Source organism: Cupressus sempervirens, chromosome 5 (genome assembly GCF_028749045.1).
Source record: "Cupressus sempervirens isolate cs-2001-9-10 chromosome 5, ASM2874904v1, whole genome shotgun sequence".
Classification (NCBI taxonomy): domain Eukaryota; kingdom Viridiplantae; phylum Streptophyta; class Pinopsida; order Cupressales; family Cupressaceae; genus Cupressus; species Cupressus sempervirens.
In genome coordinates this window covers 29,158,588-29,302,766 of record NC_143122.1, presented here as the reverse complement: position 1 = coordinate 29,302,766, position 144,179 = coordinate 29,158,588, and positions in this window count along the sequence as shown.

Here is a 144,179-nt window from a genome sequence, read left to right as displayed (position 1 = left end):
AGGGTTAAGGGTTGGTTAAGGGCATGATGAGTGGGGTTGAGTATGTAAGAGGGATGTAAGAGGAATGAGTGTGGAAGAGGGAAGAGTGTGGAAGATGGGTGTAAGAGTCATGAGTGGGATTGTAAGAGTCTTTATGTTTTGTAAGAGCACTCATGACTTAGTGGTTGGGTTTTTTTTGAGGGAAGACTTTGGTTTGGATTAGGAAAGTCTTAAACTTGTTTAAGGAATGTGACAACATTAGGGGGTGGATTAGGCTTGGGTTTAGGATTAGATTAGGGATGTTAGAGATGTGCAAGTGGATGGCATTAATGAGGGTGGGTGAGTTAGTGGCTAAGCTTGGTTAGTATGGGTGGATGGGGTGGATTAGGCTAAATGGAGGATTAGAGATAGGTTAGGGGTTTTTGAATTTGAGGATTTCATTTATCAAATAGATTTATTTAATAAATGGGGATTTTTGGAATTGGATAGAAGAATAGGATTTAATTGATAAATAATAGATTATTTGATTTATCAATTAGGACTATAGATGATTAATTAAATTAATCAACTAGGGGATGACAAAGGATTAATTAAATAAAAATTTAATTAATAATGCCTTTTTAGATAACTAAATAGGATTACTAAAATAGTGTAATCAAATTTAGGTGTCTACATTTTGCCCCTCTTTGACATAGTGTTGAGACAACACTATTTCAAAGAAGTTTGAATGAAGACGACATGAGGAAGATGTTTTAGCAACAAGGTTGCCCCAGTCTCGGATAAGAAGAGGAGAGACTAGACTTAGATGATGCCCCCTCAAGAAGGCGACGGGGAGAGAAATGAGGCTCGACGACTTCTTGAAAAGTATAAGAAATTGAGGCGAGCTGAGATGCAGGTTGGCGAAGAGAAGGGGCTGAATTAGCTCAAACTCTCACTACAGGAGAATGATAAAGGGAAATCAGAGGCACAATAGTAAAGCAAGCTTAAGACTTTCCAGGATTGGGGGGGGGGGGGAGAGATGGAGGAGCGGAGCGCTATAAAAGGAATCCATGGTAGGGAGATGGATGATAGAATGATAAAGCTGATGCAACAAGATTTCAAAGAGTCAGATTGCGGAAGATGGGTTTCGGGGATCCCTGGGACTAGGATTGTGGATCTCGAAAGATGAGGCTTGGTGGATTGATTTGATTGGTGGATCCCTAAAGCTAAACGTGAGGAGTGATTCAAAGAGATACTGATGCATAAGATGGGGTAGGAGCAACAGATGTAGGATATGGATGGGGGGATAATGGAGATGAAGTGAATCCATTGAAGCTTTTTGAGTGGGGGGATACTTCAAAGAGAAGTACCACCATGTAGTTGAGCACTAGATTTGCTATAAGACTGTTGGTTAATTGCCAGGGTTACCAAGAACATCAAGGCCTTTTTACCAACCGTCCAGAGGACTGATGAACTGACTCAAAACAAACACACAAGGATTGCCCTAGTATCACACATGAATCCCAGAGGAAGCAGTGTGGAAATGACACTAGGTAACCCACAAGCAGAAAAAGAAAACAAGCAAAAGACCTGATCAAGACCTTACGCTCTAATTGCCCCATTCGCAGCATACCATGATATGGAAGATCATGGCAACCTTGAGGAGGGAACAAGGAGATTTCTTGGAAAAGATATTTCAAGACCCAAAAGGGAAGATCCCAAATCAAAAGAAAGTGAAAATCCAAAAGAGAACTGTTTGCCAACGAGATGGGTAGGACGAGGTACTAACGGACCAAGATTAGACATGAGGAAAGCTATATCCTGCAAGGACCTTTTGGAGAGCACCTAAGTTGATGGATCGAGATGAGTGATGCGTTTGGCAAGTTGAACTAAGAAGGATAACACTTTGGTGATAGGAGATCTAGCTAAAGGATGCATTTGAATATCTAACCAAGGTGTGCGATGTGTGCAAGATGTTGACCAAGGATGAACTAACACGAAAGCCGGATAGATACAATGATACTAAGCTAAAGAGGATATACAAGCTGACAGACCAAGATATGTTACAAATGTACAAGTTTGTTCATGTTTTGGTTTTTTGTGAGATGGAAATGTTTGTGAAGGATGGGGTGTCTATAATAGTTGATAGGTGGATAGGTAGATGGTTTGTGAAAAGCTTAAGGAAAATGGGATTCTGTGTGTGCATGTGATAGGATACAAGCTAGGATACAAGATCATTTACACGATAGAATATGGTACAAGCTTTGGACAAGATTCGAATATATACAAGGTATGGTACAAGATTTACAAGGTATAATACAAGCTTTGGTACAAGATTTACAAGTTGTACAGGAGGTATTGACAAGCTCCATCAGATTTTGGATATTTGATTGGAACACCAAGGGAACAAGCAGGTGTTTTATGGGATGGTGGGTGGATGGATGAGGGATAGATAATGGATTAGTCTTTAGCACACAAGGCGCTTGAATTACCAGATTTTCACCAAGGTACCTATCCAAGGCGCTTGAATTGCCAAGTTTTCACCATTGGACGCTTATTTCTCTTTACTATTTTTTTTTTTTGTATTTTTTCAAAAGCTGGGTATACCAAGGATCTTCAAGCATAGAACTTCTTGAGATGAATGATGTTAGTGGGATCATTCAAGAGTTCTCCTTCTGGTGTAGATAATTGATAGGCTTTCAGAGCCAAAGGAGGCAGTAACCACATAGGGACCAAGCCATGTAGGTTCAAACTTGCCTTTCTTTTCTCGATCTTCTTGGACTTTCATATTTTCTTTGAGGACCATGTCACCTGGCTGAAAGTGTCGTGGGAGCACCTTCTTGTTGAAATTCCTTTTGAGACGAGTTTGATAGACTGTGAGATGGTCATAGGCTTGTTGTCTCTTCTCGTCTAAGAGATCTAGCTGGGTGAGTCGAGCTACTCTGTATTCTTCATCTGAGATTTTCCCTCGCAAAGATATGCGTAGTGAGGGAAGTTCAACTTCTATAGGTAATACCGCTTCGGCACCATAGACTAGGGAGTATGGAGTTGTGCCTGTGGATGTACGGAAGGAAGTTCGATAGGCCCATAGAGCCGGATTTATTTGAAGGTGCCAATCGCGGCCGGAATCATTGACAACTTTCTTTAGGATTTTGAGGAGGGTTTTATTAGTTGCCTCTGCCTAGCCGTTACCTTGTGGGAAATATGGGCTAGAAAAGTGGTGATGGATGCGAAGGGAAGTGCATAATTCTTCCATGTTGAGATTTTTAAAGTTACCTCCGTGGTCAGTGAAGATGGTGGATGGGATGCCGAAGCGGCAAACAATGTGGTACAAGATGAACTTGGAGACTTGAACTCCTGTAGCTGAGACTAGGGGGACTGCTTCCACCCACTTAGTGAAATAGTCTGTAGCTATTATTATCCATTTATGTCCATCAGATGAGAGAGGGGTGATAGTTCCAACTAGATCAAGGCCCCAACAAGCGAAAGGCCAAGGTGGTGCAATAGGCTGTAGATCCTGTGCTGGAGTGTGCACAAGATTTGCATGCTGCTGACATGGGAGACACTTTCTGACAAAGTCACAAGAGTCTTCTTCAATGATAGGCCAATAGTAGCCTGATCTAAGGATTTGTCGTGCTAGGACAATACCACTCGTGTGGGCACCGCAAAGTCCAGAATGTACTTCTTTTAATGCCATCACGGCCTCATTTTCATCTAAACATTGAGAGAGAGTATCGTGATAACCCCGACGATATAGGGTATTGGCTATGATAACATAGCGGGATGATTTTCGGATGAGGTTTTGGCATTGGGTACGTGTGAGGTGAGGGGATATGATACCATCGTTAAGGTAAGCATGAATTTCATGGTACCAAGGGGATTGGGGACCAACCAATATACAAACACAGTTTGAATCCTCATTCGCATAGGCAGGTGTGAGGAGCTGCTCAACTAAAAACTCATACTGCATAGCTTCTTGGGGAATTTCCAAGAGCGAGCCGATAGTGGCCATGGCATCTGCTGCCTTGTTTTGCATTCGAGGCACTTGTGTAAACTGAAGCTTTGTAAAATGCTGGGTCAGCTGATCAACTAGCTCTTTGTAGGGTAATAGCTTTTCATCTTTGGTTTGATATTCATTTAAGACTTGTTTGATGATGAGTTGGGAATCACCAAAGACTTGTAACTCAGTGATATTCCATTCTGCAGCTATCTTTAATCCTGCTACAAGAGCTTCATATTCTGCTATATTGTTGGTGTTAGGGAATTGTAGCTTGAAGGCTTTTGGAATGTAATCTCCTTGAGGTGTAACTAATAATATTCCTGCCCCTGATCCATGAGAGGTGTATGAGCCATCAAAATAAAGCTTCCATGGGGGCTGTTCTTCAATTAGGAAGATATGCTCATCTGGAAATTCTGTCAGCAAAGGATATGGATCTACTAGAGGTGCATCAGCTAGGTTATCTGCTATAGCTTGCCCTTTGATTGCCTTTCTGTCCACATACTGGATGTCAAACTCACTTAGTAGCATAACCCATTTGGCCAAATGGCCTGTAAGTGCTGTTCTGGAGAGCATATACTTGAGAGGGTCAATCTTGGAGACTAGTTGGATGGTATGACTTAGCATGTAGTGGCGAAGCTTTTGAGTTGAGAAAACAACTGCCAAACAAGCTTTTTCCATAGGAGTGTAATTGAGTTCATAACCAACTAGGGTTCTACTGATATAGTAGATGGCTCTCTCTCTGCCATAATCATCATGTTGTGCTAGAAGTGCCCCTAGAGCAGTAGGTGTTGCTGATATATACAAGATCAAGGGACGACCAGGAACTGGTGGAACCAAGATAGGGGGATTGGTGAGATACTGCTTGAGCTGATCGAAGCTGCGCTGACATAAAAGATCCCACTTGAAGTTCTCATTCTTCTTTAGCAAGTGTGAAAATGGTGTACACTTATCTGCAAGTTGGGAGATGAAGCGCTGGACAGATTGAATTTTTCCCTGAAGAGAGCGAAGTTGTCGCAGTGTCTGGGGAGGAGGCATGTCTAAGATAGCCTTGACCTTTTTGGGGTCGATCTCTATACCCCGTTTAGAAACTATGAAGCCTAGAAGCTTGCCATATGTGACCCCAAAGACACACTTCTTGGGATTTAGCATGAGATAATATTGGGCCAACCTATCAAAGACTTTTTCCAGGTCAGCAAGATGATCCATGAAGGTTTGAGATTTGACCAGGATATCGTCCACATAATCTTCCAAAATGCTATGGATAAGATCATGGAAAATGGCTGTCATAGCTCTTTGATAGGTAGCCCCAGCATTCTTTAGGCCAAAAGGCATCATGGTGTAGCAAAAGGTTCCCTAGGGGGTAGTGAATGCTGTCTTATGCTGATCCTCTTCTGCAATCTTGATCTGATTATACCCAGAAAATCCATCCATAAGGGACAGGATTTCATGTCTAGCTGTAAGATCTACAATCATATCTATGTTGGGCAAGGGAAAATAATCCTTTGGACAAGCTTTGTTAAGATCTCTAAAATTAGTACAGATTCTGATGTCACCGGAAGGCTTAGTGACAGGGACCATGTTGGAGATCCATTCTGAGTAGTCGATAGGTCGGATAACCTTAGCAGCTAACATTCTTTCTAATTCAGCTTTGACTAGTAATGCCACCTTGGGGTGCATTTTCCTAAGCTTTTGTTTGACGAGCTTGATCTTTGGATCAACTATAAGATGATGAACTACAAGCTTTGGATCGAGTCCTGGCATGTCCTGATATGACCATGAAAATCGGCCAATGTTCTCTTGTAAAACCTCAAAGAGGAGGTCAGCTTGGTCTTGTGATAGGGATGCAGCAATGTGAACAATTCTAGGGATCTCTGACGAACCAATGTTGACTTCTCTAGTATCCTCTATTAGAAGATAAGACACCTCTGGTCGATTATCTTGAGGAGGCAATACTAAATCCTCATGTTCTACTTATGGCTCTGGATTTTCTTGCTGAGGGGTTCTCTTCGCTGCCTTAGCTAGTCCCAGATTTACCTTAGTTCCAGTTTTGGGTGTATCGAAACTAGGTTGGGGATTTTCTCCAAAATACCCCTTGGGATCTAGCTTGTAGATGTAGGCAAAATCTGGCTCTGTCTTCTTATGAGGAGTTTCAGCTCCCATGAATCTTAGAAGTGCTTCCTTTGATGCGAACTCATCAATATGTATGACACTTGGTTGGTCCCAATCTATGAGTTGTGGATGAGCAAGTGGTAGGTCAATGAGATGGATGGATAGTTCTCGGAGACCAGAGTCTCCTAGGAAGATTTGGTCTGGGATATCATCGTAGGCTCTCTTTTCAACTTCCTCAGGAATGTCTTCAATTTTGACAAGGTCACGGTGGATGTTCGAAAAAGCGTGACCATTCTCGTTGGTGCCCCCAGTTGTGGGTATGCCAAAGCCAAGACCTGACTTTATTTCCCAATCATGTGCTTCGATGGGACATTGCATGCCCCTTTCTTCTAGTCCTAGTCCACCTCCTTGATAGTTCCATTTTTTAGTGACGAGCTTATGTTGTTGGGGATACTTCTGGCTAAAGTGATCAAGGCGTGCTTGATTTCTTGGAGGTGCATCCTTATGTAGCCAATTGTTGATATCTGGAGTGAGCTCCTCATGAAGAGGGGTTTTTGAGGACACAAAGGTGGTTGGGCCAAACTATTTGTATCGAGGAGGTGGAATCTCCTTAGCTTTGTGATATGTTGGCCGTCCATGAGTATGTGGATCAAGTGGGATTGCTCCGACAGCAAATGCATCTGATAGACTATATTCTCCACATCCTTTGTTGTTGATCTTTACAGTAGATAGGGTGGAGGCAAGGATGGTTTCTGCGTCATTACAAGTGTGGGATGAGCTGGCAATGGCTGTGCCGACGTCTATTCTAGGACAATGGTTTGTATATGAAGCTTCAACTGCATTGCAGTAAGAAAAGGGTTCTGGATCGGCATGGATGGTTACCTCAGTGCCTTGATGCGGAAATTTGATGCACTGATGGTAGGTGGATGGAACGGCCTTCATAGCATGAATCCATGGGCGACCAAGGAGGATGTTAAATGGTAGGTTTAGATCAACAACATGGCAAACTGTCTCTTGAATGACTGGCCCAACCTTGATTGGTAGCAAAATAGTCCCTTCTGTGGTCCTTTCCAAGTTGTCATAAGCTTTGATGGTGATAACCTCACTGATCATATCTGCCTCAGTATACCCAGCTTGTTTTATGAATTTTAGGGTGCAAATGTTCAAGGCTGATCCATTATCTATCATTACTCTTTTCACAAAAAAATTGGATACCATGATGGCTATGCGAAGCGGAAGGGTGTGATCTGGCTCAACTGCGGGTATGTCGGTGGGTTTGAAAGATAGGGCACATGAGGATGAAAGGTGTCCAACAAGATTAGGAAAATCAGTAGCATTGATATCAGAAGGGACACGGGATTCTATGAGAGCACTGTCAAGGATGTCTTTGTACACAGGACTAGTGCGAAGAAGGTCTAAAATGGATATTTGGGCTGGCATGTTCCCAAGGTGTTCCAAGATATTGTACCGGCTTTTTGATGGAGCTGATGGTGTTGATGAAACTGGTGGGCCTGCGATGTTAAATCATGCTCTTCGAGTGGTGACCGCACACTCATTGTCTGGTCCTCGGATATTGATAACATTGACAGAAGGCTCTTTCTCAAATATACAACCTATAAGGCTACCATAGTCTATATAGGATGAAGTGTGGTCATTGTTCTTCCCATGCTGTTGGTTTGGCTGGCAGTTGTTGGTGTTGTTTTGGATAGGTGCTTTTCCAAGATTTTGGTTGTTGTGTGGAGGAAAAGCATTTTGATAAATCTGTAAGCTTGCATTGGGAGAGGTTTGGGCACCAACAGTGATTTCCTTCCGATCAATGAGGTCTTGCACATAGTCTTTCAGTTTCATGCATCTAAGGGTGGTGTGACCGTTTACCCTATGGAACTTGCAATACTCATTGTCCTTGTACCATGCAGCTTTGGATTGGCTTGGATCAATTTGCTGGGTAGGAGGAAATTTGATGAGGTTTTCCTTAGCCAATTTCTCAAAAATAACATCCAATGGCTCACCAAGGGGTGTATAGTTTCTAGGTGTAGGTTGGAATCTGGGCTTTTGCCCTGCAGCTACATTGATGGCATTAGCTTGATTGTTAGACCCTTGAAAGTTGGGTCTTGTATTGTGGTTTTGATAGCTTTGGTTATTTATTTGTTGGTAATTGGTAGCTTGTTGTTTGTTTGTTTGATATGGTGGGTTAGACTGGTTTTGAGAAGGACCAACGATATTCACATGTCTGGTGTCAGTAACCCCATCTGTTGCAACATGCTTGTTTTTGTTCCAATACCTAGACTTGTCATTGGAATGTGATTGATTTTGGTTGGTCTCTTTGTAAATCTTTACCACACCATCTTTGATGAGACCTTGCTCAAGGATCATTCCTTTCTCTTTGATATCCTTATAGGTCTGCAAACAGTTCATGGTCATGTGGTGAGCCAAGCTGGGATGTGCATTATCAATAAACATTTTCACCACATGGCGTTCTGGCAAGGTGCAGGATATGCGGGTGGTAAGGGTTTTCCATCTTTGCAAGTATTCGGCAAGGCTTTCTCCACCTTTTTGCTTGGTGTGGACAAGATCAACTATTGATAGCTCTGTTTCAACAAGATGGGCATATTGGGCTACAAATGCCTCAGATAATTCAGCAAAGTTTTTAATTGTGCCATAGGGGATTCTATAAAACCATTCAAGAGCTGGTCCAGCCAAGCTTTTGGGAAAAAGGCGCAAGAGGAAGACACATTGTATGCCACGTCCTGGAAATGCATGTAAAATTATTTGATATGTGTGACAGGGTCTCCTTTTCCTCTGAATTTGTCAAATTTAGGTACCTCAAAGTGTTTGGGAAATGGTGTCGTGGTAATGGCTCTGTCAAATGGGTAAGGACACACATTCTCAAACTTGAATGTCTTTGGATCATTCCCTTCTTAGATGGCTTTCAGAGCTGTCTTCATTTTCTCCCACTCTGAATTGATAGGTGATGGTTGGGGTGCCCCCAATGTAGGAGTGCCTTGAGGTAGGTATGTGCTGGATGGGGCCACTGAATATGGATGGCTGTGAGGGATTTGATGATAGGGATTGTACATTGTTTGGGCAGCTGCATGGTGGATGACGGGTTGTTGAGGGGGAGGTGGCGCATATTGCTGCATGTGCTGCGAGGCTTGCTGTTGATATGGGATTTGAGGTTGGGATTGAGGAACATAAGCTGGCTGTGGGATAAATGGATTGCTTTGTGGAGGTAAGGTATAAGATGGTTGTGAGGCTTGGGGAAAGGATCGGGGGGCTTGTGGGGTTTGACCAATATATGTGGGTTGTGCCCCCATTTGGGATGGTATTTGCAAATAATTGGTGGTTGGCTGGGGTGGTGGATTACCTCCTAGAAGTGGCATTGAAAAGTAGTTGGTAATAGGAGGTAATGGATTAGTTGGTGGTGGAGGTGGTGGGAATTGAAAGCTTGGGAATGGAATTGATGGGGTTTGATAGCTTGGTGGCTGGATTTGGAAGCTTGGTATAGTGGTGGCGGGAGCTGGGGTCACTTGGGAGCTTGGTAGAAGATTGGCAGTAGCTTGTGGGATTTGATAGCTTTGTGGAGTGAAGGTAGTAGCTTGTGGGTTTGTGGCTAGTGGTATTGAGCTCCCAAGACCTAATGGAAATGATGGGATTGTGCTTTGGGCTATGGTGAACAAGCTGGGGGCGATGAAAGGTTGATTACTTGGCCCCATGGGTGGCATCCCTGTTGTATATTGCTAAGGTTGACCAAAGATGCTAGCACTGATTTGGGAGATGGGTGGATTGGGAAGGCTAGGTTGGGGAGCAGCAGCAATAGTGAAGGGGGTGAATGGTGAGGTGTTTTGGGTAAAGGGGGTTTGGAGCGGAGAGGTATGAACCAAGGATGGAGTGGTGGTGGTTGGGTTGGCTTGCGGCATGGAGATTTCAACTTGGGTGGATGATGGTATGTTTGGGTCTGTTGGGTCATATGGATTGGCTGGAGGCTCTTCTTTTGGAATAAATTGAGGATAATTTGGATCATAAGAGCCTATGGGTGGTGGCAGCTGCCCAAACAATGGGTGAGATGGATTTGATAATGGAGGGGGTCTTCCAAAGTCAAAGGTTCCTACATTGTCCCTTCAAAAATTAGCCATGATTGTCTCTTTGTTTTTGTCTATAATGGCGTTTACCAATACTGCATTTCCTGGTTGGTTCATGAAAGCTTCAATGTCAGTAGGTGATGGCATAGCTGGCTCTGGGCTGAAGGATGGCTGAGTGCTGAAGGGGGGTGAGGCTGTTCGATCTAAATGATAGGGCTCCATTGTTTCTTTCTTCTTGGCTAAGCGAGTAACGGGTGGCATGAAAAATGCTCCTAGGGATGAGATGCAATAATGCTGATGGATGCAAAAGGGGGAAGGCTTTTCTATGCAAATGATTTCCTAGGTTGAGGAAAAGCTATATGACAAAACCTAAGGAGGATCAGGTTGGGGATTCTAACTTCAAAGATATGTTGTCAAAGCACAAAAGGTCTGCTTTCCTATGTGCAAGCTTGGTGGTGATTGTGTCAACTTAAGGATAGACTGATGATCCTTTAAGAAGAACACGAGATTGACCACTTGCGAATCCCAACCTTTAGCTCAAGGTGATGAGGGATAACAAGTGACAAAGCTAGATAACCTTAGACAAAGCTCTGTCAAAGGGATAACCTTGGTGAGATTGGTGGATTTGGAAGATTTTAGGAATGGCAAACTTTTAGCAAGGTGACAACAATTTTGAAAGCTTAGATATGCAGAATTTTGATTACTGGCTAGATGGTATGATTCTAAATGATATGGATGAGCTAATAATGCTTAAGGGGATAACCTAAGATGGCTGGCTTTTCTACAAAGATGACTCTAAAGTGAAGCTTATCCAAGAAGATGTGGAGAAACAAGGGTGTCTAATCATAGAAATCATGCCTAGTTGGTAAGGCATAAGCAGGATTAACTCTTGGATGTTGGCTAAATCTGATGGTGCGCTCTAACCAGGCCTCTTGAAGTGCTTCGTTGGTAGCTTTGTCCTCTGCTTTGTGGAGTTTGGAAATTCGTGGGCTTGGTGTTATTTCTTTTCTCTTGGCTGAAAGTTCTTGGTATGCTAGAGATGGCTTGAGTTTGACCTTGTGAAACTTCTATTTGGGTTTGGGTTGTTCCGACATAAATTCCTGAATTTGCTTGGCTTTGGGATAAAACTCAGTTGTTTTGCTTCAACTTGTTCAACTTCCAAAATAGGCAGTGACTACGCTAAGTGTGCCCTAAGCTAGGATTGACCAAGTTTGGCAAACATTCATTCAACAAGTAAAATAAAAACAAGCAATAGATAGGAACACCTAGATAGAAGTTTGTGGTTCTCAGAATGTGATACTTGCGCCAAGGAGTGTGTATGTTCTACAAATTTTTCGATCAGTCACTCCAAACACATTAACATCCTAGATGGTTTTCTGTAAGGCTGACAATTGGTTTAGCTAGGGAGTCCTCGATATACGCAAGGTACGTGAGGCCCAAATCTGTAGATGAGACCAAAAGGATGTCACACAGCCGAGAGGAGCGGTAACCCACTTCTCCTCTTTCACTTCTCAAGGGTATAAAGTTCCTTGAGGCTTAGCCCAAATGACAAAATCTTGATCCCAAGAGAGGTGTCTTTTGATTCACCTCCCGATTCTTATACTCCGTCGGAGCGCTGGAGTTGAGGTCATCCAAGGGGTGATGAAATCCCCAAGTAGGCCTCCTAAAAAGAAACAAAGTGCATAAATGGAACATAAGCAAGCAGAGAAGACAGTCTGTCAAAATGCGAAGAGGACAAAACAGATTTGAAGCACAGAACATAGGTGACAAGCAGAGACGCCGATTTGCGCAGATGCGGATTTTCGCAGACGACGATTTTCACAAATGTCAATTTTCGCAGACGTGGATTTTCGCAAATGTCGATTTGCGCAGACGCGGATTTTTGCAGATGTCGATTTTTGCAGACAGAACAGGTTGCAGATGCCAAAACTGCGCCAAAAAAGCTGAAAAATGCAATTTTTTTTTTTAATGGTATTGCTTCTTCCTAAGTGCGTTCTTTAACCTGCAAAAACAAGCAAAACACCCTCACAACACACTCAAACAACAACAAACATTAGATGGTTAGAAAAATGACATATAGATGAAAATAGATGATTAAATGACCCATAGTGGGGTCCCACCGGGCGTGCCAAAATGTAGAACCAGAATCAGTGTGCAAAGAACATTAACAAACAAAGTAAACATTCACAAACCAAAAACTAAATTCACATATATGCTTAGACAAAGAAAGCAAAAAAGAAGTGCAAACCTCACAAGAGAAAACAATCCATGCTTTCTTGATTCTGTAGATGTGTCCTTTTGCTATGGATGTATGCTCAAGATGCTCAAAAGTTGCTTCAATGGAGATGGGTAATGGCAAATTGGTAGCTTTGTGAGCTCTCAATTTGGCATTATAAGGGTAATATTGATGGCTTTGGTTCTCAAAATAGCATGGTAACTTTAGCTCAAAGATTGTTGATGAAATGGCTTGGGATGGGATTCAATTTATAGGCTAAGGGGTAGAGGGATGGAGGGCTTAGATGCAAGGATGGATGAAGGCTTAAGGAGGGCTAAGATGCACTCAAAGGGGAGCACATGGATTGTGCTTGTTTAGCACCAATGGGAAGGTGACACTTGTCACAAGGAGGATGAGTGTGAGAGGGTAGGGTTAAGGGTTGGTTAAGGGCATGATGAGTGGGGTTGAGTATGTAAGAGGGATGTAAGAGGAATGAGTGTGGAAGAGGGAAGAGTGTGGAAGATGGGTGTAAGAGTCATGAGTGGGCTTGTAAGAGTCTTTATGTTTTGTAAGAGCACTCATGACTTAGTGGTTGGGTTTTTTTTGAGGGGAGACTTTGGTTTGGATTAGGAAAGTCTTAAACTTGTTTAAGGAATGTGACAAAATTAGGGGGTGGATTAGGCTTGGGTTTAGGATTAGATTAGGGATGTTAGAGATGTGCAAGTGGATGGCATTAATGAGGGTGGGTGAGTTAGTGGCTAAGCTTGGTTAGTATGGGTGGATGGGGTGGATTAGGCTAAATGGAGGATTAGAGATAGGTTAGGGGTTTTTGAATTTGAGGATTTCATTTATCAAATAGATTTATTTAATAAATGGGGATTTTTGGAATTGGATAGAAGAATAGGATTTAATTGATAAATAATAGATTATTTGATTTATCAATTAGGACTATAGATGATTAATTAAATTAATCAACTAGGGGATGAAAAAGGATTAATTAAATAGAAATTTAATTAATAATGCCTTTTTAGATAACTAAATAGGATTACTAAAATAGTGTAATCAAATTTAGGTGTCTACATTTTGCCCCTCTTTGACATAGTGTTGAGACAACACTATTTCAAAGAAGTTTGAATGAAGACGACATGAGGAAGATGTTTTAGCAACAAGGTTGCCCCAGTCTCGGATAAGAAGAGGAGAGACTAGACTTAGATGATGCCCCCTCAAGAAGGCGACGGGGAGAGAAATGAGGCTCGACGACTTCTTGAAAAGTACAAGAAATTGAGGCGAGCTGAGACGCAGGTTGGCGAAGAGAAGGGGCTGAATTAGCTCTAACTCTCACTACGGGAGAATGATAAAAGGAAATCAAAAACACAATAGTAAAGCAAGCTTAATACTTTCTAGGATGGGGGGGGGAGAGATGGAGGAGCGGAGCGCTATAAAAGGAATCCATGGTAGGGAGATGAATGATAGAATGATAAAGCTGATGCAACAAGATTTCAAAGAGTCAGATTGGCGGAAGATGGGTTTCGAGGATCCCTAGGACTAGGATTGTGGATCTCGAATAGGTAATATGAGTCAAAGGCAGTCATAGGTCACCCTATGACCCCTTTTGACCCATTAAACAACGAGATATGTCTCTAGGACATATTCAAATCATTCATATGGGTCAAAGGGGGTCACAGTGTGACCTATGACATCCTTTGACTCATTAAACGATCACATATGTCTCTAGGGGTCCTAAGTGGGTCAAAGGGGGTCATAGGTCACCCTATGACCCCCTTTGACCCATCAAACAAAGACATATGTCCCTAGGGGTCTGAGGACCCCTACTGACATATTCGAATCGTTTATATGGCTCAAAGGGGGTGATAGGGTGACTTATGATCCCCTTTGAACCATTAAGGGTTTTAGGACCCTTAGGGACATATTCAAATCGTTCATATGGTCAAAAGGGGTTATATGGTCACCTATGACCCCCTTTGACCCATTAAACGATGAAATATGTCTCTAGGGGTCCTAGGACCCCTAGGGACATATTCAAATCGTTCATATGGGTCACAGAGGGTCAAGGGTGACCTATGACCCCCTTTGACCCATTAAATGATGACATATGTCTCTAGGGGTCCTAAAACCCCTAAGGACATATTCGAATCGTTCATATGGGTCAAAGGGGGTCATAGGTCCCCTTTGACCCATTAAACGATTACATATTTCCCTAGGGGTGCTAAGGCCCCTAGGGACATATTCAAATCGTTCATATGGGTCAAAGGGGGTCATAGGTCACCCCATGACCCTCTTTGAGCCATTAAACGATGACATATGTCTCTAGGAGTCCTCAGACCCTTAGGGACATATTTGAATGGGTAATATGGGTCAAAGGGGGTCTTAGGGTGACCTATAACCCCGTTTGACCCATTAAACGATGACATATGTCCTTAGGGGTCCTAGGACCCCTAGAGACATATTCGAATCGTTCATGTGGGTCAAAGTGGGTCATAGGGTGACCTATGACCCCCTTTGACCCATTAAATGATGACATATGTCACTAGGGGTCCTAGAACCCTTAAGGACATATTCAAATCGTTCATATGGGTCAAATGGGGTCAAGAGTGACCTATGAACCCCTTTGACTCATTAAACGATGACATATGTCTCTAGGGGTCCTAGAACCCCTATGGACATATTCCAATCATTCATATGGATCAAAGGGGGTCATAGGTTGACCTATGACCTCCTTTGACCCATTAAACGATGACATGTCCCTAGGGATCCTAGGACCCCTAAGGACATATTCAAATCATTCATATGGGTTAAAAGGGGTCATAGGATGACCTATGACCCTCTTTGACCCATTAAATGACGACATATGTTTCTAGGGGTCCTTGGACCCCTAAGAACATATTCGAATGGGTAATATGGTTCAAACCCATTAAACAAAGACATATCTAAGACCCCTAAGAACATATTCGAATCGTTCAAATGGGTCAAAGAGGGTCATGGGGTGACCTATGACCCACTTTGACCCATTTAACGACGACATATGTCCCTAAGGGTCCTAGGACCCCTAGGGATATATTCGAATGGGTAATATGGGTCAAAGGGGGTCATAGGTCCCCTTTGACCCATTAAACAATGAGATATTCGAATAGTTCATATGGGTCAAAGGGGGTCATAGGTCACCCTATGACCCCCTTTGACACATTAAAGGACGAAATTTGTCCCTAAGGGTCCTAGGACCCCTAGGGACATATTTGAATCATTCATGTGCATTAAAGGGGGTCATAAGTCACCCCATGACTCTCTTTGACCCATTAAATGACAACATATGTCCCTTGGGGTCCGAGACCCCTAAGGACATATTCAAATCGTTCATATGGGTCAAAGGGGGTCATAGGGTGACTTATGACCCTCTTTGACCAATTAAATGATGACATATGTCCCTAGGGGCCTTAGGACCCCTAGGGACATATTGGAATAGGCCATATGGGTCAAAGGGAGTCATAAGGTGACCTATGAACCCCTTTGACCCATTAAACGACGACATATGTCCCTACGAGTTCTATGACCCCTAAGGACATATTTGAATAATTCATATAGGTCAAAGGGGGTCATAGGGTGATGTATGACCCCCTTTGACCTATTAAATGACGACATATGTCCCTAGAGGTCCTAGGACCCCTAAGGACATATTCGAATGGGCCATATGGGTCAAAAGGGGTCATAGGGTGACCTATGATCCCTTTTGACCCATTAAATGACGACATATGTCCCTAGGGGTCCTAGGACCCCTAGGGACATATTTGAATGGTTAATATAGGTCTAAGTGGGTCATAGGTCACCCTATGACCCCCTTTGACCCATTAAACGATGACATATTTTCTTAGGCTAGGACCCCTAGGGACATATTCGAGTGGGCCATATGGGTCAAAGGGGGTCATAGGGTGACTTATGAAACATTCAATTCTCTCTTGATATAAGGTTATCTCTCATGCTAAGATTGCTAAGTAAGATCATGAAATGATTTTAAGGTTCCTTTAATTGTGGATGTTCACTTAGTGAAATAATGTGATTTTTTAGTAATCACTTAGGTGACTTACAAATCTTGGGTTCTTTGGCAATCCTGCATTCTAACAAGGTGGTTGGTGAGTGCTCCCACGAAATCATTCACCCATCCTCTAACTTCTCTATGTAATCTTTATCTTAATTCCACCTCCTTATTCTTAGGAATTTTTTTTAACATTTTAGGACTTCTTTCTTTTGGATAGGTGGATTTCACAATGTTTGAACCCTTGATATTTCCACCTTCATCGTTTGCAATTCTTCTTTTTCATCTTCATCTTTGGGTTTGATCCTTGGAGTAATCCCTTGCATGCATTAACATCTTCCATGGCATATTAAGTCCATTTCGTTGCACAACTTGATCATCATTGGGATCACTTCGTTGATGGGAATATTATCTTTGCATTCTTTTGTGCCCTCAACCTCAAACTTTTTTATAAGCCTTGGCCATCAATTGGTCCAATAAAGTGGATTTTTGGTAAATTTCATGTTTTTTAGGCAAGTCTAGATGTTTAGAACATTATTAGGGTACCTAGGAGTTTGTAGAGTCCATTTGCAATCAAATTTGTGATAAAACTTGTCTTAGCACAAAAATTGCAAAAAGTTGCTTAGCAACTTTTGCAATTTTCTTGACAACTTTTCAAAATCTAACTTCTAATGGCTAGAACTACTCAAATCATCAGTGCCATTAGCTCTAGGTGGGCGGGTGAATCCTAGTGACACCCTTGTTCTGGCCATGGAGACCATCCATAATCATTAGCCACCTCATACCGAGGAGTCCCCAAGGTTCTCTAAGTGCATTTTGAGGTCGATCTTTCGAGGGTCATAACTTGGACCTCATGAGGACTATCGATGAATTGTTGAATGCTACAGGATGGTGATGTTGAGACCTAAAATGACCTATCTCATTTTTGAGAGATCACATTCTATTTGGATTTGGGACAACAATCTCGCTCGATGTCAAAACTCGTAGTGTGCCTCAGTTCATAGGTGCACCACAGCGCAACTTTGAAACCGCTGATCTTGGCATCGAATCGTCAGCACCACTAGCTCTGGGTGGGTGGGTGAACCCTAGTCAGACTCTTGTTCCATCCACAGAGACCATCCATCATCCGCAGCCACCTCGTACTGACGAGTCCCCAAGGTTCTCTAAGTGCATTTTGAGGTCGATCTTCTGGTCATAACTCAGACCTGATGAGGACTATCAATGAACTATCAAATGCTATAGGACGATGATGTTGAGACCTAAAATGACCTATCTCATTTTTGAGAGATCACATTCCGTTTGGATTTGGCACAGTGATCTCGCTCAATGCCAAAACTTGCAGTGTGCCTCAATTCATAGGTACACCATAGTGCAACTCTGAAATCGCTGATCTTGGCATCGAATCATCAGTGCCACTAGCTCTGAGTGGGTGAGTGAACCCTAGCCACACTCTTGCTCTAGCCATGGAGACCATCCATCATCCGCGGCCACCTCGTACTAAGGAGTCCCTAAGGTTCTCTAAGTGCGTTTTGAGGTCGATCTTTTGAGGGTCATAACTCAGAGCTTGTGAGGGTTATAGATGAACTGTCAAATGCTATAGGATGATGATGTTGAAGTCTAAAATAACCTATCTCATTTTTGAGAGATCACATTATGTTTGGATTCAGCACAACAATCTTGCTCGATGCCAAAACTTGCAGTGTGCCTCAGTTCATAGGTGCACCACAACATAAATTTGAAATCGTTGATCTTGGCATCAAATCGTCAGCGCCATTAGCTCTGGGTGGGTGGGTAAACCCTAGTCATACCCTTTTTGCAACCATAGAGACCATCCATCATCCACGGCCACCCCGTACCAAGGAGTCTCCAAGGTGCTCTAAGTGCATTTCGAGGTCGATCTTCCAAGGGTCATAACTTGGAGCTCGTGAGGACTATCGATGAACTGTCAAATGCTACAAGATGGTGATGTTGAGACCTAAAATGACCTATCTCATTTTTGAGAGGTCACATTCCATTTGGATTCGGCACAATGATCTCGCTCGATGCCAAAATTCGCAGTGTGCCTCAGTTCATAGGTGCCCCACAGCGCAACTTTGAAACCGCTGATCTTGGCATCGAATCATCAGCGCCATTAGCTCCAGGTGGGTGGGTGAACCCTAGTCACACTCTTGTTTTGGCCATAGAGACCATCCATCATCCGCGGCCACCTCGTACCGAGGAGTCCCCAAGGTTCTCTAAGTGCATTTTGAGGTCGATCTTCTGAGGGTCATAACTCGAAGCTCGTGAGGGCTATAGATGAACTATCAAATGCTATAGGACGGTGATGTTGAGGCTTAAAATAACCTATCTCATTTTCAAGAGATCATATTTCATTTAGATTCAGCACAGTGATCTCGCTCGATGCCAAAACTCGTAGTGTGCCTCAGTTCATAGGTACACCACAACATAACTTTGAAACCGCTGATCTTGGCATCAAATCGTCAGCGCCATTAGCTCCGGGTGGGTGGGTGAACCCTAGTCATACCTTTTTTCCAGCCACAAAGACCATCCATCATCTGCGGCCACCCCGTACCAAAGAGTCTCCAAGGTGTTCTAAGTGCATTTCGAAGTCGATCTTCTGAGGGTCATAACTAGGAGCTCATGAGGACTATCGATGAACTGTCAAATGTTACAAGACGGTGATGTTAAGACCTAAAATGACCTATCTCATTTTTGAGAGATCACATTCTGTTTGGATTCAGCACAATGATTTGGCTCGATGCCAAAACTCGCAGTGTGCCTCAGTTCATAGTTGCACCACAACGCAACTTTGAAACTGCTGATCTTGGCATCAAATCGTCAGCTCCATTAGCTCCAAGTGGGTGGGTGAACCCTAGTTAGACTCTTTTTCTAGCCACGGAGACCATCCATCATTCACGGTCACCTCGTACTGAGGAGTCCCCAAGGTTCTCTAAGTGCATTGAGGTCGATCTTCCCAGGGTCATAACTTGAAACTCGTGAGGGCTATTGATGAACTGTCAAATACTATAGGATAATGATGTTGAAGTCTAAAATAACCTATCTCATTTTTGAGAGATTACATTTCGTTTGGATTTGGCATAACGATCTCGCTCGATGCCAAAACTCACAGTGTGCCTCAGTTCATAGGTGCACCATAGCGTAAATTTGAAACCGCTAATCTTGGCATCAAATTGTCAATGCCATTAGCTCCAAGTGGGTGGGTGAACCCTAGTCACACCCTTGTTCCAGCCACGGAGACCATCTGTCATTTGTGGCCACCCCATACCAAGGAGTCTCCAAGGTGCTCTAAGTGCATTTTGAGGTTGATCTTTCAAGGTACTTATACATCTTCTATTCCTATTATAATCTGTATAAGTCACACATCTTTTTTATGTTATTACAGTTTATCTTTAAAAGACAAAATATATGTTAAAAGCATTTGGTTAGCTCAACCACTCAGAATAAGACTTTTCCAGTGCTAGGGATGTTGAGAATAAATATTGAATTCATATGGAATGTGTTGTGTATAATTGAAAGTTCTTTAATTCATTGTGTCATTGTTTTGGATTACTTCTTATATGATTATTTTTAGAAAGCTCTAAAATTAGCACTAATATGCATTGAAGAATGATTAAAGGAATATGAATTGAGGAATACTCACTATAAGAATTTTATGAACGATAAAGGGAAAAACTCTTACCCACATACATAGTGATGAAGATCTCTCGGGTTCGGGGATAAATGAACATTCATTCCTACTACTTTACTTAATCTCAGGAGTTTTGTTTTTAATGTTCAACTTAATCATCTCATATATTCAAACTTTCAATTTCTCCACTTGCTAAGATTTTCAAATAAATCCTTGAAATATGGGCATCAATAATATGAATCATATAATATTTACAAACCATTACTCATATAATATGAATCAATAATAAAATTTTGAACTGTAAAATACCATTTATTAATAATGAACATATCAAAATAGACCAGCGTATCCATAGACAAAGAACTCAAATATATATCAAAATACATGGATCCATATACAAAGTGTGGCTGATCATGCCATCAAAATGTGTATAATATCAATGTTTCTATATACAATGTGGCATATGCCATCTCAAAATATCTCATGATGCATCCTATGATAACTATACTATCCTAGGGTGCTGGAGGATGATCAAAATGCAGCCTCTTCACTGCACTAGGTGGATCGGATGCCTCCTACATAAACAAAAACAGAAAACCCAAAGTTAGACTACTAAATTTATCTGATTCTTTGTATCTAACATTGAATTACTCAAATGCATAATGATATTTTTTGTAATGAAAATTTATACTATCAAAATTTCATAATAAATACCTCTTTCGTCAACCTCCTATGCCGGTCAAGAGTCCTCTCATATGCCCTCGACAATGCTTCTACCTCTCTGATTGTGGGCTGTATATGTTCAAATATGTTTATCAAATGAATCTACAATTTAAAATATAACATTATAATTCATAGCATGCTAAATTTGTAAGATATTTAATCATGAATTCAAACTACAACTTACTATTGTAGGCTCCTCAGGCAAGAGTGGTCGCATCATCAAATCTACATAACTCTCCCGTCGGACCTCATGTACACTAGGAGTCTTCTATGAGATACAAAATAGTAGTTGTTAATATCATGGAAATTAGTTTTGAATTTATTTATGAAGATAAGGATAATAAGAAATAAATGATACTTATACATACAGTGGGGCTCTGAGTGCGAATGGAAATCCCTGATGGTCTACGATGCAGAATCTGTACATGGTCATCGCTAGTAGCCACACCCTATATATAGTAAAGAATGTAATTAAATGAGATTATCACAAACATGTTACAAGAATGCATCGATATTTAATTAAATAGAAAGCACCTAATTACCTTTCCTTTGTCAATGTGCGCTGGCTCACCCTCCGCACTTTGTCCCCCTGGGACAGCTGCTACCTGCAAGATAAAAGAAAGTTTAGCAACCATATATGCTACAATATCAAATTAAAAAAAAATGTGAACACAACATAATGTACCATAGATGTCTCAAGGCCAAATGAAATGGCCGAGAGCATGGCATCGTCAATCTTTCTGAGCTCCTCCTCGGTCATCAACTAAACATGAATAAAGATCACATACATATAAAAGTCAACATGACTTAAAAATTAAAATTACTCTATTATAAAAATTAACTTTAAATCGCATATGTCATAACAAAAAAAAAGTATACACGTACCAACACTGAAGGAGTCCATGTAGAGGCATTCCCCTCCTCTCTCGCATCAGGGTCTGTAGCCTCTGCATGTGTGTCTAGTGTATCCTCGCCTAATACAAAATGATACTTAGGAAGATCACCTATGGGACCCAGGAAAATATTCTTGCATGTAATGCAAGTGTGAGGCACACAAACGTGTGATGAGCTAGCCAATGATGAATTGGCACCAACTTCATCAATGGTGAGGATCCAATAAGTCTTGGGGAAATTCTCAAAAAGTGGGTCTCAAAGATTAGTTCTATCTCTATAATCAATGGGGACATTGTTGGTGTAAATAAGTATTTACTATTTACACTTTACTTAAGTTTACTTAGGTTAATGCATTATTTTATTATATTGCATTATTTTATTATTTATTTAGGTGAGACACTTAGGAGTTGTAGTGCCTGCCCCTAGTTCGCATTTTTGTTATCATTGCAACCTCTTTTAGGCCAGTTTTATGCTTGATTACTAGTAGTATTGTTTTGAGATTATCAGATATTTTTTTACAGTTAGTTGATTATATGATGAGATTACTTGGTACTCTATATTTCATGTATTTATGATGATTATACAATGTTTTCAGTTATTGATGATGATTAGTTAGATGGATTATCATATGTGTTTTCTTATGGATACTTACCCCATACTACATGTGTATGGTGTGCGTGTTTGTTTTCTTTCTGTATGGCGTTTCTGATATGGTTAAGGAAGGGAGTCGTAGTCACTTGCTAGTCGGGATCTACACAATGCACCACTTCCTATCATTTCCTATTTAGCTTAGAATATTGTGTTTGTATATGCATGGATTTTATGCAAGTTGTAGGTATTGGGTATCGACTTCCTTGAATTGCCAGGATGAGTGTACCCTATTGCATTATCTCAATGGTAAGAGAGGGGAGATAAATTCTTAAGTCCAAATCCTAAACCTTTGAGCCATTTATCCTAATTGAAAATTAGGACAAGTATTTAAGTTGAGTACCCTCTGAATGTGTTGAATGATGTTAATTCATGATTATAACCCTTTAGTTTGATTTTGTATGTGTTTTTCTTTGATGGGTTTTTGTATTTTATTTTATGAGTCTTTGGTGATTTTCTATTAATTAAGTCTAATTAAAAGATTGAATTAATGATTTAATTTAATGAAAATTTATTATGATATTTTAATATTTAATTATATTTAATTAATTGAGAAATTAATTAAATAAAAAGAATTAAATTTGAAGATAAAAGTTATAAGAATAATTGAGAATGTGATAATATTTATTTAATTTAATAATAATATATTTATAGTTCATTTTTAAATAAATGCTAAATAATATTTTTATTTAAGTTAATAAATATTTTATCAATTAAGTTTCAAAAATAGATTGAAAAGTGAAAAGATACTAAATTATTAAAAAGTTTTAAGTTCGCATGATGTATGCATGAGGTTAAAATATAAGAGATTAATTAAAAAGATAAAACAAGTGAATTTAATAAAGATATTTTACTTGCATTAAGTGTGCATGAGTTTAAAACTTAATTAATTAATTAAAAGCGAAGTCAAGTGGAAATTAAATAAAGTTATTTAACAATTCATTTGACGTGCATGAAAAGATAAAAGAAAAGATAAAGAAAAGTTAATGGAGAGTTTGAGTCTTGTGAGCACGAAGTTCTCCCAGGCGAACGCACAATTAGTGCCCCGATTTAAGGAGAGAACTCTTTATCACAATGGGAGGGCTCATTTTAAAGGGAGACAAATTTGGACGCGAATTTTTGGAAGAAAAAATTGGAAGTGAATTTTGGGAAAATTGTTAGATAAAAGTTCTTGGATAGAAGTGAATTTTCTCAGAAATCTTCTGGGCATTGCGATTTTAGCATCAGAACCAAGTAGGTTCTTGAGTTTTATGCACCCAATCAAAAATATTTTTGTTAGATAATCTTGTCTTCTTCGTGATTATTAAAATCAAATTTTTGGGTATTGTTCTATGAATCCTTTGCTCTCTTGTTATGAACTTTATGATAATGTGTTGCATCTCATTTGTATATTAGAATTGGAAGAAAAATAAATCACTTTGAAACCTTGTCCATTAATTTTTTAAATTAGATATTAAAGAAACAAGAAGGGTTTGAGATTTAAAAGAAAAATACAATTTAGATATTCAAATAGTTAATCGAATTTAGATAGTAAATTCGATTGGTTGATCGTTTTTCTTCTATCAAAGATTTGCTAAGTATTCATTAAAAAAAATTTATTAAACAAAAATTATATATTTTAAATATATATATATATATATATATATATATATATATATATATATATATATATATATATATATATATATATATATATATATATATATATATATATATATATATATATATATATATATATATAAACTATCATATTTTATTGGGGAATTATTTAAATTTTATAATTAATTAAAAAATATATATTTATATGAAATCATTTAAAAAATAATAATTAAAATATATATATAAAAATTTGGGGAGGGGCGAGTTTTACCCACCCCTACCCCACCTACCTCATACTGTCAGCGGCTTCATATTCTCTCTACCCTACGTGGATCATAGTTTGGATGCGATGGGGGAGGGTTTAAAGGGGCCACACAACTCTTTATATTTAAGGCCGGCGGCTTTAATAGCCTTGTTGCGATTTAAAATCGCATGACCTATTTTAAAATTTTGAATTGTTTATTATTTTTTAATAAAGTTTTAAGTTATATAAAACTTAGTTTATATATATATATATATATATATATATATATATATATATTAATATGATATTTAAATATATAATAGATATTTCAGAGTTTTAATTTATAAAATTTTAATAATTAATTATTAGATATTAGATTATCAATTAAACTAATAGTTGTTTAGTAATAATTTAAGTTATATTTAAATAAAAATTAATATTAATGATTTAGTTAAGTGACTTAAATTTTAATAATATCTAATTAAGTCTTAATTAAGTTATTATTAAAATGTTTTGGAATCTTAGATGCGAATTATATACTGTATTAATTAATTTAATTAAAGCATGATTAAGTTAGGATTAATTAATAAGGAAAGTTGTTTGCTTTAAGTTTTAATTTTATTAAATTATTATAATATTATTTTTAATAGAATCATAGATTATTTTCTTGGAAAATCAACAAGCATTATTTTAATAATTTAAATAACTAAGGTACCCTTAGATTATTTTAAGAAGATGTCTTAAAATCAAATAGGGGTAATTGCACAAAATAATTAAAAAGAATGGGTTAATTGTAAGGGTTAACTATGACAAATTATTACTTGAAACATATATGAAACTAGAATTCAAACATTACTGCAAACTGAAACTATGTGTTTTCAAAAACAAACCAAAACATGAGATTTACATCTTGTTTCTATGTGATGTTTATGTTTGGGGTTTTTGGGTTTTGTTCTAGCATTGACCAATTTAGATTGTTACCAAAGGCTCGAGGGTTGTGTGATTGTGATGTTATGGTGTTTTGATCTCAATCTTTATAAAACCCAACCATGGTAATGCGATGGCATGCTCTATGATGTGTGTGGATTATTGATTGTTATTGCTCTCCAGTCTTCTTGTGTGAAGCTAAGGTGTATGTATATGAGATACTTGACTTAACCATTTTTGAGTCTCGATCAGTTATATTTGGATTACTTTCCAGTCACCTTGATGGGGCTGAAGTGTCTTGCTATGTTCTTGATAATGTCATGTTGTGACATGTTTGACTTAGTCATTTTGAGTGTTTGATCAATATTATTGGGGTACTTTCTGGTTGCTCATTGAGAACCGATGGATATTGTGATTTATCTTTGATGCTTTCCAATTGCTCATAGAGAATTGGTGTGATTATTATGATTATCTTTATGATGCCTTCCAGTTGCTTGTACAGGGCTGAGGTGATATTTATATTTTTATGGATTTGTGCTTTTATGAGCCTAGGGTAGGTTATCTACTTGTAGTGTCAGGAAGTGGTTTGTAATGGGGGCCAGGGCCCTAAGTTGCTGCTAGGGTAACTCATTGTAAGTTGTTTTAATAAGTGAAAACATTACACTAAATGGGGATTAAAATGAACCTAATAAGAGTCTTTGTACGTTCTCACCCATGCCTCGAGTGCTAGTACAAACTAGGATGGGAGTAGAGAGAATGCTTGGTTGCGACCTTGCATTCCGTAGTATGCCTTGTCAGTATGAGAGGATACTAGTGGCCACATTGGGATCATTAGGGACCCAGGAGTCCTAAGGGAATGCTCAGGTAACTCCAAGTGTGATTCATGCAATGACACTTGCTCGCTTGCATAGTAGGTTTCCTATGTGTCTTGTGTGCCTCTAGGTTTAGATGTCGATCTATGTTGGTACCTTTGAGTTAGTATACTTTTAGGATTTCCTGGACTTAGAGAGTATTTTGATATTTGGTTTGATATCTTGTTTGGGACTTGAGACTATCTCCTCAGTGCGGTGGGAGTGGGCTATTTAGGTTCCATGTGGTCGGGTGGTAGTGCTTTTTACTCTTACCATTGAGATCCATCCATAGTCATCATGGCTAGAGCTTCTTGGGATGTTGTTTATCGTGTTTAGATGATGTTATTTACTAACACATTTTCTTATATTGATGATTAGCATGTGATAGGTGATGTTATCTACGTTGTAGGATCATCTTATGCCTTATTCTAGCATATTAGATTTCCTTATGCATATGTTATAACATGTTTCAATAGTGACATCCCTATTATGATAGTATCGATGATTTGATCAGTGGCTTGGTATGTTATGTGTGGGCGATGGCTAGGGCCCATGATGGTCTTATGATGTTATTGATGGTTGGGAGGAACCACACACCTAGCTAGTTGTGTTTTATGATGGATGGATGTATCATGTATGGTGGATGGTTTCATTTATTTTATTTTACTTGTATCATGGATCCCAGGAGGATGATGTATTTCTATCTTTACATATGTATATTCTTTTAGCCTTTCATACCTTGTGACATGTACAGTGGATGATTGAGCATTCCAAATTTAATTTGCCAAGAGGCATTCAGAATAAATGTATATTAAAGGACATTGGAATTTTCATTATTCTTTCATATGGATGTGGTAGTTGTTAGACTTAGTATTAGTTAAATTTAAATGTGACTCAATGTCTTGGGATCCTTAAGGAATGTAACCTGTTATGTATGCTTTTAGTTGATTGTATGTTATTGCTTCCGCTACTATGTGTTTGATGTGTATGTTATTCTTTCTTGTTTTAAAAAAAAAATGTTTGACAAACTTAGTAAAACTTTGAGGTTAATTCTTTTGGATCCCTAGGCGGGGTGTTACAAGAGTTTGTGTACTCTCATGAGTTGTCATGTTGACAACATAGAAGTACGCAACTCTAATGCAGCACATGGTGTCTACAATACTGGAGTTTGCATCATTCACTAAGTTTTCATGTAGACAACATAGTTATTCACACTCCCTTTTTAGCACATGTTGTCTACAACACTGATTTGTGTGCTACACCATTGTAAGTTTATCCTCTTATCATCACACTTACTTCCATGCTTAATGGAGGATAACCCATATTTGGTGGACATGTGCTTGGTTGTATGACTTATCATGTTGCTAACTTCTATGCATTCTAGAAGCTCTCCATAACCCTTTATATTCAAGCACTCCTAGTGTACTTTCACATGACATATTGAATGAATATATCATCATTCTGATCATACTCTCTCTTTGGTCTACTGTTGTGCTTGTGTTTGAGTTCCTTTATCTTGGGTGAATTCTGCCCTAAGCCAAATTCTTACATGGTATCAGAGCTCGAGGAGATTCTCTACACATAGACATTCGAGACCATTCATGCTTCAATGCCTTGACCCAAATCTAGAGTATCTGTAGAAATTGAGAGCATTTAGAGCTAGATCTGACCTCGCCATTGCATCCAGAACATTGATTCAGTAAAGATCAGCTATAAATTTTCCTATGCTAGGCTAAAGTTGATCGTGAGGCAAATTTTTTTTACAAACTGGCACCCGAAGGCACCGATTTGCAAACTAGGTATGGTCATTTAATCAATCTAATTTTTTTTTTTTCAAATCTAAATTTAATTTCATCTCTGCAATTTATTTCCAATTTTGGTATTTTCAAAATTTTTCCCCAGTCAGAGAAATTGTTTTTGCAAAACCAGGTAGTCACACCCTAGCTTTGCAATTTATTTGTGAGGAATATTAATTAATCACAGGCATATATTCCTTATTGGTTGGCTTCTCTGTTTGTTCTGGCATTATTTTGGCCTCAACAAATTAGCGGGCTATACTAAAATTTTTGGCATAATCTAGGCCTTTTCCAGATGACCACACAATATTTTTGGCACCTACTATACCCACCGACTGTCCAATACCAACCTTTGGCCACACACCTCAGTGAATTATCCCACCTGATGACCCCTTTTTTCATTTGAATATTGGGTGGTGTTGTTGTTATACAACATTTCCACTATGTTCCCATGCGTGTGGGATCAACCAAAGATCTTCGGCGGACAGAAAAGACTTCCACAACAATGGCAAACTAATACACGACGCCCCCAAAATAGTCACTAGCCTACTATCCACATGTTCAATAGACCCTACTAATAGTTGACACACATCCTCTAGCCATGATGCCACGTGGACCCACATACCTTGGGCCACATGGACCGTCATCTTGTACACAAAGTGCCACATCAACGCTTAGCTATATCCAAATTAGTAGCCAGGTGACTACCACGTCTACAGACACGTCAGCCATAGCATAGCCGCATCAGTCGACACATCATCCTTCATGTTAACCCAGTTTGTATAGTTTCGTATGGTCTGCAAGATGTCATACCATGCTGACATCATCATGATGACATGTTGACATCATTACAGGGGTAGAAGATCGTTGACATCATTAATCAATGAGCCTAAATCTGATGGCCATCTGACCATCATTCCAAGGCAATTTAAAATTGCTAAGATGGCCATATGACCATCAAATTGAACCCCATCTTTTGCTGATGCAACCCCTCTCTAGATTGATTTTTGATTTTGTAGTTTGACTTTGGGAGGCCATATCTTAGTCATCTACACTCCAAATCAGGTGTAATATTTTTTGAAATTGGGTAGAATTTCCTAAAATTTACAGTGATGTAGCTCTTTTCTAGTTTTGGTGCACGGATTTGTTAGAAATTGTATTTTTTGGCGACTGTACCTACATAATCTTATATTTTGCAAATTCAAATGCTTTGTACGGGCACATCTGTACTCCAAAATAGGTTTCATTTTTTTTGAAAGTGCATTATTTTTCGTCTAATTTCTAGATCTGTAGTCAAATTATAGGGTTGTGTGGACAAAAGTGTCACTTTCACAAATAGGGCCTTTCTTTGCTTTGTATTACTTTAGAATTGTTGTAGATTGTAAAGTTCCAAATTTCTAATCTTTCAAGAGGTTGTAACAAGAAAAATCAAAAGTCCATGAAGGCTAAAATTGACAAGTGGACATTGTAATCACACTATTTATAAAGTGCCAAAAGCATCTATTTTGGGGGGTTTCTTGATTTAGTGAAAAGAGAGGGTGTTCCTGGTGTTGTGTTCTTTCTTTTCTATAATTTTCTTTCATTTTTTGCATTATGGGAAATTTTAAGTTTCCAAAATTAACTCCACATAACTATGCTACATGATCCATCAAAATGTGGTATCATTTAATGCACAATGGAGTTTCTCAATATGTAGATGGTAATCTTCCTAAACCAATAGGTGATAATGTATCAACAAGTGATATTTCAGCTTGGGTGGTAATGGATAGGAAAGCCCTAGGTAATATATGTTTGGGGGTTGATGACAAGATCATGTATCAAATTAAGAAGTCTTCTACATCCAAGGAAGCTTGGGATACCCTCAAAAACTTATATCTAGTAAAGTGTTTGAAGAGGATGTTTTCAAAATTGAAGATGAGCTTGTCTCCTTAGATCCTAAGTCATTTGATTCTATACAGAATTTCATCATCAAGGTGAATGAACTAAGGACAAAGCTTACTGATTGTGGGAATCCTATTAAAGATGACAAGTTGATTTATCTTATTCATAATAAGCTGCCATTAGAGTATTCCACATTTGTATCTTCTTTTAACACCTCAAAGACTACATTAGGGTCTACCTATAAGAAAGTCTCTTTTGATGAATATGCTGATTTGTTAGATACATAAGAGAAGAAGTTAAAATCAATGGGGATTCTCAAATCACCTAAGTCTAAAGCATTGGTGGCCAACAATGAGGGTTCTCAAAATTCAGCTAGACAATCTTCAAATAAAGGAAAGGGTAAGAATAAGAAATGGAAGAAGGAAAAATCAGAGGATGCAGGAAAGACAACAACACAATCGAATCAACAAGGCAAGTCTTCCTCATATTCCAACAAGGAGACAACAATAAGGAGAAGAAAAAGTGTGCCTATTGCAAAAAAATGGGTCATGAAGAACATGAGTGTTATCTTAAGAAGATTGATGAGTTGACCAAAATCATGAAGAAACATTATGTTCCATTGCCTAATGTTTATAAGGATAAAGGGTCTTCTTCAGATTCAAAGGGAAAAGGGCAAGCACTCATGGAAAATTCAAATTCTTCAAAGGAATGGATTCTTAACTCTGTTGCCTCTTATCACAAGGGTTCTTCAAAGGAGGATTTTTCTTCAATGAAGCAGTCAAAGGTACTCCATATCTTCATGGGAGATAATACTAAAATGGAATTTGAAGTTAAAGGAAATGTGGAAATGGAAAATGGAGAGTTTCAAGATGTTCTCTATGTTCCAAACCTAAGTTCTAATCTCCTCTTGATTTACCAAATCACTCACCTTGGATATGGACATAGAGTTGAGTTCCTTCCTGACTTAGTACAGGTGCACAATCTAAAAGATGACTCATTGGTTGCAGTGTGGAAACTGAATCATAACAAAAGGTTGTATTCTTTCTCCCATTTTGTGCCCAAGTCTCCTTCAAAGGCCTTGTTATCTCAATCAAATTCAATAATGAAATTATGGCATCAATGGTTTGGACATATTTCCTTCCACTATCTTCAACAACTTTTCACATATAGAATGGTCAAAGGTCTAGCTCAAATCAACTTTTCCCATGGTAAATGTTCAATAGATTCAGTAGATATGCATCTAGAGGGGAAGTTACAAAAAAGGAAGTCTTCAAGAGCACTAGTTGTTCTACAGATGGTTCACATGGTATTAGCAGGACCTTTTGTAGTTAGCTAGGGTCACTACATACTGACCTTTGTTGATGACTTTTCAAGGTACACTTGGGTCTATTTTCTTCATAATTAGAATGAAGTGTTGGAAAAGTTTCTAGCCTTCAAGACTCATGTAGAACATAAATCGAGAAAAGCCATCAAAGTTCTAGGAATGGACAATGGAAGCATGTATGTGAACAAAAGACTAAAAGGCTTTTGCAGACTTGAGGGAATTGATCTTCAGAGTGCACCAGCATTCAATCCGCATAAGATAGATGTTGCAACATTGAGGATCCACACTCTTAAGTCTATGGCAAGTTGCATGATACAAGCCAAGTCTCTCAATCCATCATTAGAAGTCAAAGCAATTAGTAGTGCCACTCAAATTCTTAATTGATATCCTCATCTAGCCTTAGATGGAAAGACTCCTTTTGAGGTATGGTGCGGTAGAAAACCTATTATGAAACACTTCAGAGTCTTTGGCTATCCTACATGGGAAAACATATCTTCCAGCAGATGCAAGGAATAGTCACGTTAGCCTTGTACTTGCATTGGTTATGAAGACAGTGTAAAGGCATATAGACTATTAGATCCAGAGACCCATTAGATCTTTGTGGAGAAGGATGTAGACTTTAAGGAAAGTTCACCAAGCTTGTCCTCTAATCCTCTCCACACATCATATCGTGTGGAAACTGATAATGAAACCAACAATAGTGCTTCAACAGATTCAAACACGTGGGGTTCTATTGAAAGTTGCAGCAAGAGGTCACTAGATTAGTCTAGTCCACGTGCATATATAGTCATAGTGATAGGTCTAGCACAACAGGGTACATCCAGTCTTCTAGGTCTAGCTTCAGTGATAGATTTTGGGGATAGTATTGATGATCTGCCTCTTCTTCTTGATGCAACAACACCTTCTTTAGTTGTCATGAGGGCTCCATCTAACCCTCTTGTTCATTCTCTACATGATCAATCATCATAGGTTGAAGTGATTGTGGATACTTATGACCAGTAGTTGCAGAGGGCTTCTTCATTAGTTGAGGAGATATATAGTTCTTTGAGATAGGTTCTTTAGCTAGTTGAGTAGGTTTTAGAGACATCACTTATCCATGGGATTCTTTCCACACACAGCAGAAGTGTCTCATTTGTACCCTTGGCCTTATTTCTTCCTAAAGGGAGGAACACCATTCTGCAGTCTTGGATCAGCTTCTTCATCGAAGTAGTCACTAGAAGGCATTCTTGTTTGGGGGGGGGAGCCTATTTTATGTCTCTTCCTCTTATCATTTTTCTCTTATGTATATACTAGATGTATGTCATAATGCAGGGGTCTTGATTACTCCATCCATCCATACATCATCCGTGTTTTTCATCTCTCTTTTTGGGGGAGGGTTTTTCCCATGAGGTTTTCCCTCTTTCTCTGCTTTATGAGAGATTGCATTTCATTATGTACACGGATACCTAACATAGCCTAGTAGTTGGGACCCATCATGCATTTCATCCTAGATTTCATAAGCTTAAGGGCATTCCCCTAAGCTGCACTTAAGGGGGGGTGTTGGTGTATATAAATATTTACTATTTACACTTTATTGAAGTTTACTTAGGTTAACACGTTATTTTTTTATATTGCATTATTTTATTATTTATTTAGGTGAGACACTTAGGAGTTTGTGTACTCTCATGAGTTCTCATGTTGACAGCACAAAAGTATGCAACTCTAATTTAGCACATGGTGTCTACAACATTGGAGTTTGCATCATTCACTGAGTTGTGATGTAGACAACACAATTATTCACAATACTTTTTTAGTACATGTTGTCTACAACATTGATTTGCGTGCTACACCATTGTAGCCTTATCCTCTCATCATCCAACTTACTTCCATGCTTAATGGAGGATAGCCCATATCTGGTCGACATGTGTTTGGTTGTATGATTTATCATGTTGTTGACTTCTATGCATTCTAGAAGCTCTCCTGAGGCCTTTATATACAGGCACTCCTAGTGTACTTTCACATGGAATATTGAATGAATATATCATCATTCTGATCATACTCTCTCTTTGGTCTAATGTTGTGCTTGTGTTTGAGTTCCTTGGTTTTGGGTGAATGCTACCCTAAGCCAAATTCTTACAGACATAAACCTTGCAAAAGCCAATAGTGTAGTCTTGGTATTTAATAGTGACCCAAATATCCCTATGGCAAGGGGAGACACCATTGCTAGTATTCTTTTTTTCCCATTGAGGTTCAATTAGGATGGCCACCCCCCCCCCCCACCTAGCCTCTATCATGACTAGAAAAGAAGCAAAAAGCTTTACTCCATATGAAGTTAAGAGTGTTAAATGCATGAAAGCAAGTGACCTTGATTTCTTGGAGGAAAATAAAGTCATTTTTTAAAACCTTAGTACACCAATTTCTAACCACATATGTAATGTCTAGTATTTCAAGCCCTTTTACATTCTAGCTGTGTAAATTCAACATCATGATTGATTTTGCTTTAGGGGTAGAATTGCTGCATAATCTGTTAAAACAAGAAGGTATATTAGAGCTTTTGATTTTATTCTATTTCTAAATAATTTTTGTACTATTTTTTCTCTCATATGTCTTTCTCTTTTTCTTTCCAAATACCTCTATAAAACCATCATCTTTTCCCTCCAAGTTAAAATGCTCTGTAGGTGCAGTTAGGGGATCATTACAATTCTCCATAAAATGAGAGAGGGTGTCATTAAAGGTCCTTGTCTTTTCAATAGATTGCATATTGCTAATATTTTCCTGGATAGCCTTAGAACTTAAGCTAGATAGAGCTAATTGTTGAGCATTTAAGATTGGGACATTTCCAGGATTAACATTTTCTCTCTCAACATGCATTCAGACTGGTTGACAAGCAAAGGGGTTTGTTGTTTCTGAATTTTTAGAAGAAATTGTTGGTCTTATGTCAAACTCATCCTCAAGTAGTGGATTAGTAAGAGGTACAAAGTTATTTAAAAAAATTATTAGTGCTTTCCATGCTATCATCATTATTAATTGTCTGGTGGTTAACATTTGACAAAATTGGCCTAGGATTATCAATATTATGTATTTTTTTTAACAGGGTTTCCTTTGGGAAGATTTGAACCCGAATTAGGGTTAGGAAAATAATAATAATTTTGAATTTCTTTAGAGATGGGCAATATTTTTTTGTATGTTGATTAACTTTATAATGAAAACAAGCCCCAATATCTCCTAACTTCACCAAATCTCAACTAAAATATTCAAATTCAATTTAACATAGATTCTTTCAGGAAGAACAATATCAAGATTCAAAGAAATCAATATTCAAGCATTAAGATGAGGGTGAGTGACCTTTGGGTCTTCTACTTGTAGAACTACCCCTAAAGGCTTGATCATAGAAGGAATGAAGGGCCATAATTTAGGATTAAAATTTTTCATCTCAAAGCAAAAGGGGGAAGCACATGAGAAGAGATGGTCGCCATGCTTTTAGGAGACCAAGGAATAACATTATATAGGGTTTGACCAACAAACCAGTTTCTCCTTTTCAACACTTTCTCTTGCATCTCATGGTTTTTGAAAAAATAACAAATAATAATTTTTCTACCATACAGTTGAAACTTACCAGGATACCCATCTTTTTCCCCTAGTATTATTAATCCAGTCATCTAGAAATTTCCTAGCTGACAAAATTTTAATGTCCATGCACACAAAGAAAACTACAATATTCTTTAACCTACTTTGTTCATTTTTTATTGCCATAATCATATCATCATTTAGAGAAAGAGCAAGGGTCATACTTTCTTTTGGGGCCTTACATTCCCTGCTAGATTCAAGGTTTGAGCCGACTCCATGTATTCCATTCCCAACTCCTAGTCTATCTCCATTGGTGTTAGACTCTTTGACAGGTTTCCTCCATAACCTACTTTGTCAAGTTTTCCTTCCAATCTAGCCAAATCGGGAATTGGATAAGATTGCTCAACAACCATAGCATTGTATGAAAGTTTGCTGAGATTACCATCTTTGGATTGAGTTTTGATCTCCACTTCTCCATTATTATTCTTGACACTTCTTTCAACTCCACCATTGTTTGAAGAAGTGACCATCCAGAACACAAACAGGTTAGAGGTTTACCTAGATCGACTTTGAGGCACTCCTTGAAATAATTTGCAACTCACACATGCAAAGAAAACAAAGGAATGACTTCATAACAATTTAGAGTTAAACAATAAAGTAACAAAAGCAATAAACACAGAACAAGGCACCAACTCAAGGCAAAGGAAAATCAATCATAAAACACAAAGGAAAAATCAATCATAAAATACAAAGTCGAGCCTATCACGTCTTGCCTGGCCTACAACTGGAGTACGGGCTAGCGTCACCCATTCGCAAAGCACGAGCATCGTCCTTCTTATATCCAAATCAAAGATTCAAAAATTCAACTTAATCTAAATTATAATTTTATTATAACTTTTCCTTAATTTTTCCTTAATATTGGCTCAAACGAATTTGGTGGCTAGACATCGGTGAAAGCTCAGAACGGCCGACTCGACCATGAAACAATTGTAAGGAGCATATAAGGGATAGAATTGAATGACTTACACCAATAAAAGGAGGCGTCCTTTCAGCGACCCTATATTCTCCCTATGTATGATCCACAAGAGAAACTCACACATCATAGATTCAAAAGCATCACATAAGGAGAAAATAGAAGTGAGAATGTTTGGGGTGTTCCTTCTGGACTGCCTCGTTGTAAATGATTTCACAGAACAAGAACACAACGAATTCTGGGAAGAAGTGAAGAGATCATACCAGATATCCGTGCAAAGAATCCCCTTTGAACGAAATCTTCAACGCAGAGAAGCGAAGCAATTATTAGCAGAGAAGGGATGGGCAGACGTGTCGTACTTCAGAAGAAACCTTCGCAGCAACGGCATCTACGAAAGCATGGCGGAGAGCTTGAGCGAAGTATTGGAGAACTGCGGAGCATCTTCAGACAACTCTGAAGCCACTTTGGGTCTGGTGTTCATGGAAAACAGATGGAAGAACTTCTTGTATTACGACTGCCCGTTTCCTGAAAAGTATATGAGGTTCTTCGTTCTTTATCCCCCTCTCGACAAGCGTTGGATGCTGAGGGAAACGGGGGATAATGTATGTGAGAAGGTGTTGTTCTTGGCTATTCATTTTCCTACCATTTTCCCCATTGATGTTAGTGGAGAGGAGAATGAAAATGCTCAAGTTGTGAATGATGGGTATGAGAGGGTGAGGAGGCTTTTCATGGAGGAGATCAGAGTGCTTTCAGAGAGAATGCGGGGGCTTGTCTTTTCACTTCCTCCTTCACAGGAAGTTGCTGATGAATTAGATGCTTATCGAGTGGAGCTTTGGGAAAAGGTTACCAAGGTGTTGTTGAGCTTCATGAGAGATAGGAGGAGGGAGCGTAGTGGGGAACATGTACAACCATCTAAGGGAACACAATGAATTGTTTAGTTATATTCATTAAGTTCCATGTAATGTACGTTAGCTAAATGAATGAAACAATCAAGTAAACAACAATATGTTTAGGTTTAGGTTTGAGGGTTGGGATTGGATTAAACATTGAAGAATTAGATTTATTAGAATTTAAATGAATTAAATATGATATTAATCTGGATTTTAGATGGAAAAAATATACCATTGTAGATGTTTGAAATTATGTTAAAATTAGAATAGAACAAAATTTAAGTGGTCTACTTCTTAATTGGATGATATGAAGTTGAACTCTGATTGGTGAAAAAGAAGATAAACATCACAACAATGAAGTAATTACATAATAATTGATAATACACTACTATATATTTTGATCATAATACACTTCTATCAGTATTACTTGTAAATGATCTTTACATGTTAATGATGGCACATGTCATGGTGTGCTTTGTGTCTCTTAATGAAGTTTTGATTTCATTTCCATCTAATAGTATATTGGAGAAAGGAAGATAATAGAGTTCAACTCGATTCTTGAAATGATAATCATTTAGACTTTTCATACTAGAGAGGTTATGGAGAATGAGATATTTGATCATTCTTCTTGATAGTACTTATTTCTTCTCCACTTTTACAAAAAAATAGTGCCTAGTTTCATTAATTGGTCTATACTCTCATTTATCTAGAATGGATCAAATGTTGAAAGATATGTATGGTTAGCTTGTGTGTGCTTTCATCTTCCACCTTCTCTACCTTACACTTCTTTAGAGATAAATTTATTCAATAGTTCATATTTTTTTATCTTTTTATTTTAGCTTCGTAAGATGACTTCTTGAAAGATATTGCAAGTTTATTTCTAGAGTCATGCATTTTAGACATTAGATACATTCTTGATGATATTTAAATTTCTATTTGATGGTAGTTTCATCCTACCTATTGTATCTTCATTGTTTCCTTACAAGGTTTCTATTTAGGTATTTACATAGTTGTTTGGATTTGCCTCATTTTATTTGGCATATTTTGAATCATATTTGTAGATATCTAAACAATTTTCCATGGTACACATTGTGTGAGACCTTTGCTTCCATATCCTTTAATAGATTTTGTTTAACCCTAACTATTGGATTTGTTTTTACCTATTAAGAAGAACATTTTTTCCTAATCTAAGAACATTTTTTTTTGCCCACTATTTAGTCCCACATTTTTGTACATGTACACATTTTATTTCACTTTCTCTCTTTTTGAGAGGAGAGGATTTTTTAAAGATGTTTCCTTATCATGTCTTGTATCTTAGATATATTTATTATGCATTCATTATTAGGGTATGTGCAGGATCATGGTCAACCAAATTATGGCCTTAAGTGGTAGTGGAAAACCAACAAATTAGAGTTATGTTAATTTGACACATAATTTTAAACTAGTTATGGGCTTTATATAAAAAAGTTGTAAGAAAAGAATCTGTAGGAAATTGAATGTAGCTTCTAAACTACTAGGCCTTATTTGGAGACAAAATTATTTCATTTGTCAAAATTTTGGATTTTAATGTAGTAATTCAAAAAATTTAGGATGAAAATAAAAAGTAGGTGTATGTCTACCACCTTAATCAAAATTAAATGATAATATTTTTAAATATAATTATAGATATAAAAGGTAAACTCATGCCTAGATGTGGCGATGTATTTTTTTTCTAAATAAATAAATATGAATTTTTTATTATAAATTTTTCAAAATAAAAAAAACTGTCATGCTTGACCACCTTAACTAATTGAAAAATTTATAAAATTAATTAATTTTTCTTATACTAGGCAAAGTATAAAATGTGATGCAACTTTTGGATTTCAAAAATGTTACACCATTTGAAAGTTATAGCTATTTTTTAATTAGTATGTTAGTCAACAGTTTATAGACATCTTCATTAAAAATTAACTAATTAATACTTATTGAATTCAGAATTTGACAGCAATTATATTGATGGAATCTTGAGAGAGTTATCAACTATCAGTCACATACTTTTGTGCTTGCAACAAGGAGCTAATAGGAAGATTAATTTTCTAAGAAAGTATACTAATTTGCATAGAAGAAAATATAAATGCATCATTAGAGTTAAAAGTAAGCAAAGTAAAAAAAGATAATTTAAAATCTACTAAACAAAACTTTAGATTAAATCTATTGAAGAATAAGTTAGTTTTTACATTTAAAATTTGACAAATAATTTTTTTAGACAGTTGCCTTCAATATTTGTAATATATAAATAATACATTCTTTTAAACTTATAAAATATGCTACAAAATGTATCACTACCTTTTAGAAACAATTGGGTGACTAAAAATATAAGAGTGATTTTGCAGAGAAAATAACATTATTTATCTTCAAATAAAAATTATATTAGAAAAATAATAAAAATTAATTTAAACCATAATGTTAAGGAAATATTAATTAATATTTCATTTTTGAATTATTTTACATATACATGTAATATAACACTTTTTACCTATTAAATTAACATAATAAAATGTTAAAACAATCATTTAATAAACTTTTGTAATGTAGTAATTGATAATATGATAGTAATATTAATTAATTCTAATAGGCATTCTACAATGGCAGAATGGGGGAGTGGGATGGTGTGAGCGTGTTAATGTTAACATTTATTCTTCTAAGATAAATTTGACAACCATATACATGTCAAAAGTTTAAATCTTGCAAAAAGAGGGGTAAAAATTTATTAAGACAGAAAGGAATACAACAAGGAGAGCTCAACAAGGAGCTCGATCCTAAGCAACAAGATCATCAAATTCTTGCACCATCTCAAAGGACAGTTGCCTCCTATCCCTAATATTCCAACCCGGATCATGACTAGATGCCCATTTGGCTAAACAATCAGCAGTTCTATTCCATTCACGAGGAATATACGTGAACCTAATGAACTGAAAAGAAGAAGAGAAGAAAAGAATCTGCTTAACAATAGTGGCCAGCTGCCAACTAACATCCTCAAGCTCTTGCGAAGAAAGCATGTTCACCACCACTTGGGAATCAGAGTCACAGATAATCTTACTCCATCCCCGCAAGCAACATTGTTCCACAACATATAAAATAGCCTGAGCTTCCATTAGATTGTTAGTATAATCACCCTTATGAACTGAGAAGAAAAATTTAACATCCCCAGAACTACAACGAGCCACTCCACCAATACCAGCCGGACCAGGATTCCCATGGGAAGAGCCATCAGTGTTAATTTTCAGAACTCGACAGGGAGGAGGAGTTCAGTGCCCATCCCGGTTAACCCGACCCTTCCTCTGATGGTGAAGCTGCCTGGACATAGAAGGAAACCTATGAGTTGTAGCCCCATCCTGCAGATGAAAATTGAGGTGATTACAGATAGCAAGATCAACCGGATCCATACCCCCATCAAGCTCACACTTCACAAGAATAGTTTCTTGAAGAGAATGTGATATTTTCCACCAAAGATGAAAAACACCAAGCCCAACATCTTGGAATATGCGACGATTCCTCTCCAACCAAATATGCCAAAGCATGAAAGATGGGCCAGCAATCCAAGCAGCATGGAGAAAAGAAGACTTGGAGGGAGCAGTACCCAAGCGGGCCCAGAACTCAGGCAAAGAGGAAGCATGCCGACAAGAGTAACCCCAAGCGCACCAGAAAAGGTGCCATATCTGAGTAGAATAGGAGCAATGGAAGAATAGATGGGAGACAGACTCCTCTCCATTACCACACAAAACACAATAAGAGGGGCCCTGAAATCCACATTTACAAAGATTATCCCAGGTAAGACAACGGTTGTGAGCGACTAGCCACATGAAAAAATTGCACTTGGACCAAGAAACTTTATTCCAAACTTGCTTCCACCAAGGGACCTCAGCATCCCCAAATAATTGTCTAGTTATCTCTTGATACCCAGCAGAGACATGATATTTACCAAACAAGGTATCGCCCCAAGCCAAAACATTTGGACCAAGCAAAGAAGAACACTCTCTAGAGGCCAAAATTTGAGAAAGCTCCTGAAGATCCATGTCTGTACCTCCAGGAGGCCAATCAGAAGAATGCTTCCATCTGTAACCAACAACAGGTCCCAATTGATAAGGAGTCTTGTAATGAGCCACCTTATCCCATCCAGCGGCAAGAAAAGAGTCACAAAGAGGCTGAAGATGAGAGTATATGGATAAAATGGAAGGGAATCCATCCCAAGCATCAGACCAAAACAAAGCCTGAGAACCTTCTTTACATATCCAAAACAGACCCCTCTTTACCAACATCGCACCTGTCTTCAAAGTATGCCAAACCATTGAGCCATGACCTTCAAGAGGAAGTGCAGAAACAGAGCAAGGATCAGCTCAAAAGTTTAAATCTTATCATAAATAGAATATACTTTTAAAAACAATTTAGTAAATACCACATAAAATATCCGTTTAAATTATAACTAGTATAGATATTTTAAATTAATCTATCTAAAGAAATGCCGATAGATATCCACTACAAAATAATTATAATTTAATTTACTACATCTAAAATTATTTATATTTCATTTATCTTCATTTATTTAGTTTTTTTACTAACTTAATCTTTTTATTTTAATTTTTTTTAAAATGGACAATTTATATCTCCAATTATTATAATTTAAATGGATATTTTATGTGGTATTTACTAAATTGTTTTTAAAAGTATATTCTATTTATAATAAGATTTAAATTTTTGACATGTAGATGGTTGTCAAATTTATCCTAGAAAAATAAAAGTTAACATTAACACGCTCACACCATCCCACTCCCCCATTCTACCATTGTAGAATGCCTATCGACATTAATAATTGGAGATATAAATTGTCCATTTTTTAAGAAATTAAAATAAAAAGCTTAAGTTAGTAAAAAAACTAAATAAATGAAGATGAAGGAAATATAAATAATTTTAGATGTAATACTCAATTATAAATGATTTCAATATGCTTTATAATTAATTTAGTAAAATTTAGATTAGATTAGAATTGGATTTCAATTGTTAATTGTTAAGAATTTATTAAACTTTATTATAACTTTTAAACTTAAAATCTAACTTCTTAACATAATTAAATAAATTTAAAGAAGTTAGGAAATGTTGATGTAATTTTATAACTGAAAAAATAAAATAAAATTGTATTTATTGGACACTATTTGAATAACTCTAAATTTTTAACTTAAAACACACATTAAATTAAATATAACTTGAGGGTAATTCTATTTAATGGATATGATTTTAATACAAATATGAAAAATCAGCCATTATGCTTATATTTGAAATTACATAAAATTCTTGTATGAATTAAAGCAATGAATTTCAAGAAAATACATTTCAAAACAAAAACAATTTTTAGAGAGCATAAGATTAAATGACCAAAATCCAATAAAAACATTAATTAACTTAGCAATCAAATGCAAATGAGAAATAACAAATAACACAACAAGGTCAACAAGATCAAAATAGAGTGATCAATAAAGAGGAAGAAGAATTAAGAAACTAAAATTAAATTTCTAAATTTACAAATTTGTATTAAATATCTTAACAAAAGATGACAATTACAACTTTCTAACATCTAGAATTGCCATGATCTAACCAAAGACCAACCATCAACCTTTCAAAAGCAATCTAACAAATATGATCTCCTTTATTGATTTAGTTTTTGGCTTTAATACATGCAAGAATGCATCAAATAGAAGAAGAAAACAATGAAAAATAAAGAACAAAATCTCTTACAAGAATTCATATTTATCTCTAAATTGCTTGATGCTCAATCTTGCTCCCCAAAACTCTTACAAATCCTAGACATTTTGTCAAAATGGTAAGATGATGAATGTGATCCATATGGTTGTATTTATATTTATATTTATTTATCCAAGGTTGTGATATTTTATTTGAAAGCTTATGTTGTTTCTAATTTTCAATGAGATGGAAAACTTAAAATGAAAGAAATATTAAAAAGAAAAGAAACTTACTATTTCAATATTGTTTTTGCTAATTTTCATTCAAAAAAGAGGGAAGAAAAACTTAAGCATTTTTCTATGACAGAAAAAAAACTACCAAAAAATAGTCTTATAACTTATCTGTCAAAAAATATAATTTATGAGAACAAAGCTCCTACACAAAGCCTATCAGCTTAAAAAACTCTTTTCGTTTCATTGAATTTCAATGAAAAAAATATTGTTAGATGGCTACTCAAAATCTGAATGTCATGAAACATGTCTCAAACACATTTTTTGAGTAGACCAAAGAGGTTTGGTGAATTTATCAAGTCTAATTGGGTACTCGATCCAAAATTGGTTACTCAAAATTTGACGACATTTTTTTTCTTCAAAAATTGATTGCCCAAATTTTGGAGGGAAATCAATTTGACAAAGTGTGGGAACTCAAAAATATTGTAAAATTATTATATATTAGTATATTATTATTTATTAGTATATATTAGTATATTCTTATTATTATTATTATTAAAAATATAATATAGTATTATATATGGGTTTATTGGAGATCAATTTAATATGCAATATGCAATACAAAAATCAGATCGTCAAACACCTAAATCGCACTAGTTAAAAATAGTCAAGCACGAGCTTCCAAAATGGAATTGTAGGTCTTAACAAATTAATGACAGGATCCCAAATACCATATGCTGCCTCAATCACAAATTGCAAGTGCTTTAACTTAATTGCAGGGCTTGGAAAATACATCTGTGGCCTTGGAGCAACACTTCATGCCCATTTGATTTTTGAGGCAATTATTCTCTCTTCTTTCTCTGCTCTACTGGGGTTTTTTTCATCTTTCTAGGATGTTTTCTTCTGCCCTATAAAGCTTCCATGATCCTTTCACAAGATTCTATACATATCATATCAAAATCTTGACATCTTGTAGTGTGGAGGCCTGTCAAAATTTAATTTGAGACTTATTTACACCATATTTGCAAGACTTCTACGAGCTCACGAAAGAGAGAAGCTTTGTATTGCTGACAATATTTGATATGTAGGGGACATTTTGTGTTCCAAATGTGATATTTGTGGATACATTGCAAAGCAAAGTTGAGAAGTGGTTTTCCAATAATCTTGGAAATTCAGTGGAAGATTTGATTTCCATTCAAACGATTCACATGATTGTTAGATGAGAATTTGTGGAAGCATATAAGTTAACAATAATCATTCAAAGGAGAATTAGGCCTCGCCCATGATGAGATTTTTTCATCTATTGTCTTCTTTGATTTGGCAGAGCCATCTCTCACTGCAACCACCCAATCATTTGCACCCATTGCGAATATCTAACATAGGGCAATAATCTTAATGATACAAAGGAAATTGAAGGCCAAGGGTTTATTCATATTTTTATAGGGCTGATCAGTATTATAAATAAGAAGGGGGGTTGGAGTGTTTGTTAGATTCTATTATTCTTGTGCAAGGTTGCTGGTCACTTTCACTATGAGTTAGTTTTAAAGATGTGGCAGTCATCCATAAGGAAATCCAATAGAGCTAATTCAAATTTGAGCACTCATCATGTTGCCAACATAGCTACTTTGACTTCTTTAGCAAATACATTGAATATATTTGTGGCTCTAATTGGGCATGATGATCTTGAGCAGAAGTTTACACCGTAGGCAATTCACAATCACCAAATTAGTAATAAAAAATAGGTGCTACTAGTCAAGAGTTATCAACAAAATCTATAGAAAGATTAGGGTTTTGGCCAATGGGAAACTACAATAAGAACAACAAAGAGAGACCCAAATTGAAAATGAACCAAACCAATACATTCCAACTCTCATCAAATCATAAGAAGGAAAGAATGATTCTGTTACCTCCTCAAATCATTAAAGGAGATGATTTACACAAATTAGGCAACTCATCGACTTGGAAAGGCTTTTACCCTGATATCATTTTCTCTACTACAAGCTTAGAAAAAAAAAAATCTTCTTTAATCATACTAAATATGCAGCCAAAAATAGATTACCCTTGTATTCCTAGCAGATAGGATTTCTATTTAAACCCGTTGCAAGGCCAATCAATAATCAAGAAGCCAATCTCTGAAAGATACAAAATTCAATGCCCAAATCTCCTCTTAACCCTACATATATCCCCCCACATCGTAGGAATAGTTCTCTTATGTCTCCTTGTTATTCCCCCAATCAAACCCTCATAGCTCTTCGAACCTTTAATAATAAAATTGAAGAACAGATCCTGATTATTAGCAATCAAGTCAGTGAAGATCACTAGCAGGAACGTCAAAAGGTTGGTGAATTTGCATTTTGGAATGGGCCAAGACAAGAAATGACCAATTCTATTAGCTGGTTAAAGGAATTCTGTAAAAATTAGGTAATTATATCTCACCATTTTGATAGATTGATATATATACACCATAGTAATGAATATCTTAAAAAAGATTTCCTCTTTATCTCTGATTGTTATTATAAAGGTTATGCTGTTGAATTCTTTGAATGGATTCCAAATTGTAAGGAAGAATGGTTAAACTTCCCTATGCCAACATGGACTTCCATTCAATACCTCCCTCCTAAACTTATGCATTTAGAGATTTTTAGGAAAATTGGACTTTTAGTTGGTAATTTGATAGGAATAGATCGAAAATTGGACTTTTAGTTAGTAATTTGATAGAAATAGATGCTTCCTATAAATGTTGCAATAATGTTAAATTATTGATTAATGATAAGAACAAAAATCTTGAATTCAATACTTTCAAGTTAGTTTCAAGAAACTCTATATATAAATTAAAATATTATAGATTTGAAGGAAAAATCTTAGAAATAATCAGATTAGATAATGAGAGAAGGGTATCATTTAAAACTATTCCACTTACATCGAATCTTAAAGATACCTTCCCTATGATGAAAATTAGAAATAAAAAAGAAAATTGGGGGAAGACCATAAATGAGATAGCTCTTTTAAAGCCTAGTAAGGTTACAATAAGAAAAAGTAAGTATAGAATTGGAGGATGGTGAAATCATATTAGAAAAAACAACATCTACTATTGCAACTACATGGATGAGAAACAGTTTCATACCTAACGCCAAGGAAGATTACAAGAAAGAAATAGAGACACTACAAGATTCAAAAGAAAAAGAATCCCAAAGCAAAGAAAATAAAAAGGTTTTAACTCTAGAAAATAGTAAAGAAATTATTCCATTTTTAGATTTGAAAGACCATAAAGACACTACTCTACAGATGATTTTAAATCTTACATGTGAAAATCAAAACTATGAAGAAATCAATATGAGAAAAGAAGGAATAACAAAATATAATATTTCTAATATAAAGAAGTTAAGGACTATATATGTGAAAATGTGACCTTGGATATTTCACCTAAACTTCAACATGGTCCTTATATGCAGATTCATCCTGGAATAAACATAGAGTCATTTATCCAAGAGGCTCGACAATGTGACCCTTTGCCTTATAACTAGAAGGATTTTGCCTATTGTTCTGTCAGATTGAGATGCAGGCAAGCAAACCTTTCTAGAATGAGGGATTTGATGCAGAATATTATTATGTAATTAATCTATATGAAAATGCAAGCATTAATCTAAGAAATGAAAGACATTAAGCTTCTTATTATAAAATGACATTAAAGTATTTAAGCAAATATGAAAAGCTAGAATGCGTGATTATTTCGAAAACAATTCAATACAATCAAATTCCAACCTCTATAATCAGGGATTGGGGATTCCTTAAATAGAATCCAAGAATTGATCAATGATCAAGATCAATTTGAATGAGCGGTTAAGATTAGAGAGAAGATTCAATTAAAATGGAAACTTCCTTGTGCAAGTGAAGTTGATTGTTTCAAATTTGAGTGTGATGAGTAGTTAATTGAGCTTTTCATGAGTGTGAGAGCAAGTTAACTAGATTAATTCCAATTTCAAGAGATAGTTCACTCAGAGTTTCCAGGAACTGAAGAGAAGATTTTGAAGATATTATTTAATTTAATAAAGTGAGATATGACCTCATAAATGCCTTTTCCATTTAATTGAATGATCTCATTCAATCAATTAAAGTGAGAAAAATTATTAAATTAAATATTTTTAATTCCTTAGTACATTAGCCTTAGGATATAATTTAATTTAATTAAAGTACAAACACTTTAAATTAAATTAAATCTTAATCAATAGGTTTAATGTAACTAATTTGAGTCAATACTTAGGAATTAAATAGGTAGCCTAATTAATGCAGATTTATGGTTTTCTGCATTTGACAATTAAGTCAAGTAGTGAAAATCAGAATAAGAATTGCCTAGTAAAATAGGACTTTAGAATTGATTGAAATAGACTAGAATTGGTTAACATGGCAATAATTCAATTTTGGGGTATTACATTTTACCCCTCTTTGAATGAATGTGCGAGCACTGCGTTTAATTCAAACAAAATTAGAAAGCATGATGCGAAGATCAAGAAATGAGATTGATTCCAAAATTGATGATAGAGAGACCAATTTATAAGCTTTCAAAGATTATCTCTAGAATGGAGCTTAACCTTAAGGGATCCAGGTAGAACACCTAAATACCTGAATTGATAAGCTTTTAAAGATTAACTCCAAAATGGAGCTTAACCTTACGGGATCCAGGTAGAACACCTAGATACCTGAATTGATAATCTTTTAAAGATTATCTCTAGAATGAAACTTAACCTTAAGGGATCCAGATAGAACTCCTAGATACCTAAGTTGAATAAGCTTTTAAAGATCATCTCCAGAACAGAGCTTAACCTTAAGGAATCCAGGTAGAGCACCTAGATACTTGAATTGATAAGTTTTTAAAGATTATGTCCAAAACAAAGCTTAACCTTAAGGGATCTAGGTAGAACACCTAGATACCTAAGCATAAAAGATAACATGATCCAATCATGAGTCATAGAATCATCCTTAGAATGAGGCTTGATCCCCAGTAGTCGGGGTTTAGAATGTCTCGATACCTATCCATTGAACTCTGATAAAGACTATTATAAGATGTGATCAGCTAATGAAAAGATGAGATAGATGACAAAGATGCTAGATAGGAAGGGAAGAAGATGCCCCAAGTGATGAGATGCCCCTAGCAATGAGGGCATAAGATAGGAACAAAATGCCTTGAGCATTGAAGATTCAGATTGAGTTGAAATTTAGATTCAATGATGTAATCATCCTTCCCCCTTAGAAGCAAAATCAAAAGATGACACACCAAAAATATGATATAGAATAGTATGCTAAGAGATACAGAAGAAATGTGAGAGTCAACAAAATATAGAAGAGATCAGGATGATTAGAAGAAAATTCAAAGTGAATTCAATGTGAGTTCGAGGTCTAGAAGACCAAGTTTGACCAAAGTTGACCAAATTTGACCATAGTTAATTCTTTCTAGATTGGTGATGAATTTTGAAGAAATTTTGAATTGAAAAGATTCCAAGATTCATAGAGTATTAGCAAAAATTTTGACTACACAAGCATTTGATTGCATCGGTCCCAAAAATTTAAAATGCATTTTTGAGCCACTTAGGTGTGTCAGATTTCATATTCAATCCCAAAAATGGATTCAGAATGGTCAAATTAGCGAGGGGGTGATTTTTGCACAAATTGGAGCACTTTAAAAAAAATTAGGTTAAAATCTATATAAGGGCCCAAAGGGTCATTTTCAAATCATTTGTGCATTTTGTCTTTAGTGGAGAAGAGAGCTCTGAGAGGAAGATGGTATTTCTAGTGCGGACACACTATTTCAAGCGCTCCCAATGACATAGCCAGTCGACAAACTATGGACCTCCAGTGAGTAGTCGACAATCTCTCTTTGCATTTAATTTTTCATGCATTTTGAGATGTTTTTAGCAAATTTTTAGCATGTTTTAGGGTAGGTCAATTGGTTCTTGCATGGGGGTTTCATTCCTTGTGCGAAACTGGTCTCTCTTTGCAAAAAGATGCACTAGCCTAGTGTTTCTTCGCATGTGCCAGTGGAGGATCTCATCTGGGAGATACCCACCTCTCACGCAAGATGCATGAGATTTTGGGCACATCTTTCTCATAGTCTTGTCACTCCTCGTGCGAGAAAGTGTAGTTCCATGTGAAATTCTGGCATGTAGAAGAAAACTGAAAATTGCATTTTGTGATGTTTCGTCTTAAATTTGCTTTCATTTTGTCGTTGTTTTGAGTTATCAAGTGAGTATTGACTATTTGTGTTTTGTGTTTTCTCATGTGTATAGGTTATATTTGATGACATCATGTTCAGATCCCATTATCCACCTTACGAAGCTCTATTGTGGAGCCTTGTTGATGTAGATATGGCCCATATTGACAGATTAGGACTAACATATCTATGCCAGATCCCAGTAGTGCTAGTGAATCATGGCCTATTGACTACCTTGGTGGAGCGTTTCCATTCACAGATGAACACCTTTCATCTTCCATAAGGGGAGATGACTATTACATCGAAGGACATTAGATATTGTGGATACCCTTGCATGGGTCGAGAGTAGTTTACGACACAGTGCCCCGAGCAGGCACAAAGGCATTGAGGGTCATCTTTTAGTGGGAGTTGGTGATAGGATGAGCCATCACATGGTATGAGCTCATCCATACATATGGGAGTACTCACAAGTTGGCATCAGTTTTGACCATTTTCATTAGTTGCTTCCTAGTACTTGACAGAGGATAGCATGGATTAGAGTGTGGGTGGGGTGTGATGTTACAGAGGATGCTCGACTCTCCTAAGCGGTTCAAATGGGGGCAGTGCATGCTCATGCATATGTATTATGAGTTGTATGAGATAGTGTATCACGAGTAGTGGAGCATGGCTATTGGAGTTTATGTATTGCAAATATGGGCCTGGGAGCACCTACCAGTGCCAGACCTATTTTTAAGGATACCTAAGATCCTACAGAGCCATATATATGTAGGTATAGAGGTTAGCTTACCCAGGTAGGTTTGGGTAAAATGGAGCACTGGAGGACACGTATCGATGATCTAGTCTCTGTCGTATGGTAGCCCTAGAGAGAGACCAAGGATTGGGATGATGCTCCTCGATAACTTAGCTAGATGTTTTTGTCACCACCACTAATAGGCCAAGCCACCCACAATATCGAGAGATTCCCTATCACATGGGTGTGGCGGTAGTACTCTTAGCCCCAAAACATGTCATAGGAGTTTTATTCCTATGCCAAGTTAGTGAGAGATTTGGATCATGGGTGGTCTACAAGGTTAGATCCTGAGAGGTCGATGATAGATGTGTGCAACTTAGTTGTGTCACAGTGGGACTATCTTCTAGAGGTATCAGATGCCAGGGTGACACTTGCTTACCAGGCATATTTTATCAACCACCCCTTCCCATGGTTCACAGATCCATTGGGGATGGCAGCACAAGGACCACAACAGGCACCTGTATAGGGTCTAGTCTAGCAGCCAGGACAGCAGCTAGTGCAACAGCCACCATAGGGACCAGATGAGTAGGTTAGGCATTAGGTCTAGTAGGTATAGATCCCCCCTAATAGATGCGGTCAAATCCAAGCGTTGGAGGTAGTGGGGTAGAGCAGGGTCAGTGGCAGAGATCACATATATAGGAGTGAGCACCGGAAGAGCAACAAGTGGAGATGATGGATGAGGAGATGTAGGATCAACTTGCTACTAGACCCCATGATGCACTTAGGAGGGCAAGAGAGAAAATTTGACATGCCTCTTGACAATTGGGGAGCTATAGATACATGTGGTTGTGTGAGACACACAGATAGCAAAGCAAGATTGCAAGATCTTGAGGCTATGAGAGTAGGTGCAAGCAGCTGAAAAGAGGGCTAAGATGCTCCAAGAGGAGGTCAAACTACAGGTGCCTTGAGTAGCCTACTATTTTGTAGCATATTCCATAGTGGTGCCCGATGAGGCTTAGTGGGTGCTACAATTTTCTCAATATGCTTGAGAGTTTGGGGGTGCACGACCACCTGCTAGGCTAGATATGCCACCTCCTCCCCCTCCTCCTCCTCCAAGAGGTGAGGGTAATGGTTAGAGTTAGATCTAATATTTTTCCTTCAAGTTTTGATTCTATCTATGTATCAATTGGCATGTCAACACCATTATATATATATATATATATATATATATATATATATATATATATATATATATATATGAGATTATTAGCTGAGCATCTTGTGTACATGTCATTGTCATTATCTACCTTTTAATTTGATATACATGAGATGTTTTATGCTATTATTATGAGATGCAAATGTGATGTGATGTATGGATGCATTTTTTATTTGAGTTGTTCATCTAGATGAAATGAATTTATGGATTTATGAATGAAATGCATAGGTAAATGGACTGACATCTCATGTAGTGTTTTCATGTTTTTGCTTAATAGTGACAAGTATTCCATCGAGAAGCACATGAGGACAAACCAAAGAACCCAATGCTTGTGCAACCGTGAAGAATCATGATACTTTGAAGAGCCCAGCGATCCCTCATCATAGGAGATGAAATTATATTTGCAATCAAATTAATTTCTGAACCAAGTAATGTATACAACACAACCCTATATTTGATGCAACCTAAAATAGATGCAACCCTAGGTCTGGTTACCAAGCTTCAATGATTTATCATCACTGAGCATATAGCGAAACCCCATATGTCATACAATCCCCACTGACATTGCAATCATAGGAATATGAATAGGACATCTGTTCTAGTTTTTTCGAGATGAAATGTAAGCATTCGAGGCACAAGAAGCCAGAATGACCAAAAAATTAGGCACTTTTAATGCAGCAAGTTAACATAAGCATTAGAGCATAAATGCTAGGATGACCAAAATGTTTCTTGCATGTAGACAAACCAAACACATGGGAGATCTCTCTTATCCTAAGTAATTAGTAAGTATTCTATCCACAATGACCCTTGCATTCGTAACCTAAGACAAAAGTGTGCTAGATATACTCACAATGACCCATACTTTCACTTAGCAGGACGAGTATTAGTTTTTACTATAGCATGAAGAGTTCACTCCAACAAGAAAGGAGAAGAACCGATGTTACTTGATGTATCCATATAAAAGGAGTTGAGGTACACCTGACCATCCAATATGAGATGGAGGCTCTTATAGTGGACACCCCTCTTATATGGATGTTTCAAATTGTTGGAACTAAACCACAAACAAAAAGCAAAGAAAAGATCATGCCGCCAATCCTTGCTTCTCTAGTTAGAATGACATCGTCAAGTTACTTGAGGAGACATGATGAAGTGAAAGAAACACACAAAGAAAAATGCTCAGCATATCCAAACAAGTAGATTATTTTGAGTTCAGTTTTTTTGTGTTATAGGATTGATGTCAGGTGTCAATGTCTAGAACATGGATGAAAGAACTCTCTTCAATAGGGTGATGATAGTATACAAACATAGTCAAAATGACTGGTGACTAAAGTCAAAGAGGAATCTTCAGAGTGAAGAACCTAAGTACAACTGAGTGCTAGTAGACAGACATAGCCAAGATGACTGGTGACTGACGCAAGAGAGATCTTTCATGAAAGGAATCTCAAAAGATGACATGAGCAATAGTAGGCAGACGTAGCTAAAACAACTTGTGACTATTGCAAAAGAGATTCTATGAGGAGAATCTTGAAGATAGTGACACTAGTGACAGTAGGAAAACACAAATAGAATGATTGGTGACTATCACAAAAGAGATTCTATGAGGAGAATCTTAAAAAGAGTGATACTGGCGACAGTAGGCAGACACAGCCAAAATGATAGGTGACTATCACAAAAGATATTCTATGACACTAAATGGCAATGCCCTCGAGTTATAACAATATTCAATCCATGGATATATGAGTAGAAAAGTAGGAAAAGTAGGAAAGCAACTATACAAGGAGCTAGAAGATGCGCTGCAAGATGGAGAATTGGGAATAAGAGGCACCTATTTACCATGTTTTCACTTTCTTGGTAGGGCTTTCATTTTTGTTGCTACCATGATGCCTTTTTCTAGGTTTTCACCAATGACACTTTTCTTGTATTTTTCTCTTTTTGATTTTTTTGTATTTTTGGAATTTCTCAATTTTTTTGACATTACCAAGGTGCCTATTGCTATGTTTTCACTAGGGTAATGATTTTTTTTTCAGGATTTTTTGTAATTTTTAAAATATTTTTATAGGACATTTAAATATGTATAGAGAGCTTCTAAAATCAAATCAGATGTAAAGCCACTTTAGGTGGAGAGTGTTGACAAGATCCTTGAGCACTTCTCCCTTGGTTGTAGAAAGCTAGTAAGCACCAAATCCATACAATGTAGTGATTATGTAAGCACCAAGCTAGTTTGGTTCAAACTTCCCTTTTTAGACCCATTGTTGTTGATTCTTAGGATTCTCTCTTAGGATGAGATCACCCAGTTGTAAGTCACGTGGCTTAACTTTCTTATTGTAGCTTCTAGACATTTGCTGTTGATAAGCTCACAGATGATCATGCACCACTTGTCGATATTCATCTAGTAGTACTAGCTCTTGAGGCTAAGCTATCCTATAATCTTCATCAATAATGAGGCCTTTCATAGAGATTCTCAGAGTAGGAATCTCAACCTCTATTAGAAGCACAACATTTTCTCCATAAACCAAAGCAAAGGGTGTCGTACCTATTCGGGTCCTAATGCTTGGCCTATATGCCCACAAAGTTGGATTAATTTGGAGGTGGGGTTGGATGCCTCTGCCTGGCCATTACCCTAGGGATAATAGATAGAAGACCAATGTTGCATGATTTTGAATTTTTTGCATAGCTCCTTGAGGTCTTTGTTTTTAAACTATCCTCCATTATGAGTAATGATAGAGGATGGTACAACATACCTGTATATGATGTAGCATTAGATAAAAAGAGCTATGGTTTTTCCATTTGCTTTTGTGAGATGTACTACCTCTACCCATTTGGTGAAGTAATCTGTAGCCATAATAATGAACTTATGTCCATTAGAAGAAGATGGGTGAAATTGACCCACAAGATCGAAGCCCCATTGTTGAAATGGCCATAGTGTGGTAGATGGAATCAACTTCGTAGCTGGAGAGTGAATTAGATTCCCATAGATCTAGCACTGTTTGCAAAACTTGGTGTATTTGATTGCCTCTTGCTCCATTTTTGGCCAATAGTAACCAGCTCTAATGAGTTTGCAAGCTAGTGTTAAGCCATTTGAGTGAGATTCACAAATGCCCTCATAAATGTTAATTAACACATGTTTGGACTCTTCAGGTTTGAGACACCCAAGGAGTGTTTTGTCGAGACCTCTCCTAAATAAGTCATCAGCAATAATGAAATACCATGAAGCATTATAGATAAGGTAACGTTTCTCATTCCAGGTTAGACCATCTGAAATGGTTTGGTTTTGGAGATAGGAGTAGATGTGATTTTAGTGAGATGAGTCTTTTCCTATAATAGAACATACCATCCTAGAATCAAGGGTATCATAGGTAGGGTAGAGTAACACTTCCACCAAGAACTTGTGTCAGAGATTGTGTTTAGGCATCTGTAGCAAGGAAGTCAAAGTAGTCATAGCATCAGCTGCTTTATTATCTGTTGGAGAAAAATACTTCTTCATGTCATCAACCATGCATTTGTAAGGGATTAATTTCTCATCCTTTGTCTGATACACATCATTAACTTGGTTGATTATGAGCTAAGAGTCCCCAAAGATATCTAACTGATCCACTCTCCATTTAGCTACAATCTTCATGCCATTAATCAGAGCCTCATATTCAACAATGTTGTTTGTACAAGGAAACAAAATCTTATATGCTTTGGGCAATGAATATCTTTGTGGTGTTATGAAGGGTAATCTAGCACCAAATCCCTATTATGTGAAGGACCCATTGAGGAATATCACCCATGTTTGATGTGTCAGTGTCAAAATTGACTCATCAAGGAAATCAATCTTCATCAAGAGAAGACTCTACAAAGGTGCATCTACTAGGTGATTTGCAATCACTTTCCCATTGATATCTTTTTATTCAACATACTGAATGTCAAACTGACTAGGTATCATGACCCACTTAGCCAATCTTCCTATTAGACCTGCTTTGCTGAGCAAGTACTCTACCAAATAAATTCTAGCCACTAGCCACATACTGTGAGCAAGCATGTAATGTCTCAACTTTTGGGAAGCAAAGACAACTGCCAAGTAAGCTTTCTCAATGATGTTGTAATTCATCTCATAAGAGATCAGCCTGTGACTCAAATAATAAATAGATCTCTCCTTGTTATTGTTGTCCTCTTGAGCTAGTAAGATTCCCATAGATGTTTCAATTACTAAGATGTACAAAATCAAAGGCTTCCCATAGATAGGAGGCATCAAGATTGGTGGATTAGCAAGATATTGTTTTATCTGTGTCAAGCTTTGCTCACAATCCTTACTCTAGTTGAGTTTCACACGCTTATGTAAAGTCTTTATAAAAGGTTATGTTCTATCTACCAACTGTAAGATGAACTTGCAAATAGATTGGAGTCTTCCTTGTAGACTTCTCATCTAGCTAATGTTATAGGGTGGAGGCATATCCATAATTTCTTGAAATTTTTCAAGATCCACCTCGATTCCTTTTAAAAGATAATGTATCCCAGTAGTTTCCCTAATGTGACATCAAATATGCATTTCTTAGGATTGAGCCTAAGACTAAAATTTTATGTGTGATCTAGGATGGGTCCCAAATATTGTAGATGAGTATTGCATTTTTTGCTTTTGACCAAGGTATCATCCATGTAGTCCTCCATGGTCTTATGCATCATGTCATGGAAAATTGTAGTGACTACCCTTTGATAGGTCACATGAGTATTTTTCAAGTCAAATGGCATTATGTTCCAACATAAGGTTTCCCATGCACATGTAAAGGTAGTCTTTTCCTGATCTTCTAGCACAATTTTGATCTGATTATAACTAGAAAACCCAGCCATGAGTGAGTACATCTCATATCCTACTATCATATCCACTATCATATCAATGTTGGGAAGTGGAAAATCATCCTTAGGACATGCTAAGTTGAGATCACAAAAATCATTACAGACTCTGATGGATTTATCATGCTTGGAGATTGGAACACTTTTGGATATCCATTCAGTGTAATCAATTGCATGGATGAAACTAGCTTTCAGAAGCTTCTCCAGTTTGACTTTGATGAGAAATGCAACATAAGGATGCATTTTCCAAAGTTTTTGCTTTACTAGTTTAATGCCTAGTGTGATGGAAAAATCATGCATAATGAGATCAGGATCCAGTCCTGGCATGTCAGAATATGTCCAAGAAAAATTTATCTTCTTCTCTCAGAAGAAGGCAATGAATTCTTGCTTTTCTTTAGGAGATAGTGACTATGCCAGATGTATCATATGAGGATGTTCTTCTATGCCCAGGTTGATTGACTATGTTGGCTCTATCAGCACTGATGATCACTCTTCAAAGTGACTTGGAAGTGCATCAAATATCTCATCAGCAAGTGTCTTAGAGAGGTTTTCACCCTTGGATGCATCTTTTGTTTTTACTTTTTTGGTTTCCAACACTACCACAATGTGGTTCTCACCATTGGAACTTCTATGTTTTTTCCTTTTTAATTGTATGACTGAGATATTTGATGTTAGCTTCAGTCATGTTGATGCTTTGTTCGCTAGTGGAAGACATTATTGGTTTGACAATGTTTAAGTAGCAAGCAAGAGCATAGTCATTCTAGAATGCAAAGACTTCACTAGATGCATTAGGATTCTAGTCAATAAGCTTGGGATATGTGAGTAAAAGAGTAGTGGCAGGTTTGATTGCATTCATGGTATAGTCATTAAATGCTTGGACTAGCAATTTGAGACCTAGAGCAGCTTTGTCTACATGTGTTCAAATGTCTTTGAGTACTAACATTAGCAACTGAAGACTTGAGGATAGTAGATAAATTAGACCCATCTAACCTAACCCTAGACATTTCACCTACTCAAATTTTGTTTTCATAGATATGAACTTGGTCAATGTCTTTATCTGTAGTCACTTTCGAAAGAGAGTCAAACTCATATTCCTTACAATTAGTGTTGCATGGTGGTAAGCTGTAGAATTCCCCAACAATAATCAGGACATACTCACCTTCATCATCTGGATTTTTACATAGGTACTCAACATGTAACACCTGACTAGACTCTCCCTTTTCTAAATGAGCACTGTGTGGATCAGTATTGTCCTTAGAGGAATCACTAGTACCATCCATAGTGCTAACATGTGGCAAAAAGTCATCCAACTTAGCAATGAATTTAGCAAGGTTGAGAGGAATAGGATAAGGATAAGGATTCTCATTATCCAAATTATCTTTGTGAGTATCTGACTCAGCTTGCAACTCATTTCCAGATGAACCCTGAGACTCTGGTATGAATTTGTTAGCCCCTAAATGGAAGGGAACCTTCTTAAAGCCTAGACCAGATGTATCTCTATTTCTTTGAGCTATTACTTTGATATGATCAACTCAACCATTATTATTTCACCCAATAGCACCAATTCCCTTATAGCCAAAACACTTCATGAGTCTAAGACCAGAGCCATATTTCTCAAGAGTGATCTCACGAGCTTGTTTTGTTAGGTCTACTAGAGTCTCTTCTTTGTAAAGCCATGCAACAATGACTCTATTTTCAGTTTCATCCTCTAAGGGGACTATAGCCTTGACAAAAGTGCTATTATACTTGGTTTGAGGTGTCAACACAAATGGCTTCTTTGCCTTAGATGGTCTCCCATAATGATGAGGAGACTCAGGAGGAGATGTTAATGACAACACTAGTTTGATATTGTACTCACCCATGCTAGTTTCTTTTAGCTTGAATGAATGCTCAATTTGTTTCAACTTGTTGTCATGATAATCAATAGATTCCCTATTAGCAGGGATGAAATTCTCAGTAGCTTTGAGCATATTGCAGGTGTATCTAGTACTAGTAGGAAAAGTGACTTTAGAGCCATGAAACAAGAATTTGACGCATTGATGGTATGTGTAAGGCACAACACACATCTCATGTATCCATGGCTATCTTAGTAGAATGTTATAAGCCAAGGGAATGTTAAGGACCTGACAAGTGACATCCCTTTCTACAGGACTGACGTGAAGGGGTAAGACCACAAGATCTAGAGACTTTCGTTCGACTTCATCATACACTTTGATAGTGATTTTGTGACAAGGATTAATAGAGTCCTTAGAATAACTTAATTGTCTAAGAAAAGTAGCAAAGACAATGTTTAGCCTAGTGCCATTATCATTGAGTGCCCAATCGACACATTTATAATGTATCATGACCTCAATGTGTAGAGGTTGATTGTGTGGGTGACTCAATGAGTTATCATCCTCCTCAAAAAATGATATAAAGTAAGGAGAGGCCAGGTGACCTATCATATATTGAAATCACTCAAGATCAAGATCTTGAGGAACATTTGCCTCAATGAGGGCTTTGTCTAGAATCTTCCTATAAGCAGGTGAGATTTTAAGTAGCTCAAAGATTGTGATGAGCATTAGTTTGTTTTAATTGATCAAGAACACTATAGCTAGTTGTTGCTGAATTTTTTGTGAGTTTTGCACCTTTTCTAGATGGACCAGCAAGGGTTTTATCTTTATGTTATTCAAGATCAAGAGTAGAAGGTGTAGGGCCTTTGAGCACCAACTTGGTGTAAGAGCATGTAATAGCATTGGCATAGTATTGCGAAGCTGAGTTGGCCGTTGTATGGGAACTAAGGCCCCTCAAGACAAATGGTGCCTTGGGTTTATTGTTATCTTGCTTGTCCTTAATGATATTGACATCACAATACTCAAAATCCATAGGTTCAAGCATGTTGGTCACATTTTTGTCATTAGAGTATGCATAGTTGACCTTGTTGTTAGGTTTTGGTTTTGAACTCTCTCCTTTTTCATAAGTCGAGAAGGGCTCTTTGAAGGCCTTTTTTTCTGAGTTCTTGTTATGTCCAACTACCACAATGTTACTATCATTGATCATGTCCTGCACTTTGTGATGCAAGTTTATGTAGTTGCTAGTTTTGTGTCCCTTATTTTGGTGGTACTCACAAAATGTAGTTTCATTCCACAATGGGGGCATGGTTGTGGATCATAAGGACAAGAGTTTTCCAATGGTGAAATGAGCTTGTTTTGTAACAAGGTTTTATAAACTACATCCAAAGGTTCACCTAGAGGAGTATACTCTCATTTAGGGCATGTAGCCCATGAGTTTCTTGATCTATTCTTGAATGTATTGTTATCTGAAGGAGGTTTCTTAGGATTCTTGGCCACATTGAGACCATCTATGAGATTAAATTCTACCTTAGTAGGTTTAGGAGTGACATTGTCAACAACTCCATCATGTACAATTTCTCAGTTCTTGTTGACGTACTTGGGTTTGTCCTTGTTAGAGGTGGATCCTTTTTTTGTGTCCCTTGAAAGGGTAACTTTACCCTTCTTGACCATGAATTCCTCTATGTGGATAGCTTGTGTCACCAGGTCTTTGAAGATGCGTGGATCTTGAAGTTGGAATTTATACCCAAAATCAGGTAGGAGATTATCAGTAAAGATATCAAGCTTTTTCGTTTCAAGAATCTTGGGTGAATACTTAGTATAAAGTTGTCTCCACCTTTGAAGGAATGTGAGGAAAGGTTCCCCAACCTTTTGCTTAAGGTTACGTAAATCTCAAATATTAATAGGGTGTTGAATGTTTTGAGAATACTTCTGGATAAACAAGTTGGTAATTTCATCAAACATCTTGATACTAGTAGACAAGTGTGAAAACCACTCCACATGAGATATGTCTAATTATGCATAAATTTCATAGACAAGGTACCAAATTCCTGTACGTGATCTTGGGGATCGGTGGTTCCAAAGTATTTATCATACTTAGGTAGCTCTACTCCTCTTGGAAAAGGAGGCATGTCTGTGTTCCTATCAAATGGAAATGGACAAAGAACGTCTAACGTGTATGTTTTTGTAGGTTTTTCTTTATCATGCATCATTTGAGCTAGTTGGTCTTGCATGATTTTTAGTTTTTTTTGGAGTTTGGAAGTCTTAGTTTCCTCTTTAGGTCTGATGATGGTTTCCACATTGAAATGATGAGGGAACTTAGCTCCCTCTTGGGCGAGTTTGAGAAAGTATTTTTCTTTCTCTTCATTGAGCAGGATTTCCATAGCCTTTTGAAATTTTTTGTCTTTATGACACTTTACTATGTGTTTGGGAAGTATTTCCACCTCTTTTTGTTCCTCATCAATGTCATGGTCTTTTTCTTTGTCATTGCTAGGTTGGTCTTAGTGTCTACTGTGACTACCATGTTCAAGTTCATAATCAACCATTGTAGGAATGTGTTCAATTTCAGTATGTTGTGATTGGAAAGGTTCTATGAAAATGAATTCAGAAGTTTTGTTTGGAGATGTAGGACCTTTTCTAGCCTTAGGATCCTCTTGATACAAGGGATTCCCAGTTTTTTGTAGGTTTATGGAGAATGTTTGCTAGACTCGAGGTGATCTAATGGGTGAGCGAGATTGTGAAGATGCCTCACTGGATGAACTGGACACAGATCATGTATGAAATGGAAGGCAACCTCTATCATGATTATGAGCTTTTAGCTTGACCTCACCTAATTCTAAGGGCATGAAACACATTTCCAGTTCTTGTTGCAATAGTCATAGACAAGGAGAAGAAGCAAAAACCAAGACAAGAATCACACTAAAATGTAGTCTCAAAAAGAAAAGAAAGAGTGTTGTATACTAAGGTATGAGTAGTCTGAGTAGAGGCTAAGATAGCCAAAGATTATGACTATCATGACACAAAGTATGAGGCACACTAGAGGATGAGAATAAGACAATTGAGAGATGAGACTAGTTAAAGTATAGACTGCAAGTCATTAGCTAAGCTAAATGTCATTGTTTGGGACTATTTACAGATAGAGAAGAGGCATCTCAATGTAGGAAACAAACTAGATGCAGGGTGCAGATTGCTCAAATAAGTTGATTTGGTAGTTTTCACTGAAGGTCTCATGTGAAGATCCTTTGGGAGGTGCATGAGAAAGTACACAGGCACTGGCAAAATCTAAAAACAACAATTTAAACTTGTGTGAAGATGTGCTATAGGCTGTGCGAAGAAATGCTAAGATTTGGCAGACAAAGCAGAACGTTGTTAGCAAGATCTTGTGTAGGGATATGTAAGTACTCGCATGAGAACCTAAATAGAGTTGCGTGAAGAAGTGACAAGAAAAAAGGAACTCGAACAAAATGTTCCAAACTGTGTGCGAAAATTGAGACCAAACTGACAACTAAACTAGATATTGAAAAGGTTTTGACAATTTCAGACTACTCCAGACAAATTGTTGGTTCATTTGACAAATATCAAACAAATTGCAAGGTTAATTTTCAAGTTTGTGAAATAACTTTGAGTTCCAAGTAAGACAAAGTGTTTTCAACAAGACACGGGAAGTAAGTAGTAGTTGAATACAATCCAACTAAGGGCAAAGAAACTCAGAGGGACAAGGGAGTCTTGGCCTTTAGTTTGTTTAGAAAGGTTTGGACATGTTTAAGACTTGATAACAAACACACTTGATCCCTAAAAAAAAAAAATGGTAGAGAAGGCAAAATCTTTGTCCTACAACTTATGCACATGCGTGCACCTCACACAACCATGTCACCCCCTAGAGGGTGCCTATGTTTTTGGTGTATTCAAAAGGCTCAATAACATATACACTAAATGAACAACCTTGTGGAAGGGGTCAAGCATGTATACCACCTTCCAATGCCTAGTAGCATGCCTATGGTGAGTTCTACAAGAGAGATTCTTCCCCTTCCTTGCACAAAGATTATGCCTCATTTCAGAGGTGAACCTGGTAGCTTCTAACTAAAGTTTTTTACTTGGTTTCTATTCATATTAATCCCCAATGGCTCTACAAGTGGAGTTGAGACCAAAAACCCACACTAGCATTTGAAAGTGCATAAACTTGCTTAGCAAGACTAGGGCTGGTGTCGACTAGTGCAATAGATAGAGCCTCCCCTTGATATGTCATATTAAGAATGAAGGAGAGGAAATTAATATAGCTTTGGAGTCTTTCAATCAACAAAGCTTCTTTATTATAGTAATTTGGAATCTCCAGCAAAAGGAGTATGCTCACTTGGGTCATTCCTAGAGGTTAGATCACTCTAGCAGGCCCTCTAACAGATTGACATAGACTGGTGGTTTGAACACAAGGGTCAAAAATTTTAATTTCCCTCAAGGGGAAAGAGCATACTTCTCTACCTTATTTTCTCACCCAAACACATAGAACATGTTAATCACTGACTTAGCTTAATCAATATAGACTCATCCTTTCTAAAGATTTTGATCTCATAAAAGGAAATCACCATCTCATCATAGAAGAGGGTTTGTACTAGAGAACCACTAAGTTTCTTACCTCCCTCGAATGTCATCTTTTAGAGGCTTCTAGGTTTTTGTTTCACCCTCTTGGTCATGACCTCCAAGTAGTGAAGAGCACAATCCCCTGTTCCTCTGTCTTACACCCTACGAAGTTCACAAGCCCTAATTAGACTATATTTAGAAAGTAAGAAAAAGACACATTATTTTAGTGGGTTTTAAAATTAATCTTCGACAATCATATCTTTGACAACATCCTACAACACACAGGCAGTTCATGTTTGGGAAAGTTTGTATAAAGAAGTATTCGTCAAACATCATGCAAACAACTATTAGGCTACAATGAACTAGAAAATTAAAATAATGATGCTTTAGAGAAGACACGTTAGTAAAAAATGATAAACATCATACTAAAAGATTTCATTTTAACAGTGTTATTTCAAGATTTCATGCAAAATCTTGCATAGGTTCGCGCAAAGTCTTCCAGTGTCATGTGCAAGAAAATGAGGTGTCACACGGAAATTTGTGCAATAGGGAAATTTTTCATGTGAGAAAGTGGATAGAATGATGAAAATATTAGAAAACCAGACAGATAGGCCAGAAAAATTGTTTTTCTTGAGCCCCACGGTGGACGCTATAAATGTATACGTGAAAATGTGACCTTGGATATTTCACCTAAACTTCAACAAGGTCATTATATGCATATTCATCTTGGAATAATTATTGAGTCATTTATTCAAGAGGCTTGACAATGTGACCCGTTGCCTTCTAACTAGAAGGATTTTGCCTGTTGTGCTCTCTAATTGAGATGTAGGCAACCAAACCTTTCTAGAATGAAGGGTTTGATGCAAAATATGATTATGAAATTAATCTATATGAAAATGCAAGCATTAATCAAAGAAATTAAAGGCATTAAGCTAAATGTATGCATTCTTATTCTAAAAATGGCATTAAAGTATTTAAGCAAATGTGAAAGCTAGGATTCATGATTATTCTGACAACAATTCAATACAATCAAATTCCAACCTCTATAATGAGGGATTGGGGATCCCTTAAATAGAATCCAAGAATTGATCAATGATCAAGATCTATTTGAATGGACGGTTAAGATTAGAGAGAAGATTCAATTAAAATGGAAACTTCCTTGTGCAAGTGAAGTTGACTATTTAAAATCTAAGTGTGATGAGTAGTTAGTTGAGCTTTTCATGAGTGTGAGAGCAAGTTAACTAGATTAATTCCAATTTCAAGATATAGTTCACTTGAGTTTCCATTTTGCAACTAAAGAGAAGATTTTGAAGATATTATTTAATTTAATAAAATGAGATATGACCTCATAAATGCCTTTTCTATTTAATTGAATAATCTCATTCAATTAATTAAATTGAGCATAATTATTAAATTAAATATTTTTAATTCCCTAGTACATTAGCCTTAAGATATAGTTTAATTTAATTAAAGTACAAACACTTTAAATTAAATTAAATCTTAATCAACAGGTTTAATTTAACTATTTGGAGTCAATACTTAGGAATTAAATAGGTAGCCTGATTAATGCAAATTTAAGGTTTTCTACATTTGACAATTAAGTCTAGTGGTGAAAATTAGAATAAGAATTGCTTAGAAAAATAGGAATTTAGAATTGATTGAAATAGACCAAAATTGGTTAACATGGCAATGAGCCAATTTTGGGGTATTACAAGGATAGTCAACAGTAGCAAAAGACTAAACATAAATTAGAAGAAAATACAAAAAAAGTAAGAATATAAGAGCAATAAGTGGAAAAGAAAAATTATGAGAAAAGGAATTCAGATTGCAGGATAAAAAAATCTTGGTGAATAACAATAAGATGCTTGAATAAATAGAAAACAAACGTCTTTTCTCTAATGAGTCTCTAGAGTGAAGAAATGCTAAATGCATAAAAGAAATAATGGAAAATCCACTACAAAAGATGAAAGAGATAGTGAAAAAGAACATAGATGCCAAAAAAGAGGCAATAAATTGATGCACCAAATTTTGGCAGACACCAACCATAGCACAAGAATCACCTATTTATAAGATGAGTGAGCACAATGCAAGGGAGAAGGATCAAAGTAAGACAAAAGGAAGTATAATACAAGATTTTCATGACTTCTTGAATAATGATTCATCAAAGAATGAAGATAAGGAAATGATAATTTCAAATGAGACAAAGAAAGAGAACCTAGAACTATTAATTAATGAATTGATACAAGTTTTTAATTTTGACAATATTGACAAAAGTAGTGACTTACATAAAGAGGAGTTAATACAATGAGTACTTAAAATAGGTGGAGATGATTACACCTTTGAAGATTTGAGAAGAGATATGTTACTCATTGAGGATGAAGATAATAGAAATAAATATTTACAAACAAATGAATCTAGAACAATAATAGGTCAAGGAGATGGTAATGATTTAGGTAAATCATGGAGTAGACTAGACTTAGCAGATGATATACATACAAATAATTAGATAAGACTTGTAGAACAAATAATGAAAGAATTGGAGAGCAAAGCAATTGGGTATTTTGATGAATCAAGAAGGAACAAATACTCATAAATATGGCAAATTGAAAGCTAAAAGAGGAAGGAAGTCACTTAAAGAACTTCGAGAAGAAGATGGGCAGGCAAAAGAACAACAAAAGATTAGTCAGTTACTTAACATAGGGAAGGGGAAGAACCTTCCCAAGGCAGCATGAAGATCACTACTTAGAATGCTAGGGGCTTAAATGCGCCCAACAAGAAATGATTACTAAAACATAAATTAAAACAATTTGATTCTAAAATTATAATGTTACAAGAAACAAAACTAGATAAGGAAGAAGGAATTAAGCTAGAAAAGATACTGGGTAGTTGGAACATCAATTTACATGAATCGAGAGGAGCCTCAAGGGGATTATGAATGATTTGGAATCCTAGGAAAATAATTCTAAATGGACTAAATTCAAATAATCCATGGATGAGTAGCAAAATTAAAAGCATAAAGATTAACTTACATCTAATTTTAATAAACATATATGGACCAAACCATAACATAGATAAAAAAAACTTCTATGGGAAGAAATAAGCTTATTTATAAAAAACCATAGTAATGAACACATTCTTATAGGTGGAGATTTTAATACTACCACGAATATAGATGAAAAATTTAGAGGCATCTAGCAAAGTTCCCAAGCATCTATGGAATTTTAAAAATGGATAGATATTAACAACCTAATTGATATTCCTATTAACAATAGTAAATACATTTGGAATAACAGAAGGAAAGATTTTTCATTTATAGCTGAGAAATTGGACAGATTCTTGTTCAAAGGAGAACTAAGTGATTTAGATTTAGATTTACAAGCCTCAATTTTACCTATAGCAAGATCTGATCACTATCATGTTAGAATTGAATTTATTGGACCTACTAAATTTGTTCGAAATCCTTTTAAATGTGAAAAAATGTGGTTTTTTGACAATTTTTTTATGGAGCTCATAAGAGAATGGTGGAATCAAGGCAAGTTTAAAGGCTCCAAAATGTACATATTTGTATCTAAGATGAAAATGATTAAAGAAAATATACTTAAGTGGAATAAAGAATAATTCAACAACATATTTAAAGAAAAAATAGATATCGAAAAAAGCCTAAAAAAATTAAATGAAGAAGTAATTAAAAAAGGTATGAATAATGAGACATTTTTTTTAGAAAAAGAACTACTTGCTAGGCGGGAAAACATTTTAGAAAAGGAAAAATTATTTTGGAGGCAAAAATCAAGAGAAATATGGCTATAAGAAGGAGACCGTAATACCAAATATTTTCATAATAACACTATGCACAACAAAGCTAAAAGAAAAATTATAAAAATCAAAGACACATCAGGCTCTATCATTGAAAATCCTAAGAATATAGCAAAGATTTTTGTAGATCATTTTGATAAACTATTAAATAATCTTGATAGTTCGAATATGATAGTGCAAGAAAAAATTCTTGAAAACATACCAAAAGTGGTGTCTATAGATGAAAATAAAGCATTAAATTCACCCATATTGTTGGAAGAAGTCAAATTTGTGCTATGCAACATGAATCCTAATAGTTCTCTAGGTCCAGATGGATTCCAAGCTTTCTTTTTCCAAAAATGTTGGGATATTATTGAAATTGATCTTTGGAAAACCATTGAAGTATCAAGAAATGGTGGATCAAATTACTTTCAGAAATCAATAATACCTTTCTCACCTTGATACCCAAAAAAGATGATCCTGAAATCCCAAGGGATTTTAGACCTATAGCTCTCTGTGACACCACTTATAAAATCATATCCAAAATTTTAGCAAATCAAATGAAACTGATTCTCCATAAGATAATATTAGAGGAACAAACTAGTTTTGTACCAGGAAGATCAATTCTAGATGGGATACTCAATATACAAGAAAAATTGCACACAACCAATAAGAATAAAAAGGAAAGCATGTGCATGAAATTAGTTATTCATAAAGCATATGACATGCTTGGTTGGAGGTTTCTATGCAAAACATTAGAAGCCTTCAGATTCTCACACTAATGGGCTAACCTTATATACCAATGCATCTCAACAAATAAAATTTCAATTCTTATTAATGAAACTCTCAAAGGCTTCTTTGACACATCAAGAGGTATAAGACAAGGAGATCCCCTATCTCCATTCCTATACACCATCATGGCAGAAACCTTTAGTAGAGTAATTTCTAAAGCCCACTCTAATGGTAAAATTAGTGGAATTATAGTAATTGAGAATATTCCTAATACAACACATCAACAATATGTAGATGATACCATTCTAGTAGGAGAAAGTCCAATAAAGGAGGCCCTAAACTTCAAGTCAATCATTCAACAGTATATGGAAGCTTCAGGACAAAAAGTGAATGCTAAAAAATCATGTTTTTTTCATTAACACTAAATTTGAAAGAGAAAAAAAGATTTTTAATATTTTAGGATATAAGAGAGGAACATTCCCAGGTAAATACTTGGTACTAGAGTTAGAAAAGGGTAGTAAATGTAACAATGGATGGCATAATATACTTAATAAAATGGATAAGAAGATAGGAGGTTGGAAAATTAAATGGGTAGCAAAATCAGGTAAAGTTATAAAAATCAAAGTAGTTTTATTAGCCCTTCCAACCTACCATCTTTATTGTTTACCTCTATCTAAAATTCTTAATAATCAAAAGCTTCTTTTGGAATGACATTGAATATCAAAAAAAAAAAATGGCTCTAATAAAATGGGAGAAATTATGTAGACCAAAGGAATTAGGAGGTCTTGGTATTATAAACTTAAGTTGACAAAATGAAGCATTAGGGGCCAAACTAACATGGAGACTATTTATAGAAAGAAATAAAAAATGGGAAAAAATTATGTATAACAATACCTAAATGTAGCTGATCCTTACTCCTTATTTAGAATGAGGATCCTTCCTAAAGGACCCAAGAGCTAGAATTTTATAGTTCAAAGAAGAGCCCTAATTAGTAAATATCTCACTTGGGATGTTGGTAATGGTGATGATGATGAAGCTCTATTCTGGGAAGACTCTTTGGATGGTCACCCCCCCATTAGATAAAATGGGTATCCTAGCTAGTCTTAAAAACCAATTAGTCAAACTCTGGGGTGTAAGATCAACAATTATAAAATAATAAATGATATTAATGGAAATATAAGTTGGGAATAGAAAACCTTGGATAATATTGACATGGAACTAGTAGTAAAAAAAGGTGTATGAAAATATCACTAATAAGAGGAAAATAAAGAAATTAGTGAGAAATGATAAACTCATATGGGCAGCATCAAAAGATGGCAGATATAATGTAAGAAATAGATATAGAGTAATCACTCATTCACAAAGGTGGGAAGAAGTTAATACTCCTCTAAAACTATGTTGGGATTCTTCTTGCCTACCAAAGGAAGGCTTCTTTCTATGAACTGCCTCATAGAATATGATTCTAACTACTGATAGATTGAGAAAATTGGGCATTGAGGGACCTTCAAGATGTGTGCTATGTAAGAATGAAAATGAAGGTACAAATAATCTATTATATAAATGTTCATATACACAATATTGTTGGGAATGGCTCTAACATATGCTAGATTGGATTGCACCCTTGCTAGAATCACTAGATGAACTACTTAGGGGTTGGCCTACTGAGAATAGTAGATGTATCTATGGTGAAATTTGTAATATTTGTCCATCTATCCTTATTTGAGAATATGGAAAGAAAGGAATAGAAGAATATTTCATGATCAAGATATGATGGTATGTGAGATTACTAATAAAATCGGGGCATGTATATTTGAAAACTTAAACTCTCACCTTAGAAAAATACCAAAAGAGGAAGGATCATTTTCAGAATTGGATGGCCTAATGAAATTTTTTTGTAAAAACTTAATTAACTCCCCACTTATGTATAAAAAAGAAGAATAAAGAGGCAAGGGAAAAATGTAGTTGGATTCCACCCCCTAGTGGATGGACCAAATTAAATTTTGATGGAGCCTTGAGAGGAAATCCTGGTATTGCTAGAATAGGATGCATTATTAACAGTGATTTTGGCAATTGGATTGGTAAAAGGGCTAAATTTATAGGGTCAACCACCAACAACCTCACTAAATTAGAAGCTCTTTAATAAAGTATCCAATTTTTTTGGGATCTAAGTATATCTAAACTTATTATTGGAGGAGATTTATAGATTGTCCTAAATGCCATTAGGAAAAGGGAGACACGAAATTGGGTTTTAAATTTTAAATTGGAAGAAGTTCTAAATCTCCTAGACCTCTTCAAAGATATTCAGATTTTGCATATTTTTCGGGAAGGTAATAAAGAGGCAGATCAGTTAGCAAATAAGGGTGTTAATGGTGAAAATATCTTAATCTATAATTATAAGTAAACTAATCAGAAATTGAATAGCCATCTTAATAAAAAATGGATAATATAATTCTTAATCTTATTAGCTAAATTAGCCCTTATGGATAATTTAGATAATAAGGATATAGACAAATACAATATCTTCATAATTTTAAATATATATGCGTACATTACTATATATGTATATAAATACATAAAAAGCTATGTATATAGGTATATCAACATATATAAACTTGATAGCACTACCTTCTCGTAGCAAACAAAGGGGATAGATGGAGGAAAATTTTAGGGATGAATCAAGACTTTGATAGATATAAAATATATTTTTAAAAATAATAATAATAAAGGTTTGTGAATTTAAAATTAAAAGAGTTAAGACGATAGTATTTTCAAATATGAAAGGAATTCAGTAACGCTATATGGGAAAATATTTTTGAATTCTATAAGTTTCCTTATACCTAGATATAATCCTTGAAAATTTGATCTTTTAAGTTTTGCAATATGTGTATGATGATTTTAGGCTCTACAACTCAGTCTTATTATAAATGTATTAAATAATGTCAAATCTTGGTAGTAACTTAGAAATTGGTAATATCAATCTGCAAGCTTACATTCCACACATTGCAATTCATGTAGGAACATTCATATTTAAATTAAGTTCAAAATATGATAGAAACATATAAAGAAATAAATCAACTATCAATAATAAGCAACAAAAAAAAGGCAATAAAATAATTTGATGGGAAATATATGTCAATCCTAATCTTTCCCAATATAGTACATTACAACATGCATGGATTATTCACTAATTTGGACACTACAAGTGTGTATAAGCATTAAAATTTTGATAAATCAGATGGTAGTCTACCAACTCATAATAAACTACATATAGCTAAGGAGAAAAGTGTTAAATTTGTTATAGAAATGGCTCTATATAATTTTGTTGAATCCTTTCATTTAGTCTTATTGGTCTAATACTACTAATACTTGTAGAAAGAAATGTGTCTTTGATATGTAGGTTAGTAGAAAGATTATCTCAAGAGGTATAAGCAGTCACAAATAGCATCATAAGTCTGAATTCAGAAGACAAGCTAAATTTTGCAAAGGAAATTATTACCATCAATATTAGATCTAATAATTGGACACTACAAGATCTCATTAATTAGGAATATATTGGGGAATTCCCCTTTTAAAGTATGTATAATTTAGGACCTCAGTCTTGGGCAAGATTGGAGGTTTTCTTACTCTGTTCTTTCCTACTAGTGCCCTTTTGGACATAGAACATTGTAACTATCTTTTTAACATCTAAATTTAATATAAAGGCTTCGGCCATTTACCAATAATTTTTTCTCTTTTTAAATATAGTAATATAGTAATATATATATGATTATTATTATTATTATATAGTAATGGGGTTGTAGGCTACGATAATTAATGCAATGAGTCAAATGGGGTTGTGGGCTAGCCTACAACCCCATTTGACCCATAACATTGATTACCCTATGTCCCTAGGGGTCATAGGACCCCTAGGGACACATGTTGCAATGCAATACATCCAATGGGGCTCTAGGTTATCCTATGATCCATTCAAATAAATGAAATAGGTCCCTAGGACCCCTACAGATATATGTTGTCATGAAATGCATCAAAAGGGGTCATAGGACATCCTATCACCCATTTTTGACCCATTTGAACAAATGAAATAGGTCCCTAGGGGTCCTAGGACCCCTAGGGACACATGTTGTCATGAAATATGTTGAAAGAGGTTAGAGGTCAAATGAATACATATGTTGTCATAAAATGTGTTGAAAGGGGTCATAGGTTATCTTATGATCCCTTTCAAATCATTCCAACAAATGAAATATGTCCCTAGGGCTCCTAGGACCCCTAAGGACATATGTGTTGAAGTTCATGAAAGATCTATTGGAACAATTGATTAATTTTGTATTGTCTTTGATATTGCACAAAATGTCATATCATCATCAGTTAGTGCATGCTAAGCTCACTCAGGAATTGAAGACAATTCTTTGTGGCTACCAAATGTTTCAGAGTTTGTTTAGTTTAGAAGGTAGTGTCTATTGAGTTCACTCAGATGTCAAAGGAAAGATTGAAGAATTTTAGTGTTAATTGAGCTCACTTGATTAATGAAGGAAATGTTAGATGTAACTAGTGTTAATCAAGCTCACTTGGTTACTAAAGGATCTATGCAATTATGCAGTGTTAACCAAGTTTAGTTGGTTAACGCAAAAAAATTATTTCTAAGTTAGTGTCAACTAAGTAGGGTCAGTTAATGAAGGATTTTCTTATTTTGGTACATTGAGTTTAATTGATTTATTTGTTGGTTCTAGCCAACTAAGAAGATTAATATTAGTTATTCCCAGTTGCATTTAAGCTGACTTGAAAAAATAAAAGATATAGATAAAAGGTCAAGTTGAGGGACAAAGTGTAAAAGTGAAGTATGTGTGAATGCCTGGAATATTTTTGAAGATCTAATGATGCTGAAAGGAAAAAAATCAAGAGGATAAGTAGAATATCCATAAAAAGCTGAAAAGATATAATCAATCATGAAGGATCAAATATACAAGCCAAAATTGATATCTATAATAAAAAATTCAGTTGCAACCAAAATTAGGTCATGTCATTGTTACTTTTTAATCATTGAAATGATCTAAATCTCTTAATAGAATTGGCTTAACAACTATTTGTAAATTTTCTAATAAGGTGGCAGTTCTATTGAATTTTCTAAAGACCTCTAACATGGCCACTCCTAATAGGGTGATTAAATCATCTAATATGGTCACACTTAAAAGTGTATTTTTAAACCTTTAATAGGGTTGGCTCCTAACAGGGCTCACTTTAGAAGAGTGAAAAATAGTAAGTAGTTGCAATTGGTGATTTTTGCCAAATTGAGTTTCCATATTAAATCTTGGTGTCAAGTGTGTTCATGCTATTTTTTTTTATGTGTTTTTAACTAAGTTAAAGTAATAATAATCATAGATAACATCTAAATATTTTGATGATAAGTGTTTCCCAAGCATATTCAGTATTTACCAAGTTACAATATTTCTTTTTTTGTCAAGCATCTGCAAAATTAAGTTTTGATAGAATTGTTTTGAACCTGACATCTAAGGGATATGGAATTTATTTTAGTAACTGATTCAACCCTCCCCTCTTAGTTACTCCTCTTATATTTCCAACAAGATCAACCCCACATCTTCCAATAATCACTTGCATGAAAACACTTGTCATAAAAAGAGAGAAGCAAAATGTTATGGATGCATGAATTGCTAGATCCATAGATGAGACATTCTTGATGAGAAAAAAAGAGATTTCTATTATCAAAAATGAATTAATCTCAATTAAATGTTTACAATGAGAGATCATCCTTATAAAGGATATTGAAACCCTAAAAAGGTCTAACCTAGGTTGCATCAAAATAATTAATAAAAGAAATAATTATTAGATGCCTAAAGTTTAGCTTAAGCAACTAGAGTTACTCAGAAAATATCTAATTACTTTAACCCCCCTCCCCCCCCCCCCTCCCCCCATAAGATAAACTTAGGGAGTAGCTAAAAATCTTGAAACTGTTATTGAAAGCAGAAATGGGTCCCTACAACAAGGCTTGATGATGTACCCAAGCACGTCCAAATCTATGAAAAGAGAAGAATAGAGAAAACCACATCCTAGTGAAGGACTAAAGAAGCGTCCAAACTAGGTAATTTCCTAGAAGATAGGAACAAAATATGATCATGTAGAACATCACTAAAGCATGTAGAAGCTACAAAGCTCTATCAAAAGTAAAAACTGATCTAAAAAACCTCCACTGAATTAGAACCTAACCAGGTATAGAAGACTATAATCTGCATCAAATCAGGAGGCACACAAAGGAAAAAAAATAAACTCAAATATACAGATGGCATTAAACACTAAAGCTTGAAGAGTTGATCAATCAAACCAAGCAAGCATGAGAAACAATAGAAGAACCCCCCTAATGCAGACAAGGGTGAGGTGACAGGGAACTAGAAAAGTGGGCCAAAAGAACTGTATGTCAAGGAAGCACGATTGAGATGCAAAAAAGAGTACATATGTGTGTATTGAGGTGATCAATCTTAGACATGATATGAGCCTAATGTCATGGAAGGGACACTCACTAGACAAAAGAAGATGGCAAACAAAGGCAAAATATCAACCACCCATGACACACACTTTAATTAGAGTAGTGCATGTATAATAAGACATGAGACATAATTAATCCCAAGAATACAATAATCTACATGAGTGTCCTTAGATGAGACTACTCAAATTAGAAGGACAAAGAAGGAAAAACAATTGAAACAAAATACAGATGAAGTATGACACTTTATCTTAGTGCATTTGCAATAATGCATACAAATGATGTCTAAATTGATCAGAAGAAACGTAAGACTAATACAATAGATAATACAAGTCATGATGAATCATTTGAAGCAAAAAAATCAATCCTCAAACTTGAAACAACTAAGATATCTACTGGAATGCAAAAATGCAGAAGACTGAATAGAATATGCCTAGAGAAAAATGTGGAAAAATAACTAGCATCACTAAAAAGAGAGCAGAAATGTTGGAATGTTCAAATGAGAAGAGTACTTTTGAGAGGGCAGGGGGTTTAATCAAAAGTATCACACTTGTAACTTTTTAAACCCACATTAACACATAGCTAAAAGTAAAGTACATGCATGTAAACATATAAGCAAACATGAAATGAAAGCATGCATCAAAATATGACACAAAATATTTGGTAACCTAGAAACCCTCTAGGAATAAGAAGGTAAAACTGGGGTGGGGATGATACCCACAAAAATTACTGCAACAATATGTTCAACCACTTCTGATGGTCTGCCCTATGAAAGGCCTGCCCTATTAAAGGCTTTTCACTGTGTCAATAGTGACCTAGTTAGAGGATTTACAAACACTTTACATGAAGTGTCATCCTGTTAAAGGATTTACAATAGGTTGTTAAATCCACCTAATACATAAGATTTTCATCACCTTCTCCAAAGGTTTTCCTTCCTAGCTATTAAGCTAACCTATCAATATAGGATTTCAGAATCTAATACAATGATGAGAAAGTATTAGAACATTTGACCTGATACAGTGCAATGTTCAATTGTTGGGTTTAGGTACTAGATCTGCTCTTCCTGTTCTGATCCTTACTTGATCTAATCTCTGTATGTGTCCCCTATTCTGTTATGATCAACTAGATATGAAACTGTTGCATTGTTCCTCTAAGTCTTTCCTTCTTCACACTAAAACTTTGCTATAATCTCCCTATACATAGTTCTCGTCCACATATCTAATGGAGTTTTCAACCTCCTTTTAAAAATTGTGAAGATTTAGGGTTAGTTATGGATCTACGATCCACATTGAATCTCAAATTCTCGCTCATATTTTACATTTTTCTCATTGGTTGCATGCCTTCTCCATTTTTCTGATTGGCTACATGCAGATCATGTAGGGAATGTAAATGATTCATCCTTATCCTTTTTCTCCTTTGAAATCTCTCTAAGTTAGCTCCAAAAATGGTTTACATCTTAGTTTGTGAAGGCACAAACTATTATGTTGATTCTGTATTACTTGACACATACTATATTACTGATGCTCGAGACATAAATGTTCTTGTATTGCTCGGCATCTATTACACTCTATGTTTCTCAGCACATGAATATTCTTGAATCACTCGACATCTATTATACTATGTCTTGCTTGGCACCTGAATAATGCTCGACATCTATTACTTGCTTGGCACCTAAAGTCACTCGGCACCTACTAAGATTCTAACTCAACAACTACTATAACTTACTTGGCATACATAGTGTACTTAGCATACATGGTGGAATTGGTTAAGTGTGTTGACACTCAAATTTTAAGAACATTCTAAGACCAACAATCTCCCCCTTTGACATGAGTGTCAAAAACACTTAACTATGCATTAATGAACTGATCTGAGTGAGTACATTATTTATTCTTGCTTATCAGATAAAAAATTGTTCAAATTTTTGTGAGAAACAATATACCTTATGACTCCCCTTGAGTTGATTATACCTAGTCCATTCTTGAAACTAAAATTCTATGCTAATGTACCTGATTCTCTCTGTCCTTTGTCCTGTTCCTATTCCCTATGCCTATATATATTCTATCTAATCTATATGAGTTCCCTATTTCAGATCTTTTTTCCACATGCTTGTAAAAATTTTGCATCTCCCCCTCACTTTGTCTTGTTACTTGTTTCCCCCTTTTTGGCTATCTATAGACTTTCCACTTTATTCTCAAAATGAATGAAAGAATGTAATCAAAATTATCACAATTTGGTATCTTCATATATCTCCCCATATATACATATCTCATATCTTCCCCTAAAGTATATATCTTCCCTTTTTTGACACTGATGTCAAAGGGTTCTAAGGAGTAATACCATAATTAGCCAAAAAATACTATTTACCTCCAAGAGTATCTTTAGAGCTGCATACCAATTCTCCAATGCAATGTCCAGTGACTTGTGATGGATGGTAGTCTCTGCAACAAGGTGTACAAGTCCATCTAGGGTAGAAAGATTTAGATCTTTCTTTAGGATTGTTTTTGCGTATACTTGCTCCTTGTGGAAGACGTCTAAGTGTGGGGTTATGGAGGACTAGATTTGCATCAATTTTGTCTTTATGTTTGCCTCCTCTTCTATTAATCACTAATTCCCTTTGTGTGTGAAGTGTTTGTGCAAAATTCTTCTCACTCTAAGCTGGATTTTTTGGAAGTTGCATGCTAGAAATCTTGAGATGTTTTTCCAAGCTCATTATTCTTTGGCTAGTCTCTTGTGTGAAGTTGGAAAAATCACATAGTTTGGTGTATAATGAGAAAGTGTTCCCAAGTACAATTTTCACTCTGTCTAGTTTCTCAACCAATTCAACTTGTGCTAATGCTATATCATTTGATATTTTCTCATTTACTTTGCCTTGGAATTTTCTTTTTGACCATTCCATTAATTTTACATTTGTATCATGGTCTTCATTAGTTAGCTGATCAACTATATCTAATAATTGTTCAACTATATCTGATAGTTGTTCAACTATAGGCCTTATTTCATCTAGTGACTACAAGCTGAAGGCATCCATGAAGATTTCCTTTATCTCATTCAATGCTTGTCTATACTTGTATTCTCTTTGCAATACTTCTTGTCTCTTTCTCCTATCTAGTGCACCTTGTATTCCATTTAATGATGACCTCTTCATCAAGTTTAGGATCTTTGTAGTGAAGTATCCTGGCTACCTTTCTAAAGCTCAAGCTTGGTGTTTGAACTTGCATTGATATCATTTTAGTGCTCAACTTTTAAAGAGTCTGAGTGGGAGTACCAGTTTTTGGTAATTCAACCAATGTTTTTATTGCAGCTTGCTCCTCATCGCTTATTTCTTCCTTCTTTTCTTCTGATTTCCCTTTATTATTGGCAATTTCTAGTGGTGAACTTGTGAACTACTCTTGTTTTCCTATATCTTCCCTTATTGGTACACTCAGCATTTGAAGTGCATCACTTACTACTTTTGGTGGAGATGGTGGTGGAAATAGTAGGAGTTTAGTAGCAGTGTATGTAAAAGGTTGTCCATTTGGCTTCACCTTTTCTCTTTGAGGTACTACTACTACTCTTTGTAGCTCATCTACACTCACCAATACAAGGCTTGTACACAACTGTGCCTATAGAGTAGTTTGGTGAAGGATTTTTGAGAGATCCTTTGTAGTTAAAGGATTGATGTTTTGACATGAAGTGTCAATAACATCCTTTATTTTTATGATCTCTGCAGGTGTGATGGTGACATGAGGAGGACTAGGAGGTGGCATTTGTGTATCTTGCATACTTTTTTCTTCCTGTTCATCTAATGTTTTTTCCTCTCCTTTAGCTATATTCTCTTCTTCTTTCTCCTTATTTACTTCCTCTTCTACTCTTCCTTCCTCACCTTTCTTCTCCTCTTCACTTTTCTTCTCCTCTTTATTTCTTGTTTCTTTTACTTCTCTTCTCTTTGAGCTAGCCTCAGCCTTATATTCCTCATCAAATACATCATTAATTGACTTATATATTGACTTCCACAATTTTGCGGATTTATTTACAACATCCTATATCTTATTTTGGATGATGAAAAATGCTTTATTTTTAGGAGAAAATTTGTTATTATGCCTTTTATTTTTCTTAGCTATTTGACCTTTAGTCAGGCTTGGCAGCACTCTAGCTAAGCTTGATTCTCTTATCTCCTTTTCCATTTGTAAACAAAAATGCCACTTATCTTCAACTATCTTGTATAGTTCCTTGGGCATTATACTATCTAACTCTAGAGGTGTGTGTTTGTATTTGGCCATCATTGCATATACTGATTCCTATAGTTTATTTTGCTCTTCTTTATTGAGCTTATTAAAGTCTATAGTCTTTAAAACATTCAAGTTTTCTTTTCTAATATTTACACATAACTTGTTAATGGTAGACTTTGAGAGATGACTTACCACTCTAAACTGGTTGTTGTCATCTGACTCTATTCTTTCTTCATCTGAGTCTAGCGGGGCAACATATTTCCTTCTCTTCCTTGGTTCTTGACCAGTCTTCACCAATTCTCTTTGGCTTCATCTTTTTCCTTTTGAGTTGCAGCCCTGGTGGTAGCCCTTGTAGTAAGCTTCTTTGCTTTGACTTCAATTGCTTTGTCCTCTTATTTGCCTTAGGCTAGGATGCAAGGTGAGTTTTGGCTTTCTTTTTGGTGGCTTTGGCTTTAGTGGGTGCTTCCTTAGCTTCTTCTTCCTTAGCACCTTCTTCTTTGTCCTCTTGTAGGCCCTATGTCTATTCTTCTAGCTCTTGCCCTTGCTCACCTTCTTCCTCACGTTCACCTTCTACTTCTTCTACTTCTTCTTCACCTACTTCACCTTCAATGCTTTCCCCTAAAGTGTTCTTTATCTTTCTTCTTCACTATAGAGGCTATCTTCAAATCTGTTACCACCCTGGATTTGACAATATCATAAGTGCCAAAATGAGGAGCATCCTTGTCAATCTCTTCTACAAGTAAAGTAGTGATTGTAGCTAAAGCTTGGTCTACATCAAGCTCATATCCAAGTGGCCTAAGCCATCTTACTCTATGTATCATAGCTTGGATGTAGGTGTAATCTACGTCAACCAAGAAACAAATGTTATTTACATGTTGCTCAACCAGTGATATTGATATTCTCATCCTTTGTTTCATGGACTACTTGAAGTCCTCAAAGTAGCTTGTCATCTGAGCATCAAAATTGTCTCCCATTTTCTCAATAAACTCATTGACTTGTGTAACAATTGTCTTGTTTGGATCCCATTTTACCTTTCCAACTAAAGGAAATTCTTTCATGACATAGAAAAATATGCAAACCAACACTATTCCAAATTTGAATTGAGCTCCTTTATATTTCCTTATGGTTCCCAAATTTTCATTGATTTTTTGTAGCATGAGCTCTATTAGATCATATGTGTGGTCCTTGTTCACAATTTTGTATGCAACATCTACTACTATACATGACACGGTGTTCAATCTGCTTGATTGATAGAATTTATGAGATATAACTCTAAAACAAAAATCAAGGAGGGGATCAGTGATGGTATAAATGGTCATTCCCATATTGTTCCATTTGGCACCATTGTTTTTCTCTATGGCCTCCTTTTTGTCACTTCTTAGGGTCTTAGGATGATCTAGGGTTGGGAATCCAGTAACCCTATGAACAATTTTCTTTGTGATCTTCATTGGCTCTATTTCTAGCCAAAATGATCCATCATGAATTGAACTCAACACTATATGAATCCATTTAGTCTTAAATACAATGGGAAAAACTAGGGTTTTTGTTAAACCCTTCTTCTCAACAATTTTAAACTCATCCTCCAATATACCCTAGTCACATAGCTTATCAAAGGCATTAAAAATTTTCAAGTCACCTATGGCTCCAATCTTATAGTTATACCACTTCCTGACATCTTGGACCATTACTAATTTGTTTGGAATGACTAACAAGGCACTAGCTGGGTCATTTTATAGGCAACTTCAGGTATTGGCCTAAATTCAGGCTATTTAACTTCATTGCTAACAAGTTGAATCTCATGATCATCCTTTCCCTTTGTGGTTTTAGACCCAAATGCCATCTTGACCAAACAAGGGTTTAATATTTAAATAAACTTTCAAATACTACGTAGCTTGACACTTGATGAAATACCTTTAAATGGAAGAGTTCGAGTTGAATTACTATTGAGATCAGTGCGAAGATTGCCTCTTTGCTCTTCTCATTTTTGTTTTGTGTTCAAATGGATTGAAAATAAGTGATTTTCAACTTTATTAGGCTCAAAACCTAGCATTTATTGCATAGTGCTTACAATTGTACACTTGACACTTGAAGGAATTAGTATAACTCAGCTTCCATTATAATTTATTTACTCGACATCAACTAGACTTTCTCGATCAGCATATATTGGAGTTTCACTTGACATCCAATGGTAGCTCAGCATCTTCTACAAGATTTTCAATTTCTAACTTGACATCTTTTCTCATGCAGATTTCTTCTTGGCAACACTTCTTTGTTCTTTTCGAACTGATGTATGATTTGACTGAGTATATCAGTCCCATATATTTTCCTTTTCTTAGTTGGATGAAGTGTGATCACTTGACCTCTTGGGTGAAGTGATCTCTCCATTGGATTTAATTGATCCATATCTTCTTTATCATGTCTTTTCATTTCTATCTTGATGTGTTACACGTAAACTTTTTTTTTACCCTTGTTGTCTTCTAAGTTGGGTGCCTTGGCCTTTGTTGGACAATACCTACTGACATGTCCTATCTTCAAGCAACTAAAACATGTGTTTTGGCTTAACCACTTGTTGTAATTTCCTTTGAAGTGTGTTCTTATGTAGTTCTAAGGAACATGACCATATTCCTGATAGTAGTGACAACATTTCTTGGTATTCTAATCCCAATTGTAGTGGTGTGCATAGTTGTTTTTCCTTGCAGGCGGATTGGGTGTCCATGTAGGCTTTGATATCCACCAAAAAGCTCTATGTCCATACTTTTTGTAGTTGTAGTAGTGACCTTCAAATCTTGATGTCCTCATGGTTTTAGTTCTATAGTCTTGTGTTGAGTGTCCTTGCATGTTACACTTGTGACAATAACCTTTGTTTTTGGATTTGTCTCGCTGATTGGTCTTTTTACTCCTACAAACATTAGCAATGTACCCTTTTTATTATATAAATGATAAGTGGGTTTAGTCTTCTCACCTTTATTGATTCTTTATTCTATAGTCTTGGATGATTCTCCTTGTTTAGTGCTGGTGTAACCAAGTCCTGAGGTATCATTACTAGCCCTTGGTGATTTCAATAATTGTTCAAAGTACTTGATAGCCTCATTGGTTTTGTTGTAGCTTTTTACAATCACGTTTTCTCTCTTCAATTCATTCTACAGTTTTTCATTTTGCATCTTCAAGGTGGATATCTCAATGTCCTTCATGTTTAGCTCATGGATAGCATTCATCATCTGACTAAGTTTATCCAACTACATGTTAGAGATCTTTGTGAGTTTTGTGGACTTCTCCTCAATTCTATTTGTGAGGTTTCTTTTTTCATCCTCAAACATGGATCTATCCTTAATTGATCTCTTCTTTTGTTTAGTTATTTCACATGGCATTATGGCTTGTGATTCTTGTTCCATTTTAAGAGATCTTATCTCTTCTGCTTGAGCTCTATTTTTCTCCATCAATTATGCTATTGCTACATCAAATTCCTTGGAATCTCCATTGGCAAACACTTGTGTGGTATCAATCTCCTTGTAGTGTGTGTCATTCTTAGCTATGGCTATCTCCTTTCTTCTTTTCAAGGATTTTCTTAGCTCCTCTCTGGCTTCTTCTACTTTGTGTAGAGCTAGATGCATATCAATCACTTGATTGTCAATGATCTTCCCAAGTTTGAAGACTTCCATCTTCTGATCTTTTTCTCCAAGCTATTAGGCTTCTCCTTATGAGAACCAAAGCTCTGATACGAATTGTTGGAATGTTCAAATGGGAAGAGTACATCTGAGAGGGGGGTTGAATCAGAAGTATCACACTTTTAACCTTTTAAACCCATATTAACACATAGATAAAAGTAAAGTACATGCATGTAAACATAGAAGAAAACATGACATGAAAGCATGCATCAAAACATGACACAAGAGATTTGGTAACCTAGAAATGCTCTAGGAATAAGAAGGTAAAACTGGGGTGGGGATGACACCCACAAAAATTATTGTAGCAATATGTTCAACCACTTCTGATGGTCTATCCTGTAAAAGGCATGCCTTGTTAAAGGCTTTACACTATGTCAATAGTGACTTGGTTAGAGGATTTATAAAAACTTTACATGAAGTGTCACCCTATTAAAGGATTTACAATAGGTTGTTAAACCCACCTAATACATAGGATTTTCATCACCTTCTCCAAAGGTTTTCCTTCCTAGCTATTAAGCTAACCTATCAATATAGGATTTTAGCATCCAATATAATGATGAGAAAGTATTAGAACATTTGACTTGATAGAGTGCAATCTTCAATTGTTGGTTTCACGTACTAGATCTACTCTTCCTATTCTAATCCTTGCTTGATTTGATCTCTAAATGTGTCCCCTGTTTTGTTCTGATCAACTAGATATGAAACTATTGCACTATTCCTCTAAGTCTTTCCTTCTTCACACTGAAATTTTGCTATAATCTCCCCATAAACAGTTCTCATCCACATACCTAATGGATTTTTTGACCTCCTTTTAAAGATTATGAAGACTTAGGGTTAGGTATGGATCTATGATCCACATTGAATCTTAAATTCTTGCTCATACTTTGCATTTTTCTCATTGGTTGCATGCCTTCTCCATTTTTCTGATTGGCTGTATGTAGATCACATAGGGAATGTAAATGATTCATCCTTATCCTTTTTTCTCCTTCAAAATCTCTCTAAGTCAGCTCCACAAATGGTTTACATCTTAGTTTGTGAAGGCACAAACTATTATGCTGATTTTGTATTACTCGACACATACTATATTACTGATGCTTGACACATAAATGTTCCTATATTACTCGACACCTATTACACTCTATGTTGTTTGACACATGAATATTCATAAATCACTCAACATCTATTATACTATGTCTTGCTCGGCACTTGAATACTGCTCGACATCTATTACTTGCTCAGCACCTGAATTCACTCAACACTCATTAAGATTCTGACTCAGCAACTACTATAACTTACTCGGCATACATAGTGTACTCGACATACATGGTGAAATTGGTTAAGTGTGTTGATACTTGAATATCAAGACCATTCCAAGCCCAACAAGAATGACCTTTCCAAAGAGATAAAGAATTCCCAAATTAGAGATCAGATGCTCAAGATATGTCTCCTAGAGTCTAAAAAGGAACTCCAGAATTTGAGAGCAAGAAAAGCCATCAAAATAATATTAAAATCAAAAAACTCTTGTACCACTATGATGGGCTCATATCTAGCTTTCCAATGATATCTTTCTTTCAAAAATTAGAGTTTGTATGCCCAAGATATGAGAAAAAACATGAAGTTATGTCCATACAGAGCCTAAGGAGGTGATAGGAATGTTGATGCAATGTTGATGTGGCAGTGATGTCAACAAGTGAACAGCACAAATTTGATGGGAAAATGACTGTCAAGGTAAAAAAATCCTAAGTAATGGCCCAGTAGTCAGAAAAAAAATTCAATGTGCTAAAAAATAATGTCAGCAAAAACACATTACCGAAGAAATAGTTTGTCAAGAAGTTGGTGCCAGAAAAAATATATTCTAGTGGCCAAAATTAACCATGTGCATGTGATGGGTCCACAAAAAATCCTTAATCCACCATTTTTAGAAATTTTCAAACCTACCCATAAATGTGGCAAATAAAAAGTCACATGGAAGATAGTAGAAGGATGACATGTGGGAATCCAGAGTCACGAGTCAAAGGCTAATCACCCTCCAATCACACCAAACCATTATGCCAATAACCAAAAAGTGTGTACCACAGGATGTACATAGGGATGCTAGGGCATTTTGTAGTAGAGACTAAAAAGTCCAAATGCATGACCCAAAAAAGTGTGTCCATGATCCCTAAGAAAATAAATTCACCCAAAAACAACCAACCTCCAAACAAAAAATGTGGCATAGTATCCAAACAGGGCACTGATTGAGTTAGATGGCATGGAGATCCACAAATGAAGGCATCGATTTAAATGTCAACAACTTCAAAGAAAGTAGAATGTGAAACAAACTGCTAATCCAAAGTAGTGAGATCACCAGTTAAGACCACTGATCGCACCAAAAGATACTAAATTTTTCCTGTGATGACAACTAAATATTTTTGAAACTCCAAAACAAGTGGAGTTCCAAAAACAAGGCACAAGTTAAGGCATAAATTGCATGGAAGTTCACACAAAACCAATTGATTGGTGTGGCTAGGGACGTTGACCTCAAAAGCATGCAGGAAAAGAAACTTCACTTGCCCCCCAAACAAGGTGGTAGATGGGCATACAAAATGTACAATCAATGGCTAAATAGCTCCGAGTCCAATAGCAAAGCCCAAGGCCATAACCTGAGATCACTCGTACTAATCACCAAACAAAGAATTAAGGCATGATCTAACCAAAACCATGGCTCACAAAAAAAATGTTTGGAGTTGTGAGAGGAGTCCACTCCAAACCAAAATTCACTCCAAAAAGCCACTCATAAGTCATAGAGGGTGCAGATCACATAGCATAGGGACCAAAATAGGAGCAAAGCCCAAGGTGTTGAGTTAATACCACATATAATAACCACCATGAAATAAGTCTACCCAACTCCAAAAGTGCCAAAAAATAAACTGATTGTATACAAGCTGGAACTACCAAATAGGCTCACAAAACCCCCACATAGAAAGAGTGGATGTGAAATTAGAGGTCACAGAGAGCACAAATCATGCAACATGGGGGCTAGAATAGGAGTATGTAATTCTAAAAAACAAAAAAGAACATCTAAGGAAGTCCCATGGACAAGGTGCGGCTTCCAAAGGCATTGATGGAGAGTTTAAGGAATGTAAGAGAGTTGGGTAGAAACAAAAAATATCTTGTTTTTAATTAGATTATCAGGAACTTATTCATTCTTCAACTCTTCTTCAATCTTCACATATGCAAGAGCATCTGGCTATGCAAAGAAATTACTTTCCATTCTAAGCTGTTGTATATGAGGTACAAATTTTTCTAGAGACTTAGAATAAGGCAAGATGGCCCTAACAGGATACCCAAGAAAGGACACATTCCACAAACTCAAAAATAGGTTTTTTTTTTAAAGGGGGTTGTGTGGAAATGGTGATCTATACTTTGCGTCCTTCCAAGAACTTTCTTACAATTGAGAAGCCATACTGATGTGATAATAGAAAAACATGAACAACACTACACCCATGTACTAACCACCAACCCAATCCCAAAATGCAGATGATTCCTTTTTTAAAAAACATTATGCCCTTCCAAACACTTGGCATGCATTTTTTCAAAAAAAAAATTTAACCAAACAAAATTTAAAAATACCTCACCTCAGTTTGCATGCCTAAGTCAAAATACCCTAGGTACAAAAAAAATTTGACTTAGATTTCAGCAATGTCCAAACTAGACATATTTTATATGTAAATGGGGGTTTTTGAGTACTTTGGGCTCAATGGCCATGTCCATTTTTGCCCAAAATGCCTAGAAAAATAGATCTTCCCAAATCCAATACAAAACACTGCAAAAGCTAAAACCCTTTGAAAGACAAAACTCAGAGCCGAAAACCGATGTCAAATCTCTCGCGAATAGAACAAGGGCATGAAGATGTGGAGCTCTAATACCATGTTGAAGTTGATGAAAGATCAATCCTACAATCAAGAATCACCTGCATGCAAACACCTATCCTAGAAATAAAGCTAAAAGCTATGGAGGTAGGGATTGCCAAATCCATAGATGAGATATTCTTGATGAGCAAAAAAGAGATTTCTATTATCAACAATGAATTAATCTAAATTAAATGTTTACAATGAGAGATCATCCTTATAAAGGAGATTGAAACCATAAAAAGGTCTAACCTAGGTTGCATCAAAATAATTAATAAAAGAATTAATTATTAGATGTTTAAAGTTTAGCTTAAGAAACTAGAGCTAATCAAAGAATATTTAATTACTCTAACAATATTTTTTCATGAACTATGTTGAAAGGGGTCATAGGATATCCTATGACCCCTTTTGACCCCTCCCAACAAATGATATAGGTCTCTAGGGGTCCTAGGACCCCTACGGACATATGTTGTCATGAAATGTTTTGACAACCTATGACACCTTTTGACCCATTCCAACAAATGAAATAGTTCCCTAGGGGTCCTGGAACCCCTGGGAATATATGTTGTCATGAAATTCTTTGAAAGGGATCATAGTATATCCTTTGACCCCTTTCAACCCATTTGAACAAATGAAATAGGTCCCTAACCCCTAGGAACATATGTTGTTATGAAATGTGTCAAAAGGGGTCAGTATATCATATGACTCCTTTCGACTCATTCGAACAAATCAAATAGGTCCTTAGTGGTCATAAGACCCCTAGGGATATATGTTATCATGAAATGCATCAAAAGGGGTCATAGGTCAAATGAAATAGGTCCCTCCATGTCCTAGGACCCCTAGGGACATATTTTGTCATAAAATGTATTGAAAGGTGTCATAGGTCAAATGAAATAGGTCCCTAGGGGTAGGACCCCTAGGGACATATGTTGTCATGAAATGCATTGAAAGGGGTCATAGGTCAAATGAAATAGGTCCCTGGGGGTCCTAGGACACCTAGGAATATATGTTGTCATGAAATGCATTGAAAGGGGTCACAGGTTATCATATGACACCTTTCGATCCATTCAAACAAATGGAATAGGTTCTAAGGGATCCTAGGACCCCTAAGGACATGTTGTCATGAATTGCACTAAAAGGGATTATAGATTATCCTATGACACCTTTTGACCCATTCCAATAAATGAAATAGGTGCCTAAGTGTCCTAAGACCCCTAAGGACATACATTGTCATGAAATGCATCAAAAGGGGTCATAGGATACCCATTCCAACAAATGGAATAGGTCCCTAGGGGTACTAAGACCCCTAGGGACATATGTTGTCATAAAATGCATTGAAAGGGGTCATAGGTTATTCTATCAACCCTTTCGAACCATTCAAACAAATGAAATAGGTCCCTAGAGGTCGTGGGACCCCTAGGGACATATTTTGTCATGAAATGTGTTGAAAGATGTCATAGGATATCTTATGAGCCATTTTGAATCATTCGAATAAATGAAATAGTTCAGATCCCTAGGGACATATGTTGTCATGAAATGCATTGAAAGGGTTCATAGGTTATCCTATAACCCTTTTGATCCATTCAAATAAATGAAATAGGTTCCTAGGGGTTAGGGACATATGTTGTCATGAAATGCATTGAACCTATGACCCCTTTCGACCCATTTCAACAAATGAAATAGGTCCCTAGGGGTCCTAGGATCCCTAGGGATATATGTTGTCATGAAATGCATCAAAATGTGTCATATGATATCTTATGACCCCTTTCAACCCATTCAAACAAATGATATCCTATAATAATAATATATGACTATATATTTTATTATAATAATAATAATATATTACTAGATTATATAATAATAATCATATATTATATTATATTATATTTAAAAATAATAAGCATATATATTACTATATTATATTTAATAATAATAAGACATTACTATATTATATAATAATAATATATGACTATATATTAAATATAATAATAATAATATACTAATAAATACTAATATATAATAATGCTCAATTTAGTTGTTACTACCCACACTTGCCAAGTTTTAATTTCCCTCCAAAATTTGGGTGATCATTTTGGGTACCCGATACTCGAATGGGATCAGGTACTTGAAATACTGGCATACTTTTTCCAAAATATTCTTTGTCACTATAGACCTAACAATCACATTTTTTTGTGGACATTTTCACAGCTTTGGAGAAATCTATGGTGAAATCTTAGAGTCAAAAAATGAATATGTTTAGTTGGGGAATGAAAAGTACCAATTGATAATGATAATGATGGGATTGAAAATTTGGATAATGAAAATTTACCAATTCATAATGTAAATGCCATGATTGACTGTGTTGAAAATGAAAATGCACAAGAATGTTACATATCTCCTAATTATAATCAACATGAAGGTCCTAGAACACCAAAATGGATAATTGAAATTGATGAAATAATTATTACCAATTCGGAAGGAAAAAAATCACAAAGAACCATTTGGTTATGGGCTTCAAGACTATACAAGATATTTTTTGGCAACAAGATAGTGGTGGAGCAATGCCAACTTTTTATGCACTCATTAAAGATGCAAAGAATGAGACCTATGCTTTCCAAATTGAAGATTCTTGTCAATAAAAAAATGGAAAGAAATGCCATTATTGTGGAGAATCTTTTCAGTGCTCTCAATAACATTGGGGAAAATATTAGGGAGAAGGATAAGAAAGTTCACTTGATGACATGGAAAGATCTCTATCATACCCTTTATTAAAAATAATGACATGGAAAGTTCACTTGAGCATAACCATCTATCGGATCTTCAGTCAAGACATGTCTTTGCATTCGTTGCACCATAGGGGAATGATGAGAAATTAGATTATTGGTTAGCACATTATGTAAGTGGTAAAGAAAAGCTTGCACAACCAATCACAGATGATGATGGATTCACATATCCTACTGGTTTAGTTATTGTTGCTGGAACATGGCTATGAACATATGTGCTTAGAAGAAATGGAATTCCTACATTTGAAGACTATCAAAATCACAAAACAATTCTGATATATTCACATCTTATTATAGCAATAAATGTAAAGTTGTTGAAGCATCAAGGAAGACCAAAAGTAAAAGAACTTTTTACTATTACTAATCTTAATCATAAAGCCCTATTGGAGACCATAAAACAAATAGAGGACCCTATAGGAACACTCAACTAGGTATATTTACTTCTTATGTTCTTTTTTTCATAATGATTCAGTGAACTAATGACTATCTTGTTTAATATGATTATTTGCTAATATTTTTTATGATATTGGAATGTACGTACATCATGAAGAGTAGCCATGCATGAAGATAAAAACTAAATAAGGAGAAAAATAAAAAAAAATCTATTCTATTTTTTACCATACAATTTTTGATAATATGATTTTTGACACTATGATATTTGGTAGTTGTGTATTGATGTAATAATGATGAAAAACTTGAGATATTGAAAATATAAACTTGTTTATTTAATGTAAGAAACAAATATGTTTTTACTTACTATAATTTATGTGGAGGGACCTAAAAAAGAATGATTTTAATTAATACTAACACCAAAGTTGAACTGTGCCCAATGCCAAAAACTTGAGGGAGCTTAAGAAAAATTCTTTTACTTAATACAAACCCTAGTGACACCCTTGTTCAATAACCTACAATAACCTATCTCATTTTTGAGAGATCACATTCCATTTGGATTCAACACAACAATCTCGCTCGATGCCAAAACTTGTAGTGTGTCTTAGTTTATAGGTGCATCACTTTGTAACTTTGAAGCTACTGATTTTGGCATCAAATAATTAGCTCCATTAGCTTTGAATGGGTAGGTTAACCCTAGTGACACCCTTGTTGTAGACACAAAGATCATCCATCATTCACGGCCATCCTATACCAAAGAGTCTCCAAGATGCTTTAAGTGTGTTTGTTGATCGATCTTCTAAGGGGCATAACTCATAGCTCATGGGGGATATTCATAAAATGTAAAATACTATAGGATGATCATTCTGAGGTCTAATTTAACCTAATTCATTTTTAAGAGATCACATTCTATTTTGATTCGGCATAGTGATCTCGCTAGATGCCAAAACTTGCAGTGTGCCTTAGTTCATATGTGCATCACTACATAACTTTGATACCACTGATCTTGGCATTGAATCATTAGAACCATTAGCTCTATATGGGTGGGTGAACCCTAGTGAAGCCCTAGTTCTAGCCATGGAGAGCCTACATTATTTGCGGACACCTCGTACCCAAGAGTTTCTAAGGTGCTCTAAGTGTGTTTGGAGGTTGATCTTTCAAGGGTCATAACTTGAAGCTTGTGGGGGCTATCAATGAAATTTTGAATGCTACAAGATGTTCATGATGAGGCCTACAATAACCTATCTCATTTTTGAGACATCACATTTTATTTGGATTCAGCAAAATGATCTTGCTCAATGCCAAAACTTGCAGTGTACCTCAGTTCCTAGGTGCATCATTGTGTAACTTTGAAATTGTTGGTCTTGGAATTGAGTAGTTAGTGCCATTAGCTCTAGATGGGTAGGTGAACCCTAGTGACACCCTTTTTCTAGCCATGAACCCTAGTGATACCCTTTTTCTAGCCATGGAGGGCCTCAATCATTCATGGCCACCCCATACCAAAGAGTCTTCAAGGCACTCTAAGTACATTTGGAGGTCAATCTTTTGATGGTCATAACTCGAAGCCTGTGGGGGCTATTGATGAAATTTCAAGTGATATAGGATGGTCATGACAAAGTGTACAATAACCTATCTAATTTTTGAGAGAACACATTTCATCTAGATTTGACACAATAATCTCACTTGATGTCAAAACTTGTAGTGTACCTTAGTTCATTGGTGGATCATTGCATAACTTTGCATAGAATTGTCGATGCCATTAGCTCTAGATCGGTGGGTAAACCATAGTAACACCATTTTTTTGGCTACAGAGAGCATCCAGTGTTCATAGCCACTTCATACCAAAGAATCTCCAAGGTGCTCTAAGTGCATTTGGGTGTGTGAACCATAGTGACATCTTAAGGGATTGTAGGCATTTGAATCGACTATAATAAACATGATCAAAATGAATGATATTTCATAAACATGAACAACACACATGATCCATGATAAATTGAATAATAATATACCAAATTAATATGTATATCATTGCACACATAAATGAAAAAAAAAATATTAAAATACCTGTATTCATAAATAAATTACACAAATATATATATATATATATCAAATTTCATGGATCCATAGAAAAATTACACAAATATATATATCAAAATACATAGATCCTGATGCAGGAGCATCTTAGGTCTACTTGCAATCCTACATGTTTGGAGAGATTTTGGTTAAGTATTATGGAGCATTGAGTTTGGATTTTGGTGGGGTTATGCTTTTCATGGTTAGGGATGTGTTGGAGACACATTGGGGAACCTTTCCTAATAGAAATTGGATGGATTGAGTTGAAGCTTGAGTTGTTTGTACCTTACTACTAGAACTTCATTTTTCTAGTTTTTGGGTGCCTATTGCAGAGCATGTAACTAATTTTCCTTAATTAATTAGAATTTATGCACTTCAATTATTGAAGAGGGTCTAGATTAATATCTATGGACTAGAATACAAGTCCTAATTTATTATATATTGGTAGATATGAAAATTCTCCTAGAGTATCAATTTCTAGCAATTTGATGAGATAGTCTATTGTACATGACTTTTAGGATGGATGCATACCTTTCCTTGGGGAATTATCTTTTGTACATTTAAGGGGTTGTAGAGGACTTATATTTCTACCTATTCAATAGGAGCTTACAAGATATCACAATTTTTCTTAGATATTGATTTGTAGACATTTAATTATTATTGTAGGGTCACTTGTGGCATTTAATTTATGTATTTGTATTTAATTTGTGTTCTGGGCTGACTTGTGGCTTAGATTGGTATAAGTAAGGGTCTTGTGGAGTCTTTTAGTCATTCATTTAGAGGAGGAGTGAATGTGGGAGTAGCTAAAGGGCAGGTTTTCCCGAGTTTGTGGATAAAGCATCAAACATGAGGTAGTTTACAGTAGGATTGTGATTCGCTTGGATCTTGGATCTTGGAAAAGAGTTAGGGCTACAACTAGAAAACAAGGAGATTCGTTGGTGGGATTATGAGCACAAGTTTAGATTTCCTTGATGGTTTTTTCTAGATTGGTGTTATGTTACATATCTAGACTGTTAGGAGTAGTGTTGTGAGTTGGATTTTGAGGAATCTTGCAAAATTGATTTTGTAATTGCTATTTGTATTTGGCCCTAACCTAGAAGGCCTTGTAGCCAAGCATACTGCATGTAATCAATTATATTTTATAAATCAAGTATTGTAATTTGGCATTAGATTTTGCATTGTTTCTTGTTGTTGTTGTGTTTCCATTGTGTGGTTTTATTGTTGGGGGCTAGGACATCTCCTTTGGGGACTCTCATGTCCTACACTATGTCAAATGGCATCAAAGTTGTTAGGAAAAACCATAGACAGAAATAAAAACTACATGCAAATATAACCAATAAAAAATAATAATAAATCACACAGAAATGAACACAAGGCACCAAGATTTAATGTGGTTCACCCAATCCCTAGGCTATGTCCACCAAATAGCAAGTTCGATCTTATTACAATCCAGTTATTACAACCTGATTACAATCTGTAATCCCTTATAGCTCAATACCACCACAAGAAGCAATTTTGCATCACAACATAATGAAAAAAATACCTAACCCTAAACCCTTTTATACAAGTATTTTATCCATTTTAGGGTTACAACATGTCAGCCATATGTCGGCCATAATATGTTAGTTGCAATGTCGACCATGACCCAAATTTTTTTTATGAAGTATGTACAGTACTTTCCTAATCAGTCACCATAACCTAAAAATCTCCCACTTGGGGACTGATCAGGTTCCACACTAAACAAAAATCTCCCACTTGGAGACTGATCCTATAGCAATACCACTACCACATGGGGCTCCCGTTGTACCAAACCACCCTAAACTATGATGTTCTCTGATTCATGTTCAGTCTAAAAGACTAACCAAAGTTGAAGAGGAGTTGAACTTCTCCCGTGTTACAACCTTTGTCAACATACCTGCTGGATTGTCATTTGTATGGATCTTCTTTAGCTTTAATTGTCCATCCTCCAAAACTGATCGAATGAAATGGTACCCCAACTGTATGTGTTTGGTCTTAGAATGCAGAGCTGAATTCTTCGCAAGATGAATGACACTCTGACTATCTATGAACAAATAATTATCCCTCTGAGGATGTCCCAATTCTTCCAAGAAGAACTAAAGCCATATCATCTCCTTGGCTGCCTCTATAGTAGCAACATACTCTGCCTCTCTAGTGGATAGAGCATTAATCTTCTATAACCTAGAAACTCAGCTCACGGCTGCCCCACCAATAGTAAAGACATAAACTATAGTACTTCACCTGGTATCAATATCGCTTGCCAAATTTGAGTCAACATAGCCCTACAAATCAGTAGTAGAGCCCCTAAAGTGTAAACACTTATTGGAAGTTCCTCTCAAATATCTGAGAATCCACTTGATAGCATTCCAATACTCAAAACCTAGGTGACTCATATACCTGCTAATGACTCCCACTACATGTGCAATATCTAGCCTAGTGCATACCATAGCATACATGAAGCTTCCTACAGCTGAAACATAGGGTACCTTGGACATCTTATCCTACTCTTCTTGTGTCTTACAACACATCTCTTTAGTCAATTTCAAATGACTAGGTAAAGGTGTGCTGACAGCTTTAGCATTCTCCATAGAGAAACATTGCAACACCTTCTCAACATAATCAACTTGAGATAGCATTAATGTTTTGTTCTTCTTATCTCTGCAAATCTTCATACCAAGGATTTGTTTTGCTGCCCCCAAATCCTTCATAGAAAATGCATGTGCTAACTGGCATTTTAGCCCCTTAATATGACCCATGTTAGACCTAACTACAAGCATATCATCAACATATAAACATAAAATAATATAGCTATCATCATCAAACCTCTTAAAATAAACATAGTAATCTGAATGACACCTATTATATCCATGCTCATGCATAAAACTGTCAAATTTTAGATACCATTGCCGAGTGTGGCTGAGCCATATATATTTCTTCATCCAAATCACCATGAAGAAAGGTTGTTTTAACATCCAACAGCTCTAAATGCAAATCTTCAGTAGCCACAAGACTTAAAATAGTACGAATAGAAGTCATTTTAACAACAAGAGAAAATATCTCTTCAAAATCAATTCCCTTTTTCTGTGCAAATCCTTTTACAACTAACCTAGCCTTAAATATTTTCTGACCTCCTTCCTCTTCTTTCAACCTATAAACCCAATTATTTTGTAAAGCCTTTTTAGTTGTAGGCAACTTGCATAGATCTCATGTCTTATTCTTTAGCAAAGAGTCCATTTCATCTTTCATTGCAAACTCCCACTGAATCTTAGTATCCACCTACACAGCTTCATCATAACTTTTAGGTTCACCAGCATCAGTAAGTAAAATAGAATACAAAGAGGGAGAAAATCTTTGTGGAGGTCTAATTTGCCTCGTTAACTATCTAAAATTCACTGAAGTGTTTGGTATTTTTTGTTGCAGTTGTTGCACATCATGAGGAATGGCTGGAAGATCAGCTTTTGATGTATCATCCAACACTACATAATCATCTTCTTTCTTCTCATGTTGCTGCAACAGATCTTTGTACAACACTCTCTCATTGAATATGACATCCCAGCTTCTTACAATTTTATGGTTTTCAAAATCCAAAAGCCTATAACCAAATTCATTAATGCCATATCCAACAAAGACACATTTCTTTGATTTAGCTTCTAGCTTGGTTCTATTTTCAGAGTCTATATGAGCAAAAGCTTCACAACTAAAGGTCTTGAGAAAAGAATAACTCACCTTCTTACCAGTCCATGCTTCCTCTAGAATACCATAGCCCAAAGGAGTAGAGGGACCTCTATTAATCAAATATGCTACAGTATTGACAGCCTCTACTCACATGTGTAAGGGCAACCCAACATGCAACCTCATGCTCCTTACGCACTCCATTATAGTTATGTTCATGCGTTCAACCAATCCATTTTCCTGTGGAGTCTTTGGAATAGTTTTCTATCTATGAATACCATTGGTGGAGCAATAATCTTCAAATTCATGACTGCAATACTCACCACCATTATCAAATCTGAGACATTTTAAATTCTTACCAGTCTCATTTTCAACCAAGCATTTCCATTTCTTAAAAGTTTGAAATACATCAGATTTCTGTCTAAGAAAATAAATCCATACTTTTGTAGTTTCGTCATCAATAAATGTAACATAATAATGAGAGCCACCAAGGGAAGATACCTAAGCTTGTCCCCATACATCTATATGCAAAAGCTCTAATTTCTCCTTTTTGTTTTCCTTCCCAGTCTTTACAAAACTCACTCTCTTTTATTTTCCATACACACAACTTTCATAGAAATCCATATTAACACATTTTAGACCTGGTAATTTTTTTTTTGAATGAAGTACTTGCATACCTTTCTCACTCACGTGCTCAAGTTTTTTGTGCCATAGTGTTGTATTAGAATCTATAGTAGCTATTTGTTCTCCCTGCTCAACTGCAGCAATTGTTCCTAAACATTCATTTTTCTCTAAAACAATCAAAGTAGAAGGAACAATATGACCTGTACAAAGATATAGGGTGCCTACTTTCACACTTTTTGCTACTACAAGGGAACCTTTTGAAACCTTCCAATTTTTATCATTAAAAGTAACTACACAACTCTCATCACTGAGTTGCCCTGCTGAAAGTAAATTCCTACTTAGCCTTGGAACATGTCTTACCTCATGTAGTAGCTAATGATTCCCATTCTACAACTTAATCTTAATTTTTCCCTTTCCAACAATTTGACAGGGTTCATTATCCCCTAAATAAACAAACTCAAAATCCCCTTCGACATAATCAATGAAATAACCTCTATGAGGTGTAGCATGAAATGAAGCACCAAAATCTAAAACCCATGAATCATCAACACTTTCTAAAGTCAGAAGAAAAGCATCCTCTTCAGATTTATTACTTACCACATTTGCCTCCTTATCTCCATCTGATTTATCTCCATTTTTTTTTTATTCTAGCAATCTTTCTTTTTGTGCCCTGGTTTCCCACAGTAATAGCAATCATTTGGTCCTCTCAATTGAGACCTCCTCCCCTTTGACTTTCCTCTTGATTTCCTACGATTTCCAGAGTTACTTCCTCTCTCAATTGTTTTGCCCCTGCTTTGTGCATTCAAAGCACTTCCTAATGTAGATCCACCTGAGGATTTCCTATGAGTTTCCTCACTCAAAAAAACACCGATCACATCATCATATTTTAGGGTACTAGATCCAGGAACATAATTACTCACCGCCATTACCAAGCCATTCCAGCTTTCAAGCAAAGAACACAAATTCGAGAGAGCCCTAATTTCTTCATCAAAATTGACACCCATAGAAGATAACTGACTAGTAATAGTGTTAAACTCATTTAAATTATCTGCAACAGATCCACCTTTTTCCATTTTCATAATAAATAAATGCTTCATGAGAAATACCTTGTTTGAAGCAGAGGGCTTTTCATACAGTGTCACTAGGGTTTTCATCAAATCTTCTGTTGTCTTTGCTTTTGTAATATTAAATGCCACCGATGGTTCCAAGCATAACTGAATGCTTCTGAGTGCCTTTCTATCCAAAAGATCCCATTCAGCCTCTGACATAGTTCCCTGATTCTTGGCTTGGCCTTCCAATGGCTTCCATAAATCCTTTTGATATAGATAGTCTTCCATTTACATATTTTATAACTAGAAGTTCTACCCATTAAACCTATCAACCCTCAACTTACCCTCATCTTCCATTGCTCCCACTCAACCGTGAGACTTCCACTTAATCATGAGACTTTCCTATAGAGGATAACTAAAAGACAACCTCACTCTGATACCACTTGTTAGGATAAACCACAGACAAAAATAAAAAATACATGCAAATATAACCAATAACAGAAAATAATAGATCACATAGAAATGAACACAAGGCACCAAGATTTAATGTGGTTCATCCAATCCTTGGGCTACGTCCACCAAACAGCAAGTTTGATCTTATTACAATCCAGTGATTACCACCTGATTACAATCTGTAATCCCTTACAGCTCAATACTGCTGCAAGAAGCAATTTTGCATCACAACATAATGAAAAAATACCTAACCCTAAACCCTTTTATACAAGTATTTTATCCATTTTAGGGTTACAACATGTTGGCCATATGTCGGCCATAATATGTCGGCTACAACATCGACAACAACCCAAAACTCCACTAATTATGAATATTAAATTACTTTCCTGATTAGTCACCATAATCTAGAAAAAGTGAAGGTTGTTCCTGAGCATGTGGATAGATCACTAAAGATGAGGCAGTCTACACCAAGAATTGGTTGGAGAAGTAGATTTAAAAACATCTTGATCTGTTGGTGGATTTTCTTTCTAGAGTCCTCGATCTCTTGATTATGAGTTGGCAGATTGTGGTTCTAACTTGCAATTGTAGAGGGCTTGCAAATTGATGGATGAATGTGAAGATGGAAGACTAATCTTGTTTAGGCATGATCATAGAGAGTTTTTGGATTGCAAATGTATGGTCCCAGACTTGTGATATGGTTCCTAAATGTTCATTATTGTTTATGTGAGGTGGCAGGTTGCGATCTGACTTGGAAACAATTTAGGTTTTTCACAAGGAGCATGGGAAGGATTTGTAGCAGAGGGTTTACAAAGATCTTGGAAGATGGCTCTGAGAGGATTGGAACCTGAGATGATTGCAAATCTCTATGATGTGGTGGAGAGGAATTTTTCTAAGATGTCTACCCAGTTTGAAGCTATTTTGGTTGATCAAACTAAGGAGGTTTTTGCTCAGTTTGAAACTAGTTCAGCTGATTGAGATAAGGATAGGATGAGAAAGGCATTTTGTAGATATTTTTGGAGTTGGAGTATACTAATCTAGAAGAGATTTGTCTAGCCAATCAAGAGACTTTTTTGTGAGAGAAGATGGTATGGTAAGGTCAAGGTGGAAGAGTTTTGCTTTGTTGATTAGATTGTGGAGTCTGATACAGAACTTGTAGAGTAGCTAGAGATTGTTGCTAAAGATATTCCTATCCTTGTTGATGCTGGGAAAAAGGTTGGTTTTCATGATCAGTTAGTTGAGTCTAACATGGAAATTGTAGAGCACTTGGTTGTGGATGACCTGATTACTGTTGGTGGTGAGTTGTGTGTTGTAGAACATCTTGTTGTGAGCAATGAGATTGTTGGTGTTGAGAGTTTGGCATATATTGCTAAGGAGTTACATATTGCTACAGATATGGAGTTTTTTATTGCTAGTGTGGATTCACTAGTTGTTGATGTGGATGGTGGTTTGTGAATGAAGCATTATGTTTAGTTTTTTCCTAGGAGTGAGCATATTGATTGGGTGGTTGAGATTCTGGTGTTTGATAGAATGATGCAGATGTGGATGATGTGCAGATTGGTTTTTTTTTTCATGTAGAGTGGAAGCCTTTGGTGAATATGAATATTTTTTTTTCTCTTTCTTTGGGCATCAAAATGTGCGACACACTTTTCTATTTACCTAGGAAGTCTGGTGTAGGAGCATCTTGGGTCTGCTTGCAATCTTGCATGTTTGGAGGAATTTTAGTTAAGTATTGTGGAGCATAAAGTTTGGATTTTGGTGGTTTTATGATTTTCATGGTTAGTAATGTTTTGGAAACACATTGGGGAACCTTTCCTCATGATTTCATAGAGATTGGATGGATCGAGTTGAAGCTTGAGCTGTTTGTACCGTGTAGCTGGAACTACATTTTTATAGTAGCTAGGTGCTTGTTGCAAAGTGTGTAACTAATTTTTCTTAATGAATGAGAATATAAAAACTTTAGAAATTGAAGAGGATCTAGATTAGTATCCATGTTCTAGATATCGAGTCCCAATTCATTATAGGTTGGGAGATATGGAAATTCTCTTGGAGTATCAATTTATGGCAGTTTCGTATGATAGTCTATTGTACATGACTTTCAGAATGGATGTGCACTTTTCCTTGGGGAATAAACATTTACAAATTTAAGAGGTTGTAGAGGACCTAGATTTCTACCTATGGTTCAAAGAAAAAGTTTAAATTCAATCAAATCTACGAGATATCATGATTTTACTCAAATATCAATTTGTAAACATTTAATTATTGTTGCAAGCTGACATGTGTTATTTGATTTATGTATTTTTATTTAATTTGTGTTCTAGGATAATTTGTGTCTTAGATTGGTATAATTAGGGGTCTTGTGGAGTCTTTTAGTCATTTCTTTAGAGGAGTGAATATAGAAATAGTTGAAGGGAAAGTTTTCCTGAGTCTGTGGACAGAGTGTCGAATGTGAGGCAGTTTACAGTAGGATTGTGATTCACTTGGATCTTGGATCTTGGAGAAGAGCTAGGGCTATGGTTGGAAAAAAAGGAGATTTATTGGTGGGATTGTGAGCTTAATTTTATATTTTCTTGGTGGTTTCTTCTAGATTTTTGCTATGTTACAGATCTAGACTAGCTAGGATTAGTGTTGTGAGTTGGATCTTTAGGGATCTTGTAGAACTAATTTTGTAATTGCTATTTGTATTTGGCCCTAACCTAGATGGCCTTACAGCTGGGCATATTTCATGTAATTAGTTATATTTTATAAATCAAGTATTGTAATTTGGTATCAGATCTTGGATTTTTGCTTCTTGTTGTTGTGTTTTCACTACGTGGTTTTATTGCTAGGGGCTAGGACATCTCCTTTGGGGATTCTCCTATCCTACACTATGTCAGATCCATATACAAAATATGGCTGATCATACCATTACAATGTCTATAATATTAATGTTTTTGTATACAATGTGGCATATGCCATCTCAAAATGTCTCATGATGCATCCTATAACAACTATACTATCCTATGTTGTTGGTAGATGATCAAAATGCAACCTCTTCATTGTACTAGGTGGATCAAATGCCTCCTACATAAACAAGAAAGGAAAATCCAAAGTTAGACTACTAAATTTATATGATTCTATGTATCTAACATTGGATTACTCAAATTCATATGACCCTTTTTTAATGAATATTTATAGTATTATAATTTCATCATAAATACCTCTCTCATCAACCTCATGTGTCAATCAAGAGACCTCTCATATCTCAAGATGCCTGGAACCTAGTTGGTTGTCGCATATATATGTTCAAGTATGTTTGTTAGATGGATATACAACTTAAAATATAACATCATAATACATAGCATACTAAATGTATAACATATAATCAAGAATTCAAACTACATATTACTTCTATTTATTCCACCTCTAGATATAATGGCTGTGTGAGAAAAGATACAAAACTCTGATGTCCAGCCTCTTGTGCACTAGGTGTTTCCTAGGAGATACAAAAGCCTAGTTGTTAATATCATGGTAATTATTTTTTATTTTTTTTACTAAAATAAGGAAAATAACAAATAAATGATACTTATACATATGATGGGGGTCTCGTTGTAAAAGGAAATGCCAAACAATTTGTGACATTGAATCTACCTAGACTCGTCACTAGTAGAAATGCCTTGTACAATAAATAATGTAATTAAATTTCATTCCCAAAATTTTTTTACAAGAATAAATTGATATTTAATCACTTCAAAAATACCTAATTATCTTTCTCTTGTCAATGGGTTCTGCTCACCCCCCGCACTCTGCCCCCCACTAATAGGTGATACCTACAAGAGAAAAGAAAGATTAGAAACCATATATGCTCCAATATCAAATAGAAAAATAATGAGAACATAACATAATGTATCATAGATGTCTCAAGGCTAAATGGAATAGTTGAGAGTGTGACATCATCAACCTATCTGAGCTCCTCCTTAGTCATCAACTAAACATGAATGCAAATCACATACATGTATAAGTTAGTATGGGTTAAAATCAATCTATTATAAAGATTAAATTTAAATCACATAAAAATGTTTACATGTATTGATACATTAGGATCCCATGCCTCTACATGCCCCTCCTCTCTCATGTTAGGGTGTGTAGTCTCTGTACATGCATCTGGTGTATCCTCCTCAAATATAAACTAATGATCAGAAAGATCACCTATGGGACCCAAACAAATATTTTTGCACATTATGCAAGTATGGGGCACACAAACATGTGATGAACTTGAACCAACACCATCAACACTAGGAGGAAAAATTGACTTAGCCTAGGATATTTATAGGATACTCAATCTATGGATGAATCTAATAGTCTAAGAGCTAGCCTCTATAATGATATCAGGATGTTGCATTGGAGGAGGGGGTAGACATCAGTAGGGAGTAAAAAAGTGCTATCTTTCTTCTTCTAGGCAAAGGGTCCATCCTGAGGAGGTCCTCCTCCTACACCCATGTTGGGCCTCATGCTCCAGTAGTTCACCTTGAGGTGCAACACAAATTTGGCATATAATTTTTTGATGAAATATAATGGAACCTTTAAATTTTTGTTTGGAGGTTTATCAAAAACTATCCACCAACAATCCCAAAAGTTTGCACACATAACCTCATTTGTGCATCATTTAATTAATAATTTGGGGTTTGTGTGTTCTATCATTTTATTAGTTTTTGGGTCCACAAAAAGCTTAACTATATTATCTTTAGTTATATTTAGGGTTGCAAGCTCACCCATCATCAAACATGGCATGCATTTTCTCACGCTAGTGAAGAGCACCACTTTGTTCATTAGTAAGTGTTTGAATATTATCCACCGTGGTGTTTAACATGGATAACATGGGAGCCAATATAGGTGTATTGTTATATGTGGTTTTCAAAACTATTAGTTTGGTGAGATTTTCATATATCAAATCTTCAATTTGAGGATGGTTTTGAAGGGGTAGGAAATTGTTTGGTAGACAGTTTTGAGGGGGCACTAGATCATTTGGTGGAGGGTTATGAGGAACATTTTTTCCTGGCTCAATGTCATCATTTGGGATAGCCATACCTATTAAATTGTAAAACATAATTTCTATTGAAAAAAAACTTAAATTTCAACAATATCTATTAAATGAAACTTAATTTTTAACAATTTCTATTTTAAATAACTGGGTATGTGTAGGATCATGGTGTACCAAACTATGGCCTTAAGTGGCAGTGAAAAATCAACAAATCAGGTTTATGTCAACTTGACACATAATTTTGAAGTGGTTATGGACTTTATATCAAAAAGTTGTAAGAAAATAATCTGTAAAAAATTGAATGTAGTTTCTAAACTACCAGGCCTTATCAGGAGAAAAAAATAATTAATTGGTCAAAAGTTTGAATTTTAATGCAATACTAAGAAAATTTTAGGGCGAAAATAAAAAGTAGGTGTATGTCTAACTACCTTAATCAAAATCAAATCATAATATTTTTTTAATATAATTATAGATATGAAAAGTAGACTCATGCTCGGATGTGATGCATATTTTTCGGTATTTTTATTCCAAATAAATAATTAACTATGAATTTTCTATCAAAAATTTTTCGAAAAAAAAAAGTCCCGTGTCTGACCACCCTAACTAATAGAAAATTTTACCAAATTTTAAATTTTTTTTTTCTTATACTAGCCGAAGTATAGAATGTGATGCAACTTTTAGATTTAGAAAATGTTATACCGTTTGAAAGTTATAGCTATTTTTCAATCAATATGTCAATCAACACTATACAATTATCTTCATTGATAATTAACTAATAAATACTTATCGAACTCAAAATTTGACAAAAATTATATTTATGGAATCTAGAGATCGATATTAAAAAATCCTTTTCATTTTATTCAATTTCGATTAAAATAACATTGTCAGACGGCTACCTGAAGTCTGAGTATCACTAAAACCCTCTTCAAATGCGTCTTTTGGGTTGACCGGGTAGGCTTGGTATTTACCAAGCCTAATCCGATATCCGATGGCAAATCGGATATCCAATTATAAATCAGAAATCCGATTATAAATCCAAAATCCGATATGTTGAGGTGGGCAAATTTAAAATCTCAACCCATTTTGGAGGAAAATTTGGGTTTAAATGTCACAACTTATTATTTCTAAATTATTTCACTTATATTACTATGTAAAGATGTATTTTAATATACTATATATATATATATATATATAGATATATATAATAACATAATGTAAAGATATAACATATAATCTAACAATATATACTAATATATTATGTTAGTCTTATTACAATCTATAAATATAATTTATATTATTATTATTTTTATTAAATATAATAACGTAATATTTTCATTAAATATAATATGTATTATATATTATTATATTAATATGTATAATAATATTATATATATATATAACAACGTAATATATTAAATATAAATATATAATATGTATTATATATATTATTATATTAATATGTATGTTATTAATATATATAATAACATAATATTTTCATTAAATATAATAAAGTAATACATATATATATATATGTTATTAATCTACATATAATAACGTAATATTTTTATTAAATATAATAATGTAATATATATATATATATATATATAATTATATTAATATGTATGTTATTAATAGATATGTATATTATTAATATATATGAGTCAAAGGGGGTCATAGGTCAACCATTGACCCCCTTTGACGCATTAAACGATGACATATGTCCTTAGGGGTCCTAAGAGTCCTAAGGACATATTACAATGGTTAATATAGGTCAAAGAGGGTCATAAGGTGACCTATGACCCCTTTTGATCGATTAAATGACAATATATGTCCCTACGGGTCCTAGGACCCCGAAGGACATATTTGAATCGTTCATATGGGTCAAAGGGTTTTACCCATTAAACGATCACATATGTCTCTAGGGGTCCTAGGACCCCTAGGGACATATTCGAATTGGTAATATGGGTCAAAGGGGGTCATAGGTCCATTTGACCCATTAAATGATGACATATGTCCCTAGGGGTTCTAGGACCCCTAGGGACATATTCGAATGGGTAATATGGGTCAAAGGGGGTCATAGGGTGACCTATGACTCGCTTTGACTAATTAAACAACAACATATGTCTCTAGGGGTCCTAGAACCCCTAGAGACATATTCGAATGGGTAATATGGGTCAAACGGGGTCATAGGTCACCCTCTTTGACCCATTAAATGAAAACATATGTCGGAAGGGGTCCTTGGACCCCTAGGAACATATTTGAATAGGTCATATGGGTCAAAGGGGGTTTTGACCCATATGAATGATTAAAATATGTTGCTAGGGGTCCTAGGACCCCTAGGGACATATTCGAATCGTTCATATGGGTCAGGGGGGTCATAGGTTACCTATGAACCCCTTTGACCCATTAAATGATGACATATGTCTCTAGGGGTCCTAGCAACCCTAGGGACATATTCGAATTGTTCATATGGGTCAAAGGGGGTCATAGGGTGACCTATGACCCCCTTTGAACCATTAAACGATGACATATGTCTCTAAGGGTTCTATAACCCCTAAGGACATATTTGAATCGTTCATATGGGTCAAAAGGGGTCATAGAGTGACCTATGACACCCTTTGACAAATTAAACGATGACATATGTCCCTACGTATCCTAGGACCTCTAGGGACATATTCAAATCGTTCATATGGGTCAAAGGGGGTCATAAGGTGACCAATGACCCCCTTTAACCCATTCAACAATGACATACCCCTTTGACCCATATGAACGATTCGAATATGTCCCTACGGGTCCTAAGACTCTTAGAAAAATATTCAAATTATTCATATAGGTCAAAGGGAGTCAAAGGGTGACCTATGATGCCTTTTGACCCATTAAACGATGACATATGTCTTTAGGGGTCTTGGGACCCCTATGGACATATTCGAATCATTCATATGAGTCAAAGAGGGTCATAGGGTGCCCTATGAGCCCCTTTGACCCATTAAACGATGACATATGTCCCTAAGGGTCCTAGAGACATATTCGAATGGGTCATATGGGTCAAAGGGTGTCATACGTCACCCTATGACCCCCTTTGACCCATTAAATGATGACATATGTCTCTAGGGATCGTAAGACCCCTAGGGACATATTTGAATCGTTCATATGTGTCAAAGGGGGTCATAGGGTGCCTTATGACACCCTTTGACCCATTAAACGATGACATGTCCCTAGGGGTCCTAAGACCAATAAGAAAATATTTGAATCGTTCAATGGGTCAAAGGGGGTCATAAGGTGACCTATGACCCCCTTTGACCCATTAAATGACGACATATGTCCTTAGGGGTTCTAGGACCCCTAGGGACATATTTGAATGGGTAATATGGGTCAAAGGGGGTCATAGGGTGACCTATGACTCTCTTTGACACATTAAATGACAATATATGTCTCTAGGCGCCTAGAACAACTAGGGACATATTCGAATGGGTAATATGGGTCAAAGGGGGTCATAGGGTGACCTATGACTCTCTTTGACCCATTAAACGACAACATATGTCACTAGAGGTCCTTAGAACCTTAGAAACATATTCGAATGGGTCATATCAGTCAAAGGGGGTCATAAGGTGACCTATGACCCTATTTGATCCATTAAATGACGACATATGTCTCTAGGGGTCCTAGAACCCCTAGAAACATATTCAAATTGTTCATACGAGTTAAAAGGTATCATAGGGTGACCTATGACCCCCTTTGACCCATTAAATGATGACATATGTTCTTAGGGGTCTTGGGACCCCTAGAGACATATTCGTATCGTTCATATGGGTGAAAGGGGGTCATAGGGTGACCTATGACTCCTTTTGACCCATTAAACGATGACATATGTCCCTAAGGGTTCTAGGACCCCTATGGACATATTCGAATGGGTAATGTGGGTCAAAGGGGGTCATAGGGTGACCTATGACTCTCTTTGACCCATTAAATGACAACATATGTCTCTAGGGGTCCTAGAACCCCTACAGACATATTCAATGGGTAATATGGGTCAAAGGGGGTCATAGAGTGACCTATGATCCTCTTTGACCCATTAAACAATGAAATATGTCGGTAAGGGTCCTCGAACCCCTAGAAACATATTCGAATGGGTCATATGGGTCAAAGGAGGTCATAGGCTGACCTATGACCCCCTTTGACCCATTGAACAACAACATATGTCCCTAAGGGTTCTAGGACCCCTAAGGACATATTCGAATGGGTCATATGGGTCAAAGGGGGTCATAGGGTGACTTATGACCCCCTTTGACCTATTAAATGACGACATATATTTCTAAACGTCTTATAACCCCTAAGAACATATTCGAATCATTCATATGGGTCAAAAGGGGTCATAGAGTGACCTATGACACCCTTTGACCCATTAAACGATGACATATGTCCCTAGGGGTCTTAGGAACCCTAAGGATATATTTGAATCGTTCATATGGGTCAAAGGGGGTCATAGGACGACCTATGACCCCCTTTGACCTATTAAACGATGACATATATTTATAGAGCTCCTCGAACCCCTACAAACATATTCAAATAGGTCATATGGGTCAAAAGAGGTCATTGGGTGACCTATGACCCTCTTTGACCCATTAAACAACGACATAAGTCTCTAGCGGTCCTATAGACCCTAGGGACATATTTGAATTGTTCATATGGGTCAAAACTGGTCATAGCATGACCTATGACCCCCTTTGACCCATTAAATGATGACATATGTCCCTAGGGGTCCTAGGACCCCTAGGGATATATTTGAATCATTGATATGGGTCAAAGAGGGTCATACGGTGACCTATGACCCCCTTTGATCCATTAAATGACGACATATGTTGCTAGAGGTCCTCGGACCCCTAGGAACATATTTGAATGGGTCATATGGGTCAAAGGGGGTCATAGGGTGACCTATGACCCCCTTTGACCCATTAAATGATGACATATGTCTCTAAGGGTCTTAGAACCCTTAAGGACATATTCGAATTGTTCATATGGGTCAATGGGGGTCATAGGGTGACCTACGACCCCCTTTGACCCATTAAACCATGAAATATGTCTCTAGGGGTCCTATAACCCCTAGGGACATATTCAAATCATTCATATGGGTCAAAGGGGGTCATAGGGTGACCTATGACACCCTTTGACACATTAAACAATGACATATGTCCCTAGGGGTCCTAGGACCCTTAGGGACATATTTGAATCGTTCATATGGGTCAAAGGTGGTCATAGGGTGACCTATGACCCCCTTTGACCCATTAAATGATGACATATGTCTTCAAGGGTCTTGTAACCCCTATGGACATATTCGAATCGTTCATATGGGTCAAAGGGGGTCATAGGGTGACCTATGACACCCTTTGACCCACTAAATGATGACGTATGTCCTTATGGGTCCTGGGACCCCTAAGGACATATTTGAATTGTAGATATGGGTCAAAAGGGGTCATAAGGTGCTCTATGACCCCCTTTGACCCATTAAATGATGACATATGTCCCTAAGGGTCCTAGGGACATATTCGGATGGGCCATATTTGTCAAAGGGGGTCATAGGGTGACCTATGACCTCCTTTGACCCATTAAATGACAACATATGTCCCTAGGGGTCTTAAGAGCCCTAGGGATATATTCGAATCATTTATATGGGTCGAAGGGGGTCATAGGTTGCTTTATGACACCCTTTGACCCATTAAACAATGACATATGTCCCTAGGGGTCCTAGGACTCATAGAGACATATTTGAATTGTTCATATGAGTCAAAGAGGGTCATAGGGTGACTTATGACCCCCTTTGACCCATTAAACGATGACATATGTCCCTAGGGGTTCTAAGACCCCTAGAGACATATTCGAATGGGTAATAAGAGTTAAAGGGGGTCATAGGGTGACCTATGACTCTTTTTGACCCATTAAATGACAACATATGTCTCTAAAAATCTTGGAACTCCTAGGCACATATTCGAATGGGTAATATGGGTCAAACGGGGTCATAGGGTGACCTATGACCCTCTTTGACCCATTAAACGACAACATAGGTCACTAGCAGTCCTCAGACCCCTAGGAACATATTCGAATGGGTCATATGGGTTAAAAGGTGTCATAGGGTGACCTATGACCCCTTTTGACCCATTAAACAATGACATATGTCTCTAGGGGTCCTAGAACCCCTAGGGACATATTCGAATTGTTCATATGGGTCAAAGGGGGCCATAGGGTGACCTGTGACCCTCTTTGACTCATTAAACAATGACATATGTCGCTAGGGGTCCTCGGACCTGTAGAAACATATTCAAATGGGTCATATGGGTCAAAGGGGGTTTTGACCCATATGAATGATTCAAATATGTCGCTAGGGGTCTTAGGACCCCTAGGGACATATTCGAATCGTTCATATGGGTCAGGGGGGTCATAGGTGATCTATGACCCTCTTTGACCCATTAAATGATGACATATGTCTGTAGGGGTCCTAGCACCCTTAGGGACATATTCGAATTGTTCATATGGGTGAAAGGGGTTCATAGAGTGACCTATTACCCCCTTTGACCCATTAAACGATGACATATGCCACTAGGGTTCCTATAACCCCTAGCGACATATTCGAATCGTTCATATGGGTCAAATGGGATCATAGGGTGACTTATGACACCTTTTGACCCATTAAATAACGACATATGTCCTTAGGGGTCCTAGGACCCCTAGGGACATATTCGAATCGTTCATATGGGTCAAAAGGCGTCATAGGGTGACCTATAACCCTTTTTGACCCATTAAACGACAACATATGTCCCTACGGGTTCTAAGATCTCTAGGGACATATTCGAATGGGTAATATGGGTCAAAGGGGGTCATAGGGTGACCTATGACTCTCTTTGACCCATTAAACTGCAAAATATGTCTCTAGAGGTCCTAGAACCCCTAGGCACATATTCAAATGGGTAATATGGGTCAAAGAGGGTCATAGGGTGACCTATGACTCTCTTTGACCCATTAAACGACAACATATGTCACTAAGGGTCCTCGGACCCCTAAGAACATATTTGAATGGGTCATATGGGTCCAAAGAGGGTCATAGGTCACTCTATGACCCCCTTTGACCCATTAAATGATGAAATATATCTCTAGGGGTACTAGAACCGCTAGGGATATATTCGAATTGTTCAGATGAGTCAAAGGGGATCATAGGGTGACCTATGACCCCTTTTGACCCATTAAACGATGACATATGTCCTTAGGGGTCTTGGGACCCCTAGGGACATATTCGAGTCATTCATATGGGTCAAAGGGGGTCATAGGGTGACTTATGACTCCCTTTGACCCATTAAATGATGACATCTGTCCCTAGGGGTTCTAGGACCCCTAAAGACATATTCGAATGGGTAATATGGGTCAAAGGGGGTCATAGGGTGACCTATGACTCTCTCTGACCCATTAAATGATAACATGTCTTCAGGTGTCCTAGAACCCCTAGGAACATATTTAATGGGTAATATGGGTCAAAGGGGGTCATAGGGTGACCTATGACCCTCTTTGATCCATTAAAAAATCACATATGTCGCTAGGGGTCCTCGGACCCTTAGGAACATATTCGAATGGGTCATATGGGTCAAAGGGGGTCATAGGGTGACCTATGACCCCCTTTGACCCATTAAACGACGACATATGTCCCTAAGGGTTCTAGAAACCCTAGGGACATATTCGAATGGGTCATATGGGTCAAAGGGGGTCATAGGGTGACTTATTACCCCTTTTGACCCATTAAATGACGACATATGTCTCTAGGGGTCTTATAACCCTTAGGGACATACTCATATCATTCATATGGGTCAAATCGAGTTTTGAGCCATATGAATAATTCAAATATGTTGCTAGGGGTCCTAGGAACCCTAGGGACATATTTGAATCGTTAATATGGGTCAGGGGGTTCATAGGTGACCTATGACCCCTTTTGATCCATTAAATGATGACATATGTCTCTAGGGGTCCTAGCACCCCTAAGAACATATTTGAATTGTTCATATGGGTCAAAAAGAGTCATAGGGTGACCTATGACACTCTTTGACCCATTAAACGATGACATATGTCCTTATGGGTCTTGGGACCCCTAAGGACATATTCGAATTGTTGATATGGGTCAAAGGGGGTCATAGGGTGCTCTATGACCCCCTTTGACCCATTAAACGATGACATATGTCCCTAAGGTCCTAGGGACATATTCGAATGGGCCATATTTGTCAAAGGGGGTCATAGGGTGATCTATGACCTCTTTTGACCCATTAAATGATGACATATGTCCTTAGGGGTCCTAAGACCCCTAGGGACATATTTGAATCGTTCATATGGGTCCAAGGGGGTCATAGGGTGCTTTATGACACCCTTTGACCCATTAAACGATGACATATGTCCCTAAGGCTCCTAGGACCCATAGGGACATATTTGAATTGTTCATATGGATCAAAGAGGGTGATAGGGTGACCTATGACCCCTTTTGACCCATTAAACGATGACATATGTCCCTAGGGGTTCTAAGACCCCTAGAGACATATTCAAATGGGTAATATGGGTTAAATGAGGTCATAGGGTGACCTATGACTCTCTTTGACCCATTAAACGATAACATATGTCTCTAAAAATCTTAGAACTCCTAAGCACATATTCAAATGGGTAATATGGGTCAAATGGGGTCATAGGGTGACCTATGACCCTCTTTGACCCATTAAACGACAACATATGTCGCTAGCGGTCCTCGAACCCCTAGGAACATATTCGAATGGGTCATATGGGTTAAAAGGGGTCATAGGGTGACCTATGACCCCCTTTGACCCATTAAACAATGACATATGTCTCTAGGGGTCCTAGAACCCCTAGGGACATATTCGAATTGTTCATATGGGTCAAAGGGGGTCAAAGGGTGACCTGTGACCCTCTTTGACTCATTAAATAATGACATATGTCGCTAGGAGTCCTCGGACCCGTAGGAATATATTCGAATGGGTCATATGGGTCAAAGGGGGTTTTGACCCATATGAACGATTCAAATATGTCACTAGGGGTCTTAAGACCCCTAGGGACACATTCGAATCGTTCATATGGGTCAGGGGGGTCATAAGTGACCTCTGACCCTCTTTGACCCATTAAATGACGACATATGTCTCCAAGGGTCCTAGCATCCCTAGGGACATATTCGAATTGTTCATATGGGTGAAAGGGGTTCATAGGGTGACCTATTACCCCCTTTAACCCATTAAACGATGACATATGTCGCTAGGGGTCCTATAACCCCTAGCGACATATTCGAATCGTTCATATGGGTCAAATGGGGTCATAGGTTGACTTATGACACCCTTTGACCCATTAAATGACGACATATGTCCCTTGGGGTCCTAGGACCCATAGGGACATATTCGAATCGTTCATATGGGTCAAAGGGGGTCATAGGGTGACTTATAACCCCCTTTGACCCATTAAACGATGACATATATCCCTACAGGTTCTAAGACCTCTAGGGACATATTCGAATGGGTAATATGGGTCAAAGGGGGTCATAGGGTGACCTATGACTCTCTTTGACCCATTAAACTACAAAATATGTCTCTAGGGGTCCTACAACCCCTAGGCATATATTCGAATGGGTAATCTGGGTCAAAGAGGGTCATAGGGTGACCTATGACTCTCTTTGACCCATTAAACGACAACATATGTCACAAGGGTCCTCGAACCCCTAGAAACATATTCGAATGGGTCATATGGGTCCAAAGAGGGTCATAGGGTGACCTATGACCCCCTTTGACCATTTAAATGATGACATATATCTCTAGGGATCCTAGAACCCCTAGGGACATATTCGAATTATTCACATGGGTCAAAAGGGATCATAGGGTGACCCATTAAACAATGACATATGTCCTTAGGGGTCTTGGGACCCCTAGGGACATATTCGAATCATTTATATGGGTCAAAGGGCGTCATAGGGTGACTTATAACTCCCTTGGACTCATTAAACGATGGCATCTGTCCCTAGGGGTTCTAGGACCCCTAAGGACATATTCGAATGGGTAATATGGGTCAAAGGGGGTCATAGGGTGACCTATGGCTCTCTTTGACCCATTAAACAATAACATGTCTCTAGGGGTCCTAGAACCCCTAGGGACATATTTAATGGGTAATATAGGTCAAACGGAGTCATAGGGTGACCTATGACCCTCTTTTATCCATTAAACGATGACATATGTTGCTAGGGGTCCTCAGACCCTTAGGAACATATTCAAATGGGTCATATGGATCAAAGGGGGTCATAGGGTGACCTATGACCCCCTTTGACCCATTAAACAATGACATATGTCCCTAAGGGTTCTAGGGCCCCTAGGGACATATTCGAATGGGTCATATGGGTCAAAGGGGGTCATAGGATGACTTATTACCCCCTTTGACCCAGTAAATGATGACATATGTCTGTAGGGGTCCTATAACCCCTCGGGACATATTCGAACCATTCATATGAGTCAAAGCAAATTTTGAGCCATATGAACGATTCAAATATGTTGTTAGGGTTCCTAGGACCCCTAAGGACATATTCGAATCATTAATATGGGTCAGGGGGTTCATAGGTGACCTATGACCCGTTTTGATCCATTAAATGATGACATATGTCTCTAGGGGTCCTAGCACCCCTAGGGACATATTTGAATTGTTCATATGGGTCAAAGGGGGTCATAGGGTGACCTATGATCCCCTTTGACCCATTAAACGATGACATATGTCTCTAAGGGTCCTATAACCCCTAGGGACATATTCAAATCGTTCATATGGGTCAAATGGGGTGATAGGGTGACCTATGATAGTCTTTGACCCATTAAACAATGACATATGTCCCTAAGGGTCCTAAGACCCCTAGGGACATATTCGAATCGTTCATATGGGTCAAAGGGGGTCATAGGGTGACCTATGACCCCTTTTGACCCATTAAACGATGACATACCCCTTTGACCCATATGAACGATTCGAATATGTCCTTAGGAGTCCTAAGACCCCTAGAGAAATATTTGAATTGTTCATATGGGTCAAAGGCAGTCATAAGGTGACCTATGACACCCTTTCACACATTAAACAACGACATATGTCCTTATGGGTCTTGGGACCCCTAAGGACATATTCGAATCGTTCATATGGATCAAAGGGGGTCATAGGGTGACCTATGACTCCCTTTGACCCATTAAATGATGACATATGTCCTCAGGGGTTCTGGGACCCCTAGGGACATATTCAAATGGGTAATATGGGTCAAACGGGGTCATAGGGTGACCTATGACTCTTTTTGACCCATTAAATGACAACATATGTCTCTAGGGGTCCTAGAACTCCTCAGGACATATTCAATGGGTAATATGGGTCAAAGGGGGTCATAGGTCTTTGATCCATTAAACGATGACATATGTCACTAGGGGTCCTCGGACCCCTAGGAACATATTCGAATGAGTCATATTGGTCAAAGGGGGTCATAGGTCACCCTATGACCCCCTTTGACCCATTAAACGATGACATATGTCTCTAAGGGTCCTAGAATCTCTAGGGACATATTCGAATTGTTCATATGGGTCAAAGGGGGTCATAGGATGACTTGTGACCCTCTTTGATGCATTAAACAATGACATATGTTGCTAAGGGTCCTCGAACCTTTAGGAACATATTCGAATGGGTCATATGGGTCAAAGGGTGTCATAGGGTGTCCTATGACACCTTTTGATCCATTAAACGATGACATATGTCCCTAGGGGTCCTAGGACCCCTAAGGATATATTTGAATCATTCATATGGGTCAAAGGGGGTCATGGGGTGACCGATGACCCCCTTTGACCCATTAAACGATGACATATATCGCTAGAGGTCATCGGACCCCTAAGAACATATTTGAATGGGTCATATGGGTCAAAGGGGGTCATAGGGTGACCTATGACCCCCTTTGACCCATTAAACAATGACATATGTCTCTAGGGGTCCTATAACCCCTAAGGACATATTTGAATTGTTCATATAGGTCAAAGGGGGTACCTATTAAACAATGACATATGTCCCTAGGGGTCCTAGGACCCCTATAGATATATTCGAATCATTCATGTGGGTCAAAGGGGGTCATAAGGTGACCTATGACACCTTTTGACCCATTAAATGATGACATATGTCTCTAGTTGTCCTATAACCCTTAGGGACATATTCGAATTGTTCATATGGGTCAAAGGAGGTCATAGGTCATTGACCTATGACCTCCTTTGACCCATTAAACGATTCGAATCATCTATATGAGTCAAAGGGGGTCATAGGGTGACCTATGACACCCTTTGACCCATTAAATGATGACATATGTCCCTAGGGGTCTTAGGACCCCTAAGAATATATTCGAATCGTTCATATGGGTCAAAGGGGGTCATAGGGTGACCTATGACCTCCTTTGACCCATTAAATGATAACATATGTCGCTAGAGGTCCTTGGACCCCTAGGAGCATATTCGAATGGGTCATATGGGTCAAAGGGGGTCATAAGGTGACCTATGACCCCCTTTGACCCATTAAACGATGACATATGTCTCTAGGGGTCATAGAACCCCTAGAGACATATTCGAATTGTTCATATGGGTCAAAGGGGGTTATAGGGTGACCTATGACACCTTTTGACCCATTAAATGATGACATATGTCCTTAGGGGTCCTAGGACCCCTAAAGACATATTTGGATTGATCATACGGGTCAAAGGGGGTCATAGGGTGCCCTATGACCCCCTTTGACCTATTAAATGATGACATATGTCCCTTAGGGTCCTAGGGACATATTCGAATGGGCCATATGGGTCAAAGGGGGTCATAAGGTGACCTACAACCCTCTTTGACCCATTAAATGATGACATATGTCTCTAGGGGTCCTAGGACCCCTACGGACATATTCAAATCATTCGTATGTATATGGGTTAAAAAATGAAAGGATATATATATATATATAGTATTTATACTATTTTATGATAATAATAATAATAATATAATTAAACATTAAATATTAATATTATCATATCTATACTAATAATAATATATATATTAATACCATATTGTAGCATAATAATAATAATAATATAAATAAACACTAAATATTTACACTATTATATCTATAGTAATAATATTAATACTATTATGGGTATAATAATATTGATACTATAGCTATATTAATACTATATATTAATATTACTATATATTAATACTATTATATATTAATACTATTGATACTTTATATTAATACTATTATACTATTAATACTATTATATATTAATACTACTATACTATTAGCTTAGTATAAACCAAAGTTGAAAAATTATAGCAAGTTTTGATTTTGATAATATTAATATAATTATGGCCAAAGAGGGAAATTATAACAAGTTTTCCCTCCAAAAATTCACTTTGCGATATCAGATATACGATTTCAAATTGGATATTCGATTTAGGATCGGATATCTGATTTTACTGGCACTAATTTCTAATAATTCTTTGTCCCTGCAGACCCGACAACATCACTTTTCCACTTTTTTTTCACGGGTTTTGAAAAAAGTCGCATTTTGGGGCCCAACAAATCAAATTTTTTTTGAAAATATAACCTTAGGTGTTCGAATTTGTCATTTGAATGAGGAGCAGCAATCGTCAAAAGGATAAACGCAAAAGGAAGATATCCAATGAAGACATTGCAACATATAGAGAAAGGGACAAAATGGAACACCGAAGAAAAAGACAAGGTATGCTAAATATCAGTCAAGTTGACGATGAATTAATCGAAGGTGAAATCATAGAATCAGATAATGAATATGTACAGTTGGGGAATGAAAATGTACCTATTGAAAACGATAATGCCAAAATTGAAAATTTGGAGAATGAAAATTTTGAAGAAAAAATGCCACCAAGTCATAATCCAAATTGCATAATTGACCATGTCGAAGATGATAATGCACAGGAACCTAATGCGCAAGAACCTTACATATCTCCTAATTATAATTGGCATGAAGGTTCTAAAACACCAAAATGGATAATTGAAATTGATGAAACGATTATTGCTAGTTTGGAAGAAAAAAATCAGAAAGAACCATTCGGTTATGGGCTTCAAGACTATATCAGATTTTTTCGGCAACAAGACAGTGGTAGAGCAATGTCAGCTTTTCATGCACTTATTAAAGATGCAAAAAATGAGACCTATGCTTTCCAAATTGAAGATTTGTGTCAATAAAAAGTTGAAAAGAAATGCCATTATCGTGAAGAATCTTTCCAGTGCTCTCAATAGCATTGAGAAAAATAGTAGATAGAAGGATAAAAGAGCTGCTCGAAGGGTCATTACAACCTCTTTGGTAAGTCATCATTTGAGAAAGGGTAGATATATGAGACAAACTTGTATTGATTTGAATCTAAATCATACTACTTTGAGAAGAGCACTTAGTTGACGAGAGCAAATTGATGATCCTCTTCAAAATGAAACATGGGCATTTGGTGGGAGACTTCCACATTTTAATAAGAAGCTATCTGACGATGTGAAGGAAGAAATTACACAATTTTGGCACTCTAACTCACGAGTATCACCCAATGCTAAAGATGTCTTAAAGTTGAGAATTGGCATCAGAGATCGCATGCCACATCCTAAATACCATTTAGAAGTAAGTCAAACTATGTTGTTCAAACAATTTAGAGAGAGTCATCCAAATCTTCATGTATCACAAAGGGATTTTGAATCTTTGAAGCCATTTTATTGTGTGCCACTCAAAATTCGAAATACATGTTGTTTCAAATATCATGTTGAGTTTTCTATGCACCATGAACTATTACGCTCCATCCGTTCTACTTTGCATAGTAAAGAAATGTTGGAGGATTGTGGGGCTAGTGGGCTTCCAAAATCATCAAGAGAATTTCTAGATCAACTCTTATGTCATAGAGTTGATGGTTTTTCCTTTTATAGAAATGCTTGCTTAAATGAGAAGTGTTCATAATGTGGTGGCTTATCCAAGTTTGACACATGTTTCCATGAGGGGTGCAAACAAGATCTTGGAAAGACAGTGCTAAAAAAAAAGGTATATGAAATGGTGAAATACACATTGAAGAGTGGGAGTGAGAGCTCTAGATGTGAATTGGTTGGAAAAGATATCAGTGTGGCTAATTTTATTTCAAATTTCAAGGCAAATCTTTTTTACAAGTATGCAAACCATAGTCATAGGTCTCAGTGGTTGGATCAACAATTTGGAATGTGTAAGGAGACTTTTCCCATTAGCACTATTATATCAATTGTTGATTTTGCTGAGAACTACACATTGCAACCTCAAAATGAGACACAATCTCAGTATTACAACTCCATTCAGATTGCAATTTTTGTTCACATAACATTTAGACATGCCCCTGATAGTGTGAAAGATAATCGAAAGATTATTAGAGAGTACCATTTTTATATGATTGATGATAGATCTCACTCTCAGGAGTTTGTGCAACATTGTTTTGAATTTTTTTTTGATTTCTTACATGAGCATGCAATTGCTATGAATAGACATATCATTTGGTCAGATAATTGTACAGGTCAATTCAAGAATGCTCGCATGTTTTATTGGTTGTGTATGATGCACGTAGAGAGAGGGGTGCCTCATATTTGGAGTTTTTTGAGTTCGGCCATGAAAAAGGGGAACATGATGGAGCAGGGGCATGTGTGAAGAGAGCTCTAGTTAAGGAGCAACTGAATATTTTAGCAACAGAGCTTCTTGATGCTCGTAGCATTGTTGATTGATGTAGTTTAACATTATCACAGGGGGGGGCTCTTGATTCAGTGGTATGTAGTTTCTTTCAGTTAGTTAAGGAAGGGTCCATAGGTGATAGATGGGCTCCATGGAGTCTCTTCTAGCTCTTTGTATTGAACATAAAGAAAGAGAGATGACAAGTGAACAAAATTAAGTGTAGTCAATAGATTAAGGAAACCATTTAGTGAAAGAAATTCTTAGTATGCATATCATAGACCATGAAGTTAGAAAATACCAATAGCTCTAAGACCAAAGAGCCATTTTAAGCATGTTCAAGCACTAGAGACATAGAAAATCAAAGTCAATTTATGAAACTCCCCTTAGCAAAAAATGCAAACAAATATTTGCATTTGACGTTTTGACTTGGTTGAAAAAGTTTGACAATAATTGATAATATTGCAAGCTTGATGTTTAGAAGCAATCTTTTTTCCAAGAAAGATAGTGACACATGGAGTAGTCTTCAAAAAATCAAGCAAGGCACAAAGCAACCTTTCATGATACAAGTCAAAGAGGTCAACCTTTCTGGACAACTTTTGAAAATCTAACTCCTAACGGCTACAAGTTAGTGCCATTAGCTCCAAGTGGGTGGGTGAACCATAGTGACACCCTTGTTCCAACCATGTAGACCCTCTATCATCAATGGCCACCCCGTACCAAGGAGTCTCTAAGGTGCTCTAAGTGCATTTTGAGGTCAATCTTTCGAGGGTCATAACTCAGAGCTCATGAGGGCTATCGATGAACTATCAAATGCTACAAGATGGTGATACTGAGGCCTAAAATAACCTATCTCATTTTTAAGAGATCACATTCCTTTTGGATTCAGCACAGCGATCTCGCTCGATGCCAAAACTCACAGTGTGCCTCAGTTCATAGGTGCAACATAGCGTAACTTCAAAACTACTGATCTTGGCATCGAATCGTCAGTGCCATTAGCTCTTAATGGGCGGGTGAACCCTAGTCACACCCTTATTCTGGCCACAAAGACCATCCATCATTTGCGGCCACCCCGTGCCGAGGAGTCTCCAAGGTGCTCTAAGTGCATTTTGAGGTTGATCTTTCAAGGGTCATAACTCAGAGCTCGTGAGGGCTATCGATGAACTGTCAAATGCTATAGGACGGTGATACTGAGGCCTAAAATAATCTATCTCATTTTTGAGAGATCACATTCCATTTGGATTTAGCACAGCGATCTCGCTCGATGCCAAAACTTTCAGTGTGCCTTAGTTCATAGGTGCACCACAGTGTAACTTCAAAACTGCTGATCTTGGCATTGAATCGTCAGTACCATTAGCTCCAGATGGGCAGGTGAACCCTAGTCACACCCTTGTTTTGGCCACGAAGACCATCCATCATTTGTGGCCACCCGTTACCGAGGAGTCTTCAAGGTGCTCTAAGTGCATTTTGAGGTCGATCCCTCAAGGGTCATAGCTCAGAGCTCATGAGGGCTATCAATGAACCATTAGAGGAGACAAGTTTGTAAGGATGGAGTGGCTTAGTGTTTTTGCTAAAATAAGTCAGTGGGAAGGCTTTATTAGAGGGTCTTGGCCAAACTAGTGGGGTGTTTTCCCACTCTCTAATTTTAGAGGGAGATTAGGGGAGCTCTACTACAACTATCCTTACCCTAGCTTGGACCAAGGTTGGTATCTCAAACTTGCTTCTTTTCCATTTCTTTCTTTTAGCATGGTTAGGCAAATATGCAAGTGTGGAGTTTATCAATGGAGTATGCATTGCATTGCATTGTGGAGTAGCATTCATGTGAGTGCTTGAATGGTGTTCATTCCATGTAGATTAGTGTGACACCATTGTGCATCTTGTTGTATTGTGTGGAGTATTGTGAGTATGAGGTTTGGCTTTCGTCTATTTCCTTGTTGTATTATGGGTGTTAATATTGTGTTGTGAAAATGTGATGTGCTCTTTAAAAAAATTTGTTTTATTTCTACTTGGTTTTGTTTTCTTGTTTTGTGCTTGAGTATTGTTATGGGTGCGGGACTTAAACTCACCCTTATGGGAAGGGAAGAGAATTCCAAGGTGAAGGGCTTAAGTTGGGTTCGAAAAATGTATTGAAAACCTTGGAGTATGGGCTCCATTGTATGCCATAACATTTCATATCTTGCTAGGGGTGATAAGGAAAGTATGGTGTAGAAAGGAAGTTTGAGGAGTTACAGCTGATGGTAGTGGGTTTGGAGGAGGAAATGTGGAGGCCTCGAGAGGGCATTAAATGGTTCATTTATGATAGCCCCGAGAGGGCATGGAATTTGCTGAATTATGATAGCCCCAAGAGGGCATGAAAATTGTTTATTGCAAATATGGTTTGGTATGGCAAGTCTCCATTTTAGAACACACCTTCACCCTATGTTTATGGTTCCATCTATGAAGCCATTGTGAAATAGTCTTGGGGGGAAATTGTTCAAGTTTGAAATGTAATATTTATGCATTGAAAGATTGTATGTGTATCCCAGTTTGAGCCTTGTTCCCTAGCGCGGGGGTGGTCTCTTTGAGGCCTATGGTTGGGTGGAAAGCACCCATGGTCCTTGTTATTTTGTTGTGTTTCATATGCAGATTTGTGTCCAAGGGAGCAATGGAAATGGCTTGGAATGATCATCTTGCAGATTGATGTTGGATGAGAAAACTTGACATTGTGCCCTCATTTGTGAAGGAGGATTCACCAGCTTGTTCATGTTCTCAACGATCATGTTGGAAAATGTTCATGCTACTCATTGTCCATATCTTTCAATGTCCATGTTCCTTATGATTTTGAAAAGTCGCTTATGTTGCCCCATTGTGATGGAAGGAGATTGTATCATTGTTACCTAATGTACGTGTAGAAGAAATAATTGATACAGTTGTAAATGCATGTTTCATTTGGAGTTTATATTGTTATGAAAGCATTGGTATGAGTCATAGATTTTCTTTGACATCATTGTTATCATTTGAAAATGTGAAAGAAAGTTTTCTCCTTGTGGTATTGTAAATGACTAGTTGATAATAACAATCCATAGATGTTATGTGATACCATTGATTGTATAAATTTAAAACTTAGTAGATTGCTTACAATATTGTTGTGCACTCAATAATTTGGAAGGAAAAATTTATGTTCATATCACATGCATGGATAAAATTGATTTTAATTACCAAGCTTAATGCAATTCTAAGAAAGGAAATCATCAAATTAATTTTATGATATAACAAAATGAAGTTTTTTGTAAGAGAAGACATAATAAAATCTATGAGATACAAATTGTTTATTCCATAAGTTGTGTAACTAATGTGTTGAATGATGGATACTATCAATGCAAGTGGCCCCTTCTCCATCATGTAGACTTTGAAGCTACCTTTGGGTCATATCTTTTCTAATTTCCAATGGTTAGATCCGATATAGTGTGGTAGATAAGTGCACATTTTCCTATTTGACTAAGGGTGCTCATGTGATGAGTAATAAATCTAAATTCTCTAGATATGTGTGTTTAATCGATTAAGATATACTACACTTCCACACCATATAGTAATTGTCACATTAATATATATTGTAATGATTAATGAATGTGTGTACATTGGTAATGAGGATAATAAGTAATTCTGATCCCCTTCCCTTACATGCTAGAATCACGACCTAGTCCATATGATACAACCGATAGACCCTAATAGAATATTAGTATCAGAGGCTTTTTAGGATATGAATTATCTCACTAATTTATGAGTGTTGTATCTTGAACTTGCTCTTTTGACTCGTGATGCTAACTTGAACTAGACTGTCATCCAATCTATTTGAAAACCACCTATGACTAAAATGTTAACACCTTCACACTATCCACATGAGTCTTGAACTCCTATTCAATGATAACCTTGTTTTGTACAATATGTAATTTCTTATGCGACTTCATAAGCTACAAAAAAATAAAAAATTGTTGTGTTTTTACTAGTAAAATTTAGGGCATGACACATGATCCACGATAAATTGAACAATACTAGATACTAAATTAATATGTATATCATTGTGCACGTAAATGACAAAAATATATATCAAAATGCATGTATCCATAGACAAAATTTTACACAAATATATATCAAAGATCATGTATCCATAGACAAAGTACTCAAATATATATATATATATATATATATATATATATATATATATATATATATATATATATATATATATATATATATATATATATATATATATATATATATATATATATATATATATATATATATATATATATATATATATATATATATCAAAATACATAGATCCATATACAAAATGTGGCTGATCCTGCCATCAGAATGTGTATAATATCAATGTTTCTGTATACAATGTGGCATATGCCATCTCAAAATGTCTCATGATGCATCCTACAAAAACTATACTATCCTAGGGTGCTGGTGGATGATCAAAATGCAGCCTTTTCGCTGCACTAGGTGGATCGGATGCCTCCTACATAAACAAAAAAGGAAAACCCAAAGTTAGACTACTAAATTTATATGATTCTACGTATCTAACATTGAATTACTCAAATGCATAATGATCTTTTCCGTAATGGAGATTAATACTATCAAAATTTCATAATAAATACCTCTCTCATCGACCTCTTGTGTCGGTCAGGAGTCCTCTCGTATGCCCTCGACAATGCTGGTACCTCTCTAATTGTGGGCTGTATATGTTCAAATACCTTTGTCAGATGAATCTACAATTTAAACTATAACATTATAATTCATAGCATTCTAAATTTATAACATATTTAATCATGAATTCAAACTACAACTTACTATTGTAGGCTCCTCCTCAGGAGTGAGTGGCCACATCATCAAATCTACATAACTGTCCCATTGAACCTCATGTGCACTAGGAGTCTCCGATGAGATACAAAATAGTAGTTGTTAATATCACAAAAATTAGTTTTGAATTTATTTATGAAGATAAGTGATGCAGGAGCATCCCATGCTCATCAGGGGAACATTGAAGATCCAAGGCATTACAGAGGTCATGGAACATCTCTTGAAGTCAATTGGGCAATCCTTGCACCAATTATGGCTCATGGAAGCATACAAAGTTATAATGTTGGACTCATATGTGGAAACAAGTTGTAATTGGGCATGAGATAGGATTTAAGGATTTCATATGGTAGATGAGTCATTTGATAGGTTCATGTAGGTTGTCATGATCATATCTTGTCATTAGACAAGTCAAAACATTCTAGAATTGAGTTTTGGGGTTTGAACAAGCAGGCCCTAGTTTTTAAGCCATTTTAAGGAGGGTTTTGAAGTTTGGGTGTTTAGGAGTGTGACCAAGACCTATAATATTGAAAATACTTAGTGTGTCGGTCTCTTTGTTGAAGCCTTGGTGTGTCTAATTCCTCCTTGTGTGTCCCAGAGTTGAAAGGTACATAAGTGGTGTCCAGAGATTTCTTGGTGACGAAAGAAAGAGAATCAATGAGTTGGCCCTTGGGAAGGAAGAAAACTTGTTGTGAAAATGCCTCCTAAAAATAAAATGGCTAGAGAACTTGAAGAATTGAGAGAAGAGTTGGCAAAAAAGAAAAGAGAGAGGAGAGAACTTGAAGCATCTAGAGTGAGGGAAGAAAGACAGATGAGAAGAGAGAGGCTGAAGCTTATTGCAAGGATAGAATCCTTAGAAAAGGAAAGTCAAGAACCTAGAGGAGAATAGGTTATAGGAAGAAATCATGGAGAGAACGATGAAGAAGAAGAGGTTGGTAATGCAAGGCAAGAGCATGAGACAACAGATGATCCTGAAGAAAGGAGATTTATGAGAATCATTAAGGCAGTACAAGGTAATGGTGGGAAGAACCATATTGATTTTCCAACATACCAGGGTAAAATGGATAGTGAAGAAGTGCTAGGGTGGATAGAGGCCCTTGAGAACTACTTTGATCTTGAAGACATAGAGGCAAATAAGAAGGTAAAAGTAGCAACAACAAGACTGAGAGGAACATCACTCACTTGGTCGACTAGTGTTCAAAATGAGAGAGAGGAAAGGTGGTGCAGGGCACCTAACCTATGTGGCAGGGGGGAACAATTATCTATGTTGTCGGACACCTTGCCACTCCATATAACAATTATATATGGTTATTCCAACACTCATGTAGACCTTTATATATGTCATATGTGATCTCATCTGAAAGGGGGAGATCAGAGTGTATGGTGGTTTGGAGGAAAAAAAATAAAAACTTCAATTTTCTAGAAATTTACTTGTAATCGGTCAGCTGTTATGATGGTACAGATTTGTACGAAACTTTTATGATTGCTAAGTGTATGAAATAGTTTCAGGGGTGAGTTAGAAAACTTTTGGTTTTGGTTTGACTCAAAAAGGAGTTGGGGTTTAAAAGTTATCTACATTTTAGTAGAAGGTGGTCTGAAAAGCCTTGTTTCCTAGACCCTTCCACAAATGCATCCCTAACTTGCATTCCCACTAGTGGAACCCTTTAAAACTGAGGTATATGCAAGTTAGGAGACTAGGAAACATAATTCTAGAGGTTGGAGGCCTAGAGAGAAGGGCAACTATTTTTCCAAGTCGGCCCTAGGTCAAGCAAGCCCATGTGCTTGACCAGTTTTTGCAAGGTAATTGGTGAAAGTCATGGTTGCAAGAACTTCTGATCAGTTTGAGTGCTGGAGTTGGATGCATTGACTGTGTTGGAGATTTCCTTAAGTGTTTTGGGTCTTGGTAACCCACCTTGCCCTTTCTTCCTTGAAGCCCTAGCCTAACTTGATCAACTAGACCTAGGTACCAAGAAGCAGTTTGGAGGGTGCTGGAGCAAGATCAGCCCAAAAGCTTTTGGATTCTTAGTAGGTGCCAAGAAGGGTGTTTGGACCTATGGAGAAGTCCCTATGCTATTAAGGGATATTGGGAGAAAAGTGCAAAGAAGCTAATTGGAAGACTGCAAGGTTTGTAGGCCTAGAAGTGGAAAGGTGTGTTGAGAGTTTGGTGGAACCAAACAAATTGATGAGTTTGGGTTGGAATAGTATGTCCATGATTGTCTCCATTTTTTTTGACATTTGGTGAGGCTTTTGAAGTGGGATTGCCTTGTTTGGCTTGGATGTTGAGTATACTCGGAGTGGGTAAGAGGACTTGTGAGAAGTCCTAGAATCCTAAGTTGGATTGTGACAACCATTTATTGGCTTGTGGAAGGTAGTTGCTGTAGACTCTGCATGAAAAGGGGATTGAATAAGATTTCAAATTTGGAGAGAATGAAGACCATGGTGAGAAATCAATTCTTTCCATCTGATTTAGCAATCCAAATTTAAAGATAAGAAGGAACAATTTGAAACAGAGGGATATGGATGTCATGTCCTATATTGAGAAATTCCATACCCTGAGTATTAGGGGAGGACTAGAAGATGAAGATGATAAGGTGGCTAGATAAATTAATGGCCTCAAGTACAATATTCAAGATGAAATAGGATTGAATGTACTAAGGACACTTGGAGAATGTTTTTAGTTGGCAATCCGGGCAGAGGAGAAGTTGAAAAGAAAGAATGAGAAGCAAGAAAATCAGAGAGGAGGTGGAACAATGAGAGGAAGAGGTGTAAGAAGTCAGTTTGACACTTCAAACAATCAAGAAAAAGATAAAGGAAAAGAGATTACATCTGAGACAAGAGGACGTTTCAGGGGAGGAAGATTTGAAAGTGGAAGAGGTAATAGTATTTTCACAGGTAAATGCTTCACATGTGGAGGAGTAGGTAATCAATCCTACAAGTGCCCTGAGAAAGGTGTGGATTTTAGGAAGGAGGAGAGGAGAGTCACCTTGACCCAAGGAGAAGAGGAAGAAAAGAAGTATGGTAATGTAGACCCTAAACTTGAAGGAGAATCTTTGATGGTGAGAAGAGGACCACAAATGTAGCAGCAAAAGGAGACCAGACCATCCATTTTCAGGACAAATTGCATGATCCATGGTAGGATTTGTAAGATGATAATAGACTCTAGTTGCTTTGATGATTTAGTGTCTTATTAAATGGTAAATAAACTAGGATTGAAGAATTATCCTATTGATAGACCATATAGGACATTTTGGGTCAGTGATGCACAAAATATTGCTGTAAGGGAGCAAGCAACAGTGGATTTCTCTATAGGAGAATATAAAATATCAAGCTATATATGATCACATTCTAATGACATGCTGCCATGTAATCCTTGGAAGGCCTTGTAAAGCCTCAAGGAACACTATTCATTTTGGCTCATCAAATGTTTATAAAGTACACAAAGATGGTGTGAAGTTTAAGCTAAATCTTTTGACTGGTCATTGTAGACACCTAAATTTGATTACACTACTTTGGTAATCTAATTTAGCCATCTCTAAAGGCATCATTAATTAAATTCTTATTTAATTAATCCTTTGTCATCCCCTAGTTGATTAATTTAATTAATCATCTATAGTCCTAATTGATAAATCAAATAATCTATTATTTATCAATTAAATCCTTTTCTCCTATCTAATTCCAAAAATCCCCATTTATTAAATAAATCTATTTGATAAATGAAATCCTCAAATTCAAAAAAACCCTAACCTATCTCTAATCCTCCATTTAGCCTAATCCACCCCATCCACCCATACTAACCAAGCTTAGCCACTAACTCACCCACCCTCATTAATGCCATCCACTTGCACATCTCTAACATCCCTAATCTAATCCTAAACCCAAGCCTAATCCACCCCCTAATGTTGTCACATTCCTTAAACAAGTTTAAGACTTTCCTAATCCAAACCAAAGTCTCCCCTCAAAAAAACCCAACCACTAAGTCATGAGTGCTCTTACAAAACATAAAGACTCTTACAAGCCCACTCATGACTCTTACACCCATCTTCCACACTCTTCCCTCTTCCACACTCATTCCTCTTACATCCCTCTTACATACTCAACCCCACTCATCATGCCCTTAACCAACCCTTAACCCTACCCTCTCACACTCATCCTCCTTGTGACAAGTGTCACCTTCCCATTGGTGCTAAACAAGCACAATCCATGTGCTCCCCTTTGAGTGCATCTTAGCCCTCCTTAAGCCTTCATCCATCCTTGCATCTAAGCCCTCCATCCCTCTACCCCTTAGCCTATAAATTGAATCCCATCCCAAGCCATTTCATCAACAATCTTTGAGCTAAAGTTACCATGCTATTTTGAGAACTAAAGCCATCAACCATACCCTTATAATGCCAAATTGAGAGCTCACAAAGCTACCAATTTGCCATTACCAATCTCCATTGAAGAAACTTTTGAGCATCTTGAGCATACATCCACAGCAAAAGGACACATCTACAGAATCAAGAAAGCATGGAGTGTTTTCTCTCGTGAGGTTTGCACTTCTTATTTTCTTTCTTAGTCTAAGCATATATGTGAATTTAGTTTTTTGTTTGTGAATTTTTACTTTATTTGTTAATGTTCTTTGCATACTGATTCTGGTTCTACATTTTGGCACACATACTGAGATTTTTTCCAAAGCCAAGCAGATTCAGGAATTTATGTCGGAACAACCCAAACCCAAACAGAAGGTTCACAAGGTCAAACTCAAGCCATCTCTATCATACCAAGAACTTTCAGCCAAGAGAAAAGAAATAACACCAAGCCCACGAATTTCCAAACTCCACAAAGCAGAGGACAAAGCTACCGACGAAGCACTTCAAGAGGCCTGGTTAAAGTGCACCATCAAATTTAGCCAACATCCAGGAGTTAATCCTGCTTATGCCTTACCAACTAGGCATGATTTCTATGATTAGACACCCTTGTTTCTCCACATCTTCTTGGATAAGCTTCACTCTAGAGTCATCTTTGTAGAAAAGCCAGCCATCTTAGGTTATCCCCTTAAGCATTATTAGCTCATCCATCTCATTTAGAATCATACCATCTAGCCAGTAATCAAAATTCTGCATATCTAAGCTTTCAAAATTGTTGTCACCTTGCTAAAATTTTTCCATTCCTAAAATCTTCCAAATCCACCAATCTCACCAAGGTTATCCCTTTGACATAGCTTTGTCTAGGGTAATCTAGCTTTGTCACTTGTTATCCCTCATCACCTTGAGCTAAAGGTTGGGATTCACAAGTGGTCAATCTCGTGTTCTTCCTAAAGGATCATCAGTCTATCCTTAAGTTGACACAATCACCACCAAGCTTCCACATAGGAAAGCAGACCTTTTGTGCTTTGACAACATATATTTGAAGTTAGAATCCCCAACCCAATCCTCCTTAGGTTTTGTCATATAGCTTTGCCTCAACCTAGGAAATCATTTGCATAGAAAAGCCTTCCCCCTTTTGCATCCATCAGCATTATTGCATCTCATCCCTAGGAGCATTTTTTCATGCCACCCGTCACTCGCTTAGCCAAGAAGAAAGAAACAATGGAGCCCTATCATTTAGATTGAACAGCCTCACCCCCCTTGAGCACTTAGTCATCCTTCAGCCCAGAGCCAGCTATGCCATCACCTACTGACATTGAAGCTTTCATGAACCAACCAGGAAATGCAGTATTGGTAAACGCCATTATAGACAAAAACAAAGAGACAATCATGGCTAATTTTCGAAGGGACAATGTAGGAACCTTTGACTTTGGAAGACCCCCTCCATTATCAGATCCATCTCACCCATTGTTTGGGCAGCTACCACCACCCATAGGCTCTTATGATCCAAATTATCCTCAATATATTACAAAAGAAAAGCCTCCAGCCAATCCATATGACCCAACAGACCCAAACATACCATCATCCACCCAAGTTGAAATCTCCATGCCGCAAGCCAACCCAGCCACCACCACTCCATCCTTGGTTCATACCTCTCCACTCCAAACCCCCTTTACCCAAAACATCTCACCGTTCACCCCCTTCACTATTGCTACTACTCCCACACCTAGCCTTCCAAATCCACCCATCTCCCAAATCAGTGCTAGCATCTTTGGCCAACCTCAACAATATACAATAGGGATGCCACCCATGGGGCCAAGTAATCAACCTTTTATCGCCCCCAGCCTTTTCACCACAGCCCAAAGCACAATCCCATCATTTCCATTAGGTCTCGGGAGCTTAATACCACCAGCCACAAATTCACAAGCTACTACCTTCACTCCACAAAGCTATCAAATCCCACAAGCTACTACCAATCTTCTACCAAGCTCCCAAGTGACCCTAGCTCCCACCACCACTCTACCAAGCTTCCAAATCTAGCCACAAAGCTATCAAACCCCATCAGTTCCATTCCCAAGCTTTCAATTCCCACCACCTCCACCACCAACTAATCCATTACCTCCACTTACCAACTACTTTTCAATGCCACTTCTAGGAGGTAATCCACCACCCCAGCCAACCACCAATTATTTGCAAATGCCATCCCAAATGGGGGCACAACCCACATATATTGGTCAAACCCCACAAGCCCTCCGATCCTTTCCCCAAGCCTCACAACCATCTTATACCTTACCTCCACAAAGCAATCCATTTAACCCACAGCCAGCTTATGTTCCTCAATCCCAACCTCAAATCCCATATCAACAGCAAGCCTCGCAGCACATGCAGCAATATGCGCCACCTCCCCCTCAACAACCCGTCATCCACCATGCAGCTGCCCAAACAATGTACAATCCCTATCAGCAAATCCCTCATAACCATCCATATTCAATGGCCCCATCCAGCACATACCTACCTCAAGCCACTCCTACATTGGGGGCACCCCAACCATCACCTATCAATTCAGAGTGGGAGCAAATGAAGACAGCCCTGAAAGCCATCCAAGAAGGGAATGATCCAAAGACATTCAAGTTTGAGAATGTGTGTCCTTACCCATTTGACAGAGCCATTACCACAACACCATTTCCCAAACACTTTGAGGTACCTAAATTTGACAAATTCAGAGGAAAAGGAGACCCTGTCACACATATCAAAGAATTTTACATGCATTGCCAGGACGTGGCATACAATGATGTCTTCCTCTTGCGCCTTTTTCCCAAAAGCTTGGCTGGACCAGCTCTTGAATGGTTTTATAGAATCCCCTATGGCACAATTAAGAACTTTGCTGAATTATCTGAGGCATTTGTAGCCCAATATGCCCATCTTGTTGAAACAGAGCTATCAATAGTTGATCTTGTCCACACCAAGCAAAAAGGTGGAGAAAGCCTTGCCCAATACCTGCAAAGATGGCAAACCCTTACCACCCGCATATCCTGCACCTTGCCAGAACGCCATGTGGTGAAAATGTTTATTGATAATGCACATCCCAGCTTGGCTCACCACATGACCATCAACTGTTTGCAGACCTATAAGGATATCAAAGAGAAAGGAATGATCCTTGAGCAAGGACTCATCAAAGATGGTGTGGTAAAGATTTACAAAGAGGCCAACCAAAATCAATCACATTCCAATGACAAGTCTAGGTATTGGAACAAAAACAAGCATGTTGCAACAGATGGGGTTACTGACACCAGACATGTGAATATCATTGGTCCTTCTCGAAACCAGTCTAACCCACCATATCAAACAAACAACCAACAAGCTACCAATTACCAACAACGAAATAACCAAAGCTATCAAAACCACAATACAAGACCCAACTTTCAAGGGTCTAACAATCAAGCTAATGCCATCAATGTAGCTGCAGGGCAAAAGCCCAGATTCCAACCTGCACCTAGAAACTATACACCCCTTGGTGAGCCATTGGATGTTATTTTTGAGAAATTGGCTAAGGAAAACCTTATCAAATTTCCTCCTACCCAGCAAATTGATCCAAGCCAATCCAAAGCTGCATGGTACAAGGACAATGAGTATTGCCAGTTCCATAGGGTAAATGGTCACACCACCCTCAGATGCATGAAACTGAAAGACTATGTGCAAGACCTCATTGATCAGAAGGAAATCACTGTTGGTGCCCAAAACTCTCCCAATGCAGGCTTACAAATTTATCAAAATGCTTTTCCTCCACACAACAACCAAAATCTTGGAAAAGCACCTATCCAAAACAACACCAACAACCGCCAGCCAAACCAACAGCATGGGAAGAACAATGACCACACTTCATCCTATATAGACTATGGTAGCCTTATAGGTTGTATATCTGAGAAAGAGCCTTCAGTCAATGTTATCAATATCCGAGGACCAGACAATGAGTGTGCGGTCACCACTCGAAGAGCACAATTTAACATCGCAGGCCCACCAGTTTCATCAACACCATCAACTCCATCAAAATGCTGGTACAATATCTTGGAACACCTTGGGAACATGCCAGCCCAAATATCCATTTTAGACCTTCTCTGCACTAGTCCTGTGTACAAAGAAATCCTTGACAGTGCTCTCATAGAATCCCGTGTCCCTTCTGATATCAATGCTACTAATTTTCGTAATCTTGTTGGACACCTTTCATCCTCATGTGCCCTATCTTTCAAACCCACCGACATACCCGCAGTTGAGCCAGATCACACCCTTCCACTTCGCAAAGCCATCATGGTATCCAATTTTGCCATGAAAAGAGTAATGATAGATAATGGATCAGCCTTGAACATTTGCACCCTAAAACTCATAAAACAAGCTGGGTATACTGAGGCAGATATGATCAGTGAGGTTATCACCATCAAAGCTTATGAAAACTTGGAAAGGACCACAGAAGGGACTATTTTTCTACCAATCAAGGTTGGGCCAGTCATTCAAGAGACAGTTTGCCATGTTGTTGATCTAAACCTACCATTTAACATCCTCCTCGGTCGCCCATGGATTCATGCTATGAAGGCTATTCCATCCACCTACCATCAGTGCATCAAATTTCCACATCAAGGCACTGAGGTAACCATCCATGCCGATCCAGAACCCTTTTCTTACTGCAATGCAGTTGAAGCTTCATATACAAACCATTGCCCTGGAATAGACATCGGCACAGCCATCGCCAGCTCATCCCACACTTGTAATGACGCAGAAACCATCCTTGCCTCTACCCTATCTACTGTAAAGATCAACAACAAAGGATGTGGAGAATATAGTCTATCAGATGCATTTGCTGTCGGAGCAATCCCACTTGATGCACATACCCATGGACGGCCAACATATCACAAAGCTAAGGAGATTCCACCTCCTCGATACAAACAGTTTGGCCCAACCACCTTTGTGTCCTCAAAAACCCCTCTTCATGAGGAGCTCACTCAAGATATCAACAATTGGCTACATAAGGATGCACCTCCAAGAAATCAAGCACGCCTTGATCACTTCAGCCAAAAGTATCCCCAACAACATAAGCTCATCACTAAAAAATGGAACTATCAAGGAGGTGGACTAGGACCAGAAGAAAGGGGCATGCAATGTCCCATCGAAGCACATGATTGGGAAATAAAGTCAGGTCTTGGCTTTGGCATACCCACAACTGGGGGCACCAACGAGAATGGTCACGCTTTTTTGAACATCCATCGCGACCTTGTTGAAATCGAAGACATTCCTGAGGAAGTTGAAAAGAGAGCCTACGACGATATCCCAGACCAAATCTTCCTAGGAGACTCTGTTCTCGGAGAACTATCCATCCATCTCATTGACCTACCACTTGCTCATCCACAACTCATAGATTGGGACCAACCAAGTGTCATACATATTGATGAGTTCGCATCAAAGGAAGTGCTTCTAAGATTCATGGGAGCTGAAACTCCTCATAAGAAGACAAAGCCAGATTCCGCCTACATCTACAAGCTAGATCCCAAGGGGTATTTTGGAGAAAATACCCAACCTAGTTTTGATACACCCAAAACTGGAACTAAGGTAAATCTGGGACTAGCTAAGGCAGCGAAGAGAACCCCTCAGCAAGAAAATCAAGAGCCACAAGCAGAACATGAGGATTTAGTATTGCCTCCTCAAGATAATCGACCAGAGGTGTCTTCTATTCTAATAGAGGATACTAGAGAAGTCAACATTGGTTCTTCAGAGATCCCTAGAATTGTTCACATTGCTGCATCCCTATCACAAGACCAAGCTGACCTCCTCTTTGAGGTTTTACGAGAGAACATTGGTCGATTTGCATGGTCATATCAGGACATGCCAGGACTCGATCCAAAGCTTGTAGTTCATCATCTTGCAGTCGATCCAAAGATCAAGCCCGTCAGACAAAAGCTTAGGAAAATGCACCCCAAGGTGGCATTACTAGTCAAAGTTGAACTAGAAAGAATGTTAGCTGCTAAGATTATCCGACCTATCGACTACTCAGAATGGATCTCCAACATGGTCCCTGTCACTAAGCCTTCCGGTGACATCAGAATCTGTACTGATTTTAGAGATCTTAACAAAGCTTGTCCAAAGGATGATTTTCCCTTGCCCAACATAGATATGATTGTAGATCTTACAGCTGGATATGAAATCCTGTCCCTTATGGATGGATTTTCTGGGTATAATCAGATCAAGATTGCAGAAGAGGACCAGCATAAGACAGCATTCACTACCCCTTGGGGAACCTTTTGCTACACCATGATGCCTTTTGGCCTAAAGAATGCTGGGGCTACCTATCAAAGAGCTATGACAGCCATTTTCCATGATCTTATCCATAGCATTTTGGAGGATTATGTGGACGATATCCTAGTCAAATCTCACACCTTCATGGATCATCTTGCTGACCTGGAGAAAGTCTTTGATAGGTTGGCCCAATATCATCTCATGCTAAATCCCAAGAAGTGTGTCTTTGGGGTCACATCTGGCAAGCTTCTAGGCTTCATAGTTTCTAAACGAGGTATAGAGATCGACCCCAAAAAGGTCAAGGCTATCTTAAACATGCCTCCTCCCCAGACACTGCGACAGCTTCGCTCTCTTCAGGGAAAACTTTAATCTGTCCGGCGCTTCATCTCCCAACTTGCAGATAAGTGTACACCGTTTTCACACTCGCTAAAGAAGAATGAGAACTTCAAGTGGGATCTTTTATGTCAGCACAGCTTCAATCAGCTCAAGCAGTATCTCACCAATCCCCCTATCTTGGTTCCACCAGTTCTTGGTCGTCCCTTGATCTTGTATATATCAGCAACACCTACTGCTCTAGGGGCACTTCTAGCACAACATGATGATTATAGCAGAGAGAGAGCCATCTACTATATCAGTAGAACCCTAGTTGGTTATGAAATCAATTACACTCCTATGGAAAAAGCTTGTTTGGCAGTTGTTTTCTCAACTCAAAAGCTTCGCCACTACATGCTAAGTCATACCATCCAACTAGTCTCCAAGATTGACCCTCTCAAGTATATGCTCTCCAGAACAGCACTTACAGGCCGTTTAGCCAAATGGGTTATGCTACTAAGTGAGTTTGACATCCAGTATGTGGACAGAAAGGCAATCAAAGGGAAAGCTATAGCAGATCACCTAGCTGATGCACCTCTAGTAGATGCATATCCTTTGCTCACAGAATTTCCAGATGAGCATATTTGCCTAATTGAAGAACAACCCCCATGGAAGCTTTATTTTGATGGCTCATACACCTCTCATGGATCAGGGGCAGGAATATTATTAGTTACACCTCAAGGAGATTACATTCCAAAAGCCTTCAAGCTACAATTCCCTAGCACCAACAATATAGCAGAATATGAAGCTCTTGTAGCAGGATTAAAGATAGCTGCAGAATGGAATATCACCGAGTTAAAGGTCTTTGGTGATTCCCAACTCATCATCAAACAAGTCTTAAATGAATATCAAACCAAAGATGAAAAGCTATTACCCTACAAAGAGCTAGTTGATCAGCTGACCCAGCATTTTACAAAGCTTCAGTTTACACAAGTGCCTCGAATGCAGAACAAGGCAGCAGATGCCATGGCCACTATCGGCTCGCTCTTGGAAATTCCCCAAGAAGCTACACAGTATGAGTTTTTAGTTGATCAGCTCCTTACACCTGCCTATGCGAATGAGGATTCAAACCATGTTTGTATCTTGGTTGGTCCCCAATCCCCTTGGTACCATGAAATTCACGCTTACCTTAACGATGGTATCATATCCCCTCACCTCACACGTACCCAACACCAGAACCTCATCCAAAAATCATCCCGCTATGTTATCATAGCCAATACCCTATATCGTCGGGGTTATCACGATACTCTCTCTCGATGTTTAGATGAAAATGAGGCTGCGATGGCATTAAAAGAAGTACATTTCGGACTTTGCGGTGCCCACACGAGTGGTATTGTCCTAGCACGACAAATCCTTAGAGCAGGCTACTATTGGCCTACCATTGAAGAAGACTCTTGTGACTTTGTCAGAAAGTGTCTCCCATGTCAGCAGCATGCAAATCTTGTGCACGCTCCAGCACAGGATCTACAGCCTATTGCACCACCTTGGCCTTTCGCTTGTTGGGGCCTTGATCTAGTTGGAACTATCACCCCTCTCTCATCTGATGGACATAAATGCATAATAACAGCTACAGACTATTTCACTAAGTGGGTGGAAGCAGTCCCCCTAGTCTCAGCTACAGGAGTTCAAGTCTCCAAGTTCATCTTGTACCACATTGTTTGCCGCTTCGGCATCCCATCCACCATCTTCACTGACCATGGAGGTAATTTTGAAAATCTCAACATGGAAGAATTATGCACTTCCCTCCGCAACCATCACCACTTTTCTAGCCCATATTTCCCACAAGGTAACAGCCAGGCAGAGGCAACTAATAAAATCCTCCTCAAAATCCTAAAGAAAGTTGTCAATGATTCCGACCGTGATTGGCACCTTCAAATAAATCCGGCTCTATGGGCCTATCGAACTTCCTTCCGTACATCCACAGGCACAACTCCATACTCCCTAGTCTATGGTGCCGAAGTGGTATTACCTATAGAAGTTGAACTTCCCTCACTACGCATATCTTTGCGAGGGAAAATCTCAGATGAAGAATACAGAGTAGCTCGACTCACCCAGCTAGATCTCTTAGACGAGAAGAGACAACAAGCCTATGACCATCTCGCAGTCTATCAAAATCATCTCAAAAGGAATTTCAACAAGAAGGTGCTCCCATGACACTTTCAGCTAGGTGACATGGTCCTCAAAGAAAATATGAAAGTCCAAGCAGATCGAGAAAAGAAAGGCAAGTTTGAACCTACATGGCTTGGTCCCTATGTGGTTACTGCCTCCTTTGGCTCCGGAGCCTATCAATTATCTACACCAGAAGGAGAACTCTTGAATGATCCCACTAACATCATTCACCTCAAGAAGTTCTATGCTTGAAGATCCTTGGTATACCCAGCTTTTGAAAAAATACAAAAAAAAAAAGTAAAGAGAAATAAGCGTCCAATGGTGAAAACTTGGCAATTCAAGCGCCTTGGATAGGTACCTTGGTAAAAACCTGGTAATTCAGGCACCTTGTGTGCTCAAGACTAATCCATTATCTATCACTATCCTATCCCTCATCCATCCACCCACCATCCCATAAAACACCTACTTGTTCCCTTGATTTTCCAATCAAATATCCAAAATCTGATGGAGCTTGTCAATACCTCCTGTACAGCTTGTAAATCTTGTACCAAAGCTTGTATTATACCTTGTAAATCTTGTACCATACCTTGTATATATCCAAATCTTGTCCAAAGCTTGTACCATATTCCAGCTTGTAAATAATCTTGTACCCTAGCCCGTATCCTATCACATGCACACACAGAATCCCATTTTCCTTAAGCTTTTCACAAACCATCTACCTGTCCACCTATCAACTATTATAGACATCCCATCCTTCACAAAAATTTCCATCTCACAAAAAACAAAAACATGAACAAACTTGTACATTTGTAACATATCTTGGTCTGTCAGCTTATACATCCTCTTTAGCTTAGTATCATTGTATCTATCCGGCTTTCATGTTAGTTCATCCTTGGTCAACATCTTGCACACATTGCACACCTTGGTTAGATATTCCAATGCATCCTTTAGCTAGATCTCCTATCACCAAAGTGTTATCCTTCTTAGTTCAGCTTGCCAGACACATCACTCATCCAGATCCATCAGCTTAGGTGCTCTCTGATAGATTTTTGTAGGATATAGTTTTCCTCATGTCTGATCTTGATCCGTTAGTACCTCGTCTTACCCATCTCGTTGGCAAATAGTTCTCTTTTGGATTTTCACTTTCTTTTGATTTGGGATCTTCCCTTTTGGGTCTTGAAATATCTTTTCCAAGCAATCTCCTTGTTCCCTCCTCAAGTTTGCCATGATCTTCCATATCATGGTATGCTGCGAATGGGGCAATTAGAGCGTAAGGTCTTGATCAGGTCTTTTGCTTGTTTTCTTTTTCTGCTTGTGGCTTACCTAGTGTCATTTCCACGCTGCTTCCTCTGGGATTCATGTGTGATACTGGGGCAATCCTTGTGTGTTTGTTTTGAGTCAGTTCATCAGTCCTCGGGACGGTTGGTGAAAAGGCCTTGATGTTCTTGGTAACCTTGGCAATTAACCAACAGTCCTATAGCAAATCTAGTGCTCAACTACATGGTGGTACTTCTCTTTGAAGTATCCCCCCACTCAAAAAGCTTCAATGGATTCCTTTTATAGCACTCCGCTCCTCCATCTCCCCCCCCCCAATCTTGGAAAGTCTTAAGCTTGCTTTACTATTGTGCCTCTGATTTCCCTTTATCATTCTCCCGTAGTGAGAGTTTGAGCTAATTCAGCCCCTTCTCTTCGCCAACCAGCGTCTCAGCTCATCTCAATTTCTTGTACTTTTCAAAAAGTCGTCAAACCTCATTTCTCTCCCCGCCGCCTTCTTGAGGGGGCATCATCTAAGTCTAGTCTCTCCTCTTCTTATCCGAGACTGGGGCAACATTGTTGCTAAAACATCTTCCTCATGTTGTCTTCATTCAAACTTCTTTGAAATAGTGTTGTCTCGACACTATGTCAAAGAGGGGCAAAATGTAGACACCTAAATTTGATTACACTACTTTGGTAATCTAATTTAGCCATCTCTAAAGGCATCATTAATTAAATTCTTATTTAATTAATCCTTTGTCATCCCCTAGTTGATTAATTTAATTAATCATCTATAGTCCTAATTGATAAATCAAATAATCTATTATTTATCAATTAAATCCTTTTCTCCTATCTAATTCCAAAAATCCCCATTTATTAAATAAATCTATTTGATAAATGAAATCCTCAAATTCAAAAAAACCCTAACCTATCTCTAATCCTCCATTTAGCCTAATCCACCCCATCCACCCATACTAACTAAGCTTAGCCACTAACTCACCCACCCTCATTAATGCCATCCACTTGCACATCTCTAACATCCCTAATCTAATCCTAAACCCAAGCCTAATCCACCCCCTAATGTTGTCACATTCCTTAAACAAGTTTAAGACTTTCCTAATCCAAACCAAAGTCTCCCCTCAAAAAAACCCAACCACTAAGTCATGAGTGCTCTTACAAAACATAAAGACTCTTACAAGCCCACTCATGACTCTTACACCCATCTTCCACACTCTTCCCTCTTCCACACTCATTCCTCTTACATCCCTCTTACATACTCAACCCCACTCATCATGCCCTTAACCAACCCTTAACCCTACCCTCTCACACTCATCCTCCTTGTGACAAATGTCACCTTCCCATTGGTTCTAAACAAGCACAATCCATGTGCTCCCCTTTGAGTGCATCTTAGCCCTCCTTAAGCCTTCATCCATCCTTGCATCTAAGCCCTCCATCCCTCTACCCCTTAGCCTATAAATTGAATCCCATCCCAAGCCATTTCATCAACAATCTTTGAGCTAAAGTTACCATGCTATTTTGAGAACCAAAGCCATCAACCATACCCTTATAATGCCAAATTGAGAGCTCACAAAGCTACCAATTTGCCATTACCCATCTCCATTGAAGCAACTTTTGAGCATCTTGAGCATACATCCACAGAAAAAGGACACATCTACAGAATCAAGAAAGCATGGAGTGTTTTCTCTCGTGAGGTTTGCACTTCTTATTTTCTTTCTTAGTCTAAGCATATATGTGAATTTAGTTTTTGGTTTGTGAATGTTTACTTTATTTGTTAATGTTCTTTGCATACTGATTCTGGTTCTACAATCATGATGAGGAAAGAGTTATTTGTTTTGCCAAGAAAGAGTTTGTGGACTTGCAGGAGCAAAGGGAGAGTAAACATGATATGAAAAATCTGCCACTGAAGCCATCTCTTTTGGTTATGAAGGATGAGATTGTTCAAGACAAAACTCAGAATTTTTCTTACAAGTAGATAGTGATAGCGAAAGGAGTGCTGATAGGAATAGTATGGTGTCCTTTGGTGACGAGAGTGAACAAAGAAGTGAACATATCCATGGAGGATAAGAGACAGGGTCAACATGACCTTAGACAACAAGTTATTCAGCCTTTGTCAAGGATAAAACATGACTGTTCACAATCAGCAGGCAATAAGGTTACCATGACTGGTAACAAGGATCCAATGCTTTTTGTTTCTAATGATTTGTATGCAGGTGTGCAGGGTAATACATTGCAGGTGCAACGTTGCAAACATCCCTCTAGAAGGATGGGAGGAAAGAAGATAGTACCCCTTAACTCTTGGGACAAGAGTTGCTTTGAAGGTGGGGTGTTTGGTGCAGGGGCACCTATTAAATCATCTAAGAGAGCCTTGGTACCAGATGAAGATAGAGGATCGAAGACATCATTGATTGTTAATTGGGATATATTAAAACCAATAATAGAATTATACAATAAAAAATGTACTTTGAAAGACAAAAGTCATAAAATTCCTAGTAAGGACCTAAAGGCAACATGATGTAAAATGGCCAAAAGAGCCATATGGGGTAGTCTTAGGATAGTTTCATACTTAGTTACATTTAATAAATCCATATGACCAATTTTGAGTCAATGGAATAGTTTAGAAAGTTAGGGAATGCATAAAAACTATAGTTTGAAATTTGAATTTCAAATTCAAATGGTCATATTAGTTTTGGAGGGAAAGTAGTAATTTGGTATTTTTTTGATTAAATAAACCTTTGTAACCAAATTGGTCGGTTGGATAGGTACATATAAGCCTATTTAAGTTGTAATGAACATATGCAAGACATGAATTGTTATTGGTACGAAAAAAATCATAGAAATTGTATAGAACAACAATCATACTTTCCTCTACATCAATAAAAAAAAATAAAAATAAATGATACTTATACATACAATGGGGCTCTTTGCGTGAATGAAAATCCCTGATGATCTAGGAAGCCGAATCTATATAGGCTCATCGCCAGTAGCCACACCCTATATACAATAAAGAATGTAATTAAATGAGATTACCACAAACATTTTACAAGAATGCATCAATATTTAATCAATTAGAAAACATCTAATTACCTTTCCTTTGTCAATGCATGCTAGCTCACCCCCCACACTTTGTCCCCCCGGGGCAGGTGGTATCTTCAAGATAAAAGAAAGATTAGCAACCATATATGCTACAATATCAAATAGAAAAAAAAATTTGAACACAACATAATGTACCGTAGATGTCTCAAGGCCAAATGAAATGGCTGAGAGTGTAGCATCATCTATCTGTCTGAGCTCCTCCTCAGTCATCAACTAAACATGAATGAAGATCACATAGATGTAAAATTCAGTATGGCTTAAAAATTAAAATTACTCTATTATAAAAATTAACTTTAAATCACATATGTCATAACAAAAAAATGTATACATTTACCGACACCGAAGGAGTCCATGCCTCTGCATTCCCCTCCTCTCTCGCATCAGGGTCTGTAGCCTCTGCACGTGCGTCTGGTGATTCCTCATCTAATACAAAATGATACTCAGGAAGATCACCTATGGGACCTAGGAAAATATTCTTGCATGTAATGCAAGTGTAAGGCACACAAACATGTGATGAGCTAGCCAATGATGAACTGGCACCAACATCATCAACACAAGGAGGCAGGACTGACCTAGCCTGGGATATCATTAGGCTACTTAGCCTATGAATGGCTCTGATAGTCTGAGAGCTAGCCTCTGCCATAATATCTAGATGCTGCACTCGAGGAGGGGGGAAGATATCAGGGGGGGTGACAAAAGTGCCAAGTTTCTTTTGCTGGGAAGAGGGTCTATCCTGAAGAGCTCCTAGTCCTAAGCCCATGTTGGGCTTCATGCTCCAATAGTTCACTTTAAGTTTCAACACAAATTTTGCATATAATTTTCTAAGGAAATAAAATGGTATGTCTAAATTGCCATGTGGAGGGATATCAAAGACCATCCACCAACGGTCCCAAAAATTTGCACGTATGGCATCATTTGTGCACCATTTAATCAATAGTTTGGTTTTTTTTGGGTCAATTGGTATACCCATTTTTGGGTTAGCAAAAAGGCTAGCCAAATCATCTTTGGTTATGTTGAGGGCCGTGACCTCATCATAATCCAAACCATCATCAAACATCTGGTGCATTTCATCACGCCAACGAAGAGCAACATTTTGTTGGTTTATAAGGGTTTCAATGTTATCCACTATGGTGTTTAACGTGGATAATATATATTACATTTTATATATTTTTATATTATATTTCATATTTATTATATTAATTTACTATATATTATAATATAAAATATTATATTATATAATAATATTATTATTATATTATATTATTATAATTTATAATATATTATACTTTTTTATTATATATTATATTATAAGATATTACTTTTTATTATTATATTATATCTTATATATATATATTATATTACATTACTATATATTATAATATATGAAATATTATATTATATTATTATAATATAATATGTTATTATAATATAATACATTATAATATTATTATCATAGTATAATATGAAACGATTATAATATAATAATAATATTAATTATATTATAGTATAATAATAATTATAATAATATTATTATCATTATAATATAATAGTATGATATATTATTTAATAATATTATTATTATTTAATATGATATTATTATTATATCTTATTATTATTTAATAATAATATTGTATTAAATAATAATAATATCATTAAGTAAATATTAATATTAAATAATATATCATACTATTATATGAGTATAATTATTAGTCGGATATTTGATTTAAAATCTGATATCCGATATTATCAGATATCCGATGTCAAATCGGATATCCGATGTCAAATTGGATATCTGATATCATATCATATATCCGATAAGGCTCAGCTTAACCTTTCAGGTTTGGTTCCTGGATAGGTAAAAAAAAGTCAGAGCGGATTTTGAAGCGCTTTAGGCGTCTTCAAACTCTTTTTTTTTCACATCGCCACTTTTTGGCACACCATGATCTTGCACATACCCAACTTATTTATATTAAAATTAATTTGAATCATAAAAAAACAACAAAATTACCTATATCCAATACGCATTCCTATATTCAATACCTAAATGGAGCAACACAAATGCCAAAAATCACTCTCTTTTAAAAAAAATTAAAATTCCATATCACAAGCTTCCGATATCTAATTCATATCGGATACCAAATATGATATTGGGTACCCGATAATGGATCAGATATCCAAAAAGGCTTGGCCCAACCTTTTTGCCTTGGTATTAGGATGAGTGGAAAAAAGTTAAAGTAGATTTTGAAACACTTTTAGACATTTTCAATATCCATATTTTTCACATCACCACTTTTTGGCACACCATGATCCTACAAATACCCATTAGGATTTTTCAACTTATCTTCATGTTAATCATAGGAGTGAGCATTGGAATAATTAGGATAATCATCTAATTAATATTATCTATCTAATCATGTCATTTGTTAATTTATTACACTTAAGATAAATTTGAGGGTGTTTAAAATATGATGCATAGACAATAGGCATCCAAGTGGATTTAATCTTCACCTAAATTTTATCCCAAGGGCTCTATCTCTTTTCTACTAATATTTGACCATCTATTTTTGTTGATGTAATTAAATATTCACTAATTAAACTTACATAAGCTTGCTTAGGATAATGCATTGCATAGTAATTTGTGATTGAGACACTTAGGAGTTTGCACCTCAATTAAGGACATGGTGTAGGAAAATTCCAATTTTAGTGTACTTGTCACATTATCATCCTCATCATTGCACATATTTCATTGCATAATGGAGGATGATCCACCTTTTTTGGACATGTGATTCCACCTTGTAAGGGTGATAGCTTATCTTCTCCTTATCATTGTCTCTTATCACCTCTCCTATATAAGGAGGACTAATATGTACATTTCAAATCATTCCATTGGATGTCAATCAAGTCCATTATCAATAATAGCATTTTTACATCTTCTTGCAATTGTCTTTCCATTCTCTTGTGGAAGTTATCTTGGCCTTTTATTTGATCCTAGGGGTATTTTAGAGTATCAAAGCTCTCATGGTGTGAAGACCTCTTCTCAAGAAGTGAAATCTTGGCTTAATTTATTGTTGGTGTAGCATTGGCAATTTGGACAAGCACTCATTCCTTCCACACATCCTGAGCAAGGTAAATGGCTTCTTGACTCAAGTGCATCACATCATATGGCATCTTCTATGGATATGTTTTCCTGTATTGAGCCTTGTAATTCTCCACCTATATTGATGGGTAATAATATATACATAAATGTTTATGGGAAAGGTTCCATTCCTATGGGAGGAGGTACATTTAATGATGTCATTTGTGTACCATCCTTGACCACTAATCTCCATTCCATTTACCAAATTACTCATAGGGCACAAGGTAAAATTGTTAAATACTCCTGATTATGTCTATATTAGGGACATGGAGACTAGAGATGTCATAGCTATGGTAGTTGTTGATCATACATCATGCTTGTATTCTTTTGCACATTTTGTTGATAATGATGATGATATTCATGATGTACCTAATTCTTTATCAAGGGTGAATCATTTTTGTGAGGAGAACATTGGAAACTTGAATAATTTTGTTCTTGAGACAAGTGTTGAACTTCCTACTCCTCCACCTCCCACTTCTTTAGACATGAGCTCTATTATTCAACAGGATGATCTTTGTGCTTTAGATCTTGTAGTGTGGGATGAATTCCTGGATGCTCTTTGAGATGAGTCTCATAATGCAGATTTGGTTAATACATCTAAGGAGGTTTCTCTTTGAGATACTTCTTCACCTTCTTTGGAGATTGGATTTCCCAACTCTTCATGTTCTCTTGATTTTCCACATCTCACTGGTTAGCTTAATGGTGTGACAAAATCTTTGAGCTTGGAGACACCTATTCAGTCTTCAAAAATTCATATGTGGAGACCTTCTTCCTCCTTCTTCACTTTATACATGGAGTTTCTTCTTCATCATTTGATGTATTTATCTCTTCCTAAGGGGAGACATGTTTCTTTTAGGCATTGGATTATTTTTTTCTTGCAGGTACTCGTCATCTACATTGGAGCTTCTTCATTATGGGGGGGGTATCATGTCTCCTTATTTCCTTCCTATGGGGGGTTCATTCTTTTTATATACATGATGTATGAAATTTTTGGGGGTCTTGAGTACTCAATCCATTCATACATCTTGTTTTCATCTCTCTTTTTGGAGGAGGGTTTCTCCCATGAGGTTTTCTCTCTTTCTCCACTTTATGAGAGATTATATTTCATGTATTGCTTTTCATATTGTACATGGGTACCTAAAATGGCCTTGTAGCTAGGACCCATCTTGCATTGTGAGTTTAAGTGCATTCCTCTAAGTTGCACTTAAGGTGGGGTGTTGGTGTAATTAAATATTCACTAATTACACTTACTTAAGCTTACTTAGGATAATGCATTGCATAGTAATTTGTGATTGAGACACTTAGGAGTTTGCACCTCAATTAAACACATGGTATAGTAAAATTCCACTCTAGGTGATCATAGTTGTTATCTTATTCCACCTTTAGTGTACTAATCACATTATCTTCCTCATCGTACATACTTTATTTCATAATGGAGGATGATCCACCTTTGGTGGACATGTGATTCCACATTGTATGGGTGATAAATTATCTTCTCCTTATCATTGTCTCTTATCACCACTCCTATATAAGGAGGTCTATTACATCCATTTCAAATCAATCCATTAGATGTCAATCAAGTCCATTATCAATAATAGCATTCTTGCATCTTAATGCAATTTTCTTGGTATTCTCTTGTGGAAGTTATTTTGGTCTTTCATTTGATCCTAGGGATGTTGTGGAGTTACATAAAACTCTAACAATTTTAATTTGTAAATATTAGTGAACATATTGTATTTCCTTTTAAAATTTAGTAACTTAATCTATGCCCAAGGTAGGAAATCAATAATGCTCACAACAGTTGGGTAAACATTTTGTTAACCATTTCCCTCTAAATTTTCATAGGTATAGCTCCCTTTACAACTGATTATCAATAAATTTAAATTAACCAAATAGTAAACATAAATGCACACTTTTGCCTGAAAGTTTTTAAGAATCTGTCATGTACTCTTGGGTATGGAGGTAAAATTCACAAATTTTAGAAATTGAAAGATTGAAAAGCACACAATATTCTCATAACAAAATAGAAATTAGGAAACAACTCATATTCTTCAACAACTTATAACTGAATTGAACTAAAGAAGAGATCAAGTGTAGTAATTTTAAAACAACAATCGATATTATGCACAATCAACATAAGAGTTCTCAAAGTAACTCTTAGTGACTAAGTTCGAACTCCAAGTTTTGAACCATAACAAATACTAATAGATATATTGATGTAAGCTTCTTAAGCACAAAGTCTTCAAAGAAACAACATTTGCATATACCTTCACTTTCTATCAATTACTATTCAAAAAAGCTTTCCAAAAAGATACTATTTCTATGATTATTTTTCTATCTAATTAAATTCTAACCATTTCTAAGTTCTATGCCTCGACATATATAGTTTTTCAAAATCTGAAAGGCTTCCATCAAAACCCAACC